This window comes from Perognathus longimembris, chromosome 2 (assembly GCF_023159225.1).
Source record: "Perognathus longimembris pacificus isolate PPM17 chromosome 2, ASM2315922v1, whole genome shotgun sequence".
Classification (NCBI taxonomy): domain Eukaryota; kingdom Metazoa; phylum Chordata; class Mammalia; order Rodentia; family Heteromyidae; genus Perognathus; species Perognathus longimembris.
This window is the reverse complement of record NC_063162.1, coordinates 65,609,718-65,753,409: the sequence shown is the minus strand read 5'-3', so window position 1 is coordinate 65,753,409 and position 143,692 is coordinate 65,609,718. Positions and strand designations below refer to the sequence as shown.

At 48.7% G+C, this 143,692-nt stretch overlaps 3 protein-coding genes across 4 annotated transcripts in view; 1 reads left to right on the top strand and 2 right to left on the bottom strand.

The window, feature by feature from the left end:
* The window catches only part of Igfbp3 (insulin like growth factor binding protein 3), a 6,496-nt gene extending 2,732 nt beyond the window's left edge, over nucleotides 1-3,764 (top strand). Inside the window, exons 2-5 of the mRNA XM_048339387.1 lie at nucleotides 404-630; nucleotides 1,140-1,259; nucleotides 1,370-1,509; nucleotides 2,569-3,764. Coding sequence (XP_048195344.1) covers nucleotides 404-630; nucleotides 1,140-1,259; nucleotides 1,370-1,495 — 473 coding nt within the window. The 3' untranslated portion in view covers nucleotides 1,496-1,509; nucleotides 2,569-3,764. The remainder of the gene's footprint in view (nucleotides 1-403; nucleotides 631-1,139; nucleotides 1,260-1,369; nucleotides 1,510-2,568) is intronic.
* Nucleotides 3,765-8,147: 4,383 nt separating this feature from the next.
* Igfbp1 (insulin like growth factor binding protein 1) lies at nucleotides 8,148-13,877 on the bottom strand. Of its 2 annotated transcripts, none has more exons than XM_048339389.1 (4): nucleotides 13,514-13,877; nucleotides 11,604-11,765; nucleotides 9,426-9,548; nucleotides 8,148-8,756 (listed from the first exon to the last, which is right to left on the bottom strand). In XM_048339389.1, exons 1-4 carry the CDS (start codon nucleotides 13,874-13,876, stop codon nucleotides 8,625-8,627), a joined length of 780 nt encoding a protein of 259 aa, XP_048195346.1. In that variant the 5' UTR covers nucleotide 13,877; the 3' UTR covers nucleotides 8,148-8,624. The 2 variants fall into 2 exon arrangements, with proteins under 2 accessions (XP_048195346.1, XP_048195345.1); XM_048339388.1 differs by having other exon boundaries at nucleotides 11,604-11,812; nucleotides 13,516-13,877.
* A 28,444-nt stretch (nucleotides 13,878-42,321) lies between these two features.
* Adcy1 (adenylate cyclase 1) lies at nucleotides 42,322-134,279 on the bottom strand. Its single transcript, XM_048337775.1, has 20 exons — nucleotides 133,641-134,279; nucleotides 119,376-119,525; nucleotides 105,894-106,012; nucleotides 97,816-97,927; nucleotides 82,327-82,454; nucleotides 77,050-77,208; nucleotides 75,483-75,624; nucleotides 74,756-74,911; nucleotides 67,777-67,971; nucleotides 67,537-67,634; nucleotides 66,365-66,449; nucleotides 62,751-62,840; nucleotides 61,929-62,182; nucleotides 61,464-61,590; nucleotides 52,351-52,467; nucleotides 51,326-51,472; nucleotides 50,738-50,836; nucleotides 48,784-48,898; nucleotides 46,416-46,540; nucleotides 42,322-42,983 (listed from the first exon to the last, which is right to left on the bottom strand). Exons 1-20 carry the CDS (start codon nucleotides 134,277-134,279, stop codon nucleotides 42,681-42,683), a joined length of 3,360 nt encoding a protein of 1,119 aa, XP_048193732.1. The 3' UTR covers nucleotides 42,322-42,680.
* Between the last annotated feature and the right edge of the window lie 9,413 nt (nucleotides 134,280-143,692).

Genomic DNA, 143,692 nt, shown 5'->3' with positions numbered 1-143,692 from the left:
GCCACCTTCTGGCTGTAGGTGGCACTGCTGTCTTTACCTGCTTGACAACAGGGCATTTGATAAACATTTGCTTCCAAGTTTATTTTTTTGTGCCTGTACTGGGACTTGAACTCTGTCCCTTAACTTTTTCCCTCAAAGCTGGCACTATACTAATTGAACCACAGCTCCACTTCCGGTGGTTCATTGTAGTCTCATTGACTTTTTTGCCCAGGCTGGCTTCCTCAGACCTTTCTTCTCAGACTGCCAAGTAGCAGGTAAAAGGCAAAGCAGCTGCGGAAAACAAGTAGCATTAGAAAATAATGCTTGATCAAGGTGTTTTTTCACTTAATTGGAATTGCTAAACAGCAGTGCCACAAGTTCATGGTCAGCATTAGTCACTCATGTGTCCCCTGTGCTTGTCTAGGAAATGCTAGTGAGTCGGAGGAGGACCGTGGCACAGGGAGTGTCGAGAGCCACGCTGCACCCAGCACACACCGGGGGACTGACTCCAAGTTCCGTCCCATCCATGCAAAGCTGGATGCCATCAAGAAAGGTCACGCCAAGGACAGCCAGCGCTACAAAGTCGACTACGAGTCCCAGAGTACAGACACCCAGAACTTCTCCTCGGAGTCCAAGCGGGAGACAGAATATGTGAGCGCTCTTCCTCTTCATTTTAAAGCCAGGTGTCAGTGGCTCACAGTTGTAATCCTAGCTATTCAAGAGGCTGAGAGCTGAGGATTGAGGTTCAAAGCCAGCCTGAGCAGAAAAGCTTGTGAGATTCTTATTTCCAACTAAGCAGCAAAAAGCTGTAAGTAGAGGTTTGGCACAAATGGTAGGGTACTAACTTTGAGCAACAAAGCTAAGGGGCAGTGTCTAGGCCCTGAGTTCCAGTACCAGGATTTGAACTCAAGTGAACATGGTTTCATTTTATTCGCTGAGCCCTGGGAATCTATGTGCCCTTGGGCACTGCGGGGTTCTGTCTTACATTGTTGGTGAGGCAATGAGAATCAATGGCTGGCGCCTTCCTGTGGCTTTCTTGGTAGCTCAGGCAGAAGGTACCAGAAAAACATGAATGACCTTCGGGGATGGTGCTGGGGCGTTGTAATGTGTTTTTTCAGCAATAACCATGTCCCCTGGTTCTGCCGCCTGCTGAGGTACAGGGCCCCTGCCGCCGAGAGATGGAGGACACCCTGAATCACCTCAAGTTCCTCAATGTGCTGAGTCCCCGGGGTGTGCACATCCCCAACTGCGACAAGAAGGGGTTTTACAAGAAGAAGCAGGTAGGTGGCACTCGGCGTACTTTCCTCTCCCTGTGTCTCCAGGGGCTCAGAGCAGGTCGCCAAGCCCCTCTCCAAGGGGTGCAAGTCAGTGCTCTTTCTCTGTCCCTCAGTGCCGCCCTTCCAAAGGCAGAAAGCGAGGCTTCTGCTGGTGTGTGGACAAGTATGGGCACCCCCTCCCAGGCCTGGACGGCAAGGGCAAGGACGACGTGCACTGCCTGGGCATGCAGAGCCAGTGAACCTGCTGCACCGTGTAAGCCGGGGTGGGGACTGGTGCTCCGCCCTGCAGCCTGCCTCCCAGGCAGGGGGGCTTCCTCCCGGGGAGGGGGGACCTGGGCAGGCAAGGAAGGCTCACTCGCCACTCACAGACCCAGGTGATAGATACAGCAGACTCAAAGAGGAAGGGGAAGGATGGAGGAGATTCCATTCTTCAGAAGGTACCCGAAGAGGGAGACACCCCCAACCCAACCCAACCAGCTCAGAGGAGGAGTCTGCTACCATGTGGCTCCAAACCGTGCAACCTTTGCACCTATGCACTGCCCAAGTTCTTCAAGTGAAGCTGGCCCCACAAAGTCCTCGTGTTCATTTCAGCTCCCTGGGGAAACATTTCTTCCTCAAGAACCTGTGGAAGACCTGAGTTCCAAAATAAAAGATGTAGCACTTTTGTTCTTCTGTAACCTATGCAATGGATATTAGCTCATTTGTGGTTAATAGCATTTTAAGAAAGATTGTTAAAAATCCAATGCAAAACAAATTATAAGCCATCATTTTTTAAAATGCTGTCATATTCAGTATTCTTTTTTCTTACAAGAAATGAGAGAGTTATTGGAGAGGAAGGAATAAGTGTATTTTCTTCTGTCTTCTCAAGATAAAATTAATAAATAAGAATTTTTTAATAGCCAGGCACTGGTGGCTCACACCTCTAATCCTAGCTGAGACCTGGGATCAAGGTTTGAAACCAGCCCAGTAGAAAAGTCTGAGACTTTTACCTCCAAGTAATCACCCAATGGTGAGTTGTGGCTCAAGTGGTAGAAAGTCAGCCTTGAGTAAAAAGCTAAGGGAAAGCTTAGGGACGGGCCCTGAGTTCAAGCCCCTGTACAGGCACAGAAAAACAAAATATTCATAGCTCTTTGGTTTCCCTTGCAAGCTGGAAAAACCATTCTAATTTAAGGTAGACTGAGACCCACCTCCTCAATGTGCTCCGCTCTCCTGGGCCCTCGGCATGTGTATCTTGGGAAAAGATCTGTGCCCTTTGTCTTTAGGGATAAGTACTTAATCTATTTCTTTTCTTTCTTTCTTTTTTTTTTTTTAGTTAAAGTGGAGCTCCAGTACGCCTTACTTTGCACAAAAGACTGCCACAGACAGAACAGCACCTGGCTACAGCCTCAACTTAAATTTCTTTTTGTGGTGAACTATTTTTGTTTGTTTTTTTTAAGAAAACCAAAGTTTAGACAGATTTTTGAAATGTCTATTGTTCCTTTAAATGGTAAACTTGAGCATCTTTCCACTTTCCAGTAGTCAGAAAAAAAATTGAATTTCTCTGTTGCTTTCTATAAACATAACTGATCCTCCTGCCCAAAGCAGCAGGCTTGATCCCCTTCCAGAGTCCTCTCCACACCTGCCCCCTGCAGCGCTGACCCTCTGCCGTCCTCACTGCAGTGGCCATGTGGCTATGGTAGAAAACATACCTCCTCGCTGCCCTCCGCCGGCTCAGGCCTCATGGAGAATGGGGAAGCCAGAAACTCCAGTCACCTGAACATCCGACCACACCTGAGGCCCCCAGCCCTCCTGACACCATCTTTGACTCCAGGGCCTGGACTCCTTGCCACAAAGCTTCTTCCATTATCTGCAAGTGACTTGATCTGCTCAAAATATTGGAGAGATTGAGGTGCAATCTTAACTGACCAAGAAAATTCTAGCACATTCTGGAAACCTCTAACAGCCAATCTTTCTGACCTCCCTCTGTCAGGCAGCTTTTCAAGGATGGAGCCCAGCAGAAGGCCCGGCGTGGCCTTTACTGTGCTCTGGCAGGGCAGGGGGGACCTGGGGGCATGCCTCGCTCCTCACAGGCCTCAACAGTAATGGTGTGATCAGTGTGGAGACAGCAAGAAAATGATGTTTTCTAATCCAACTCCAAGTCTGGAGTTGAAGATAATAAGCTCTTTAAAGGCAAAAGTTTATTTTCACCCCTCATCTTTATCCTTCTTGACAGAACAAAAAAAAAAATATTTTTAATGTTATCTAAACAGGAAAGATGAATGGCTCGTTGAGAGAGCCTCATAAGGACACTGGGAACACATAGAGAATAACTTGTGTTGGTTGAACTTGGAGTCCGACTTATACTTTATAATTCACACATATATGCAGAGAAAGATATGTTCGTAATTGTTAGCATTGTATACAGCACAGCCCCACTGCAATAGGGTCCACACTAGATAGTCCTAGAGTGTTAGCTACTAGGTGGCATCACTATGGCCATGACCAGGAGAGGGCGCTTGCTCCGTCCACAGGCTGAACTGCTCTCTCCCCAAGGCCAAGCGCCAAGACAGTGTTGGGTGTGTGGAGATTGCCCTGCCCCACACTGCAGAGAGCTCTCCTTACAGAACAAAGAGGTCTCAAGACATTCTGCCTACCTATTATGAGCTTTCCTTTATTTTTTTAATTTTGGGGGGAGGGAGAAAGTATTTTTGAAAAGTTTTGTCTTGCAATGTATTTATAAAAGTAAATAAAGTTTTTACCATTAAAAATAATAATTTCCTCTTTCTCCTTGTTAATGACTGTCACTCTGGGTCTATGTTACTAAGGAAATAACTGAGATGGTAGACTATTCTACACAAAGGTTTTCCTACGTTTATCTGGAGCAAGACCTGCAACAAGAGGGTTGTGGCGGGCTTTGTGGCATCAGTGGCAGCAGCAGAGCCCTGGAGGAGCGCCTGGGTCCCGGAGGTTGGGCCAGGTATGGGCCTGGCCCTCAGTGTGACCATGGCTCCCTGGCAGATCTGCATGTGTCTCAAGTTCACTTCAGAACAAGCGCTCTGACCACACAGGGTAACACAAGACAGATGCACCATGTCTTTCTGCCATTCTCTGCTGGGAGAGGAGAAGCAGATGACTGCAGGAGGAAAAGAGCCCCAGGAGATGCTGGACAGGGTTCTGGGCCTTGGTCCCTTGTAGAGCTGTCCCAGACAATGCCCAAAGCCTGTGAGGGCAGAGATTCCCAGTGCCACCCACAGAGCCTCCTTGAGCCGCATGTGATGCATTGATAAGGCAGCTGAAATGGCTCCAGGGTCCCCACCAGTGACCATTATGAGTGATGTGTGAGCTTTGTGGGTGTCCACAGGTCCAAGTGTGGGATCTGACCATGCAGAACAAGCTCATGAGGGCTGAGGTGCACATGGGCCTGCAGGGGCCCTAAGGAATAATCTTGGGGTTCCGCAGCCACACACTGGGCATCCAGGTGCTCGGTAAGAACATGACTGGCCCTTAAGTGCCACTGAAGATGGGAGTGGTTGTAGAAGGCTGTCACTCTCATGATAGTGCTTCTTCTGTGCCTGCTGGGTTTGCACGCGTTGGAGCCGCCAGCTCCCATGAGCTTGCTGCCTGGGCATCTGCTGCAAGCCCAAATCAAACAAAAGATAGAGGGAAAATGAGCTCGTGCCTTTTTTATTCCTGCCTTGGACACTTCATCTTCTGGCCCTGAGGTTGAAACTTCATACTACCTGGTTCCCAATTCTCAGATCACAATATTGTCAGCCTTGCTGAGTCTCCAGTTTGCAGATGGCAGCTGATCAGACTTCTCAGCATCTGTAAACTAAGTCACTTCTCCAAGAGTTTGATAATGATATAGGTAGGACAGGTAGAACACATAATTGATGAATAGATGGATAAATACAGAAGACTGACATATTAGGTGCTAAATGATTAATAGATGATATTGATCCAAAGGTAAGTGATGGCAGGACAAATAGCTGATAGATACTATGGAAAGAAACAAATGATAGATCAATGCTAGACCCAGCTCTGTAGGGGACGGCACTGGCCTAGCATAGATTCAGTCCCAGTCACCTGTCTAGTGGCAGGCCTCAGGCACCCTCTGAGGCCCACATGGCATGGGAGCATAGGCTCCATCAAGAAAGGGCAGCAAGGGCCCATGCTGAGAGCACTCCTGGCTGCGCCTCCTCCCCTTCTCCCCAGCTTGAAGCAGCTTCTGGCTGACAGAACAGTGAGCTGGCTTTTGAAGTCACAATGGCATCCTCACTTCACATGGGCATGCTGGTGGGAATGCCAGGCAGCCCCCCTCCCCGCTGTTTTCTCCCCTCCCCCTCTTTCCCCTGCTCTGAATCATGCTCAGTCAAGACACTGCCTCTCCCACAGCCAGGACAGAGCCTCCTGTTCCCCACAACTCTACGCTCTGATGACCTGGAGGTTTCAGTTCAGTGACTGCAGCCGGAGACCCCACAAGGATCCCACAGGATCCTGGAGTGAGGGCTGTCCATAGCAACTCAGGGCACCCAGTGGCCCGGAGTCATCAGGCAACAGCAGTGTCTGCACTAGCCGTGGAAACCAACCTAGACAACCAAAGGGACACTGAGCTGCTAGACCATGAACCAGGTAAGGAAACCAAGGCTGCAACACAGTGCTAAGGATGACCATGCCCCTGACGGAAGCCAGAAGGAAGCCACACAACCAAATCCAGGCAGAGAGAGAACAAAGGGCTGCAGGGCAGATTAAACACACACACACACACACACACACACACACACACACACACACACACACACACAGAGAGAGAGAGAGAGAGAGAGAGAGAGAGGCAAAAAGCCACTGCCTGCTGAGCTCCTTGCTCAGCACAAAGGGAGTGCAGATCAGCCTGGGGAAAGAGCTGATCATAAGTGTGTTCTAAGTCCCTGTGAGGAGCTACAGCCCATCAGGAACAAAACAAGCACTAGGACTGCGTGAACCACAGTTCCTTAAAGCTAAGGAACTGTGCTTAGACAGACAGACAGATAGATGATAGATCTTACACGTGTTGACTATAGCATAATAGTCAAGTGATGAGATATCAATATCAAGGAGATGAGAAAATATTACTTAAGGACTTCGCTTTTTCTTGTGGGAGGGAATTAGTGCGTTTTTGCTTGTATGAAGGATGTTTGTGTTATGCTGAGAATTATTATCTCTACTGGGATATTTAGTAGGATTTAATAAGATGTATATGAATGCCAGGTTGGAAAAGGGCAGATTTAGGATAACTAATTGTTTTTGGTTAATTGTGGGTCTTGAACTCAGGGCCTGAGCACTGTCCCTGAGCTTTTTTTGCTCAACTGTACCATTCTACCACTTTGGGCCTCAGCTCCACTTCTGGTTTTCTGGTGGTTAGCTGGAGAAATGATTTCCTTGCCGGGCTGGCTTGGAACCCCTATCCTCAGAGCTCAGTCTCCTGAGTAGCTGGGGTCAGGCTCGAGCTGCCAGCGGCTTAGGATGGCTCATTTATATGCCAGCTGACGGCCATGCCAGCCGGAGGTTGGTTCAAACTCGGTCTTAGGTATGTCTGGAGGGAGGCTCCCAGTGCCTGGCTCGCTGAGGGCTCCCCTTAGGCCTGCCCCACCTTGTGAGTGGTTTGCTTCACTGAAGGGAAAGCAGCTGGGGTTCTTGCCCTTGGCTGGAGAGGAGGGGGGTTCCTACTTTAAAAGAGGAGAGAGGAGCGGGGCCTGGCAGAGGGTAGCAGCCACAGCAGGGTTAGGAGCTACGGGGCCCAGGGAGAGCCAGGTGCCCCTTGGGCATAAGTTGGCAGCAGTTAGGACTTCCCAGGGGGTAGCCTGGGGGGGGGGTGAAGAGGCCACCATTTCCCTGCAGGGTCTCAGACAACCTGCAGGAGGGCTCACTGGGAAGGAATGAGGCACCTGAGAGACACTGGAGTGAGAGTGAGGCTGGAGTAGGCAGCGGGGCAGTGGTAGCAGCAGGGGCAGCCTGGGCCAAGGCCCAGAAGACAGCAGTGGCCAGGGCTCATCCAGAGAGCGGGAGTGGGAGGAGGGAGGCTGGGAGACCTGAGGAGGACCAGCAGAGAGGGAGGGAGGGCAAGGGAAACTACCCCACTAAGGAGCCAGCCAGGGATGGTGGTGATACCTGTAGTCCCAGCCACTCAGGAGGCAGAAATTGGGAGGATTTATCCCAACACAGCTAACAGGCCCCACAAGGGAGAACAGCCAGAGGACCACGGTCAGAGGCTGTCCCCCAAGCAAAAGAGCACGAGACCTGCCAGGCTCATAGTCCTGACTTCCTAGGATATAATCCTTGATCTGATGATTGTAGTTAGAAGCTAGGTCAGGCAGGAAGGTCTGGGAGGCTCTATCTCCAATTCACTACCTACACACCCTCCCCCACAAAAGTGAGACCTTATCTGAAAAATAACTAAAGCAAAAAAAGAAAATCTAGGGCATGGCTGAAGTCATAGAGTACCTACCTAGCAATGGCCAGGCCCTGAGTTCAAAACAAATCCCACACGCACCCAAAAAAATCCAAAAAACTACTATCTTGCCTTTACAAGGGAGGAAATCACAGACTTCCTCATGATTTGAAGGATCAAGGAGGGGAAGGAAGGGACAGGCTGAGAACACCAGTCTAGCCCAGCAGAAAAGAGGGTCAACTCCAGGGGAGATAAACCACCACCGTAGCACCAGATGCAGCCCAGTCCTATCATGAGCCACCAAAGCACAAAGCGTTTCTTGGTAGATGAGCACAAAGGACGAAGGCCGTTCCGAAATAATATCACCCGTCAGCAAAAGTATTTCCACATAGATCATTTATTCCAAAGAGCTTTCCATTCGATGTGTGTGTTTATGTGTGTGCGTGAACTGAACAGTGTCCAATGCACATTTTCTCCTGTAGCAACATCACCACCTCCAGCTTCCACTACCTGATCAACATCGTCACTTGCTCCCTTGCCCTGCACATTTCCATCAGTGATGCGGGAAGGACAGGGCAAACCAATCTTAAGTGCAGGTTAACTATGCACCTTTAAAAGCCAGTAGGAAAAGCCACTGCTTCCGATTCACTTCTGCATTTTCTAGACAGAAGCATGTACTTTGGAAAAGCTAAAATACAACTTCATATACATCAAGCAATGAGAGGTGTTTCGTGATATATAAATATTGGCACAAGTTACTGTGTAGAAAAATAAACTTATAGTGAATAAATACGAGCCAACTTTATATAACAAGCAATATATGGAGTATAAAAAGTACTTCCTATATATATATATTTATATACATACATAGACACATATAAAATGTGCACGTGTGGTTCCAGAGTATAAATACACTATATACTTAAATATTTTGCCTGAATGAACACAAACTGCATCTTTTCTCAGTTTTGTAGATTAAAGTATTGTTGACAATCAGGGTCCCCTCTGAGCTCCTGCACCCCGGGAATTCTCCTTCCACTCCAAGGGTAGACGCACCAGCACAGCCCTGCCTCTCCATCCAAGGAGGACTCGCACTGCAAAGACAGGGACACAGACAAGGACAGCAGATTAGGAGCTGAGAGTGAAGACACAGTTCCAACCAGCCCATCCTCAAATGTTCCAGGACACCCCCCCCCCCCGCACACACCCCTACATTCCCACACTCTCCTGCTGAGAATAACCACCCAGCCACCTGTCCACTCAGTGGTGCTGATGACAGAGGAGCCCTGCCCTGGAGCAACCTGTCCTCAGGGGGACCACATCTGTCATGGCCACAGGGCCTGCTCCTCAATTTCCCTCCAATAAGATCCACAGGGCCCCAGCTTCCCCAAGTCCTTAAGGCTCCCCAACATCCAGCTTTGTTTAGCTCCATCCCATTGGTTATTTGGTAGGTCACAAGAACAGGACTGCACTTTATTACAGCGTTTATGCCCCTTTGTGGGGGGATAATGAGATGCCTTCTTTCCAATGCTGAGCCTGCTCCCTTTCTCTGGGTATAACAGGTGAGGAGCTGAGGCCCCAAGGGTCAGGAGACTCATGAATGCACCTCCCCCATGGCTCACTGAGTACATCTCATTTTGTAAGACCACTTACAGTGTACATTTGGGGCTGGACATTCTATGCCATGAAAGACCATAGCATTACAGAGGTGTGAGAGAGCAGTGGCAAGCTCCATGAAAACACCCACTAGCAAAGCCACCTACCTGTTTGCTGTGATAAAATCCATGCCTGTTGCAGTTAGGTAGGTAGAATTTGTAGATTTCTTCTCCTGCTTTCTGTCGTTGGGCTAATCTCTCCAGCACTTTGTAGAGCTCTCGTTGGCAGGGCTTCAAGAAAAATAAACTGGTATTATTATTAATACAAGAGAAAGTGACTTAGCATCTTAGACAATGAATTGAGAAAGGTTTCTTGTTTGCTTTCATTTGTTTGTTTTGTGCCAATGCTGGGGCTTGAACTCTGGGTCTTTGCACTCCCGTGTGCTTTTGTTTGTATCCCTGCTCCGGCTCTTAGCTGTTGATTGGAGACTGAGTCTCATGGGCTTTTCTACACAGGCTGGCTTTGTGCTATGATCCTCAGAATTCAGTCTCCTGAGTAGCTAGGATTACAGGCGTGAGCCACCAGAATCCAGCTTGAGAATTCATGAGGACAGATTGGGTAGGACAGCACCCACAATGTAGCCATGGGGTCCTGGAACCATGTAGTGGTCCTCTTTTGGTGGGGCTCATTTTCTCCCTTGTGAGGGAGGGAGTTGGTGTCTCTTGACCTATTAGACCAAAGGATTGCAACACCATCTTCTCCTTCACTGAATTGTTTCTAAACATCTGTGCCCAGCAAGGGCCTGGCCACTGCCACAAAGCTCTTCCTGCCTCCTGCCTCCTGCCTCCTGCAGGGTGAGTTTGGAACCTGACACCTGGTAGAAAGAAGAGCAGGCACACTGGCTGTGGAATCTCAGGCCATCCTCCAGGCTGCTTGGGAACTAGCTTTTCCAGGGTCGCACAGTACTGGAGCTTGTTTAATAAGACCACTAATAGTGTCGATTCAGGACTGGACTCTCCTTGACATGAAAAAACGTAACATTGGGGAAATTTAACCAGACACTTCTAGATATTTAAACAACTTTCCTTGCAGTCTCCATAAGTCAAATTAGGTATGGAATATATCTCAACAACTTGAGATAAAAATCAACTTTCTCTGCTTGTTACCCTTTCCACACAAAATTCTGCAGTGGCCAAGAAAAAAAAAATGGTTTTGTTCATTTTTCTGACTGTCCACTTTGGTTCTCTATCGCCCTCAAGTGGTAGAATTGAAATTGACAGGACTGGAGACTATAGTTCTGTGGTAGAGTGCTTGCCTAGCAACCCCCAGGCCCTAGGTTCAATCTCCAACACTGCTAATAATAATAAATCATAATCATTGTTACTTTTTAAGATGTGAGAGTTAATTGGCCCAGAGTTTCAATTTTGGAGGATAAAATTCTGGAGAGCCAGGCACCATCAGTGGTTCACACCTATAATCCTAGCTACTAAGGAGGCTGAGATACGAGGATCATAATTCCTAGCTGGAGTAGGAAAGCCCCTGAGACTCTTGTCTCCAATTAATCACAGAAAAAGCTAGAAGTAGGGCTGTGGCTCTAGCCTTGAGCAAAAAAGCTAAGGGATAGGGCCCAGTTGCTGAATTCAAGCCTCAGGACCAGCACAAAAGCAAGAGAGAAAGCAAAGAAGCAAAGAAGCAAACAAGAGAAGAGAAGAGAGAGAGAGAGAGAAAGAAACAAAGAAAGAAAAAGAGGGAGAGATGAAAAGAGAAAGAGGGAGGGAGGGACGGAAGGAAAGAAGGTAGGAAGGAAAAGAGAGGGAGGGAGGGAAAGAAAGGAAAGAGAAAGAAAAAGAAAAAAGGAAAAAAGAAAAATTCTGGAGATGGTAATGAGATAGCTACTCAATGATATAAGAAGCTATACTTACTATGGTTATGATGGCAATTTTTATATTATGGATAATTTATCATAATTTTTAAAAAGTAGAAGCACAGGGCTGAGAATATGGCCTAGTGATAGAGTGCTTGCCTTGCATACATGAAGCCCTGGTTTTGATTCCTCAGCACCGCATATATAGAAAAAGCTGGAAGTGGTGCTGTGGCTCAAGTGGTAAAGTGCTAGCCTTGAGCAAAAAGAAGCCCGGGACAGTGTTCAGGCCCTGAGTCCAATCCCCAGGACTAGCAAACACATAAATAAAGCGAGAGCACAAAAAGATACAATGAGGTGTGGGAACTAGTCCCTGTGCTCATCTTCCAAAGATACTCTTGAGTCTCAGCACCAGCCTTGAGCTCAGTCTGGCCCTCTAAACAGAAGCCATGTGGCCTGTGTAAGGATCCCTGCAGAGCCTCACCTTCCACTTGCTGGCACTAGCCATGTCACGGGCCCTCATGCCCTTGTAGATATTAATGGCATTCCACAGGATGGGCTGGTCCTCGCCAGAGGTAGTCATCAGGTGAAAGCTCTCCAGAAGCTGCTCCTCTGTCATCTCTGTGCTTCCAGGGGTCTCTGGAGCCTCTGTGGTCTTGATCACTACAAAGGAAGCACCAAAGGTCTGTGAACCTTCCAGAAGCCCGTCCCTGTGCCCCATCCATTGTTTCTTTCCCTTGGAGCCAGGCTGGGACGCAGGGCCACCAGTCTAATCCAGACATCTGTCGTATGTGGAAACAGCAGTGGCCTAATGGCAACACTGAGTCTACTCAGTTTGTGTTTCCAGAAGTGCTAAGGGCACCCTGGGATTCGCTTCTGATGGACACGCCAGAGGAGGGAGCAGCATGCACATTTGCTGAAGCCAGGAGCATGTCTGAAGAAGCCCCAAAGGGTCAGAACAACTGAGTCACATAATAAATGTTCTCTGTAGCTTTCCCCTCCATAAAACAGGAGCTCTTTAACACTCCAGGAGCAAGTGAGAGGATTCAGTTAGAAATGGGGTTCAGCTGGGCACCAGTGGTTCATGCGTTAATCCTGGCTACTCAGGAAGCTGAGGGTCACGGTTCAAAGCAAGTCTGGACAGGAAAGTCTATGAGACTTTTATTTCTAATTAACCACCAGAAAACTGGATGTGGAACTGTGGCTCAAGTGGTAGAGTGCCAATCTTGAGCAAAAAAAACTAAGGGACAGTACCTGGGCCCTGAGTTCAAGTCCCAGAACCAACACACACACACACACACACACACACACACACACACACACACACACGGGTCTAGACTGAGCTCCTCTGACTCAGACCACTGCTCATCTCTTCTGAGGGCCCCACCTGCCCACATATTACATGACTTTTCTCACATCCCAAAGAGGCAGAGTTCATTAAACATCCTGCAATGGAGTCCAAAGATGCAGCAGAGAATCCGAGGAGCCCCTCCCACCCCCAGGAAATCTACTTTGTTGTACCATTGAGTTGGTTCCAGATTGTGTGCTGTTAAGAACTAGGAAAGCCACATCCGTCCTCCCTGGCAGGGTCACTGCTCTAACAGAGATTCCTTTCAGGACAGGCAGCCTGCCCACTCACCCTGGACCCACACACATGCTGCCACAAGCAGCCCAGATGAGATATAAGAGGCATTTCCTAAACTTCCAACTGCAGGAGATAAGAGGCATTTCCTAAACTTCCAACTGCAAACAAACCACTGCTAAATTCAGGAAAGAACTTGATCGTCAAATCCTTGGCGTGCAACCTCCACATCAAACATTGCTATCTATGGAAATGAATGGAAGTGAAGTTTTCAACCAGAACTTTCCCATTATGTCCTCCTGTAAATATCTGAGAAGCATATAGTGCTGTCCCCAGGATATATATTACAAATAAGTTTCCAGGTTCGGCCTTCCCCAGGACTCCCCAAGGGAGTGCCGAGGGCGGCAGGTGCAGCCTCGGGAGCCACCCAGCAGCTCTGGCTGCCTCTTGCCTTCCCCTATTCCCACATCTGCATCTCTAGAGATTTAAGGACCAGGATACCACGTAGGAGCTCTCTCTCTCTCTCTCTCTCTCTCTCTCTCTCTCTCTCTCTCTCTCTCTCTCTCTCTCTCTCTCTCTCTCTCTCTCTCTCTCTCTCTCTGCACTAGGCTGTGTACCCTTGGACCACTCTATCTTTTGGGCTACCTTGCACAAGACCAAGCAATGATGGGTCCCCTCTGGGTGGCTTCCTTACTACTGCCCCAGGGCATTTGCATTTGCCTCCTAGTCTCTATGTGCTTGGGATCTGCCCCAGGATGGGGGCCTGAGGTGGAAAGAGCCGGTGGCAGCGTACCTTCTAGCTCCGTGCTGGCGCTGGAGGCCATCCCGCTGGGCGGGGCTGTGGGCTCCCGCATGCATGCGCCCTGGCCGCGGGTCAGGGCGTGCAGAGGCCGCGTCTCCCCGGGCAGCGCGCGGCAGCTCAGTCCCCGGGCACAGCGCGCCGTGGCCACCCCGCAGTGTGCGCCGAGGGGCAGGGCGCACATCGGGCAGCAGCCACAGCCGGCGGCCCGGGAAATCTCCATGCACGAGTCGGGGATGCGTGGGCAGAGCGCGAGCTTCTCCGGGGTGCACGGGGCACAGTGCCACGGCTGAATGGCACCGTTGGCCACACCTGTCTGGACGGCCAGCAGGAGCAGGAGCGCCAGCCAGGGGCCGGCGGCAGGGACGTCGGGCATCGCTGGGAGGCGGCGAGCTGGAAGAGGCTGTGGAGCGGAGGTGGTCCTGGTTTTCAGGCGGCTGAGGCTCTGGAGCGGCTGAGGGTCTCAGGGCTGGTGGCCCTAGGCGCAGGGTGGCGTCGTTGGGCCGGTGTCGGGCAGTGCACGATGCTGGCTAGGAGCAGCGGCGGCCTTATGAAGGGCTCAGGCCATGCCACGTGGACTTGGAGGTTAATGATTATCAACTCTGGCATGCGGAGATCCCAGTGTTCAAAATAAGTTTGTTTTTGCTCGTGAGCTCTGTCAATCCGTGGGCGGCAGAGGATCGGATTTCAGATTCTGTTTGTCCTGTGTGATGCAGGGTTCAAGCCCAGGGCTAAAGTCCAGTCCTGACAATAAGCACACAGCCAGGTGTGGGTGGCTGGTCAAGAGGCCTGGCAAGCCAGTGCCCTTAAACTGAACTCCTGCTACACTTGAGGGCCCTGAGGTTTCCCATGAGGAAGCCAAGGGGATGGGCTGGGGAAAGTCAGGGCAGGTTATACCCAGGTTTCCACAGCCCAGGTGTGGGCTGGAGAGGGCAGGAAGAAGCTGTTGGCTGGCAAGAAAACCCATGGCTCACCCCAGGACTTTGCCAAAGCAGGCTGAAGAAAAGCAAAGCTGAGAGACTTGGGAACAGCCTTGCTCTGGCACAGAGGCACAGACCCTAAACTGCCTTTGGTCAACCAAGCTTAGTCCAAGTTTTTTCGTAATCAAATACAAAGGGGTTCTCCTCTTGTCAAATGATTATTTCTTGACTATTGTCTCATGTCACGAGGAAAAGTCAGAGTCTGGCACCAGATTCTAAGTCAGTATGACCAAGAAAATCTGTGCAATTCTAATCTCCAGTCAACTGCCAAAAAACTGGAGAAGTGGAGCTGTGGCTCAAGTGGTAGAATGCTGGTTTTGAGCAAAAAAAATCTCAGGGACAGAGCCCAGGTCCTGAGTTCAAGCTCCACAACCGACTCGCCCCCCCCCGCCCCCCACAAAAAGGAACAAGTCAGATGCCTTTAAAGAAAATCAGCGATAGTTCCAGTTCAGAAGCTGCAGACTCTTCCTGGTCTCCTCCACGGCTCTCAGAAGAAGAGATCAGAGATGTATCTGGTGCCAGGTCTGCCTGGGGGTCTCTCCTATGTCCCCAGCCCCACCTACCCAACACAGGCCTTGGACTCCTAATCCAGGTACTAGCTTAAAATAATCAACACTCAGCCCTGCCCTGGGCCCCACTTTGTCCTTCAGGTTTTGTTTTCTTGTTTGGGGATTCTAGGAATCAAATCCTGTGGACGAGGCAATCACTCTACCACTGAGCTTCACTCAATCTTTCTCTAAAGGTTCTTGCTGGGAAGGGTGAGAGGTGGGTATGGTTTAGTCCTATGGCTTGAACTCAGGACCTGAGCACTGTCCTGAACATTTTGCTCAAAGTGAGTGTTCTACCACTTGAGCCACAGCACCACTTCTGACCTTTTGCTGGGTAATTGGAGATAAGAGTCTCACAGACTTTTCTGCCTGGACTGGCTTTGAAGTGAGATGCTCAGATTCCAGCCTCCTGAGTAGCTAGGATTACAGGCATGAACCACCAGTGCCTGACATACCAACCATCACTGTTGGCTTCAAGGAAACCAGCACCAGTGCCCTCTAGTGGGAGGCAGCTGACTGTTTCCTGAGTTTACAAAGATAACCCTAATGTGTGGGATACAAGGCTGGGGGCCAGAAAAACGGGCCACAAGGCATACCTGCCAAGAAACAGGACCCTGGAGGTGGAAGTTGAAGGTTTTGCTAGGTAAAGGGCTTGAGATAAGCTGTCCCAGGCAGAACACACCCCACAGCCCTGTGTGCAGTGGGATTTCTGCACACACCCGGACAGGTCAAACCCATCCAGCCCCAAGGAAGACCCTTCCAGAGTCACTCAGCAGAGACGAGTGTGGCCTGAAACCTGGTAGGAAGCCAGATCATCACTGAAGGGGGCTGGTGGGAAGAGGGGAGGAGGCTGGAGCTCAGAAGACAGAGGTCTGTGCTAACCCTTGGCTGTGGGTCCGATAAATGCTGAGATGCACAGAAGAGAACATTTTTCCTGTCTTTAAAAAAATGTTAGATTTTAGGAAGTGGAGCTGTGGCTCAGATAGTGGAGTACTCGCCTTGAGCTTAAGAGCTCAGAGGCAGGGCCCAGGCCCAGGCCCAAGCCCAGAGTTCAAGCCCCATGACCAACCAAAAAAAATTTTTTTAATGTTAGTATAAAGGTGATGTGCAGAGGGGTTAACAGTTTCATAAGTCAGGTAATGAGTTCATTCTTTTAATAATGTCACCTCTTCCCTCGCTCTCTCCCAGTTTTTCCTCCCATCTCCACCACAAGTTGCACAGTTCATTTTCAACATAGTGTTCTAGTGAGTACCACTGCGACATTTGTCCCCCCACTTCTGTGCCCCCTAACCCTCCCAAAGACAGACAAAAAGAAAACAACTGCAACAAAGAAAAAACTTTGCTTCCATTTCCTGGAGTTTATTTTGGTAACTATTATTTTATACGACCACATAGGCACTGTGCCTTTTCATTCCTCCCCTATGAGTAAGGGTAGAGCATTTTGCACATCTACTCTGAAACTACCCTGCAAATCGCCTTAAAGTCCCTTGCAGACTGCTGGGGCACCTGGAAAATACATAGCTATCTGTGATAACCGCACCTCTGTACCTCCTGATAGAAAGAAGTCTTCAGGGCAAGGAGTTAGCCAAGTAAACTCACACTAAGTAAAATGATGGAAGATGTAGAATGTGCTATTTTTGGTATCCGATAAAAGAAAAAAGTGTCTTTAAAGAAACTGGTAGCCAGGCCCTGGTGGCTCACACCCGTAATCCTGGCTACTCAGGAGGCTCAGATCTGAGGATTGGGGCTGAAGCCAGAGACTCATCGCCAATTAACCAGCAAAGTGGAGGCATGGCTCAAGTGATAAAGTGTCAGCCACGTCCCAATACCAATATGAACAAACAACTGGTAGAATGGTTCCCTGGCAACAGAGGAGGTTGTGACAAACAGATTGGGTTGTGTTTACTCTTCTTTAATCTTTTTTAAAAGCATAAACATATGTCATTTTTTTTTTTTTTTTGGCCAGTCTTGGGGCTTGGACTCAGGGCCTGAGCACTGTCCCTGGCTTCTTTTTGCTCAAGGCTAGCACTCTGCCACTTGAGCCACAGCGCCGCTTCTGGCCGTTTTCTGTATATGTGGTGTTGGGGAATTGAACCCAGGGCCTCATGTATATGAGGCAAGCACTCTTGCCACTAGGCCATATCCCCAGCCCTATGTCAATACTTTTTCTCTGGCAGTATGTGGCTTGAACTTAAGTACTGAAGCTTGACAGGTGATTTATAATTTGAGCCACACCTCCAGACCATTTTGCTTTTCAAATAAGAGCTCATGTGTTTGCCTAGGTCCAGCCTTAGGCTATGATCCGCACACTTGGCACTCTATAGTCATGCACCATAATGTCTGGCTTGTTGGTTGGGATGAAGTCTTACTTTTTACCCAGGGTGGCCATAACAGCTGGTCCTTCCAACTCCTACCTCTTAAGTAGCTGGGATTACAGATGTGAAACACTGTGCTCAAGTCTTTTTAGCCTCCTGGATTTGCACTTTATACTTATTAAAATAATCTATTCCCAGGTGCTAGTGGCTCACACCTATAATCCTAGGTATATAGGCGGCTAAGATATGAGAATCATAGTTCAAAGCCAGCCTGAGCGGAAAAGTCTGTGAAACTCTTCAACTAACCACCAAAATAAGCTGGAAGTGGAGAGGTGGCTCAGGTGTTAGAGTGCTGGCCTTGAGCAAAAGAGCTCAGGAACAGTGCCCAGGCCCTGAGAGTTCAAGACCCAGGACCACCATGCACATACCTGTGCATACACACAAATCATCTCTCTAAAGAATACCTGAATTTATCTGTTAAAATCCCTTTCTAAAGAATAACTGCATGGGGCTCAGGTATAGCTCAGGAGTAGAGCACTTGCCTAGTATGCCCAGGGCCCTGGATGCAATCACTAGCACCACAACCAATCAATCAATAGAATCTCCATAGAAAAACTGATGTTAATTTACAGTCTCTTTTCCTAGCTACCTCTGTGTTTTCTGGCTTCAGAAGAGTGGCTCAGCTTTCCCAAGTGGACTTTTGTTATGCGTGAGAAGTCTCAATAAATAGTAACCACTGTACTATCTCCTCAAAACCATCAAGACAAGGCTGGTGTATGTGGCTGTAGTTGTAAGCTTACAATCATGTTTGTGAGTTCTTTGGTTTTGTTAACAGAGTTCCTAGTCAAGGAACTGTGTGTGTGTTCCAGTACCGAGGCTTGAACTCACGGCCTGAGTGCTGTCCCTTAGCTTTTTCACTCAAACCTGGTGCTCCACCACATGAGCCACACCTCCACTTCTGGCTTTTGGTGGTTAACTGGAGATGAGTCTCAAAGACTTTCCTACTCAGGCTGGTTGTGAACCATGATCCTCAGATCTCAACCTCTTAAGGCGTGAGGATTACAGGTATGTGCCACTGGTGCCCGGAATCAATTTTAAAATGTTTTCTTTTCCATTAACATTTGTTCATTTAATATTTTTAAATCTTAACTTTTTTATATAAGCCCCTACATAATTTCATCCTCAGAGGAAAAGTGTGTACACTAAAATTCCTCTTTTACCTCAACTTGTGATCATTATCCACATTTGAAATGTGTTCTTCATGAAACACAGGAAAGGGGAAATCCTTTGGCAAATATTTGGGGCCCCCTAGGGTGTGCCATGCTTTTGCAAGACCTGGTTCATTCCATTGTGCACCCACCCTCCTTATGCTCTCCCTGCTCTTGCACATGGTGGGTCTTTCCCAAAGATGGATTTCCCAAATGTTTCCATTGCTTACTTTTAGTTTGCAATAGCAAACAAAATAAGCCTGGAGACATAGTCCCGCCCTTAATCTCAAGCTTCTGTCACCAGACCCTCCCTCCAGGCTCATGTGGCCCTCAGTTCATCTGCTGGCCATGGCTGAGTGTGTAGGCCACAGCTGTGACTCAGCCATCTCCCTTACCTAGTCTTAATCCTGTTCTGAGATACCAGATCATTTCCCTTTAGTGTTCCCCCACTCATTAAAAACAACCCAACTTCACGTCTATGTCCCAGGACTCCAAGTGGCTTTGATTGTCCTGTTCCTCTCCTCTCTTAAGCCCGTGACCTATTCTATCCATCCAAAGTCTGTCTCCCAGCCTCCCATCCATGATCAAACATGTCAGAATGAATCTCTGTTCCTTCCAGCTTCTCAGCCATGCATTTTCTGCAATCTTCTCCTCACCCACCAGAGGCCATGGTAGAGCAGAGGGAAGATTATTTTCTGGAATACAGGTGGGCTATGCACAGGAGAGGATTAATAGGATGACAAAGCAAGCCATGACCCTGAATACTCACAGTCTAACAGTGGGGTTCTAGCCAGGGCTTGTTGTACGGCTACCTGTGCTGTCTGTGGTAGAAAGACAGAGCATCTTGTGTTGGGCATTGCCATTAGGTTATTTTTAAAAGGCTATTGGTTAGGTGTCAATGGCTCACACCTGTAATTCTAGCTACACAGGAACCTAGGATATAAAGATTTTAATTCAAAGCCAGCCCAGGCAGACAAACCTGTGAAACTTTTATCTCCAATTAACCAACAAAAGGCCTGAAAGTGGATACATCGAGTTTTAGTTATGCTGAAGAGTAGAAACAGAACAACTGCGTGTCTTGTACAAGGCTGGGTGAGTAGAGATGGGTACACAGTACCCCCTCTGCCCAGGACATGAGAAGTGTCCCATAATGCAACCATGCAACCCAAAAGCCAAGAGTATCTGAACTCGGGAGCAAAGAGGGGAGCAGGGAGTCAATGCCCAGGAGCCAGGAGGGCAGGTGGGGGAGCGGGAGTCAATGCCTTGTACACAGCACTTTCAGTACATGCCAAGCAGCAATGCCATCATTGCCAGTAGCTGGGCACAGCCCCACTTCTCCAGAATCAAAGCCAATGTGCTGCCTGTCTACCACACAGGCACTGTGTGTAGGGCAGGGCCAATGTGTCTGCCTGTGCAGCAGCAATGGAAGCAGCTTTGGGAGGCAATGGTGGGTGGCACGGGAGATATGCATGGGCAGATTTCAGTGCCAGACACAGAATGTGTATCAACAGCCAGAAAACATTATATCTGGAGCTGAGAGACCACCGCCACACATCATGAAGTCTTTGTGTACGACAGGGGGCACTGTGCAAACAGCACCTTTGCCAAGAATACAATGGCACTTAACATCTTGTGTTTGTGTGTATGTGTATCTGTCTGTCTGTGCCCATACTGGGCTTGAAGCCCTGTTCCCAGGAGATTTTGCTCAAGGCTGATGCTCTGCCACTTAAGCCACACCTCCACTCCCAACTTTTTGGTGATTAAGTGGACCAAAGAGTCTCAACAGACTTTCCTACCTGGGCTGACTTCAAACCATGATCCTCAAATCTCAGCCTCCTAGAGAACAAGTTGGCCATAGACCACTGCATTTAAAGAACTTAATGCTGAGACTTTTACTAGTGCCGGAAGGGGCTCATCACCCTACCAAGGCTCTAACCTGTGGGTGACGGGAGGGGGTGGGGGAAAGTATGGAATTAAGTGTAAGCTGTTGCAACCTACACCGTCTGTAGGCTCCTGATGTGTGGGGCCATCGGATGATGAAAACTTCCAAGGCCTTCTGTCGCCCACTGTTCTCAGTTCTGTCTGCATGCAGTAGGTAGAATATTGGGTAATTTGTGCTTTGGAAAACAATACCGGAGTCAAGAGCAAAAGTCAAACTTTCAAAGTGGAAGAGGGGTGGGAAGCTGCTGCAATGCAGGGAAACTTCAGAAAGGAAGTTGTTTTTAACCTGAGGGAAAAATACACACACACACAAAGATGTTCTGTCTGCCTCATGATCAACACAGGGGATGATGTAAACGTGTGCAAAGGCCCTGCTGCTGTTCTTATCTCAGTAGCAGATGAAGAGAGCCGCTCTGCAAACAGCAAGAAAAAAATAGCTCATGACTACACCAAAGTGGAAAAGTTACCTCCCTCTTGTCACGTCAGCCAGCCCAAGTTCTAAACACAGGAGGGCTCACAGGCACTGAGGTCTTGAGGGCACATCAGCTGACCAGGGCTTCAAGGCAGGCATGGTGGCTCATGCCTCTGATCCTGAATACTCAGGAAGCTGAGATACAGAGGATCACAATTCAAGGATTGCCTTGACCAAAACATACATACATATATACATACATACATACATCTTTCACAAGATCCTTTCTCAACCAACACCTGGGTAGGATGGTATACGCTTATCCTGGCTATGGTGAGAAGCATAAATAGGAGGATTGCAGTCAAGTCTGGCTTGGGATAAGGTGTGGGGAGGGAAACCTTAGCTCAAAAAAAAGTAAATAGGACTTAGAGGTGTGATTCAAGCCTACTTAGCTGGCAGGAAGTCCTGAGTTTTCAAACCCCAGTACCATAAAAAAAAAACCAGGCTGATGAGACTTGAGCATTGACAACAAAGCCAGCTCTCGCCCAAAATGCATTTGTATCAGGGGTGTTGTATCAGGGGTGTTTGTATCAGGGGGTTGTTTTGAGAGCACTGATATCTGAGGGCCAGGTACAAGGAAGGTCTGCAAACATCCGTATTCCTTTCTTCTTCCCTGCACAAGATGTCTTGTGGCAAACCCTTCCTGATCACCCTATCTGTGTATAGGTGGAGGGGTTTAGACCAGTGTCACGCCACTCAGAAATTAAGTGCTCATGTTGATCTTCAGACTCACCCCAGACTCAAATCTGACTTCTGGGAATGTGCCTAGCACTGTTTTCCAAACCTCCAAGGGGCTCTGACTAATGCGTTGATTTGGTGCTATTGATTCACAAAACCTCCTGGGCCCCACTAGTGATCCCACCTCTAATAGGGCTGGGGGTAATGGATGTGTACAACAAGAAACACAGACACAGATCAATAGCTGCTGCCACTACATCTCTCAAAGGGAACGAAGAAGAGCCACCAGTGAACCAAGCTCCCAAATGACCTCAAGGGTTGTACCTGATGTCTGAAATGCCTCATATAAACTCTGAAGACTGACAGAAGCCTCCTGAGACATGCCTTTGGCCGCCATTGGCACTGTGTTGCTTCCTCAAGCTAAGTCACTGGGTGGTGGAAAAGGCCATGGCTGGCCTTGCCTTGCTATGCTGGGAAGAGCACCCTCAGCCAGCTCCACTGCTCAGACTTGGGGCCCCTGAAGGGTGGGAAAAGTACCCAACAGAAAGCACAGTACAGATTCCCAGTGTCTTACACTCATACAAGCCCTCAATGTGCCTCAGTGACAGAAGACTCGGGGGACAGAAGCTCAGGACTTCAAGACTCCAAGGGACAGAAGTCTGGAGGACCCTAAAAGTCAGGAGGTCTGGAGATCAAGAGATTCGAGGGACCCTATAGGTCAGGACATCAGGAAACCTTGGGGACTAGAAGACTGAGAGACTTGGGAAGCCAGCAGGTCCTGAGACTATGGGGGTAGCTGGGTGTATTAAGAAGTATAATGCTTAGAATGAGGACCCTAGGGTGAAGTCCAAGCTGGGTACTTAGCAAGCACCCTTGACATTTCTGTGCCTCAGTTTCCCCACTGGAAAATGGACTAATACTTGTTACATAGGATTATTTTTTAAACATCAATCCTTGTGATAGAAAATAATTAAACTATAAGAGATCAGGGCACCTCACCTGGGAAATGAACATGGTTAAGTTTGTTAGTTGAGTTACTATTTTCTTCCTAGGACTTGGCCCTATGCTTGGGGAAGGCCCTTAAGGAACATCATCATGGAACATTAAGGAACATCAACATGTTCCCTAGAACACTCTAGTGACTCTCCCCCTCTGCTGACCTGTAACCTCTCCAGCCATCCCAGGCTTTGCCATGCTCAGATTTGCCAACCTATGCCATCTTCTGAAGTAGACCCTTGCTTCCATGCCAAGTTCCTCTTCTGTCATCACAGCACGCTCCCAGGTTGAGGAAGGGGGCCATAGTCACCCTTGCCCTTGGGTTGCAGGTCCTGATGACAGCTACTTAGCTCATGAGGTCCGACTCATCCTTGCCTTAGACTATTAAGACCTATGATGGACAGAGGCTACATCCAAAACTCAGCTGACCGCAAAAGCAATTCAGAAATTTGCCTAAAATGGTCACTGTGTCCTTGGTCATACCAGCTGACATAGCTTGCAAGATGGAGTGACCTCAAATGGACTCACTCAGGAAGTCTGGAAAAGGTTCTTCACTCTGCTGCCTTCAGGCTTTCCAGCTTGAAAATAAACTGTGCCAAGACAGTTTCATGCTGGTCCTGGAGCTTGAACTCTGTCTGGGTCTGCATACTGTCCCTGAGATTTTGTGGGTCCCTATCCAGACCAGCTCAAGAAGCACCTGGCCCAGTACTTGCAACTAAGTCCTCTAGGGAGTTCTGAGAAAGCTTAAGTCGGAGAAGGGAAGGGACTGAGTCCTTCAAGGTGGAACACACCTTAAAGTCCATCAGTTCTGATGGCTTTTAGCTGGTCTGGACTTGGAAATGTCACTAACACTGGAACTAGTAGGGGTTTGAACACCTGTCCTGTATTCTGTGAGAGTGCAGGTTAAATACTGGGCATGCAGTCTCATTCAGTTGCATCCTGAGGAACCAGCCAGGTGGAGACCCACAGCCCAAGAACCCATCCCGTACCTGCTCTGCATGGCCACGAGGCTCTGGTGCTCATCAGGCACAGGTGCACACGCTCTTCTTACAGGCCCTGCCAGCAAGCAGGCGCCACACCCGTTTCTCCACATTGAGGAAAGAACCAGGGGACTGTGCTGCAGCGCCCTAGCTGGCAGGTTCCAGAGCTGAGAAAGGATGGAGATGGAAACTCAGGTAAGCTCTCAGGGGTGCTGCTAGGTGGGGTGCAGTGGGGCTCCCAGCTGCAGAGTTCCCATCAGTGATGAAGCCTTGGTCCGTGCTTTGGGTGTACAGGGCAGGAGTAGCTCTAGCTGGCCTTGTGTTTGCCTGAGGCCTCTGCATGACACCCCCCAGTCTGCAGCAGGAGGTCCCCTTACACCTCTTCCCCTCAATCGCCACAGCCTGGTTCTTAGGCTGGGGTACACCCTGGGCCTCTTGAACTCTACAAGAGGTCTCAGCAACTTCAGGCAGAATCCCTCACCCTCTCCCCAGACTTCGGAGCTCTCTTGGTCCTGGCTTTCCTTTCCTCTGTCTCCCAAGACCTGGGAAAACTGAGACATCAGATTCTCCTTGACCACAGCTCTGCAGACCAGTGGCCCCAAGGCACAATCTCAAAGGAACTTCTGGGTCAGAGGGCAAAAAACTGCCTGCTGCCTATGGGAAATGAGATGCTGGCCTCTGCAAAATTTGGTAATAATTCCATGTGAAGACCAGCCAGAGCACTCCCTGGTAGCTTATACCTATAGTTCTAGCTACTCAGGAGCCTGAAATCTTGAGTTCAAAGACAGCCTGGAGAGAAAAATTTGAAAGACTTTATCTCCAGAGAATCAGCAAAATGGCAGACTAGAGGCATGGCTCAAGTGATAACACACCAGCTATGAGTGGAAAAAGCTACAAAGAAACCCCAGACCCTGAGTTCAGGCCCTGGTACTAGCAACAACAACAACAACAAAAGACCAACCAGTGCCTAGCCCGCATTATAAATGTGCCACAGAACCTGCAGGATGGCCTTCCTTATCTCCAATCAAACCATTGGTCATGGGCCTCTCCTAGTCTCTGTGTGATCAACTTCTTCATCAGAGAAGGGCTCTATTCTCATGTTTTCATTTATAAATGGGTAACAATGAATTACTATAGTTTCAATAGCTCTTAGGCCAAAAAGACCCACTGTGACTCCTGTGTTGTCTACCCAGCTCTTCTCCACCAGAAGTCAAAGTTCATTTTGTGTGTGTGTGCCAGTCCTCGGGCTTGTACCTTAGCTTTTCTGCTGAAGGCTGAGGCTCAACCACTTCAGACTCAGTTCCAGTTCTGGCTTTTGGGCAATTGATTGGAATTAAGAATCTCATGGACTTTCCTGCCTGAGGTGGCTTCAAATCAAGATCCTCAGATCTTAGCCTTCTGAATATCTAGAATTATAGGCATGAGTGCCCAGATGTCAATGTTCATTTTAGTGGCTTCTAGAATTTATTTTCTCAGTTTGTACAAAAGAACTGCCCAAAACAGAGATCTTTTCTTACATGAATATAAAATCCATTTGCTTTCTTTTTACAGGCATAGTGCATCCCCTTAAATGGATAACAATTTAATTTATCCACGATAATGACTTTCTGCTACAATGTGGTGTCATCAACTATCATGTACAAACATCCTGTTGCACATTTCTTTCTGTAGAATAATTTTTTAGGAGGAGTGTACTATTTAAATCATGCATTTGAATGTTACCAAATTTCCTTTCACCAAGGATGTGCCCATTTCCCCACTGCCTCGTGTAAAGCTTTCATTCTTTTTTGGATTTTTTTTGTTCTTAACGAGACTAATAGATAACAGGTGGTACTTTGGTTTCACTTTGATCTGCATTTCTCTTTCAAGAATGAAGTCACGTGTGTGCGTGTGCGTGCGTGTGTGTGTGTGTGTGTGTGTGTGTGTGTGTGTGTGTAGACTACTTACTCTCAACTATTCAGGAACTTTCCATATGTCCACTAGGCCACTGAGATTTCCCTACCCTAAATAACCAGAACAAGTAGCTCCTTGTTTATCTTTAATAGAATTGAGATTTGCCTTTTAACTTCATAATAGGACATCTGTAGTGTTCTATAAGAATGCTAAAATTCTGGGTCCTTATTGTTTGCTGGTGAGGTCTGGGCCATGGAAAAGCAATGGCTAGTCACACAGTATTGGTAGGTCTTGGAGAGTGCCAGAATCGCTCCTTTGTAAAAATATTCTCCTCCTTTCTGAGACGTTCCAGTTCCTTTGACAGACTGAAGGATAGTGGCTCCCTTAATCTCTGGGGGGATGGCACTGCTTTCAGTGAACATTCTAACTAGGAAATTTTTCCTTACCAAAAAATAATATAGTAATAATGCAGGAAGGTGTTCCATTGGAATGAGAGTAAACAAAATGAGAAATTTGGTATGACTTTGAGAGCTACCTCAACTGGTAGTAAATGTGTCCAGAACCCTGAGAACTAAGGAGGAACACTGTGGTGTGTTGAATCACTTTCAGGTTGTTTAATATGAACAGCTTTTAAGGGGTACTGTGGAAATGTAGTAGGGAATTAGTTCCAGGATCCTCCCATCACCCCCATCCAATTCCAGATGCCAATGTGTTACATGAAATGGTGTAGCATTCACATAGATCCAATGTGCATCCTCCTATATACTTTAAATCATCTCTCCATGATGTTGACTTCCAAATCTGTACACACAAGATGCTGGTGGCTCACTCCTGTAATCTTAAGTACTCAAGAGGCTGAGAACTGAGGGCTGCAATTTGAAGGCAGCCTGAGCAGGAAAACCTGTGAGAATCTTATCTCCAATTAACCACAAGAAAACCAGATGTCAAACTGTAGCTTTAAGTGGTAGAATACCAGCCTTGAGCAGAAATAGCCAAGGGACTGTGCCCAGGCCCTAAGTTCAAGCCCCGCAACCAATTTTTTAAAAAGTATATATACATACTATATGCAAGCATACAAGAGTATGCTAGGCCTACTTTAGACCTTATCTTGAAGGAAAAAAACAAAACTTGGCAATGTCGAATGCTACACTGGGCTCAAGGTGGTATCAACCTATTGTCCAAATTCCAAATACCATCTACTTGGTGTCATTAGGCAGAGCTACCTGCTCCAGACTCTTCTTGTCCAACTGCAGCGTGGTCACCAGCTTGGTCTTTTTATGGCATGCAACCATGTTAAGATGGTTTTTACTGGCGATGTTTTGCTCCTTTTCCTCCTGGGGTGAGATTTATCTGATCACTGGGCTGGACTTCAGTCCTGCCCTTGAAGACCTAGCTGACTGCTGTGCATGGTGGAGAGGAACTTCCATTGCTGGGGGTTGGGGGGTGGAGATGGCACAGACCAAGTGCCCGCAGTGGGGTCAGTGCTCTCACAGAGGCCTGTCTGGGAGCCGCGCTGTTTACCTCCTAGGTTCCTGGGCTGCACTGGTCCAAGGACAGCAGCCCCGCTCCGAGGCCGAGGTCCGCTCGGAAGGCGAAGGCGAGCAAGCACAGCACCCCGAAGGAGCGGGGCACGCGCTGGGGCCCCGGGTCCCCGGGAAGGCCCGGCCCCATAGCTGCCCTCCGGACGCGGCGGCGGCTCTCCTCTGTCCGGGCCTCCGTAGGGTCCGGGGGCCGCTCGGGGCCCAGCGAGGGCCCCTCTGCCACAGGACAGCCCCCTGAGCCCAGGGCTGGCAGGTCGCATAACCCGGGCCTACCCAGGAGCCCCGGTGCCACAGGGAGGAAGAGACAAGGACCAAAAGGGCAGGCCACAGAGGTGAGTCCTGCGGTGAGTCCTGTCCGGGTCCCCACCGACCCCGTGGACATCGGGACAGCATGAGCTGGGAAGGCCTCGGCAAGGGGGGAAGGTCTAGGCTAGTGGGAAGATGGCGCCTGGCAGGAGGGGATGGCCCAGCAGAAACAAGAAACCGATCACCAGACTCCCTGGAACATGTGTCCACCCCTCAACCAATCAGAACAAGGGCATATGCCCTAGGGGGCGAGGACACAAGACTGTATATATATATACCAGGCCCCTAGGAGACAAAAACAAACAAACAAAAAAAACAGCTCTGGAAGCTACCCTCGCCTCACCCCCTCCATTCCCCCTCTCTCCCTGTCCCCCCTCCCTCCTCCTCCTTATGTCTGGGGCTGGGGGGAGGAAGTGTGCTCTTCTCCTCCCTTTCCCCTTCCCCACCTTATCTTCTCTCCACCCTCCCCTTTGCCCTCTCTTCTCTCCCCACCCTTCACTCCTCTCCCTTTCTCCCTGTTTGCTGTCGCTTTGGCTTTTTTTGTTTGTTTTTTGGTCAGTCCTTGGGCTTGAACTCAGGGCCTGAGCACTGTCCCTGGCTTTCTTTTGCTCGAGGTTAGCACTCTGCCACTTGAGCCACAGCACCACTTCCAGCTTTTTCTGTTTATGTGGTGCTGAGGAATCGAACCCAGGACTTCGTGCATGCTAGGCAAGCACTCTACCACTAGGCCACATTCCCAGCCCGACCCCTCCCCCTGCTTTGGCTTTTAAGTAAACCTGCTTTGTCTGCTTTGAACACTTTTCCTGCCCTTTAGTTCTTTCATCAGTGGAGAAAAGGAACTTGAACTGCCTAGCTGTATTTCAGCTAGGCACTGGATCTTCCCTAGCGGGGCTCCCCACAAGCCCAGACATCAGGGGCCTGCACCTTAGCACTCTGCAAAGCCGTTTCTGTCTTCTCCTGTCTAGTGGTGGCTCTGCTCTGGAGGGCTACTGTGGCGGCTTCACCTGTGGAGTCCTGGGCTCTGCCCTAGATTCCTGGCCTTGAGTTGGTCTCCAGCCCACAGCCAAGCATTCTTCAGCACTGAGGGTTCTGCAGAGAGGTTGGTTAGTGGCAGGACCAGCTCCCTTTGTCATCTGGTTACAAAAGTAGTGGCAGTGGACCTCTTCTAGTGGAAGGCCACCTCCATGTACAAAGTCCCAGCTCCTTCCTATACCTTGAGCTGGGGGCTTGGACTCTTCAGGAGGCAGTCACTACTCCTGGGACCATGCCAAGATGAGGTGGCCCCATCTCTTCTTCAGAAGGGCTGTGAGCCAAATGTTCCAGCTCACACAGTGAGATACTATGCCTCCTTCAGCGGTCAGCCAACAGAGCACAGTATGTCCCAAACCCCCATCTGTCTGAGGTGGGCCTCGGCCTCTACTGATAAGAGGGGTTCTCTTGGGAAGATATGGGCAGAGTCTGCCAGTGGGAACAGTACCAAGTTCCTAGCTCCTGTTAACAGACCCCAGTTCAAACCTTAGTTCCTAACAGACAGCTGGAACCCTGCCTTAGCATGCGAGGAGGGGCTGCTCTATCTTACTCATTTCTCTATCCCCCTTGCCAGAATGGCCACCTCGATGTTTTGTGGACTCATGCTCTTACCCCATGGGCCCCTAGTAGCTTCCTGTGAAGGGCACTGCCCTGGGGCTACCCACCTTTGCCTCACACTTGACTGGCAAGTCAGGAATCCTCCTACGAATGTGAAGGCCCTGTGATTCTCTGCCCCTGCTCCCCAGCCCCAGTCACTGCACACATGCACTTGAAGCACAGGGTGGAGGAGCTCTAAGGGTTGGCCAGTGTTTCTGACTGGGGCCAGGGTCCCCAGGCCCAGTCGGTGCGCCTTTTCTTGAGCGCACTTTGCATGCACACCCTTGTCCCCAGTAAAGTCCTCTCTTCTGAACAGATGGAACGAGTCAGACAATGGGAGGCCCGCCTGCTTCAGCAAATCGAGGAGGCAGTCCAGCATGAGCTCACCATTGAATACGAAGACTGTAAAGCTGAGATTAGAGATGCCAAGGGACCGGGAGCCTCTTAGGGCACCTCTTTGAGTGTGTGGCTTTGTGTTGCGATCACTTAAATTCACTTTTACTCTTGTGAACGTTTGCATTCCATACTTTATCTAAAACTGTTTGCATTTTCTTGTTAAAAGCAAAAGTATACTTACGTTTCCAGTCTTGTCTACTTTGTCCTCAGGAGGAAAGGTGGCAGTAGGGAAATGGGGCATTCCCAAACTGAGGCACATAGGAAAAGGGCACTGCCAGCCCAGGTTAAAACAAACAGCAAGACCTCCAAATTAACAATGTAATGAATATTGATAAGTTGTAGTCCTCAGTGATGACACCAACCATGCTTGCTTATAGGTTAAGTGTGCATGTAAAAATACTGAAAATCTGCAATGTATGGATTGTGTCTGTTTTCTCTGTTGGAAGAACAAGTCTTCACAGACATAGAGGAAGGAGTAAAATGGCAATGATTTACTGAAGAAAAAGGTAAACAGAGGTCCTGCTTGGTGGGGGGGGGGGTGGGGTCCCCAAGGGAGAGCACCACCTTGTGGTGGGGGGGGGGGGCAGGTAGGAGCAAGAATCAATGAAATGTCCCTAAGGAAAAAGCTACCTGACTTCTCGAGATCATTGAACAGCCTGCATGCCAAATCAGTCCCCAGACCTATCAAAGGCACCATGCTCCCTGCACGAGCTCTCCACGCATTGTTTAGCCCTTTCTGACTGGTTGCCCATTCTAGCACGCACATATGGGGTCCAATCAGCCCACTGTTCACATACCAGAGTTCTGCATAGTAGACTGCTCAAGGCCATGGGAGGGATGCAGAAATTGTGTGGGAGGGAGTCTTGGCCAGGCTCATTGTTTTCTGCTCTCAATACCATTATATTGGACACAAAACAAACTGAACTTCACTTACTAATTTTATCAGGCTCCTAAGGGTTGTTTTACTCCATAAAAGGCTACTAATACTTTATGGTTCCTGTGAAAATTTACCAAGTGAAGGGTGAGTTCCTACAAGTAAGTGTACAAATGCAAATGGCTAGTGCTGTAATATCTTTTGAAGACATTTTCCAGAGTGTAAGAATGGGTGCATTATTTTTTGTGTGTATTTTTTTATTTAATTTATTTATTAATTGAACACAAGGTGTTGTGCAAAAAGGGTACAGTTACATAGTAGGGAAGTGTGTACATTTCTTGTGATATCTTACGCCCTGTTTTTCTTTCCCTTCTCTAGGTCAGGTAGACATATATTTAATATACAATGTATCAAGAACATATACAGTAGCCACGTGGCCAAGCCCAAGAAAATTCGCCTAGGGCTTTAAATGTAATGTCGACATTAGACAATATGTCGACAGTAGTCTTATATGAACGAACATACATAGCTTTTGAGCTATTGTATTCCACTGAGAGGTCAATTTTTGACCTTTATATGTTGAGTAGTTGTTTGGTTTTAGTTACATACTGTTGGGTCTCTGCCCCAATCCTGTGGTAAATACCATTTGACAAGCAGTTTTTGGTTTCACAGACCTGGTCTCTACTGTCTCTGTCTCCCTTTCTTAACAGTCATATATCAGGGAGATATGCCCCTTTGTTTTCTGTGTCCTAGGCTTGTCTCGCTCAACATTATTTGTTTGAGTTCTGACCATTTCCCTGCGAATAACAATATTTCACCATTCCTAATCGCTATGTAGTGTTCCATTGTGTATGGGTACCATATTTTTGGGATCCCTTCATCTGTGGAGGGGCATCTGGGTTGTTTCCATATTTTAACTATTGTGAATTGTGCCGCAATAAACATGGAAGTACAAATGTCTTTTTGATATCTTGGGACTTGCTGTTTAGGATAGATGCCTAGGAGTGGTATGGCTGGGTCATAGGGTAGGTCTATATTGAGCTTTTTGAGAAACCTCCATACTGTTCTCCAAAGTGGTTGTACTAATTTGCACTCCCACCAATAATGGAGAAGGGTTCCTCTTTCCCCGCACCCCCCCCAGCATTTGTTGTTGCCTGAGTTCAGAGTATAGGCCATTCTAACTGGGGTGAGGTGGTATCTCAGGGTTGTTTTTATTTGCATTTCCTTTACTACCAGGGATGTTGAACATTTCCTCATATGTTTCTTTGCCATTTTTATCTCTTCTCTTGTGAAGTCTCTCTTTAGCTCCTTTGCCCATTTCCTAATTGGTTTATTGGGCTTGGAGGGGCTTAGTTTTTTCAGTTCTCTGTAGATGACAGGTATTAGGCCTTTGTCTGTTGTTGTGCTGGTAAAGATCCTTTCCCATATGGTTGGCTGTCTTTCTGTTTTGGTGGCTATGTCCTTAGCTGTGCAGAAACTTTTTAATTTGTAGTAGTCCCATTTGTCGAGTCACTCCCCTATTTGTTGTGCCCCTGGGACTATATTCAGGAAGTTCCTTCCTGTGTCTGTAAGTTCTAGCATCTTTCCTACTCTGTCCTTCAGTAGTTTCAAGGATTCAGGTCTGATATTGAGGTCCTTGATCCATTTTGAGTTGATCTTGGTGCATGGTGATAGGCTTGGGTCTACTTTGAGTTTTCTGCATATGGCTGCCCAGTTCTCCCAGCACCAGTAGTTGAAGAGGCTATGTTTATTCCATTGTATGTCTTTAGCTCCTTTGTCGAATATCAGCTGACTGTAAGAGTGCGGTTTTATTTCTGGATATTCAACTCTAATTCATTGGTCTTCTGATCTGTTTTTATACCAATACCAGGCTGTTTTTGTTATGATGGCCCTGTAGTAGAGCTTGAAGTCTGGTATTGTGATACCTCCTGCACTGCTTTTTTTGCCTAGAATTGCTTTGGCTATTCTAGGTCTTTTGCTGTTCCATATGAATTTATGGATTGCTTTCTCTATTTCAGTGAAGAATGTGGCTGGGATTTTGATAGGGATTGCATTGAATTTGTATAACAATTTGGGCAATATGGCCATTTTCACTATATTGATTCTGCCTACCCATGAGCATGGGAGGTCTTTCCATCTCCTTGTGTCTTCTTTGATTTCCCTTATTAGATTTTTATAGTTTTCATTAAATAGGTCCATCACATCCTTGGTTAAGTTGATCACTAGGTACTTTATTCTTTTTTTGGCTACTGTAAATGGAATTGTTTCCATAATTTCCTTTTCTGTTTGTATATTGCTGGTGTACAGAAAAGCTGCTGACTTTTGTGGATTGATTTTTGTATCCTGCTACTTTGCCAAAATGGTTTATTAGGTGTAGGAGTTTGGGGACTGAGTTTTTTGGGTCCTTCAGATATAAGATCATGTCGTCTGCGAATAGGGATAACTTGATTTCTTCCTTGCCGATGTGGATCCCTTTGATGTCCTCCTCTTGCCTTATTGCTATGGCTAGGGATTCCAGCACTATGTTGAAAAGAAGTGGGGAGAGTGGGCATCCTTGTCTTTTTCCTGAGTTTAGGGGGAATGATTTAAGTTTCTCTCCATTTAATATGATGTTAGCAGTTGGTCTGTTGTATATGGCTTTTATTGTTTTGAGGAATGTTCCATCTATTCCTGTTCTCTCCAAAGCTTTTAATAAGTATGGATGTTGTATTTTGTCAAAGGCTTTTGGGCATCGACTGAGATAAGAATGTGATTCTTGATTTTAGTTCTGTTTATGTGGTGAATTACGTTGATTGATTTACGAATGTTGAACCATCCTTGTGACTGTGGGATGAAGCCTACTTGGTCATGATGTATGATTTTCTTGATCAGTTTCTGGATCCTGTTAGCTAATATTTTATTGAGGAGCTTTGCATCTGTGTTCATTAGTGATATTGGTCTGTAGTTCTCTTTTTTTGTTGGGTCTTTGCCTGGTTTGGGAATGAGTATGATATTAGCTTCATAGAATGAGTTTGGGATTTCTTCCTCTGTTTCTATTTTGCGGAAGAGTTTGAGGAGTATTGGTATTAGCTCCTCACTAAAGGTTTTGTAGAATTCGTTGGTGAATCCATCTGGGCCTGGGCTTTTCTTTGTTGGGAGGTTCTTGATTACCTGTATCTCACTGTAAGTTATTGGTTTATTTAGTTGATTTATTTCTTTTTGATTCATTTTGGGCAGTTTATACTTCTCTAAGAATTGATCCATTTCTGTAAAATTATTGTTTTTTAGTGAGTAGAGGTTCTGGAAATAGCTCCTTATGATTGTTTGAATGTTGTGTGTACTTGTTGTAATTTTTCCGGTGGAGTCCCTGATTTTACGTATATGAGTCTCTTCTCTTCTTTTTTTTGTAAGTCTTGCGAGGGGTCTGTCAATTTTATTTATTTTCTCAAAGAACCAGTTTTTAGTCTTATTTATTTGTTGAATGGTCTTTCTATTTTCAATAAGATTTATCTCTTCTTTAATCTTTGTGATCTCTCTCCTCCTAGTCATTTTAGATTCGGTCATTTCTTGTTTCTCCAGTTGTTTTAGTTTCATCGTGAGGTTATTCACCTGCTCTGCTTCCATTCTTTTAATGTGAGTGCTAAGGGCAATGATCTTGCCCCTCAGTACTGCCTTAGCTCTGTCCCATAGATTTCTTTGTGATGTATTTTCATTGTCATTGTGGCTTATGAATTCGTTGATTTCATCTTTAATTTGGTCTGTGGCCCAAGTGTTGGATAACAGTGTAGGGTTTAGCCTCCAAGAATGTGTATAGCCTCTGTGATAACCGTTGTTATGGGTGCAGTGTTTTTAATCCGCATTTCTTCCAATAACAAGTATATAGATATCTGTGTTTTCTGGTTGATTGCATTTCTCCTTCTGACAATTACATATCCTTTATTTTTAAAATCTTTTTGGATAGTCTTTTCATAATGACTTTTAAACCCTTTTGCTAGGAATTGATTTTACTTGAAATGAAGGAGGCAGTCTTTAAAAAGAGAAAATGATCCCTCACATATATGACAGTTTCATGTGTCAAGTTGGCCAAGTGGCTGTAGTCCCTGGTGTGGTCAACCCCAGTCAGGATGTAGCTGTATAGGAAGGTTTTAGATGTGACTGCCAGTAGACAGATAGCTCTCTACAGTGTGATTGGGCCTTACCTAATCAGCTGACAGGCTTAAAGAAAAAACATCAAGTTTCGTACTTGCTGTGCCCACAATGGTGGGAGGTAGTTAGTTCCTTATGAGAAACTCTACATCCCTATGTACTCTGCCCTCTTTGTTGTTCCTGTTTCTCTGGAGACCTTAGAATGGCATACCAAGGAAAAACAAGGCAGAGATCTAAGTATGAGTGAACACTGTCCTTAACCACACAGCTACACTTGGATGGGATGGTATTTTCAAACTTTGGAAAGAAAGCTATCAACTGATAACTGAGAATTCCATTTTTTCTCTTTTAAGAAAGAAGATAATTGCCAGGCAGTAGTGGCTCACACCTGTAATCCTAGCTACTCAGGAGGCTGAGATCTGAGGATTGCAATTTGAAGCCAGCCAGGGAAGGAAAATCCATGAGACACTTATCTCCAATTAACCACTAAAACTGCTCAAAGTGGAGCTGTGGTAAGAGTGCTAGTCTTCAGTACAAAAGCTCGGGGACAGCACCCAGTGCCTGAGGTAAAGTCCTAGCACTGGCACATGTGTATGCATGTGTGTGCATGCACATACACACAACAGTTAATTTATGAGTGACAGCAAAATGAATTTATCAATGAATCCTGAGCTAAAGAAACTTCAGAAAAATGAAAGACATGATGTTACCTACAGTACTCTGAAATGCAAGAAGGCTTTGTGAAATAGAAAATGGACAATCTATCTTAAATTTTAAATTAAGTATGTTAATTGTGAGATTTAAAGACATACAGCATCAAAATACTACATAAGAATAGTAACCAGGTGCTAATGGCCACACCTGTAATCCTACCTATTCAGGAGGCTGAGATCTAGAGGACCACAATTCAAAGACAGCCTGGGTAGAAAAGTTCACTAGACTCCATCTCCAAAATGACCTGTTAAAAGCTGGGCTGATATGGCCTAGTGGCAAGAGCGCTTGCCTCGTATACTTGAAGCCCTGGGTTCGATTCCCCAGCACCACATATACAGAAAATGGCCAGAAGTGGCGCTGTGACTCAAGTGGCAGAGTGCTAGACTTGAGCAAAAAGAAGCCAAGGACAGTGCTCAGGCCCTGAGTTCAAGGCCCAGGACTGGCAAAAAGAAAAAAAGCTGGACTGGCTCAAGTGGTAGAGTGACACTGAATTCAAACCTAGTATTGAAAAGGGGGAGCACGGCATGTAATTAGGAATGGGATAAGAGTTTAGTGTGAATAGGGATCATGTAATACCTTGAAGGAAACAATGCATCTTTTCAACTTCCATGGGCCCGGATTAGTCAAGCAATTTTTCCTTTATTTTTGTTAAATAAGACTCCAGAAAGTATAGTGCAAACACTCAGTAGAAAAGTTGCAATTAAGAAATGTACATTCACATTTAACATTTCAGTCCATTCACTTCTTATATAAATAAAAATAGGACAAATTTTTTCAATTACTTGTCTCGATTTAACAATCTTGAAAAAGACTGGAAGGTGCTCTAAGTGTTGAGTTGACATAAAAATAGACCCGTATTGATTATACAAATCTATCATGAGAAGTTACCCAGTGAGACTGTGAATATAGCTAGTGTGTTCTCAGGTCTACAGAAGCATCTTCAGGGAGTTTGTTTTGTGGGAGAAAAATGACAACCTTACCCATGTCACTCTCCATCCCTCCGAGGGCAGAAATCCTCAATAGCCAAGCAAGGCCGGGGTGCTCACCCAACTGTGCTCAGAGGGTAAGAAAATGCAGATGTGTGCTCTTAAGTCAAAATGGCATTACCATGAAGAGATGGTCGTGATGACATTCCTATTTGTGCAAGTTGGTGTGCAATCCACTTAAGTGAAGGGTGGTAGGAAAGGGGCCTGGGGCTGAATACAGAAAGTGCATATTAATTGCTGGAGCTACACAAAGGTCAGGCTCACCCCCAGGAAAAGCTTAGGGATGTTCTGTGCCAGCAGGTGACAAAGTCCTGCCTGGCCTATCCCTTTGTGCATGCTGTGTGATTTCAAAGGAAAGTGCACACAATTAGGAATTTCCCATCATGCAATTCCAGAGTGCAAATGGCTTGAAACGAGGTTTCAAGTGGGGGAGGTGAAGGCAACACAGTGGGCCCCTCTGCACCTGTGTGCCCCGGGTGTATGTGCTGCTGCTGGCCGGTAGTGTCACATCCCCACACGCCCAGATGTATTTCAGAGGTGCCATGGGCTCACTCGGGATCCCCAGTGTAGGGATGTGCCCGGATGCTTGTGCTTCATGGGACCGGGGCCTAGGCTTGAGGGGGAGTTGCTGGTGGGAGGTGAGATACAAGTTCTGGCTATGGTCTTGCCCACTTGTTGCTGCACGTGCCATGGGAGGCAGCTGCCCCCCAGGCAGGATGCTCTGAGCAATTGTCCTTGCTGTGGTCCCATGTTACAAGTTGATGAAGTCCACTGGTTTCCACAGATCTCATGGGAGTTAGGCTAGAACACCATCCATGTTTAGACATTACTTCTCAGGAAGTGGCTGAAGCAGTTTTGGAAAACAATCTATAGGAAAGTTTGTGCAGACTGCTATCAGTAGAAACTAACACCTAGAGTGTGTTTGGGATACCTGTACTTACTTGAGTGCTTGCTAACTTCCTCACTATCTTTCATGATGCCTTGTCTCTGAATGCTCCTAGAGAAATCTCCATACACATCCCTGAGCCCTGTGCAGATGCTCTGACTGCCTGCTGCATCTCAGCAGTGCCTACATTGAGCGGCTCTGCAGTAGCAGAAGAAGCAGTGGCAATGACAAACACAGCCAACAGCCCTTCAAGGGCACACAACATAGGCTGGCTGGGTGCAGATGGAGAAATGGTGGATAGTTTGGGGGTATCTGTCCCTATTTGTTGTCAGAGAAGCCTTAGAGAAAGACAGCCACTCTTCTCCCTGTTCAAGGAGATTCTTGAGACACAATAATAAATTGTGTTCCAAAAATATGTTTTAGAATATGAAGTACAATATGACAAAATAGGGACTGTTGAGTCTACCGTTTTATTCCCATGCTGGGGATCAATCATCTTATAGGAGGATGATGGCTTAGCCAAGAGCTAATTCACTGCTCTAATTTAACAAGAAGTCAGCAATGAGCCAGGGAGGCCTTCGCTCTTTGCTCTCAGGGCGAAGGCTCAGAGCAAGCCTTGCCGGAGAAGGATGGGCCTTGAGGGGGGTCTCTACCACGAGCACTGCTGTGTGGCAGATCCAGCATTCTCAAAATCAACACAGTTGCTAAAGATTTTGCTGTTAGCCAGTAAGTCCTTGGGCTCACTCCCACCAACAGCTTGAGACTGCAGATTACCTGAGTCCTCTGGGAGAAACCACTGCACAAGCCCAGGGTCCTCTTTAATGTCTCCTCTTAATTCTTCCCACTCAGACACTGCTCGCAGCCCATTTGGCTCTGGCCGACTTACTGGGTGATGTGCAGGGTCAGGAGAGGCTCAAGCAATTCCATTCCTACCATATCTACTATGCTAGCTATGGATGCCTGGCCACTGCATTTCCTTTCTGGTGCCCACATGGAATTATTCATGCACAAACATTCACTTAAGCATCTCAGTTCCTCGAGCGAGACATCTCTCTGCTACCTCCCAGTTCAGCGTGAGCCAGCCCAGGTGGCTCTGATCTTGCCAGCCAAGTTCTAGGCCACCTACTCTCCAGCAAGAAATCCCTTGGTAGTTAGTTTCTAACTCCCAGCCTAAAAGCCACACATGCAAACACAAGCCCCAAGATACTATAGGAATAGACCGAGGTTTTCACCTACCTGTTCTCAGACCCGGAGTTCTAAATAGAAATGAGCAACTGCTAGTTCACACTCTTCATGTGGATTTCAGAGTGAACTGCGGCTGGAAGGGCAGACATACTCCATGGCCCAGAACCAACCAGAGGTGCAAATATCTAGGCTTCCAGACTGCAGCCAACGTAACAGTTTGAAATCCAATAACCTCTAAATGAGGTGTGGGCGGGGGGAGGGGGGCAGTTATACATTTTGTTTTAAATATTGAAGCCATTGCAAAATTGGAAGCAACTCCATTTCTGGCATTCCTTTTTATACAGCCATCAACATGATTTCAGAATGTGAAGTACGTACTTCCACAATCCCTCCTTGGGCAAGTGTTGCTAGGTGCACAAATATATGTGAGTGTGCCCTGTGATTGCCCAGGATGTTGTCACGTGGTAAAAGGTGCACAGCTGTCTTATGAATCTTGCATTCTCATCAGACACAACCCTGTACAGTTGTGACTAAAATCCTAGGGACGTGGAGAGTCCCAGCCCCACCCTTCTGAGGGGTGGAGATAGTCACAGATGAGGGTGACCCCTCCATGGCACCTTGATCCATCAATCCCAACTACTTCCTTCTAAAGTAGTCATGAAAGTAGCCCACACAGGCAGCTGTCAGAACCAGGGCACAACTTCTCTAGGAAATGCAAATAAGGCAGGGAATCATGGGAAATTGTTCTGCCAAGCCCAGCCCCGGGCCTTGACTTCTCCATGGTGATCGGGAATCCCTCTGGCTCTACCACGGAAGACAGCATCCTCATCTAGATGGCTTTTCTACCAGAGCAGCTTCCATCACCCCACTGTTGGTGAAAATGGCAGACTGGAGGTAAGCCTTGCCCTGTTAATCCATTCATGCTCTGCTAAGACCAACTGTGGCTTACCACCTTGCCATAATGAGAGTCAAGGATGGGAACAGATTTAGGACTGGGTGCCCTGCTTCCTTCATCTACTGAGCAAGAGCGTAGGATTGGCCAAGGGCTGGCCAACCACTCAGTCTGCTCACCTGCCTGGGATACCAAGTGTGGTCCCCAAAACTGAGGGGGGAAGACAGGGGCTTCGGGGACAGCAGTGCCCCCACAGCAAACTTGTATGCGTGGCTGGACTCTGCATTGCCAATCTGCTGGGCCAGACTCATCTCTACAGTATAGAGTTATAATTATTGCTTCTATGACAGAAGGGGTCCGGAAGCCCTGGTGGCTTTAAGAGAGTCTGAGGGGCATGGGCTGGCAACTGGGTTGCTGGAGGTGTGGGTTATCCATCTACAGGACACCAACACCCTAGGAAAGGACAGGCTGTGGGGGGTACAGCCCATGGAAGCATTGTGGGGCTTTCCTACTCTACATTGTCAGGCACGGGAGGCATGCTGGATGCAGGGGACACGCAGGGTCATTTCCCAAGGGCTAACAAGCAGGGGCTGATGTGGGTGCCGGGCTTTTCCTGGTTTTTGGTACAAGTGAACAGGCAGCACCTGTCATCGGCACACTATGTACAGAGCATCTTTAAATAATTTAGAGAGACTCCTACCCAAATGGCTCTATCACATTTGTACATGAATATTGTACAGGATTAAAAATAAATAAGGCAATATAATACAGTTTTGTCACAAATAAAAAGGAAGCTGTTTGTCACCCAAACCCCAAGGAACATTATGGCTAAATATGGTTCCTGGCCTCACAGGAAGTAGGCAGGGTTTGGAACTGCTGATGATGGAGATGTCTGCCAAGGCTGCTGTGCGGTGGGGAACGTGAGCTTCACAACGTCCTCAGCGACTTCTTGCTCCAGCCACACCTGGGTGGCTTTGCTGTCATCCCCATGTGCCCTCAGGATGGTGCGCTCACGTGTGGCAGGGCAGTGAGCCCCAGGCAGGCACAGCATGGCGGAGCCAGCCCTGCTCGGAGTCTCTCAGGTCAAGTCCAGAGCTGGGCTCCTACCTGGTGACTCTGGTGATCCTGTCTCCTGTTCACTCATGTGGTTGCTGAATCCATTGTATGGATGTGGGAGTCACATTCCTGCTTCCATGTTATCTGGGGTTGTCCTCATCTTCACTCTGTCCTGTGCATGACTGGGTATGCTTTAAATCTCTCCTGATCCTCCATCCCCTGCCCCATCTACATCTGAGAGCCATGTGATTTCAGTGAGCCACTGGGTGGTTCAAGCTCCTCTCCTATCCTAATGCTCCTAACCCTCAGGCTCCTCTACAGAGTTGTGTAGACGGTGACTACACACACCCAGCAGGCCCAGGACGACAGTGTGGACCTCTTCAGAGGCCACTATTGCCCCTGCCTGCACACCCCAAGAGCTACTCAAGGGCCAGACTGTACTCAAGGCTCTCTGCTCTCCTGGATGGCTTTGGGTCAGGGACAGCACCACAGTCCAGCAGGAGGCCTGCAGGTCCAGGGCCAGCCTCACCTTCACCCTGCAGCATGCTCACTCACTCGCTTGCTCATTTGGTGAGCTTCTCTCTGAGTTGACTGCTTCACATCCAGTCTGGACACCAGACAGATGAGAAAGTCCTGGTAGAAAAGGTTGAGGGATTCATCCTGAAGACAAGGATACAGCAGTACGCGGGGGCAGGTGATGCCAGCCAGGGCCTCAGCCCTGAGACTCAGACCCCAGGTCATCGTTCCTGCCTGTCCTCAGCAGCCCCTGAAGCTGCCGGGAGCCTTCCTGCCAAGCCTATAGCAGATGTCTGTGCACAGCAGAGGCCCGAGAGCATCTGCTCCTCTGTCCTCTATTCATGGGAGCCAGCGCATGCCGACACTGAGCGAGGCCCCGAAGCCACGCCTGTGGGAATGACCGAGTGGGTCAGCACGGTTCTGGCCCATGAGCTTTGAGTCCTGGCCAAGGGAAGATGCCAGAAAGGCAGAAAAGGTAGGCCAGAGAAGGTCAGAGTCCTCTTTCAGGAGGTGCCACAGCCATGATCCAAGCATGAAGAGAGGAATCACGCTTGGAGAGAGAATAAATAAAATCCTCACAGCCCAATCAACATAGCTTCCAGCTGTCACCTGCCCAACTGCCTCACCCTGTCCTGTCTGGCCTCTGCTGAACCCCACGGGGGTTCAGCCTGCCCCAAGCATCAGGATGCTGGCTGACCTGCAAAGCCACCCAAGCCACCACCATGATCAGAGCCCTTGCTGACCCTAAACAGTCACACAACTCAGCCAGGGGCCATCACCTACCAGCCTTGCTAGAGTAGTGTGGGTATTGCTCTGTACCACTTCTAAAGATCTACAATGGCCCCCCTCCCGACAGTAGTCCTCCCCCCCCACCAGAAGAAAAAGGAGAAGGACCTCACATAGACATGCACAAGGCAGGGTTCAAGCCTGTCTACTCCCCATAAATCCTTCTGGCCAACTGTTAGACAATCCCTTGCTGACACACTTGCCCAGAGCCTTCCCCCATCCTATTCCCAGATGCCTTTCTCTCAGCACGTGTGGTCAGAGGTCTCCAGGAGCCTGGCTTTTCCACCAGCTTTCCTGGACACCCATCTCCAACATCCTGTGTCCTCCTTTGCAATCACCAGGAAACACGAATGGGAGGATCCCCTGAAGCCATTTGCCCTGCACACCGGAACAGGCTGGACTAAGGACCAGATGGCCCAATCCTACTGGAGCAATGGCCTCTTGCACCAAGGGAACTGGCTCATGGGTGTGACAGTCACTTGAAGTCAACATATATGAAGCCTTGATTCTTGCTCGTCACTTAGGATCCAAGACACCAGAGAAAGGCAAGATGCGGTGCTCCACCTCCTCTCCTTGGACACGTGGTGTGGGCACAGGGAAAGGACGGCCTGGCTGTCACGGAAGCTGAGAGCTGGCCGATGGGGCTGGGGGTTGGAGTCAGGAGAAGGGGCAGGCAGACCAGCAGTGGGTGCTGGCTTGGAAGGTGGAGGGGCTGTGGGGCCCCTGAGGATTCCAGAAGACCTGCCTCTGGCTCTAAGGAAAATACTGCTCGAGAAAAGCCAGCAGCTTCACTCTCTATGCAGTGAGAGGCAACTTTGCAATTCTTCTCAAACTGTCCTTTCCTAAGACCAGCCCGGCGCCTCCTGGCCCTGCCCTGTGGGGCTGACTTCCCAGCCTGGCTCTTGCAGCTGTTGCCCAGACCTGGCGCCTGCCGAACCCCACTGTGAGCAAGTTAGTGGGGCCCTAGCTTGGGGCTCATTCATGGCAGGGTCCTACATCTCCCCACCAGCCGGACCTCCACAACTCTTTCAGTGACCCTGCAGACAAGCTGAAGGTCCTGATGCCATTGCCGACACTGGCCAGGCCTGGCAGGGCCTCTGGAAAGAGACAGGGCTCTCTCTAACCCTGAGTGGGTGGCACGGGCTTGTCTCTCATTGGCTCTGGGGCCACACCTGAACAATGCTCATTCTCTGGCCCAGCCAGCTACCTCCTGTGGTCCTGGCTGGAACCAGGGTGGCCTTCTTGTCCTGCATGCCCTCCAGAGGCCAGCAGGGGCTCCTCTAGGCCTCCTCTCCTGCTGCTACAGGTGACAGGTACCGGCCACCAGGGGCTGGGGGAAGGCCAGCTTGGATCGGGGGACAGGCCGCAGGACACAGTGGGGGCTGTCTGGCCTGGCCCCCAGCCCTCCCATATGGACACATCTTCCGCTCCTGGCGAAGGGACCGGGTATGGGAGCCATTTCCATCAGTCCTGCCTTCTAGAAAGTATGTCAGCATCTCCCCCTTGCCCTTGACGCTGACTTTGCCTCGGCACACGAAGTGGTAGGAACACCTCCTCAGCAGCCGGTGGACCTCCTCAGTCACCTGTCGCAGAGAGAAGCTGGTGTTACCCTGGGTTCTGTGTGGTGAGGGGCCTGTACTGGGGGTGGGGCTCCCATCCTGCCTTTCTTGCTGCCCGCCCTGGTGGCATCTCAACAAGGCTCTCCCAGCTCTGCAGCAGCAACTCCATCATCCCACAAAGAGGCCACAACCTCGCAAAGTCTGCCCAGGGGGATGTAAAGAGGCCCAGTGGCTTCTGTGACCTGGTCCTGTTGAAGTACAAGAAGCAGGTTGAGCCACTTGGCTGGGGAGGCAGCTGGGTGCACCTGCCCAGGTGGTGGGGGGGCCAGTGCAACTGCTTCGAGGACTTGCCTGAAGCTGCATAGGACCAGCTCGTGTCAGAAGCGGAGAGGAACTGGCTGGCTCTCCTGGCCCAGGTTCTAAGTCCCTCCACCAAAGAGGAGTCTGGAGCTGCCCTTAATGCCTGGGGTTGAGGACCCCAAGGTGGGATCAGGAGCACAGAGGGGGCAGAGATAAATCACCACGGGGGAACTGGGGTGTCTGTTCATTCTCACAGCCTCCAACTAGTGTTCTCAAAGAGGAGAAAGAGGGAGAAATACAAAGCACAACACTGGATCTCTGTGTTGCATCTCATAGCTGCCTCTCTCCCTTCCTGTCCCCCTAGCTGCTCCATCCCCTCTACCATCTTTAATTCAAACAATGAAACCCATCTCTAGCTACCTTCTCATGTCCTGGCAGAGCTGGGAAGGGCACCCCTCCCATCCCCACATCCTGTTAGACAGCAGGAGGCCTGAGCAGGCAAGGCAGAACAGGAGCCCCTCCCACCCCCACGGCCTGGCATGAGGGGTGGCACCAGGGGGCTTTGCTCAGTTCAGACTGGATTCCAGAACTTAGAAATGCAACACTGGCTCTGACAGAGTGGGGCTCCTACACGGCTGTCCCACAGGGAGTGGTCGGCCTTGCCAAGGCTACAAGTGCAATGCACGCCCTGGAGAAGACAGTGGTGGTGGTAGTGGTGGCTGCACAGCCGTGGGGACATGCTTAGTGTCCTGTGGCTAGGCACAGAACAATGATTAAGATGGCACTGTGGCATAAAAGAAACCTCAGAAGTACTAGGGAAGTACAGAGATTTTTCTATAGAAGGCCCTATCCGGAGAGGAGGCTCTGTGAAGAGATCTCCCCACCTGCCTCTTAAACCACTGGACCCAGGGCAGCTGAAGCCTTAAGTGTTGGGGAGGTTCAGTTTGTGTTGCACTTTCTGTCTTCATTATAAGCACCCTACTTTTTTCTCCTCTTCTGTGAATGCAAAAAAACCCTGGAAGCAAGCCATGAGTTAGACACATCCCCAGCCCTTTTACTATAGTTTGTTTCTAGACAAGGTCTTACAATTTTTCCCAGGCCAGCTTCAGATTGCAATCCTCTCTCTGCCTCTTAAGCAGATATGAAAGGAGCGGGTTGCCTCACCCATCCCCCACTCAGAACTTCAAAGGGCATCAGATAGACAGCACGGAGTGGACAGCTGGCAGCTGAGCTGCCCTCTTTTCTGGCAACCAACCAGACTGCCACCACGGAGGCCTGGCTACTTTAGAGACTGGACAATCACCCTGAGGACACTCCTGCTGTAAAGCTCATTACACATGAAGTTGGAGCTCCTGACCCACGAGAGCTTGTCTCAGTCACCACCTTTCCAGACAGCCCACACTGGCCGCAGAAGGCAGCAGCCCAGCCTAGCAGCCTCTGGGAACTTCAGATGGCCCTGCAGCCTTTTTCACTGGAGATGGGAGAGGGAACTCTCTTGCCTCCATAACTCAGCAAGAAGCCAGTGACTGATGGGCCTGAAAGCTGGGCTGTAACTGGTGCAAATAAAGCCTTCATTTTCATGGCTCACTCCCCTTCGCTGGTGCTATAAGCAACCTAGTCAGCTCACACTTTGAGTCAGCCAGGCATTGTCTTCCTACAATGCCCTTGGTATTGCAACATTAGACACCCCCCCCCCCCAAAAAAAAGGCTTCTTTGAATCTTCTTTTTTTTCCTACTTGTGATTTCTTTTGTGTCCTAATTTGGGCAGGCTAAGCTGGTGACATGATTGAGAGTGATAATAAAGGCAGAAACCATCATGGCTCAATGGCAGCAGTTCTTGAAGGGGTTTCCAGTGAGTGGCCAGTGGCAGGGAACAGATGAGCAATAGTGGAAATACAGAGAAGATGAGAGAAGATGGCCAAGACTTCAGAAAGGAGAAGGCAACAAGTGAGAGACTGCTGATTCTTAAAATCGAGGGTCTAGACAACCAAACTCCAACATTCATGGGTCCTGGCGGTTTCCAACCACCCCTCCACTAGTTGCTGGGGCTTTGATCCGGACTTCTCCATCAACTGAGTACCAGGCTTTTAGCACTCAGAACCCAGCTGACAGCCTCTAACCTGAGCACCTCTGGCTCCTAAGCAATCACTTTAACTTCTCAGGGCATGGAGCTGTATGCTTCTCTGTCTGCCAGTTCCTCCCATAAAGCCTTCATCACTGAGGGCCCAAGACTCCTGTGATTTCCATCTGAGTAGATAGAGCAGAGAGACACAGCTCTATGCTGTTACACTGGTAACCAACCACAATTCAGCTGAATGAGCCTGGCTGGCTGTTGCACTGCATGCTGGGACTTCAGGGCTTTATTCAAGCAGTGGGCAAATGCTTGAGCTTCATAGGACTGTAGGATGACTGAGCAAGACCTTATTGTAAGTTGAAGGACCAACACCCAATGAAACACAGCCCCATGACAGTGGACACTGAGGAGATAGCCTCACACCCTCCCATGGCTTAGCCATGGCACCCAGGAACCAGCCTTGTCTGCCAAGTATCCTGCACCCACTGCCCCATTGCCACAGGCCCTCAGCCACCCACAGGAGGGCTGGGATGCCCTCCACACACTCTACCAACTCACAGGGCCACAGCCAAAGTTTCCCATTATTCCCAGGGAAATCCCAACAGCTGGGCCATTCCCCCACCCTGAGAAAATGGGAGGCCATTGCCTTAGTCTAAGCCTTCCCATGGCTCTGAAAAGGACTAAGCCACCAGGCCTTGTCCCTCTTGAGTGGCTCAGAAGTCCCATAAATGCAGTGAAAATATACCATATCCTTCCCTTGGAACTCGGGAGATCACCCCTTACCTCCTCTGCCTGCCACTGTCCTGGGATGAGGGGAAGTGAACAGGCAGGCTGCTGGGGTTTGTGGCCTGGCCCTGGACTCACTATCATTCCCATTTCTGCACCTGCGCACTACAGGCCATCCCAAAGCTACAGGTAAAGTCAAACCATAAAATTAAATGGCTAGGCCTGGGCAGAACCCTCCAGCAGCAGGTTCTGCCTTGCTTTTTCCTGGATGTACAACTGGGCCCACCAAGCCCCCTGGTCTCTCTCTTACCTGCAGAGCAGGCACATACGTCTCAGGAACTTCCCGGTGAACTCACCTGAATTCTGCCCTGGACTCCGGTGCTGTCCATGCGACTGGCCACATTCACTGTGTTTCCCCAAATATCATACTGGGGTCTGCGGGCGCCAATCACTCCAGCCACCACTGGGCCAACGTTGATGCCTAAAAAAACATCCACAGCATGGCCTGTGGTCAGCCGGAACAGGGCAGTGTGCTTGTCACTGCTCCTCTGGGGGCTTTGTTTTCTGGATCACATGAAGCCAGGCAGGAGGCAGGAAGCAGGAATCCCCCCCTCACAGAAGGCCAGAGGTGGGTCTCTCTTGCCCAGGGCTGTCTGGGTGGCTGGTGCACAGCCCCTCACAGTGTGGCCAGCTGCAGCCTCCAGCCGCACTGGCGATCAGAAGTCATGCCTCACCTAGAGAAAATGCCCCACCCAGGTGCTGCCCCGGAGCCACCCGGCTTGCAATGATGGAGCTTCCTGGGGATGCAGCACTATGCCTTTTTCTGTCATGAGCCTCCCTAGGGAGCAAAGCAGTTCAGAGATCCACTCCAAGGAGCAGGAATGAGGTTCCTCTCTTTCCACACTTGGTCCCTGGGTGCCTACACAGCTGGACAGAGTCACAAGGCCCAGATGTGCACCCACCTGAAATCACCTCTTGAAAGCTCTTTGGCAAATTGCTCATCCTTTCTGAGCCTGGGTTTCCTTCCTTCCACATGGAACATAAAACACCCTATACCACCCTTGTCAGGCCTCCTGTGGCATGTCTGGTTCTCTTACCATATCTGGCTGGCATTGTTACCTGTAACTGTGGCCATTCAAGCCGATGCCACCTGGCTTCCCTTTCTGTGAGTGTGGGTTTATGTTTTTCTGAGCTTGGGCTAATACCTTTCCCTGATATCCTGATTGTTGGGGGCCAGGGTTGTTTAACTGTCTGATAGGGCCAGGGGCCTGTGGCTCACACCTGTAATCCCAGCTACTCAGGAGGCTGAGATCTGAAGAGAATGATTCAAAGCCAGACTGGGCAGGAAAGTCCATGAGACTCTTATCCCCAAATAACCAAAAACTCAGAAGAAGAGCTGTGGCTCAAGTAGTAGAGCACTAGCCTTGAACAAAAATGCTTGGTGACAGTACTCAGGCCCTGAGTTCATACACACGCGTGCACATGCATGCACACACACACACACACACAGAGGCTAGTGATACTCAGGGAGTCTCCTTTGCCAACCTTGGATATCTCTACCCAGGTGGAGGAACCACCTGGGCCAGGACTAGCCTACTGGGCAGTAGGACTTAAGGGACCTTTATCCCCCTTATCTAACTCAAGTGAGCAATCAGCTACAGAGGTGCAGTGGCACGGTTTACCTCTTGGTGCCACTGTGGGAGAGGGAGAGAGAGAATCCCTCCAAGCCACCATCAACAAGTCTGTTTCTGCCAAATGAGAACATCTACTGACCAGAGCTGAGCTCCAGGAAGCCACAATGCTGGCTTGAGGCCCAGCGCCTTCTCTGACCCTGCCCTGAGACCAGACAACATTCTTTCAATTGTCTTAGAACCTTGCCTGAGAAGGAGATCCCACCTCCTCCTCCCTCCCTACGTGCCCAGAGTGGTCTTAAGGGCACTGGATGATTGAGTTGTAAGACAACATAACCCTCTAATTTAACTGTCTCCTGGATAGGAAAGAAGAGAAGGAGGGAGAGAAGGAGGGAAAGGAAGGGAAGGGAAGGGAAGAAAAAAAGGAGAGAGAAAATAGGTATGTTAAATAGATTCTGGGCTAGTAGGAATTCTTCTGATAATCTGTCTTCATCTCAGAAAAAAAGATGAATTTAAGATTAAAAGTTCCCCAGCAAAAATGAGGGAAGGGTTGATACTGTCCAGGAAACACAGTACATAACCTGACTTATGGACTTAGAACTCCTTTATATAACCCCTTCATAATAACAAAAAATTAAATTTAAAAAAGAAGGGAAATACAAGAGACAAGCCTGGGGCAGGGGGTGGGGGGAGTTCCCCAGCAAGCCACAGTTTTATAAAATCCAGAAAGCAACCTGGAGGTTGCTTCCCAAATGGGAAGGGAGCTGCCAGCACCCTGCAGCCGGCTTGCACCAAGGCATCCTCCTGAAGGAACCCACACTTCTGCTCCCCAGCAGAGGGTGGCAGGGGAGGGGCCCAGAGCACATCGGCACAGTAGGGATTTCTCACAGTGAGTCTCAGGTCCTGTGTTCGCTTGGGAAACATGGCCACTTCCACAAGCCACTATCCGGGGCTACACAGTCCCACAGCCCTGCATGCTCCAGGGCAGCGCCCTCCCTCCTGAGTGACCACCAGAACCTGCATCCTGTCAGGCCAACCGTGAGGGACAAGGGTGTGCTCTGTCACCAGGAGGAACAAGATGAGGACTACTTACCGACTCGAAGGACAAAGTCATTGTAAGACTGGTAGTTGATTTCATCCAGGACATCGAACATGTCGATGGCAAAGTCAGCCAGTGTGCTGAGGTGGGAGGAGATGGACTTCTTCGCCTGCGTGTGAGCAGAGGGGATGGGAGGTTGGGAGGAGTCCAGGAAGAAGGGGAGAGGGCGCTACCCTTGCCCTGGGGGTGAGATCTGACTCCTCAAGAGTACATGTGTCCCCCGCGCCTGGCTACAGGCAGCTTTATCCCAACATTCTCAGGCCCAAGAATGCCCCAGGTCCCAAGGAGCAGAGACAGGAAGCACCCCGAGGCCATGGGTGGCCTCAAAGTACAATCCTTCCCATCCCTGCCTCCTCAGTAGCTGGGATTACAGGTGTGAGCCAGCTGTACTCTCCAAACACAGTCATAGCATCTACAAGGACAGTCTGTTTCTTGAAAGTAAGAGCCAGAATTCAGTCTAATTAAAGCACCATAGTGAAACTAGGAACAATTAGTATTTGAAACAGTGAGTGAAAACAGATCCTGTCCAGGGTGGGTCCTAGTCCGGGAGGAGAGGGCAAATGGAGAGGGTGAGAGAAGGCAAATGTGGTCCATGTGCTCTGTGTACTCAGGTGAGAATGGAAGTGAAGCATGTTGGGGCTGCCTCTGGAAGAGGTGAGGAGGATGAGGGACAGGGAGGGGCGGGGGAACCTGATCAAGATACAAGGCTTGCACACACAGATGTGTCACAAGGAAGCCCTCTTGCACAACTACTTGATGTTGATAAAAATGTGGGATAAAGGAGAATGCCCCACCTCTTCAAAAAGAAAAAAAAAAAACTCTACCTGCCTTCCTTTTCCTGCCTTACAGCTCTAGCTAGGACTTCCCTCCGTGACATGAAGTCATAGTAGTGAGAGAGGGCATCTTTCCTGGGCCCCACGCCTCATCAAGGGGCTGATTCTCCCGCTAGGTACACTGAAAAGCAGAAGGGTTTGGGTTATATATTCTTTATCAAGTTGTGGGACTTTCCTTTTGTAAAGTTGACTGAGTTTTCATTCAAAAACATGTGTCAGATACAATTAAATGAGGTTTTTTAAATCAATTGATAGGATCATATTATTTTTATTTTTCACCCCACTGAAATGGTGAATTTCATACATTCCCTTTGGAATATCAAAGCATCCTTGTGTATCTAGGATAAATCTAACTTGGTCTTCCAGTGTGATTCTTTTATTGATTACTATATTTAATTTGCTAATGTTTGATGAGGAAGGATCAGCTGACGTGAAATACTGGTGGCAGTTTTCCTTTCTTTGACTAGTTTTGGTGTCAGGCTGATACTGATCTGTTAGATGGAGTTCAAGTTTCTCTGTTTCTATGTTCTGGATAAACCTGGACATAAATGGTACCATACTTTCCTTAAAATGTTTGTTAGAATTCACCAATAAATGCACCTGAGCTGCTGCTTTTTCACTTGGAAGATTATTAATTAATGAATCAATTTTTGTGGCTATATATGTTAGGATATTTGTTTTTCCTATTCATAATTCTGCTTTGGGGAAGAAGAGTTCTCAGTCGTATGTGGCTAGGGGAGCGAGGGCAGGGAGCTAGAACAGGGTGGGGTTTTCCAGGGAAGAAAGGCTGAGGAAGCCCGTGTGACCGTCTGGGAGGGAGCTCAGGTGAGGAAGCCCGTGTGACCGTCTGGGAGGGAGGCTCAGGTGAGGAAGCCTATGTGACTGTCTGGGTGGGAAGCTCAGGTGAGGAAGCCCCTGTGACTTCCTGTGTGGACTTTTCTCACAGATGCTGTCTGGAGTGAGTCAGCTAGCCAGGATGTAGCCTGGGCCATGCCCCCTTAATCCAATGAGAAAAACTCAGCCAAACACAGGGATGACCCCTGGGCCCAGAGCTGTCTGAGGTGGGGCAGGGCCAGGTCTGAGCAGGAGGAGAAAAAGCATTGGACACAACTCACCCTGGTCCCTGCTGTGGGTGCTAACCCCACTGCGGCCATATAGGTGCTCCCAATGGTCTTTATCTTCTCTAGGTCCTTGTAAAAGTCTTTGTCCATGAGCTGGGTGGAAGACACAGCACTGTAAGACATCACCTAACACTTGAGGACGTCCTTGCAGCCATCGGCTACAGGTAATAATGGAGGTAACCTGCATGTGGACAGCAGCCCATTTTGTTCTGGGTACCAAACAGCTAGGTGCTGGGAATAATAAGGACATGTCCCTGCCCCTGAGGCAAGCTCGATGACAGGGGAGCATCCAGAGCCCAGATGGGAAGGGCAGAAAGGGGCCCATCAGCTCACGAGAGGAGAAGCGCACCTCGCTTCCATCATGGCAGATAGCACAACCCCACCCCATGGCCCAGTCCCAACCTGGAGTCAGGACCCTCTTCTTGAACTGCCATGGAGAATCTGGATCCTGGAGGAGACAGCATGCCCCGGATCTGTTCCCTCCCCATCCATTCCAAGCAGGTGACACACGGACATGCACAGGAGTCAGTGAGGTGAAGGACAGCTCGTTCCTCCTACACAGACCCAGCAGTGCAGCCTCACCTCGTCAAAGTCCGCGATGATCTCATTGAGGAGCCGCAGACACTCCACCCCCATGTTGTTGCCGTCCAGCTCGATGTAGAAGTCGTTGAAGTTGGGGATGGAGGCAAACATGACGCCCACCTGGGAGTAAGACTGATAGTAGAGGTCCTGCAAAGGCAGAGGGGTTTGACCTGTCAGACCTGGGATGGCCCACGAGCACAGTGCTCACACTGGGGATGGGCCAGTTCATGGAGACCCAGCCAGTTCTGCAGATGTGGGTATGGGCTCTGAGGACTCCAGACTATGCCACTCACAAGTATGTGCAAAGGTCCTGTGGCCTACTTCCCCCTCAGGCAGAGCAAGACAAGGAGACAGCAGGGAAAGAGGGTCTTAGGAAAGCCAGGTGCTCTGCCTGGCTTCAAAGTGAAGCAAGATGAACAAACCAGCACTGTTTGCCACTTTAGACCATAGCTTTCACTAGAACCTTGGTCTTTCATTTCTACTCTTAGAACCTTAAAGTCAGCTCAGCTCCTTTTACTTTTGAGTTCGGCTTCTGTAAGCCTTGTACCATATATGTGGCTCCAGTGTGTCACTCCTTAGCAGGTACTCAGGGAAAAGCACTGTCTAACCCATAATGCCTAGCGAGAAGGCCACGGCACCTTCCAGAAAGCACAGCCAGCCAGCTCTGTGCATCAGGTGTCCAGTAAGGAAAAATGAGCTATAAGAAAATGCTCCAGCCTTGACAAACAGCCCTGTCTCTCCATTTCCCACTCACACTTGTTTTGGGTGAAATAAACAGTACATTCCTTATTCTCAAAGGGAGGAGAAAGCTAAAGCTAAGTCTACACATCGGCCTGGAGCCCTCGCAGCCTCCTGAGAGCTCTGGGGATGGGCAGGGCAGGGAGGAAGCGAAGCCAGAGCCACCGCCTGCCTGAGGAAGCTGTCTCAGCTGCAGGAAGAGCAGAGGGGCCTCTGGCCAGGCCACCTGCTATGGGAAGTGCTCAGCAGGCCCCAGGAGAGGCAGTGCCCATGCAGCCGGGGCTCACCATGTTCCGGGGATTGGACATGAGGAAATGCTGTGCCACGTGGCCTGGCAGGAGGTTGAAGAGGATCCTCTTGTTGTCAAGCTTCACCCTTTCCATGTCATCTCGCTCCTCTTCTGCCTGGGAGGCACGGGGTCATGAGTCCTAGCCATCCATGCTGTCTAGCCACCCACCCTGCCTACCACAGCTGCTCTCTGATCACGCCACACTGGATCCCAGGCCCATACCCGGTCCATACTTGCAGCCTCCCCTCTTCCCCTCCAGATACAGGAATCAGGGTCATATCACAAGGCTGCTGGAACACCCCCATTTCCAGAGTCTGCCATGCCAAGTGCTGAGACTCAGACGCTGTGACACCCTGGCCTTTGTGCTGCAGCATTTCTTTCTCTCCTCTCCCCCCTCCCCCATCTCTCTGTGCTGGTATAGGGCTTGAACTAAGGACCTCAAGTTCTCTCTTGACTTTTCTACTCATGGCTGGCACTCGACCACTTTAGCCACACTCCCACTCTCGGCTTTCTGCTGGTTAATCAAAGCTTCAGTTATCTCACTGACATTTCTGCTCAGACTGGCTTTGACCTGAGTAGCTAGGATTACAGGGGTGGGCCAGCAGCCCACGGGAGCCACTTGGTTTGGTGGTTCTTCTGAGGCAGGTGCCCCTCCCCAGGCTGTACAGCCATAGGCAGCCCCCCACCCTCTGGCCACTAGGAAGTCATAGGAACCAGAAACAGCCATCCTTCCAGGGCAGATAGGGGCTCTCTCTGATTCCCACGAACACTGCCATTACTCTGGCATAAATACAAGAAAGCTGAGAGAAAGCCATCCACAGCCCAACCCAGCCTGCTTCTCCCAGCCAGGGCCCTGCAAAGGCTGAGGATAGTGACAATGATGGCCCTGCTCCTGGACTGCCAAGAGGGCTGAAGAAAGGCTCCTGGGCAGGGCCCATGGCCTGTGATTCAGCACAATCCTCAGAAACAGAAGCCATTGCGGTAATAGCATCTCATCAAGCACAGAACTTGACCAGCAAAAGGAGGCCTGGGAAATATTCTATGTGTGCATCATATTTCTGAGCACCAAATTCCTAAGTGTAGCAGAAAACACACAATGAGACTCTTGCTGAAGGCCCAGGGCCTAGGCGACAAATGCTGCAGCACCAAGGCCAGGGTGACCACACCACTCACCCTGATTTTTTTTTTTTCTGCTTATTTTGGAGATAGAGTCTCACTACTTTTCTGCCCTGGATGGGAAGAGCCACAATCCTTCTGATCTCAGCCTCCCAAGCAACTAGAATTAAAGATGTGAGCCACCAATGCCCCACAAGAAATATTTTTTAAATAACAGTTTTGTTTTATTTATGAACAGTTAAAATTGTATTCTTCCCAAAATAACTAGTTAATATTAATACTACTTTAGTAAAAATAATGCAATTGAATGCGCATTGCTTAAAAGTACTATCTTAACTTATAACATTGTAATGAAAAGATCTGCCCATGTCAACAGTTGACTTTAGGTACTGTCAGAATGGCTGTCCTTCCTATATCATATTTTTTTACCCAATTTATAGATCTTTGTTGACATATGATTCATAAATGTCCATCCACCCCATGCCACTTATGTTCTATTACCTAAGCAGAAGTTGTACTGCTTCATTTCTAATGGAATAAGATGAGAATCTACTAGGATTCTCTAACATACAAGTTTTCCCAAGCAGCTGGGAAACAGCATTTTGAAGGCCACTGTGCTTGTCCACAAGGTCATGTGATAGACACATATTTGATTTCTGTTTTCATAATGTTTGCTGGATGGAAAGTTTCTTTCCAAACTCCTGTTCCTTCTCATGTGTGCTGACATTCTAGAATGTATTGATCGGGGTGTTCCAAGGGAGGTCACAGCCCTGTGCACTGGTCATTTTGGGAAAAAAAGAACAAAGCAAAACAACTCCCCGAGGTGCTGGCATGTGCCGTGAGTGACTCCAGCTCCATCACCTTGACAAGGAGTTCTATGTAAGATCACCAGCCCAGTGCCCGGGTCAACAGTGTGTCCTCCCTCTGCACTCTGCATGGACACAGGCCCCATACTGAGAACCTGATGGCCAGTTCATTTCCACTCTCAGGACGGATGGCATGCCTCCTGATTTTCACTATAAATAAACTTTCCAATGCTCCCTCATGCTGAAACATTGGGTATCTGGGGATACATCCTTCTTTGGGAGGATCCCTCGTTCTTTGTGGGGGAAGCACTGAGAGTTAAAGGAACTTTCCCTGGTACAGAAAGCTATAACTGAATCTCTTCAGCCCCAGAGGAGAAGAATGTCATTTCTAGCTTTGGGACTGAATGATTTCATGTCACCTCCCTTTGGTTACTCATTTTCACTTGAACACAAAGCTTTCCACAAAGCCCGTTTCCTAGACGTGCAGCTCACACTGTATGGGTCAGAGATAGCACACATCTCTGCAGGGTATCACGACTCCTGTGATGGATGAATTCTACAATCAGGAGGCCCAGCCCAGGCAGCCTGGAGGGGGCTACAGGTGCCCAGAGCTCTGCCCTCTCATGTCAGGACTCACAGTAAGAATGGAGGGGCAGCAGCAGCAACACAAGGCCACCCCAACCCCAGACAAGCTCAGGTGGAGTTCCCTCCCCCACAGAGGCTCCAGGATAGCCATTCTTAATGTTCCTCCACTGGCTTCTGGGGACAAGGGGATAATACAAGTTCACTCTTCAAAGACAAGTGGAATCTTGAGTTCCTTCTGGGTTGGAACCTTCCGGCCAGTTCTGGACCTCCAGCTTCCTTTCCTTTACACAAAGGGCAGTGGTGGAGGCCCCAGCCTGGCCTGGAGGACGGCAATGAGTGGCGCTGGCTAACCCACACAGACATGACATAAGGAGCGGGGTAAACCTTTGCTCATTGCGCCTACTGATGTCCTGGGGATGTCTGCACTACAACAGAACACAACCCTCACCCTCAGAAGGCTGGGTTCAGAGAGCTGCTCTAAGGGCCCCCACCATCACCCATGTTTCCCCAGCAGGCCGCCACCCAGCCCTCTCCTGCCCCCTGGAGAAGAGACCACACATTCTTCCTCTTCACCCACAACTTGCCCTGCTCTGCGGCTGCAAAGGCTTTCCTCTCTAGTAAGAGCATTTCAGGAATCATTTTTAGACGCTTTCTCAAATTCCAAGGTCTTAGAAATTCTAGGTCTTAGAAAAACACATAAGAATAACTTTAAAAATGAAAGAATAGCTATTGTATAAAAAGCAAAAATTCAAACTATGCCACTGAAAATTAATATACAGGTTGGTAGAGTGGCTCAAATGATAAGAGGACCTGGCTCATCAAGTGCACGGCACTAAGCTCAAATTCCAGCTGCCACAAGAAAAAATTGACACATACAAAGAAACAATAAAGTGCCATTTGTTATAAGGACAAAATAAATATTACTTGAATACAGTTGATAAGATTAAAGATTTAAAAGCATTATTATGAGTGTATTCATAATACACTCACAGAAGAATCATGTGAAGTGTAATTAAAGAGACATAAAAAAGACTAACTTCTAGAAGACTGTAATATCAGAGACTGAGTGCACTAGATGAGACTAGAAGTAGGTTATGCACTTTGATAGATTAGTAAACTTAAAAACATAGTTGGAAAATCTATCAAAAATGAAAGAAAAAAACCACTAAAAATAACGAGTACTTCAAGGCATGGTAACAAACACCTGTGATCACACAACTCTGCTTAGGGTTTTCCCTAATTAGAGATAAGAGTCTCACAGATTTGCCTGCCCAGGCTGGCTTTGGACTCCAGTTCTCCTATCTCAGCCTCCTGAGCATCTAAGATGCCAGCCACAAGTCATGGCGCTGGCCGTGGCTGGGTTTGAATAAGAACACACTTGGCTGCAGATGGCCAAGTTCTCACTGTACACACACAAGGCAGGAAGAGGATAAGAGAGCTCTCTGACTGCTTTGTACAAGACTAGGAAATGGCGAAGATCCTGCCCTCTTAAACTAATTTCCCTCCATGTACCCCTCCTTCTAGTAGCGTCACATGAAACATTAGATTTCAACATAGTAGCAGTGAGAGTACACCAGCGACCTACCACAGCAAATTCTAGGGTAAGGTATAGAAAAACACCACTTGAAGATAAGCTAGGATAAGTACCTATGAAAATCCTGAAGCAAAGAGGAACAGCTAATACACAAAAGAAAAGATTTAAGTAGGTAATAAAAATAACCCCAGAAAAAGGAAGCTGGGCATCAGTGGCTCATGCCTGTAATCCTAGCGACTCAGAAAGCTGAGGTCTGAGGATCAAGGTTCTATGCCAGCCTAGGCAGTAAAGACCATGAGACCCTTATCTCTAATTAACTACCAAAAAGCTGGCAACGATGCTGTGGCTCACAAGCACAGGGACAGTGCCCAGACTGAGGAAGGAAGAGGAGGAGGATACAAAGAAGAGACAAAGAAGATAGCAAGGTAGTAGACAAGTCTGACCATATCAACTATTACATTGACAATGGCCTTCACAGCTGTGGGTAGAAATTTATAAATTGGATGAAGAAGCCAGGTTTAATCAAATACTGCTTGGAAAAATGCATTTTAAACAAGAAGACACACATAGGTTAAAAGTTAAATGACATAAAAATATTATTTATATGAATAAAGACAAAGTAGACTTCAGAGCCAAGTATTAGCTGAGCAAAGGGAGTCTTTCTAAAATGCTAAAGAGGGGCTGGGAATATGGCCTAATGGCAAGAATCCTTGCCTCGTATACATGAAGCCCTGGGTTCGATTCCTCAGCACCACATATATGGACTGGCTAAAAAGATAAAAAAAATAAAATAAAATAAAATGCTAAAGAGAGATAAAGAGGCAAATTTACTGAAAGGGTATAATCTTAAATATAAGTACATAATAACAAGTCATAAGATACACAAAGCAAAAATTAACAGAACTGCAAGAAACTCTATCCATAAGAAGAGCTGAAAATTCCAAAACTCAACTAAAAAATTAATAGAATAACTAGAAGGAAAACCAGTATAGACTTCACCACCAAGTTGACTTAATTAAAATGTATAAAACATCATGCCAGAGTACATAGTCTAGCCAAGAGCACATGGAACAGGGAAAAAGATAGCAAGCCTTAAAAAAAATTATCTAGATTCAAATCATACTATATATTGCTTGAGCATACTATAATTAAATCTGAAGACAATAATTGAAAGATCTCTAGGAAATAAGAAGTAAAAAAACACAACAACTTTTGGTTCAAAGGAGAAATCAGAAGGATAATTAGAAGCAAATGAAATTGAAACTATATATATATATATAGTGGAATTCAGCTAAGGCAGGTAAATTCATAATATAAAACATCAATATGAGAAAGGGAGAAAAGCTTTTCTCAAGTCACTTTAACTTGAAAAATAACAGTAAATTAACTACAGAATAGGTGGTAGAAACTAAATACAAATCAGGTTTCTTGAATATTAAGGGAATATTATAACCGATTTCATGTCAACAAAATCAACAGCTTGGAATGGGAATGTGGCTTAGTGTTAGAGTATTTGCCTAGCATACATGAAGCCCTGGGTTTGATTCCTCAGTACCACATACACAGAAAAAGCCAGAAGTGGTGCTGTGGCTCAAATGGTAGAGTGCTAGCCTTGAGCAAAAGAAGCACAGAAACAGTGCCCAAGTCCCGAGTTCAAGCCCTAGGATGGGCAGGGGGAAAAATGCAACAGCTTCCAGGGAAAGATATAAACTTCCAAAGCTGCTTTACAAAGAGATGGAAAGCCTTGTATGTCTCAAGAAGTTGAATTTTAGTTTAAGATTCCCTCATCAAAACCCATACAAAGTATCTGAGTCACCTAACCAAGGCTACACCAAAACCCTTCTGGAAACCGTCAAGAATAAACAACTTCCCACTGGTCCAGTGAGACCAGCATTACTTTGATACCTAAATTAGGCAAAGACATTGCTATGCTTTAGCTGCGGTTTGTCTCCAAGGGTTAGTGGGTTAGAGTGTCATCCTCTGACCCATGGGGGGGCTTCAGAGGGGATAGAACCCACACAAAGTGGGGCCTCAGGAGAGGTGAATGGGAATCCTCAGTCCTCCCAGAAAGCTCTGTGACCAGAGGCACAGGACACCTGTATAAAGACACAAAAAGCACAGCAGCCAAGCTGCCTGGAATAGGTGTCCATGGTGCCGTGCTTCTGTCACGCGTGTGTAGAAACACTTGCCCAGGAATAGTAAGGGCTGAAGTGAGGAGGAGGGACTCCACCAACAGGCACTGCCTGACCACTCATGCACTTCCCTTTCAAAGTTAGTTATGGCTATTATGTAATGGGAATTAGCTTCTGATTAAGCCTTTATTGAGCATCGTATCCATAAACTGCTTTGTTAAATGGCAACTCCTTTGTACAACCACATAAAGGTAATAAAAATATTAAAAATAAGAAGTTATTGGTATACAAACAAGTTGACTGCAATGATAGTAATGAGCATAAACACTGAAATTATAGTTGCTATGGTAATTACCTACTGGGTTCTGAAAACACAACAACACTGGAAGGAAAGGCTACCAATCGTTAAATACAAGCACTTGAGGGTGCTATCACAAGGTAAAGCCTGTTTATTTATGTAGGTTTGTACAACTGATCTGTTCTTCATAAATAATTAACCCTCCCAGTGTTTGATCTGAAAGTGAAGCAATAGTTTGACACAACCCACCTAAATAGCTACAAGGCAAAGAAGCAAAGTCTAGATAGCTCCATGTTTTGCTGGGGTGACGGGAAAGTGAGGTCATGGTTTTTGGCATATATCTACCAAAGAAAAAAATGTGTCAGTGTGTTCCATTTATCAACCCCTCCCTCATGACATACAGGCTAGAGGGCCCTGAATAGGCAGTGTATTTGTGACCCAAACTTTCTGGTAAACTCGTATGTGGGGGTTCTAGGAGATAAGAGAATCACATGGAAGCTCAAACATTAACTATTGTATGTCATAACAAATACCACCATTTACCAACCAAGTCCCCCAGAAGGTCATATTAACCCAGGCGGGAAAGAATACCTTCCTGCCACAGGAAATCCCAGCCAAGGTCTCCGTTCTACTTTCTTAAGAGTCTGAAGCGAGGGGGGGGGGCGCCTTATTTACACCCCCTATCTTGTCATCTTCACTGTCCCCCGGGGCTCATCCTAAATCCATTCATCATCAGTTTGGGGTAGAGTCATGATGAAAAGATCTTAGCCCAAAGGAGGTCAGTTAGTGATGGGGGTCAATGGATCTTAGTGGCCAATCACTTGGATTATGCTGGTCAGCCAGTGGGGCCCAACAAAGATCATGAGCTACAGCTCAAGGCAGAGGAGCAGCTCTTCTGAGGACCTTGGAGAACCCTGGATAGGCTGGCAGCCTCCTCCCCAGGAGCGGCTGTGATGTGAGCCAGCCCTTCGGTCCTCCCGCCTGCTCTGCCTGGGGAAAGCTGACTTACTTGAACATTACAACCTTCAGGCTTCCCGTTCCCACTTCTGTCTGAGTTGAGTCATGAGGAGGGACTGCCAGAGCTGGCCACCCCCAACAAGCCAGCTAGGAGGGCCTGCACACCTTGCTCTCACTCCAGGCCCAGTCAGCGTGCGGTAGAAGGAGGCTCAGTGATTCCTGCCAACCTAGACTTTGGCTTCTGGAAGGAGGAGAGCTTGACAGACCTCGGGCCCTCAATGAAATTGCTAGAATTTAGCACAAAGACTAGTTGACATCAGACCCAGCCCTGTCACTCACCCTGCTGCTTGTGCCCAGGGTTTCTCCCCTCCCCTGCCCGCCGCCCACGGTGCTCACTCAGCCTCTGGAACTGGGGTGACAAGCACATTAGAGCCGCCCCACGTCCACAGGGAACCATCCTCTGGCAGCTGAGCGGGGCCCCATTTCAGTGAGGGCTGTGGCAGGAAGGCCCAGGGCCGAGGGTGCTCCCACCCAGCCCTGCTCCATGGGTTCTGAGCCCACCCAGAGGTCACACATACAGCTGACCACTGTTTGGCCTTGGCAAGTCCTGGTGTGCACCTGTATTCTCACGTGTATCTCCTCTCTCTCTGTCTCTCTTTTTTGGTTTTTTGTTTTTGTTGCCAGTCCTGGGGCTTGAACTCGGGGCCTGAGCACTGTCCCTGGCTGCTTTTTGCTCAAGGCTAGCACTCTGCCACTTGAGCCACAGCGCCACCTCTGGCCTTTTCTATATATGTGATGCTAAGGAATCGAACCCAGGGCTTCATGCATACAAGACGAGCACTTTACCACTAGGCCATATTCCCAGCCCCAACTCCTGTCTCTTGGCACTGCTACTTTGAGGACTGAAGACATTATACAGCTCCAGCAGCAAGGAGCTGTTGCTTTTTTTTTTTTAAGCCAGTACTGGAGTTTGAAGTGATGGGCTAGCACTTGCTTGCTCAGATGATGCTATAGATTTAAGCCATATCTCCAGTCAAGCTTTCTGCTGGTTATTTTGAAGGTGGTGTTCCGTAGACTTTTCTGTCGGGCATCCGCCACCAGTGCTCAGCTATCAGAGGTGCTGTGAATGTGGGAGAACAAGAAGATCGTCCCTTGCTAAGGCTGGAGTCATCAGCCATCATTCCCCCTTTGTAGATAAGAAGTCTAGGTGGGGTGATGGTCTCAGGGGAGACTGTAAGTTCTGCAGATGAATCTGAGCCTGCTTGACTGACCCACACCCCAGATGTCTGGGGAAACCAAGCAGGTGATGGTGGGTGTTGGCAGGAATGACTTCAGCGCCAAACACAGCCTGTCTCCCTGACAAGCTGGGCCACCATCAGAGGCTGAGGCCCTTAACATCACCCTTACACCTGGCTAGGGTGGGGGAACCCACTGCCTCATAGCCTCCAGCACCCCCATACTGCAGCACTGTGTGGTATGAGGTCACCCTGCAGGCACAGCTCCTACTCCTCAGACCCCAGGACAGGTTTCCTCCAGCCTGACCAGTGTCCAGCCCTGCTGTGCTGCTGAGCAGCAACCTCGGTGGCCCATGAGACCAGTGGATGTCTTGGCTGGCCAGCCCACTGGCGAGAAGATCCCCTCCCTCCCCTCCCTCTGCCAGGAAGCAGAGAGGGCTTGTCTTGCCTGTGCTGCCCAGAGGTGGTCGAGTCTCAGCCTGACGTCCACCTGCCTGGCGTGCAGGGCCAATGTGCATGAGAACAGCAGGATGGCCACAATCGGCTCGTAGCTACGTCCAGAGAGAGCACCACCCCTACTGGGGGGAGGGGAGTGAGACAGAAATGCTTGTCAGTGTTAAGCTTCCATGCAAGATGCGGTCATCAACCCCTAGAGCTGGGCAGCAAGCCCTCCCAGGCAGTAATGTCCACCAACTGCTCCTGGGACGCAGACTCAGGGTGAGACCCCCCCTCTCAGCAGGGGTCTGAAGCCTTGCTCACTTCTGGGCTGAAGAGGTGAAGCAGAGAAGGCACAGAACTGAAAATGTTGCATGTATTTAGTCTGCACAAGTTTGCCGATCAGCAGGTGGTGTGCACAGTGTCCCCATCAGTGTTGTCACCACCAGCCCCCACCCCACGGGTCCCCTGCACTCACCTGGCCCTCGTGTACCCACTGAGCTCCAGAACCAGGATGTAGGACGTGGTGAGCCCCAACAGAAGGATCATCTTTGGCAAGGAGGACACCCGCAGGAATATGGCGAGCGGCAGGGTGCCCACCAGGCAGCAGAGAAGGGCGTGGTGAGCAGACTCGCAGGGCAGAGCAGGCAGGACCATGCGCCGGCCACCTGCCGCCAGGACCACCAAGGAGCTGTTGGACTGGGAGCTCCAGGCCCAGGGCAGGCAGCCCACCTGAGCCAGAAAGGAAAAGGTGGCTCAGGAAAGCTGCCCATCAGGATACTCAGATGTCTCCCAGACCCCCTTCCCCCCACCATGATCACCACATCCCCAGTGCCTCCAGCTAGGTCTGGACCATCATGCTTCCATGGGCCACGAAGGCTGGCAACAGGAGGGGGAGGGGCTGAGGGAGACCACATGGTGCCAGCTATGTCTGTTCCTTAAGCTTGGTAGCTTTCTCTGTAACTCCAGCCCAACACTGATGGAAGGACATTTTTTCTTCTGTGTGTACGTGCACACACCTGCATACATGCACGCACATGTGTGCACACTCATTGAGACTGGGCTTGAACTCAGGTGTGGGCACTGTCCCTGGGCTTCTTTGCTCAAGGCTAGTGCTCTACCACTTGAGCCACAGCTCCACTCCCAGTTTTGGGGTGGTTAATTGGAGATAAGAGTCTCACAGCCACTCTTCTGCCTGGGCCAGCTTTAAACCCCCGTCCTCAGATCTCAGCTTCCTGAGTAGCTAGGAATACAGGCGTGAGCCACCAGCACCCAGCTAAAGGAAGGTTTTGATACTCACCACGCACCCCTGAGCCACCGAGTAGATTAAGACCACTATGAACACACACAGGGCAGTGCGGATCCGGATCGTCAGGCACCCCGGGAAACACTGATGAAGAAAAGCAGCACTCTCAGACGCAGTGCTGACTGCAAGTGAGATTTACACAGGCAGCTAACAATCCAGAATAGAAGGAACAACCACCTGAGGCAGGCCCTCACCATCCTCCCAAATCGCTTCCTACTTCACCCATTTCCCTTGCCTGCTTTCACCTATTTATTCCCTACTTATTTATCCCTTATGTTTTGTTGCCTGTATTCTAGGTGAAGAATTACCAAGTTAAAACAAAAATCTGGTCTTGAAATTATAAAGAGAGCCACCTCCTCTCTCTCTTAGTCAGTAACTTGACTGGCAATAAAAGTAACTGAATAGAATAACTTGTTATTTTCAAGAGACTAAATTCTGCCCTCTTGGGAGCGACAAGAATTGATGTCCTTCAGCAAGGTAATGTTTTTATCTGTCTGTTTGCTATTTGTTTTTGTGAAGTCAGGGCCTCTGGGTGAGCACTCTGTCACTTGAAGCCACACTTTCTGTCCTTTTTGCTTTTGTTTTTCAGATAGGGTCTTGAGTTAACTTTTGCCCAGATTGTCCTCAGATCTGATCCTCAGTCTTCCCATCCCCACCTCCCACATAGCTGAGATTACAGGCATGTGCCATCACACCTATTCTCCTAATCCCACCTTTTTGACACAAGGTCTCACTGTAATGCAGGCTAGACTTAAACTCACTACGTAACCAGGCCAGGCTCTAGTTCAGGATCCTCCTGCCTTGGCCTCCCCATGCTGACTCTCACATACCACAACATTAAGTTTTATCAGGTTCTCTGTATAGGTTTTATAGCACTCTTAAGGGAAATTTTATTTTCACTTAATTTACTTTAAATATAGTTTGAAATATTCAACAGCTGGTTGCCAGAATGAAAGTGAAAAGTCCTTTTACACTCACATTCCTCAGTATAAAATTGCAGACCTTTAAGTGCTCATGGCACCTTGCAGTAAGCCTCAGCTCATGCAGACAAGCCTGGCCTGGCAGGACTGTCCACTAGTGTGTGCAGTCATCCTACAAACCTCCTGCGAGGTCGGCAGTGTGACTCTCCTGGCTAGCAGCTGAGAAGAAACCAGCACAAACGTGAGCAAGCCTAGCATTGCAGGTTCTGGGGCTGAGGACAGAACAGTTTGCCAAGCTACAAGCTAGTGCAGCTGGCAGATCCCCAAGTCCTATTGCACATCGCCCGAACATTTCCATTGGTCTCAGCCAGAAGAGCTGCTATGCGTGCATAGCCAGGCCTCAGGCTGGCATGCATAGCTGGCCTAGATCCTCTGTTTCTCTCCCAAATTGATCCGGACCAGGCAAGACACAACTGTAGGCATCTGCTCTCCAGAGTAACCCTTCAAGGCTGTTTCTCCAGCTCCTATCATAGCCCTGTGGGGCATGTAATCAGACCACTGGCAGACCTGGTTTAGTGGCCCCCACACAGGCCTATCCCAGGACTGTGGAGTAAGGACTTATCACCCTCTACAGACAAGGATTCTCCCTTTGAGAAGGGATCTTGTCCTGCTCCTGGGACTTGAGGAGGTGTCTGCCCACAGGCCACCTCTGATCCATTAGGCTACAAAGAGGAGTGCACACTGCAGCCTGTCACCAGATGCAGTTGTCACACGCTCGTGCAGGTCGCAAGCACACAGTCAGTTACAGGAAGAGGCCTAAATGCCCAGGCTCCTCTCACCCAGCCTGTGCCTGTGCCTGTGGTCTCATGGGGAGCATCCTGTGATCAGCAGACAGAAGGAAGAGAAGCCTTGCACCCTGGTTTCTAGATGGTTCTGTGGACACCTGCAGCCCTGTGGGCTCCCCATGGACACCCCTGAAGGAGGTGGAGAAAGGAACTCTCACTGGGAGAACTAGGGGAATATATGAACCTCCCCCAAAAAGAAAATGGTCAGACACATCCTTCCCAGTCGTCCAGTGCCAAGTGAGCCCATGGGCAAAGCAGTAGAGAGGGAGGTGACAGCCAGACTCCCCACGGAGGGCCTGGCTCTACACTGCCTGGATATAGGCGTACACATACTCTGTCTCTCTCTCTCTCTCTCTCTCTCTCTCTCTCTCTCTCTCTCTCTCTCTCTCTCTCTCTCTCTCTCTCTCTCCTGATCCTACTGTGTTTCTCCATCTGGAGGTGACTGGCATCACCCTTCTGGAGACTCAGTCATGGCACCTGTGGCCTGTGAAGGGGCAGCACCACCCAGGGCAAGGGCAAAAACTCTCCAAGACTGCGCATGCTCAAACCTGCACCAGCCCAGGCAGTGCTTCCTGTCTGCTTGCAGAAACCATGCAAAGAGCCTGTTACAATCAATGGGAACATTACAGTTCTCCCATGACCCTTAAAAAGCCTGCCAAAACAAAGCCTGAGGCTCACAACTGTAATCCTAGCTACTCAAGAGGATGAAATCTGAAGAATATGGTTCAAAGCCAGCCGGGGGAAGAAAAGTCTGTGAGACTCTTATCTCCAGTTAACCACCAGAAGTGGAGCTGTGGCTGAAGTAGTAAAGTGCCAGCCTTAAGCGAAAAAGCTAAGGGACAGGATCCAGGCTCTGAGTTCAAGACCCAGTACCAGCACACATGCATGCACGTGCACACACACACACACACACACACACACACACACACACACTTCTGTCAAAACAGAAATGTAATAAAACAAATACATGTATTTCAGACAGACCCAGTTCTAACATATTGCCAAAGTTTTTCAAGCCAGAGATCACTTGCACTATCATGTTACCATGTTGGCAATCATGTGATCCCACACCATAGAAGTTGTTCTGTAGCTGGAACTGGAGATAGGACGACTCTAAGCTCCGCAGACAGCAGTGCCTGTCTCGTGACACTGGACACAACGGGGTCATGTGAGAACTCCACAGGCAGAGCTGCCTTAGCTGTGCAGTGTGACATCCCATCTGTCCTCTTTCACTTTTATTGTTTGTGCTGTGCTTTTCTTTTCTCTTTGGAATTTTATCAAAAACATATTGCCTAGACTGATGTCATGAAGTTTTTCATCTATGATAATTAATAATAAGAAATAACCCACAGGTTGAGAGACATTTGCAAACTCTACATCCCGATAAAAGGATAATATTTAAACTCTGTAAGGAACTAGAAATCTCAATGGGAAGAAACAAATAATTTTGTTTTCAAATAGGCAAAGGACCTTCATATACACTTCTCAAATGAATAGACAAAAATCTGACAGACACACAAAAATGTCAATAATCACTGAGGAAATATAAATTAAGAGCACAATGAGGCTTCACTTCAGGTGAGTTAGAACAGCAGCAGCACCTCAGGTTCATTTATTTCACTAGTATCCATCATCCAGACAGACAGACTAACAGACAGCCCTAGACAGTGCCCAGTGCCCAGTACAGATTGGGCCCAATGAGCATCTGCCACATGGGTATTCTGTCTTCCTGAGGTGCCAGGTGGGGGACAACATGGCTGTGGATGCTCCTGCCTCACCAGCCCTGCCCTCTGCCTGGGCGGGCCACGGCGCAGGCATGGGATGGACAGGCGCGCACACGTACCTGCACCCGGGTGATGTGCAGGTACAGGACACAGGCCACGAGGAAGCAGATGGAGAACACCAACAGGAGCAGGACGGCCACACTCCTAGGGACAGAGGGGAGCCAGGTAAAACTGAGCATCAGCCCCAGAGCTCAGGGGTGCTGAAGGGGATGGTCCCTGAGGACCTGCCCATCCATTGTCGCCTAGGGAAAGGCACCTGGGGCTCCACCAAAATCCAGGTCAGGCTGAGGGCCACACAGCATTCTGGAAATCCTTTCCTCCTGATGGAGTAGGAGACACTGCCAGACTCTGCTGACAGCGTCACAGAGCTGATACTTCCAGAAAGGACCTTCCTCAAAAGGCCTCCATCCCCAGACAGAGCCGGTGGACACGCCACCGAGCTACAATGCCTGGTGTGTCTCTCACCGGAGGCCCTATCCCCAGCTGGAAGCGGGGAGGGCTCCCTGTGCTTTCTGGAAACTGAAAGAAGTTTCCACAGCTAGGTGTTATTAAGGAGCTGTTATGTCTCAAAGAACAGTAACAAGTGAAAACTCTCAAGTATCTTCCATGTCCTAGAACAAAAGCTGCTACACTTATATCAGCTTATAGGATGACTGAATAGATTAAATGGCTGCTTTTTTTGGGAAATGGGGAACAGGAGGGAAAACTGGGAGAAAATGAGGGAAGAAGTGGCACTGCTCAAAAAGAAATTACTCATTTCCTGACTTACGTAACTATAACTCCTCTGTACATCACCTTTGCAATAGCAATAAATTAAAAAAATAAAGTGGCTGTGTTTCTTCCCTTTCAGAGCCTACTTTCTCCCATTTCTGTATTGTGGATGTGGTGTGGATCGAAAGCCCATGGGGCTGTTTGTGGAAGGGTTGGCTTCTAAGCCAGTTTTCAGGCAGTGGTACAGGTCCCATGGATGGGGAGACAGAAACGCAATGCCTCCCAGCTGAGGACATTTAACATGTAAACCAACAGTGCCCAGTCCTAATGCCACAAGCCATCCACACCCACGATGCCACCCACCTGTGGGGACTGGGGGAGTGGAGGACTGGAGGGGGCGGAGTCATCCACGTGGCAGGCCCAATGACAGAGCGAATGGAGGTCAATTGTGAACACAAAGAGGACCCAGCTCCCCCACAGGGACCTGGGGTTCTGTCACCTTCCCAGGAGCAGCACTTACTGTGGGATAATCAGAAGGTAGACAAGGCCAAATAAGGCAGCCAGGATGAGGGCGAGGACTACGGCACTGGTGAAATACTCGTCCTGAAGCTGGTGGTACTGGAAGGGGGAAGGAGGAAGGAAGGAGGTGGAGGGACAGAGAGAGCAAGGAGACTTTGATCAGTCTGTCAACGCCATTAGCTTCTAGGACACAGAAACTTCTCCAAAGATAATGAAGGAAGTTGTGACTGGAATCACTTACCTTTTGTTCCCGTTCAACATGTTTGTACTTCAGGGTAAAAAAATTTAGATCTGCCATCTCCAGCTCCGTCTGGCGGGCCTCTAGCAGGCGGCTGATGTACCTGTTGACACGGGTGCCCGGAGTGCTGTACACCACATTTGTGGAGAAAGAGGAGCGGTTTCTGAGTTTTTCTGAGGCTGTTCTCAATGCTCTCCGCTGCAGCCATCATAGGAATAAAGAAATATTGTCAAGTCTCCGTGTGTGTGTGTGTGTGTGTGTGTGTGTGCGCGCGCGCGCCAGTAGTGGGGCTTGAACTCAGGGCCTGGGTGCTGTCCCTGAGCTTTTTCACAAGGCTGCTGGCTCTACCACTTCAGACACTTGAGTCTCACGGACTTTCCTGTCCTGGCTGGTTTCAAATTGCAATCCTCACACCTCAGCTGCTTAAGTAGCTGGGATTACAGGTATAAGTCACCAGCACCTGGCTTCAGTCTCCACTTTTTGAGGAAAAACACATATGCACACCCTCCAGCTTGCACCCTGTGCACTGTAGGACACAGGATCTGGGGTGCATGGGACAGAAATGGGATCATGGCTCTCCCCCCTGCAAGCCTGAGGTGGAAAGGGATGAGACTCACCACACTAGGTAGGGGCCCCTACCTACACACACACCAGGACATGTGTACCATGTGCAGTGTTAGGGGCCGAGGGATAGAACTTGTGTGTGATGTGACACAGCCTGGGACACAGCAGCTGTGTGCATGGAAGCCCTGCTCCAGGGCTCCTATTCAGGAGCCAGCCCTCTCTTTCTGGGAGGGAAACACCATGCTCATCACCACGGCCAGTTAGATGGACTGTGAACCCTGCCTCCATGCTGCCCTGTGTCACAGGAGGGGGACAAGAAGGCACCGATAGCCACAAGGAAGATGGAGTCTAATCTGAAGCCCCCTGCTGCGATCTCATTACTGAGGCTTTGTAAGCAGGGCCTCTGGTGCTGAATACATTCCAGCAGGCAACGAAAACACTAAATGGATGCCACTGCCCAGCTCCAAAAGAGACAGAACAAGCATACTTCTCTGTAGTCTAAGCAAATGACAGAGCAATGACAGTGCATATAAACACAAACACAAAACAACTGGGTTAGAAGGAAAGGAGCCTTTAGGAATTTTACAACTGTGGGGAGGGGGACCTGGGGGCTCCTTCTACCTTATCTATCCCTGATGAGAACCTGGACATGCCAGCAGAGGTGACAAAATGGGCTTGGGCCTGGCACTGGTGGCTCACACCTATAATCCTAGCTACTCAGGAGGGCCAAGATCTGAGGATCATGGTTCAAAGACAGCTTCAACAGGAGACTCTTGTCTCCAATTAACCAGCAAAGAGCCATATGTGGAGTTGGAGTGCAAGTGATAGAATATTAATTAGTCTTGAATGAAAAAGCCAAGGGACAGTGCCCAGTCCCTGAGTTCAAGCCCTAGTGCTAGTACCAAAAAAACACCAAACTTTACTCTTGGCCAATGCACCAGGAAAGAGAACCCAAATAAAAAAAGAGAAAAATGAGATGAAAGCCATCCTACTCTGAAAAAGACAACAGAAATGTCTCACATGGTCTCTACTCAGCCACTGAGGTCACATGGGAGACTGAGGCTGCACGGCCACGCCCCCACGGAGTCAGGCAGACAGAGCTGAGGTCAAGCTCTCCATGGTGCTGTACCATTGTAGACGGCCAGGGGACGCCTGCACTTCTGCAGCTGTACCAGAGACGTCAAGAGGACCGGCAATGTGCAACATGGACATCCTCCCCCCACCCCAGCCCCAGCCGCACAGCACAGAGACAGATTAGAGAAAACCCATGGGATGACTGGGTTTGATGCCCACCCACGCATGTTTCCCAGAATCCACCTCTCACAAAAGGAATAACACAAGCATTCACTCTCACAGGCCACTTCCTTAACCTAATTAGGCATGCTCCACAGCCTACAGCTCCTAGCCCAAAATGTCCCAGTTAAGTGTTGGATCCCTCTTGATGAGCAAAGACAATGTCGGCCCTTGATAAGGTGCGGCTGACTCACTTAGCCCTCTACCTGAGCTGCACTTAGAGCAGTGAGCCTCTCTCCATGTCAGGACCCCACCGTGCCAGCACACCCACCGTGCAGGCCTGCAGTGAAGTCCCCCCCTGTGCCCTAAGCACGCACATGGGACCCCACTCCCCAGCTCTAGATCAGACCTGTGCAATATCCCTGCTCCCACACCCCAAAATGAGCAGCCCCCCCCCCCCCCCACCAAACACTAAACTCCAAGAGCACAGACAGTTGAGAGAGACTTGGCAAATCACTTCACAGAACCAGACATGCTGACTGGAAAATGCTATGTCAACCTCCCTGGAGGGTGGAATGTGTCCTCCCCTCCCCAACCTCAGCTCCAAGCTGGGCTCCACCACGTGCCAAGGCCAGTTCTTGGCACGGGGCTCCAGCGCACAGGGGAGGAGGGTAGAAGAGGACGGGTGGCTGGCACCAGCCAGGATGCCCTTGGGGAGGGTGAAGAGAGCTGTGCTGTGTGCGCCTGTCACTCACAGCCTTCTGACAAGCCGGCTTAGGTCCACCCCAGACCCTGCTCATCAGCAAGCTCCATGATTCCACAATGCACACACTACCTACCCCACTGTGGGCAGCAGCGGAAGAGCTGGAATGGGGGAGACAGGATGAGACATCAACACAGCAAAGCCTTACCATGGAAGCCAGGCAGGATCCCCAACATCAGTTACTGGGAGACCTAGGACTTGGGGAACAAGGGCCTGGGGGCTGCGAATGGGACCTGTGGATTAGGAGAAGTGTGTCTGGTAGTGTTAGGGCGGCACCTAGTGGTACAGGCTGGGCATCCACACCGATGCATGGGGGGACAGTCACCTGAAGGCTGAGCTTGTGCAGAGGCAGAGGTCACAAAGCGGAACAGCTGGCAGTCAGATGAATGGATGGAACACAGGAGGGAGCTTCGGGGGACAGGGTGATACCCAAGCCTGACCCAAGGTGTACAGCTCACCTGGGGTGGCAGCTAGAGGGCCCAGGCTGCAGGAGACCCAGGGTCAATCTATGACCTGCACCAAGACCAAAGTGTCCACAGAAAGCATGTGGCACCATGAAGACAGAAGCTACAATCCAGAAATCAGCCTTAGAGGGAACTAGGCCCTGAGGCAGCCGGGCCCTGGGGCAGCCCAGCAGAGTTCTGAGCACACAGCTGAGGCAGGCAAGTGTGCACCACCTGCTGGGAGGAATGAGTAGACACACTGACCAAGGACAGAATGGAGATGCCACCACTCAAGAGCATCCCAGGGAGCAGACAGGTGCAACTGAGAGCAGCCACATCTGTGGCCAGGGAGCTGAGGCATGTGTTCACATGGATGCTGAGCTATGGCAGACAAAGATGGGTGGAAACGTGGAGTGTGGGCTGGAGGGAAAGGAGAGTAAGGGCACTTTTTAGGCTCCAGGCTGGGATGTAAAGACAGCACTCAGGTGGTGAAGCTGGCAGCCAGGGAGAAGGAGGATGGGGAGCCCCTTGGGGCTCCAGGCACAGGAGACAGGCTGAGATGGGCAGCTCCTTCCAACCTGCAGAGGGGCTGCTGGAATTGGAGCAGGTATAGCAGCAAGCAAGCGAGCAGGCATCACTCTGTCCCCAGAGAGAAGGACTAGACTATACGAACCAGAGGCCAGCTCACTATGCCCAGGAAGACACCCAAATTCTAGTATCTTCTTCCACCTGAGCCCTTTGATAAATGAGCAAGAAGAATTCCCATTCCCTCACCTCCACTCCAACTTGAAACAGTCCAGAGCAGCTGGGAAGTCTGGCTGCCAGTTTTCCCTTTTCCCTCAGAATCCACTCCTTCTTTCCAACCTTGATTTTTGTTGTTGCTGTTGTTCATTGTGGATTCTTGTGAATTAAGTTTTATTTTCAAGTGTTATTTATATCAAGGACCTCAGCTCACAGATTTAAGCAGCACATCTGACTCAGTCCTTGTTTTGGCCCTTTAGGGAGATGAATGGGGCCTGGGTGCTGAAGCAGAATACACAGATTAAATCTGGGAATTTACTGAGCAAGACTGACTAAAACTTCTGCCATTATAAACCAATTACAAAAGTACTCATTTTATTTAATGTTGCATGTGCTTTTTTATTATTTGTTTTGTTTTTGTTGCCAGTCCTGGGGCATGGACTCAGGGCCTAAGCACTGTCCCGGGCTTCTTTTTGCTCAAGGCTAAGTACTCTACCTCTTGAGCTACAGCTCCACTTCCGGCTTTTTTCTATATATGTGGTGCTGAGGAATTGAACCCAGGGCTTCATGTATACAAGGTGAGCACTTTGCCACTAAGCCATATTCCCAGCTTGCATGTGCTTTTTTAAATGCACAACTGAACTGACAAGAAAGCAAAGTTGATGATCAGAGGCTAGGAACATTCAGGCCGGTGAGACTGGGGACGGGAGGCTACAGGTTCAGGCCGCCTCGAGGGTGTCTAGAATGCCAATGCTCCATGCTCTACTTCCCCTGGGGCAGTCACAGAGCACCACAGGGAAAAGCTGTGGCATGAAGGAGGCAGGAATCCCTGGCCCCAGAGGCTCTACCCTTGGCAGATCATGCCTGGGATCATGGTATGCATGGCAGATCATGCTGTACATGGGAGATGAAGAGGCTCACCTGCCTTGGACTCCATCTCTGAACCAAGTGGGAACCCTCTGAGAACATTAAAACATACCAGCATGATCCTTGGGCCCAAATTCCTACTTTCTAGGACTTGTGAAACTCCAAAGCCAAGCTTTCAGTATTGAGCAGCTACATACCTACCAGCTTCCCGGTGGGTATAATGGTCAAACTTCTCTGATTGAATCCCCCATTAATAAAGTTCTTAGAAAATTATGAGCTCTCACACACACTGAGAAGGAGACAGAATCCAGATTTGTCTTGAGAGTCCTCGAAACTACAGCAAGAAGTTGTTTTCAAAGGGATAAAGATGAGGAGGGGGCACGGGACAAGGCAGTAACTGCATTTAGAAAACAGAATGAGGCAATCAGCTAGACCCAAGCTGCCCGTGGCATTCCCTTCCTCCTCCTCTCACCAGCCAGGGCACTCCAAGCCAGGGGGCTGCCAGTGCGCTTGACCTCACGACCACAAGCCCTTAGGAGCCCCAGTGCTGTCCCAACACAACCAGGACCCTATCCATGTGAGCTGCTCAGGCTCAGGGGCTCCCAGCTGTAGTTACCACAATCAAAGGCTTCCCACACGGTGGCACTACAGTCCTGGAATTTGCTCCAAGCTCTTTAATGGCAGCCACATTGACTCTCATCCCTCTGGAGGGCGTCTCGTCCCTGAGGGTGGTCTTGGCCCCAGGGTCAGATATAAGGATCCTGTGATGGAAGTGGAGCCAAGAACCCCTACTGCTCCTGCAGCAGAAGATACAAAGATGGATGACCTTGACCAGCCCAAGAAGACGGCAAATCCCACAAAGGACAGCTCTCCCCACTGCGGCCCTCCCTGCAGCCCCGCACGTCCTCATGCTCATCAAGAACACAGAGGAGTGTGCACACCTATGAAAATGGGATTGCAGAGATTGCCCATAGGAAACAGCTACTTCTAGAACAAGAAAACGCATTTTTAGAAAATTTCAGGGAGACAAGAAGAGGGAACATATATACCTATCCATCCATCCATCCAACCATCCATCCATCCAACCATCCATCCATCCAACCATCCATCTATCCATCTATCCATCCATCATCTATCCATCCATCCATTTATCTATACATACATACATGTACACACACATTCACAAAAAGAAATAGTCTTTACAAAAGAAAAGCAAAAGACTAAAGAGTTCAAAGAAAAATTTTAATGTGTTTAAAGACATTAAAAACACAGATTAATTAAAATAAATTAAAAACAAAGAATTTTTAAAAATTGAAAAAAAAAGAAGTGTTGGGTGAAAAAAGCTGAAGAACTTTTCAAAAAGAGAGGAAGTGGAAAGAGGAGAATTAGATCACTTTAGGAAATCTAATGTCCAAATAATAGAAGTTTCAGAAGCAAAAAGGCGGGGGGGGAAATGGAAGGCAAAAATCAACAAAATAATTGCTACACATTTCTGTACTTTCCAAGGTATAAAGAAAAGATGACCACAGGTCAAGGCATCACAGTGCAGGCTCAGGAACGCCAGCCATGAGAATGGAGCCTCCCAGGTTTCCAGGCATGAGAACACACAGAGGAGCCACAGCAATGGGTCAAGGATGGATGGGCTCCTCTGGCCTTAGCAGTGGCTCTGGAGGCCCCAATCTCGTGGAGCAGAACATCTAACCCAGTAAACACTGAAGGAAGGCAGAGATGCCAATAGCAAACAGACCAAATGTTGGGAATACCCAAAATCCACATGCTGAAATTCTAACACTCCCTGTGGTGATATTAGTAGGTGGGTGTGATTGGATTAGATGAGGCCCTAATGGAATTATGCTTTGATAAGGAAAAAAAGAAACACTAGCACCCTTTCTCACTTCCATAGTGAGTAAACAGGGGTCACAAGTGAAGGAGAGCCCTGCTGACACCTCCACCTTGAACTTCTGATCTCCAGCACGGTGGGGGCGAAGGTCTGTGGTTTAACCTTCCCAGGCTGTGATAGTCTGTTGTGTCAGTCACTACACCTACAGGCTGCAAATCTCCCCAGTGCAAGAGGCCAAAAAAGACCCCTTCACACCCACAAGGCCCCAAGATCACATTCTGTGTGGTCAGCTCTTGGGAGTCTCTAGTCCATCCAAAGGAGAAGGAATCAAAGGTGAAGAGCCTACATGGGGTGAGTGACAAGTGACCAACCACAGGAGGGGAGGGAGAAGGGACCAGAGCAGCTCAAGGTGGGAAGGAGCAGCCTTGAAGGACAGCTAGGCTGAGACTCAGGCCGCCAGGGGAGGGGAGGGGAGAATGGAGCACAGACCAAGCCTGTGGCTCCTGCAAAGCCAGGAGCAGTCACCCTCACCTTGTCATCGTCCTCACAGGTCATGACATTGGAGAAGGGGATCTCAGCCTTGAACATCTTCCGGCAGTGCATGAGCTGCACCAGCAGGTAGCAGACTGTCTTGAACTTCATCCTCTTGGCGGGTTTGATGTCTGACAGAATCAGACCTGGAAATATCTGTCCAAACAACAGGCACAGAGAAATGTTCTCAGCATACACATCCCGCCTCTCAGGCCAGTAACAGCATGACCCTGGTGGTGACAGGGGCTCTGGGTCCCTGGGATCTGTTTACTCAACCCCTCCTGGGAGCCAGGCACTGAGGAGCCTGGCAGCAGAGTCTAGAAAATCCAGTTCCCAAACAACACCAAAGGCCGTGAAAACCTAAGGGATGTCTCAGCCCCAGTGCAGAGTAGAGGGAGGTTTGGGGCCTGGAATGGAGAAAGACCACACCAAGGCTTGCTGTAAACATCCCTCTGAGGTTTCTACTACTTCGTCACCTCTGCAGAAGAGGAGAAAGGTCACAGGCAGGAGGCCAAGTGGAAGGTTTGACATCTCGTGGAGCTAAAGGCCGGTGCCCCATACTTTGCATCATGACTCTGATCTGCATTACAGGATAAATGCCCCCACCCACCCTTGGGCATCTCAAAATCAAAAGAGACAATGAGGAAGTGGGGCCCTAAGAAAGGTCCAGGTATAAATGCTATTGGTCCATTTAAGGACCAATCAATTGAAGGCATCCAGTACTCACCTTTCTCCGATGGGATGGCACAATAAAGAAGGTCTCGATATTGTGAGCTTTCAGGAAGCTGTTCCTCTCGTGCCCATGCCCCGGCTCTACCTCGTAGTCCCCATTCAAGCATGCGAGTGTTGTCTTTGTGATATGGACCTTCCTGTGAGAAGAGAACACAGAGGGGGTGTGGCATTGTCAGCTCTGCCTCTTGGGGCTGGAGGAGCAGGCCTGGCGAGGCTCTTCTGCCAGGGGCAAGCAAGGTTCCTAAGGAGGCCTCATGCACCTGGGCATGGTCTGTGTGCACCTCTGCACAGATGAGCAGGAAGAAGGGGTAGACAGGGGCAAGGAGAAAGAGGGAACATGCCCCAGAGGGCAGAGAGGGGGTGGCTGAGGCCAGTAGGGACAGAGGGCTGAAGGGAGGGGATAGGAATCAAAGGACGAGAAAAAAAATGTTCAGAAGGATGAATAGAGATAAAGAGAAAAGAAGAAAAGCAGAGTGGGGGGAGGAAGAAAAAGACAATATAAGGACATGGAGCTGCTTTCTAAGGTGTCTGCAATAGCAGGTCAGGGCTGGTTGCCAGCCAACCAGCTAGATATTGGGACAGGAAAACAGTATTCCTGGGGCCGGAGTGCTCTGCAATGCTCCCTGCCTCTCCCATACAGTGAGCATTACCTTGGCATAAAATGCAAACTCTGTGGGCACTGGTGGCTGGCTCATGTCTGTAATCCTAGCTACTCAGGAGGCTAAGATCTGAGGAATGCAGTTCAAAGCCAGCCCAGGCAAGAACATCTGTGAGATTCTCATCTCCAGTTAATCACCAGAAAACTGGAAATGGAGCTGTGGCTCAAAGTGGTAGAGCACTAACTAACCTTGAGCAAAGGAGCTCACAGCCAGCACCCAGGCCTTGAATTCAAGCCTCACAGCCAACACCAACACCAACAACTAAAAAAGCAAACTCCAAAAACAAATGAAAACACCTGTAGCCTCTGTTCCTTGGCCTGGTATGAGCAGGTGGACTAAAGGGGCAAAAGTGAGCTCCCTAGTGTTCTGAACCATGCCTGCCAGCTGGGCTCTTCCCTGGACCACCCTCCTTCCCTGCAGGAGAACACCCCCACTTTAACCCCCCCCAGCTGGCTGGAGATGAAAGCTAGGAGACCCTGCAGAGGTGGTGGAAGGCTTGGGGGCAGAGGTTCCAGACTCCCAGGGACTCTGGGAGGGGACAAAGGGTGATGGGAGAGGTGAGAAGGGCACTGCCTGGCCGGGGGTCTGGAGTGATAGTGCTCAACACACATTTGAGAGCAATGAGGTTAAGCAGCAGGAGGCAGAGAAGCAGTCCTGCAGGAGAAGAAGGTGCATGGTTCCTGGGCACAGCTGCTCTTCTCCCCTGGCCCCAGTGTACTGCAGATGCGCCCTGGGCCTCAGCAGGGTCTCAGGGTGGGCAGATATGAGTTGAACAGGACTGGCCACGCCTGGTGGCCAGTGTGGCAGGCACAGGCTGGGACCCTGGAGGGGCTCGAGGAACCCATGTGTGTCCTCAGGATCGGCCTTGGGGAGGACTTAAGCCGCCAGCATGCCCCGACTCACCCTGGCAGCCCCGCAGCCTCCATGACATTGGCCAGCGTCACGTCGTTGGACCACACGTCATACTGCCACTTGCGCAACCCCAGGACGCCACAGAGAACCCTGCCGGTGTGCAGCCCCACGCGCATGTTCAGATCCACCTCGGTAGCCTCTGCCACGGACCTGCAACGCAGCATGGGCGTGAGCCAGGGGCGCAATACCCTGCAGCAAGACCTGCGCCAGGTCAGCATGGATGGGCGCACAGCCTGCACCAGGTCGGCGTGGATGGTCACACAGCCTGCACGAGGCCAGTGTGTATGGGCACACTGCCTGTGCCAAGTCAGCATGGATGGACGCACTGCCTGTGCCGGGTTGGCATGGACGAGTGCGGCATGGATGGGCACTGGGAGCCCAGACCCCGGCAGACAAGCTGCTCAGCTCCGTCAGTGCCCACCCTGGCCTCCCAGCCCTTCCTCACCAAGAGCAGTCCTCAGAGAGCAACGGGATCCTGGAGCCTTCCATCTTGTCATCCAGGGGAGGGGCCCTGGGAAGAACCAAGGCAGGGGAGGAAGGGTTCCCCACCAGCCCAACCACCTTAGGTCCTGAGCCTCAGTTGCCTGGCATCTATTCCCGGCTCTGTCCATGCTGGCTACCATCAGCATCCCATCAGCAGTGAAATTATTTAAGCTCCATCCCAGTGCAGAAGAGAAGGGCCAGCTGACTGCTACATCTTCCTGCTAATTCCTTCTGTTCCACTATCCACGGAAATATCAGTGAAGTCTGACAAAGAACTTGGGGACACAGTGCTCACCCCTTGTCACTGTCGGGTGGGTGATGATTAAGTAAAGCTGCTCAGCCCTCATGGTGCCTCAGGCCTGCCCCACACCCTATCCTGCAGTCCCACCTCTGAGGACTCTCACACCTGTCAGTAACACAGGGAGCCAGACACCAGGGGCGCACGCCTGTAATCCCAGCCACTCAGGAGGCTGTGAGCTGAGGATCCTGGTTTAAAGTCATCCCAGGAAGGAAACTCCATGAGACTCTTATCTCCAATTAACCACGAAAAGGCCAATGTGGATCTGTGACTCAAGTGGTAGAGCCCTAGCTTTGAGCAGAAAAACTAAAGGACACACTGGGCCCTGAAGTCAAGCTGCAGTACTGGCATAAATACTACATACTACTACTACTAATAATAATAATAACAACAACATGTGATGCATGGACCGCCTCTGCCCTATTTGAGTAAACTGTCTGGCTCACCTTTATCCTGACTTGCCTTTGACTAGTGCCCACTCTGCTCCTGTTCTGGAGCCCTGACTGAAGCACACCCCCATAGCCAGCCTCCACTCAACACCCACCAGCACCCTCCTGGGCTCTTCTTTACAAGGCAAAGGCTCTCTATATCACAACCCATTCACCCCTTCCCAAACCACCATACCCAGAGGCCCCAGTAGCCTACAGGCAGCCTCTGTATTCAAGGACATTAGGTGGTGGAGCAGGTACACCTAAGTCGGGGTCTTGGAAAGCCAAATGCGTGGTTAGCTTCGGTAACCTCAGAAGTGTGCACCACCAGGGGCTGGTGTCTCACACCTGTAATTCTAGCTAAGCAGCAGGCTGAGATCTGAGGATTATGGTTCAAAGCCAACCTGGGCAGAAAAGTTCAGGAGAATCTTATCTCCAATTAACTAGACAAAAGCCAGAAGTAGAAGAGGTGTGACTCAAGTAGTGGAGCACAAGACTCCAAGTTTAAGCTCCAGTACTGACATACACACATGCACACACACATGGAATGTGTACCCTGCAGATTTACAAAAATTACTTTGAAGTTAGTTGATTGCTATGATCTGTTTTGTTTTATACACATTGAATGGAATTTTCAAAGTTTTACTTTTTTCCCTAGTTGTTTGTCAATCTTCAATAAGAGACAAAGACACAGAATCCTCATATTTTGAAATCCAAAAAGGAAATGCAGATGAGAACATACAGATGATGAAAGCTGCCAATGGCAGTCAGGTGTACTGTAAACAGAGCAGACTGCATGGGGCCTGCTGGGACCCATGCCCACCCTGCCCAGCCCTGCAGGGTCCCTGTGAGCAAGGCCGTGCTCAGACTCCGTCCCATGTCCACCAGCTGGTGCTGTCTACCCATACACTTCATCTCCAGTCTGCCTGCATGTCTGCCTCCCATATGTCAATGCTGGCACTGCTGGGTCTGTAGTTCACAGCTCAGATCCTTTCTGAAGAAAGCATGCATCCAGAGCTCCCAGACTCCTTTGCCCAGATATGTCCAAGCTGGTACTGCCCAACACTCACAAACCTCCAAGCTCAAATCCCAAGAAACCAGAAAGTCTGCAGCCATTTTTACTTTATTTGGCGTGCATACATGTACATGTACATGTGCGTGTGCGTGTGTGTGTGTGTGTGCGTGTGCGTGTGCGTTGGGAGTACTGGGGCTTGAGGGTCTAAACTCAGGAGTTCGCAGTTGCTAAGCTGGCACTCCATCATCTGAGCCACTCCTCTAGCCCTGGCTTTTGCTTGTTAATTTAGACTTGTAATCTAGCAAACTTTTCTGCCTGGGGTGGCTTCAAATATTGATCCTCTAGATCTCAGCCTCCTGATTACAGGTAAGAGCCACGAGTGCTGGGCCTGTTTTTCTTTCTTATTTATGTTCTCAGATTTACTTATTTATCACAACTATTTTCTACACAGTGAAAAGGCCAGACATACTCAAATCTGCAGCCCTGACCTTGGCCTTCAATGCCAGACCCCAACAGAGAGAAACCGAGAAGCAATGCTCCCAAGTCCCTGGGGCTCTTTCCCGTCCACTGCTGCAAACAGCTTCTGACAGAGCTAAGATGCAATCATGACTGCACCACACTCCAAAATAAATGGATGGATATGTGCACTTCTGTTCATCTGTTCAGCAGACACCTACTGAGCTCCCTCCCCTGAGCCATTATCACAGCCCCGTGGCTACAGCTGAGCACACAAAAGAAAAATCAAAGGGAGCAATGGACACTGCAGAGGCCAATTTACTATTGTCTAGACATAATTTTCTAGAAATGGTGATCACACACACACACACACACACACACACACACACACACACACCTGCAACAGTGCCAGGCTCCAGGGAAGCGTGGAGGAAGAATGGAGCAGACTGTTTCCACCAAATGCATCCCAACACGTGGCCTCAACTCAGTCTCCCCACTCCCCTGTGAAGCCTCAGCTTCTCCACCCATAAAACTGCAACCTCTCAATCTCCAGGACCATACATCTGCAGGATCTCCAGATATCCTAAAATGTGAGGTGTGGTAAGCATAGCCAGGTGTGGTGAGTGCAGATACGAATTCACATAAGCACCCCTACCCCACAGAAATCCATCTCTCTGTTTTTACAGGGCTGGCACTGAAAACTAGACTGCAATAACAAGGCGATCACACAAAATAAGATGGGGTTTGATAGGTGGTGCACACACGCATGCACACGCAGACCTGCGTGCAGGTGCACACAGGTGATCTATGCATCACTCGTGATCACAACGCAGTGGGATACGGCTCTGTCACATGCTCAGGTTTCAGGGGATCTTGGCACCGCAGCCTCTCTGTGGCACTGAACTAGACTTGCAGACCAGCAGGAATGCGCACACAGTCCCGTGAATTACATAAGGTCAAGGTGAGCTGTACCTGGAACCATGCAAAGCCGCCAATTACCAGCCATTGCTTCCTAACCCAAACTCTCCCTTGCCTAATGATAAAAAAAGAAGCTAAAATCCATGCAAAGATGCTCATCCAGAACACTCGCCCACCTTGATCCTAGTCATGCTGGCTTACCAAATACTTCTCCTCCTGTTCCCCACAATCTTTTCTGTATTCAAGCCCTTGTCAAGCCACAAATAAACAGACAGGGTAGATAGCAGTGTGATGACATGATGTCACAAATAATGTGATATATGACAGCATAAATATATATATATATATATGTTCACGGTACAGTATTTACCATGATATAATATGACCTGTGATTGATATGATCACTAATATACTAGATAAAATAACTGGCAAGGTTTCTAAATACATTAGGTGACACACATGGCATCATGTGACCTACAGCAAATATGATGGAACATGTGATGGTGTCCTGTGATGACGTGACATTGACTCCATATGACAGAACATAGGGACATATCATGTGACATATGGTATCATGTGCTGTGTGACATGTCATGTGTGATAGAAGATCCTTCCTGAGTCTTCTCCAAGCCAGGAGTCCTTCCTTCCTTTTCCTTCCTGATTCCCCTTTCTCCCATTCTCTCCTGGTTGAGTCCCACTTGCTACTTTTCTTCAGGGCAGTGGCTCTTGCATTTGGCTGTTTGTCAGTCCCAGGGGTGGGGGTGGGCATGGGCAGGGTGTTTCCATTCAGGTGTAGGGCACAATCCGCACCAGCTCCCTTGGGGTCCGGGCACAGAGCAGCTACACGGGGGACTCCCTGACCTGTAGGGCTGCTCCCGCTCCCTGTTCCTGTTTCTCAGCATGCTTGTGATGATGGCTCCCTCCTCAAGCCTCCTGTTGCAGGCTGCAGAATGACTCCCGGAGGCCTTTAGTGAGCTGTGGAGGCTGAGCTGGGTCAGTGTCAGGCTCATCTACACAGCCTCCATGGAGGAGACATTCTGTGTGAGTTCTTGCACCCAGAAACTGCCTTATCACATCTTCCCCCGACAATTCTTGTATTACTAATTTCCATTCCAAGCATAAACTTCACACCAACCCCTGTTAACCCATCTCACTGAAATGTGTTGAGATGTCTGAACTTGGATCAATCTTCCATCTGTCAACCTGTAGCTCCTCACCTCCAACTTGATGAGAGCCTCTTTGTCCATCTCTGATAAAGACAGGCAAGGCCAACCAAGAAACAGCAGGCTGGGCCTTGCTGGTGTCCTGCCATACCACTAGGCCTCACCTGCCTGGCCCAGCCTTTCCTCCCCACACAGTACCAGAGACGGACAGGTCCAGAGGAGTGAGCACCCCCACTGTGCCTTTGCAAGAGACTCAGCCAGAATTAGGCCAGCCCTTTCTGAATGGTTCACCAGGCTCAGCTGCAAAGGTCACTTCTTTGTGCACCAATCAGTTACACCTGACAATACATAGGATTCCTGTGGACAAAATAACACATTACAAACAGGGGCGGGGGGGAGGTACCAACACTCCCTTCCCAGCTTGGGTGAGAACGTCTGATGCAGCCCCTCTGGCTGCCCCCTCTGCTCCCTGGCACTGGACGGACCTCTGCACAGCACAGCACTTACGTGATGGTGTCAATCATGTCTAGACCCATCTCCACACAGCAGTGGGCATGGTCGGCCTTTGGCTGGGTGAGGCCCGACACGCAGTAGTAGCAGTCCCCAAGGATCTTGATGCGACGGCAATGGTTCTCCTTCAGGAGAGATGAAGCATACAGTCAGAGAGGCTAGGTAGCTCCCTTCATCCCCCTCCATGCTGATGACCACAACACACGTGGAAAACTCACCATGCTGTTTTCACAGCCTCTGATGGCCAGGACCAGGCTTGGCCTGCTGCTCTCCTCACTGTCCCCAATACCCTATCCAACCTCACCATTTGGCCAGCTCTAGGTCCAGGTGGAAGGCTACATCTGTGACGAATTTCAGTTTGCCCAGTGCCCACATGCCATTGGTAAGCCTTTCTGGAATGCCTGTAAACCACCCCCCAAAGACTGGCCATACTCCCCCAAGTCCCACCTCCCCCCAGGTCCTCTTGACCTCACCATCCCCAGGGCACATGCAGAAGGTTCACTTTGCGAATGGCCATATACTAAGATACCAAGAAAAGAATTGAGTATCTCTTATCTGAAATGCTTGGGACCACAGGGTTTCAGACTTGAGGATTTTTTTTCCAGTTTTTATTTGTTGATCCCCCTAATTCTGAAATCTTCAAATGCCTCAGAACTCCAGTTTTTGGTTGTGAACATGACCTGTAAAAATTCAGATTCCAACTTTTCCGATTGGAATGCTTAACCTGTGGGCCATCTGCCCCCTTCAACCAGGCAGAAGAGAAGCCCCCATGCTGTGAAAGCAAAGGGAAGATGGCGGAGAAGGGGGCCGATCAAAACCAAACAGACCCAGCAGTCCACTGAGTAAAGTCTCCACAAGATGTATGGAGATGATGAGGGAAGAAGGAAGCAAAGAAGAGGGGAAACTTTTAATGAGTAAGAAGGAAAAATGTTTAAAAACACATTAAGGAATTGACCAATGGCAACAGGTCTATTAATGATGTGAGAATGATCAGTATGAGCTGCCTTGCATTTCTTTCACACAGTTAGAGATGGCCGGAGAGAAGGCTGCAGGCAGGGCCGCTGTGCAGAGCTGTTCTGTTGGGGGAGAGGGCTGCATGGGTAGAGGAAAATGGGGGATCCAAAGAGGCTTTCTCTGAGCCCCCGCCCTGCCCATCCACCAGTTCACAGGAAGGGGTACAACACCTGGCCAGACAGACAGCCATGACCACACAGATGGCATTCTGCTGGCTGCTTCCTGGAAATTTGTTCTGGTCATTTCCTCCCCTTACCCTTCTGTAACTTACATCCTCATCCATTCCAGCAGCCTGAAACTCAAAATGCTATTTAGGCTTCAACCATGTAACCTATTCTTTTGTGTCATCTATGTGGTACATGGCCCCATATGTTAATAAATGTGTATGAATATCTCTCTTTCTGTCTCTGTCTCTCTGCCTCTGCCTCTCTGTCTGTCTCTCTGTCTCTCTCTCTGTCTCTCTGTCTCTGTCTCTCTCTCTCTCTCTCTCTCTCGCTTTCTCTCTCGTTGTTGTTGGTAGTGGTGGTGGTGGGGAGTGAACTCAGGCCCTGGGTGCTGTCCCTGAGCTCTTTTTCTCAAAGGTAGTGCTCTACCACTTTGAGCCACCTCACCACTTCTGGTTTTCTGGGTGGTTAATTGGAGATAAGAGTCTCAAAGACTTTCTTGCCCAGACTAGCTTCAAACCATAATGCTCAGATCTCAGCATCCCAAGCAGCTAGGATTACAGGTATAAACCACCAGTGCCCAGCTTGGATTTTTCTTATGACTCTATTGTTAGCTTATTTCACAGACTAAAATGATGCTAATTCCAGAAAAAGAAAACAAAAGTTTAAACTTACCCTACACATTTTCCTACTTTCTGTATTTAAAGATCGTCTAATAATGTGGAGGCCTGGTTGAATGACCCAATAGGATCACTAAACAACACCCTGACAACCCACCTTCCACATGCAGACCAACTGAGCTCCCGTCCACCTCCTCAACTGCCTTTTGGCTAGCCGCTTGTGTTCTGAGCAGGTATCCACCCTGCAGATACCCTGTGCAGGTACCAGACAACTAGGGACCATACCAAGAGCTCAAGAAGCTACACATTATTCAAAGCTGCTAAACCCAACTTCCCTGGTCTCCCTCTAAAACCCACAATGGAGTCCCAAGGTTATTTGCTCCTGCCAGCTGTCACCCTCAGTGCTTACCACAGGACCCCATGTGGGAGAGCATGATGCAGCTCTCATTTGAAGACTGTGATTCAATGACATGGGCCTCTCTGCCCACGCTATATACATTAAAATCCCACAGGACAATCAAGACCTATGTCCCTTTCATACATGCCCATCAGGACACATATGACAAAATGAAAAGGCATTTTTGAGACAACAGAGGTAAACCAAACCCAGTTGGTGTTATAAATGATGTGGAGACTTGGGAGAAATAGTAGAGCACCTGCCTCACAAGTACAAGGCCCTGAGTTCAAACCCCAGTACCATCCCTAAAGAAAAAAATACTGTGTCTCTTACAGCTTTGGCTGCTTGTGGTGGTGATGTTATAGTGGAAGTGGGTGGGCATCCTCAGACAGCAGAGCTATACAGCAAAGCACTTCTGTGGAAAGGGAAGTACTGTCTAGTACCTGGGAGCAGGCGGAGAGCAGAGACCAAGCAGGACTGACCATAATGAATGGCTGCTGAAGCTCTGCATGGGGTTCATGACAGTATTCTACCTTGATGCATGTTGGAAGACTCACACAACAACAAATTTTATAATGTGAGGTTCTACAGGGAAGGGGTGGTTCCTTACCTGTTAGTGCTGTATCCTATTATCTAGAAAAATATGGAGTATACAGTGGGAACTCAGTAGCTGTTTTGTGAGTGAAAACACACATGAATGCCTTTTGCATAACTGTGAACAAAATACCCTAAAGAAAACTTTAGGGTTAAGATTTGGCTTGTTTCCAGAGGTTAGACCACCATTGTGGGGAGAGCAGGGCAGAGCAGCACAGCTCATATCATGGTGCCCAGGGTATATAAAAAATGGAGTATGGTAAGAGGCCAGGGGCCAAGGACACACCCCCATGTTAGGGACTCAGTTTTGGCCCTAATGGGGGAAGGGAGACAAGAGCTCCCGAGAAGCTGCCCTTACCCCAGCCCTGGGACAGTGTAAAAAGCTAGCACCTCCCACCTTCCAGCCTCAACCAGAAGAGAAGACCCCGCCCCTGGGGGAGGCAAACATGTGCATGCCACCATGATAGGGGTTGTCCAGCCCACAAAGGAAGTTTCATGACATCACCTGATGGGCAGCCCGGCTTAGCCAATGGCCCAAGTCCTTCCCATTCCCGCCTTTGTCCTTAATAAATCCTTCTCCCCGCCTCCCCTGAGAGAGAGAAGCATGGAACACCTAACTGTCTCCCCAAAATCTTTGTCCTGCAACTCCTGACACATTATGGGGGGGCGAGGAAGGGATTTCGGCATCCCACTTCAGCTTAGAGCAGTCCGGTAAGGACATGCCTTACTCCTTCTGCTGGTATGAGGGGTAGGGAGGAGTTTCTTCCATAGTTTTGGGGTTCAGGCAGTCCCCCGGGAGACAGGGGGGAGGGGGCCCTAGAGACTCCAACATTTGGGCATCTCCTCTGGAGAAATGAGAAGGGGTCTCAGAGGCCCGACCCCCACAACCCACTTCCTCCAACTAGGCTCCACCCTAAAGAGTCCCAACCTTCCCAATACAGCACCATCAGCTGAGAACCAAAGGTTCCAAACATGAGGCTGTAGAGGGACATTTCCTATTCGAACCATGCCAACACATAACTATGAACATCGGCTGCCCCTGTGGATGGACTGGGTGGACACCTATCTTCTGATCTCTACATCAGTGAAGAGCCTCCCCATCTAGTTCTTGCTCTGGCCTTACCTCACACCTTCCCAGTGAGCCTTTTCCCTCAAATTATGGCCATGGTTTCCTTCTTAACCAGTCTTCTATATCCATAACACCGCCTTCCATGGAAAGCATTCTCCTCTCCACAAGCTCTCCCAAGAAATGCACCACATCCCCTCCAGGCACCTGGCCTGATGCTTTGTTTTTTACACTGATAAGATCCCATTAAGCATCTTATTCAGCAAATTCTTGGTAATGCATCAAAGTCTTCTTTCGGAGCTGTAAGTATGAGGACTATAGTCCTCTACTCCACCTCTTTATCTCAGCATGATTCACCTGACAGTACCATACAAGCTTGCTACAAGTACACCATTAACAACAGGCATACAACTAACCAACAAATTTGCTGCTGACCCCCAGTGTGCCCATTTTTTTGTTGTTTTTTTTAAGAATGTGCTGATCCTGGGATTTAAACTCAGGGCCTAGGCACTGTCGCTGAGCTTTTTTGCTCAAGGTTAGTACTCTACTACTTGAGCCAAACTTCCACTTGCAGCTTTTTTGATGTTTAATTGGAGATAAGAGTCTCACTGACATTCCCATCAGGGATGGCTTTGAACCATGATCCTCAGATATCAGCCCCTTCAGTAGCAAGATTTAAAGGTGTCAGCCACTGGCATCTAGCACAATGTAGCCACTTTTTTTTTTTTTTTTGGTTAGTCATGGGACTTGAACTCTGGGCCCGGGCACTATCCCTGAGCTCTTTAGTTCGAGGCTAGCGCTCTACCATTTGAGACACAGATCCACTTCTGTACAGTTAACTGGAGATGAGAGTCTCATAGACTTTTCCTGCCCAGGCTGGCTTTGAACTGCAATCCTCAGATCTCAGCCTCCTGAGAAGCTAGGATTATAGGCGAGAGTGCCCAGCTCACAATGAGGCCACTTTTTAAGTGGCTCACAAGAGAGGATGAGAAAACTGTTCTGGTATCTTCTTGCATTTCACAGGCTGGGAAACTAAAACATGAGAAGTAAGGATGATGTGGTTGCATCCTGGGGCTACCTGTTGAACTTTGGTCTCTGAATCAAGACCAATAAAAGTTTCCATGAGAGCAACATATGGCAGGTGCACAGGAACAACTTTGTGGTTTTCTTCTGTTTTGTTTTGTGTGCCTGTGTGTGTGTATGTGTGTATGCTTGATTGTTTTCGTTTTTGGGTCTTTTTCTTTGGTTGGTCATGGGGCTTGAACTCAGGGCCTGGGCGCTGTCCCTGAGCTTTTATGCTCAAGGATAGCACTCTACCACTTTGAACCACCGCTTCACTTCTAGTTTTCTGGTGTTAATTGGAGATAAGAGTCTCACAAACTTTCCTTCCCGGACTAGCTTCAAACTGCGATCCTCAGATCTCAGCCTCCTGAGTAGCTAGGACCATAGGCATGAGCCACTGGCACCCAGTGAGGGATGGCTTTTTGCTGAAAAGCACTGGTAAATGCTCACCTGGGCACACAGGTAGCTAAAGGCAAGATGAAAGCCTGGCCGCTGGCTCCATTTTATACCCATTTCTTCTACTTTGGTTCAGACACCTGCTTAACTCTGCATGTAGGCATAGTTAGCACTCAAGGTATATTGATTTCTAACTGCTCTCACCCCACTTAAAGGGGACCAAGTAACTGGAATCTCATTGCCAGCTTTTACAATGTCTTATTCCAAACCCTGGGAGAGGCCTACAGTCTCCTCTTGGGTTCCAGGAACAGCAGAGCCTCACAGACAGGTAACTTATGATGAGAACCTTCCCTCCCTCCCCCCGCCCAAAGCAGGAGTAGCCCTCTCCTGGGACTGGGCTCTCCCCCTCAGCAATAAAGGCTTCCGAGGGCCGTCCTACAGGACCCAAGCTGAGATATTCATCAGTCAGACCACTCCTTGACCCAGACTATTTAATTATGCCAACCTCAATTTAAACCCAAAGCTCAGGGCAGCACCCTGAAGATGAGCTGAGATGTTTAATTTCCACCTTCCCAAATGACCATTAGGACAATCCTTTCCTACCTTTTCACTATTACCTTTTGCTTACTTTTGGGGGGTAAATGGCCAGACATGCGTTGTTGAAACCCTCAGGGTCAGGCCTCTGGCCTAGGACTGCAGTTACAAAAGGCCAGAAGAGTGATGAAAAGACAGAAATAGACAGACTACTGATGTCGCTGGAGTCTGACATGGACAGCTATGGCCCCCAGCCCAGCTTCCTTTTTGAAACAGCCAGAGTAAACACAAAATAACAGGCAAAACAAGAACAATCCCACCCACCCAAGCCATAGCAATGGCATCTGTGAGCAGCACAGGCCTTGCACTGGCCTTGCGTGTGACCACAAGGTCACTGCTGTGTTAGTCTGCAGGGCGGCTGCTCAGCTTGGCACCTGTGTACTATTTCCTCTAACACATGAGTCTGTGCAAAGGATCCTAAATTAAATTTTCACTAACGTTTGAGCAAATACTTGTCTGCGACAGGTCCTTGAGGATCAGAAAGTCTCTGTGTGTCTATGTTTTGGGCCAGCACTGATACAAGAGGCCATCAGCAAGCCAGTGCACCCCACAGCATCTCTCAGATCCGGGGGGGGGGGGGGGAGCATCAGGCCCAATCCAGGGAGGAAATGGGGCTGTCTAACCTTGTTCCACTGCCCACCCAAGCTCTGTGTGAAACTGTCACTATCCATTGGCACTGGTGCCTGCACTGCATGAGGTCTGAATCCAGCCTTTGACATGTGCTAGGAAATGGTTATATTGGAGAAGCTACAAGACCATATGCACTTCCTGGGGAAATGTTGTGGAAGGGGTCTGGGATTATGTTCATGGCAAAGGAACTATGTTTTCATCCACTTGAGGAGTGGGTGCAAGTTATCCCCCAGGGTGGCTCAGCTGATGAGGCCATGCAGAGCTTGGTTTATCTCCATAGCTGGCACAGGTGATCCCCCACACCCACCTTAAGCCCCGGAACCAGCTAAGGGCTTGTGCCCAGTCCAACCAGGTCATGTTCTGTGAAGAAAACTCTCACCCAGCAAAGGGGCCCTGGCAAAACTGAGGGCAGGATCAGATCCTCCCTCCCCAGGGGGCTATGGGGTACAACTGAGGACAGAATCGGGGGCTTCTCAAATGCATGTGTGTGCAAGAAACAATGCAGGTATAACAGGGCTCCAGTTAGTGGGGGAGAGGTCACAAACCTGGCTGTCATCTGTTCCTGTCAACCATGGCTAAGGAGTCAAATAAACCATCAGCTTCTACTGAGACGAAAGCAAACACAACTGTGTTTAGCTAACTGTCCCTGAAGAGCTTTTGACAGGGAAGGTGTTGGGACTACAGCTGGAGGTGATTTTCCACCCCAGAGGCCACCCTGCACCCCCCCCCCCCCGCACACACACACACACCAGGGACTCAGACCCAAGAGAGACACACATGGGGGCATCTCTGTGCTCCTAGAAAGAACCTCAGTGTGGTTTTAACTAGCATTTCCTTCAGGGACAGGGATGTCAAGCATATTTTCATGCATTTGTTGGACATCTGTACTTCTTTCAAGATGTGTCTGGGGGCTGGGAGTATGGCCTAGTGGCAAGAGTGCTTGCCTCCTACACATGAGGCTCTCAGTTCGATTCCCCAGCACCACATATATGGAAAATGGCCAGAGGGGGCGCTGTGGCTCGGGTGGCAGAGTGCTAGCCTTGAGCAAGAAGAGGCCAGGGACAGTGCTCAGGCCCTGAGTCCATAGGCCCAGGATTGGCCAAAAGAAAAAAAAAAAAAAGAAAAAGATGTGTCTGCTCAGTTCATTTGTCTACTTACTAATTAGGTCATTGATTTTTGGGGGGGTGGAAGGTTTATTTTTTAGGCTACTAGAATATTCTGGTCATTATACCCTTGCCAGATGTACAGGTGGCAATATCTTCTCCCATTCTGTAAGCTATATTTTCAAACTACTGGCTATATTCTTTGCCTTTTAGCTTGAATGAAATCCCACCTGTCAATCCACTCTCCTATGGCTGAGCCCCTGGAATGTTATACAGCAAGTTCCTGCCTAGGCCAGTAAGTTCTATGTTTTCCCTACTCTTTACCATGATGAAAGAACTTGGAACAATTAGCATGCACATTGACAAAAAAGAATATTAGGATATTAAAATGAGCCTTGTCTGAGCTGTAGGCATCAGTGGGGAGGACAACTAGAGACAAAATACTTTATATGTGTGTGTGAAAATGGAACAAGGCAACTTGATGAAGCTGCTTTGGGAGGGGGTGGGGGTGGAGGGGTGATTATGATCCAGAAGCATTGTAAACATCCAATGGCCTTATTAAAATGAACACCCTTGGTAGACCTAATTGATAGCAATTGAAAAAAACTCAAGCAGTTTACAGCAAAACAGTTCAAAAGACACCACCCCTGAGGCACTCAAAAGACAAAGAAAAAACTGACACAAAAGAAGAGAAAGAGAAGGAGCATTTGTCATTTTGAGCTTCCTAGCCGCTGTCTGCACATGGAGGAAAGTCATTCAAACTGATGATCTACAGATGAAGACTATATGCCTACCAGGGAAGATACACTGGGGAGAAATAGCAGCATATATACTACAGAAGAAAACAGATGCTTAAAGTGAAACAAAAGGCATCTAAAATTATTTTTAAGAAGGTGATCAGGGAGATCCACTGGCCACACTGAAGATAATACAGGCAGAAGTGGCTTCCTAGAAGAGAGATGAAGAGAAAAGCAAAGACCCTGAAAAGATTTCTTTATCTTTTCCAAATCTAGTGTAGCTATAAAGTCATAAATGCAAGACGCAAAGTAAACGACAAGGACAGGAAATACTTGGGAAGCCACACTAAAGCACATCAAAATGAAGTTTTCTAGAACCAATGATAAAGAGAGAAATCCTAAAAGTAGATGGGTGGGGGGACCTATTTCACACAAAGGAAGAAAGAACTGATGGAGTTCTCCTTGGAGATGACATGGAAAGACAATGGAGCAATATTGCTAAAGTATGAAAGGAAACAAAGCAAAACTACTAAATTGTGAACACAAAACTTATGTCCAGTAGAAATGTTAAAGGAGGGAAAATAAAGAGCATTTCAGAAATACAGAAATGAAAAGAATACATTCCAAGTGCATTAGCACTGCAAGACATATTAAAAGAATTCCTTTGATTTCCTAGGCAGAAAAACGCAACTCAGGCATACTGAGGGAAGAGCCAGGGAAATTGTAACTGCATGGATAAACAAAATAAAACTTACATCATTATTTAAATCTCTTTTCAAAAGAATAGACTGCCTGGCACCTGTGGCTCACGCCTATAATCCTACCTACTCAGGAAGCTGAGATCTGAAGATCGCAGTTCAAAGCCAGCCCAGGCAGGAAAGTCCATGAGATTCTTCTCTCCAATTAACCACAAGAAAATTAGAAGTGGTGCTGTGGCTCAAAGTGTTAGAGCACTAGCCTTGAGCTGAAGAGTTCAAGGACAGAGCCCAGGCCCAGAGTCAAGCCCCATGATCGACAATATTAAAAAAAAAAAAAAGATAAAAAATTGACTGTGTAAACAGAATCATTGCCATGTAAAATAGAGTTTATAGCACAAACTTAAATGCTCGGCAACAATTTCATAAAGGCCCAGGGAGGAAGGATAGAAATATAACAACGTAAACTTCCTATCCTGCAAGTAATAAGCCACACAATGGCGGGTTGTTATAAAGGAAAACAGCTACTATAAACCCTACAGCAATGATTAAAAATAACTGAAACAATGCTTTCTACTACCGAGCCAACAAAAGCAGGAAGACAGAACCATAAAATATATTCAATCAATCTACAAAAAGCTAAAAAAAAAAAAAAAAAGGAAAAGGAAAAAAAGGGACAGGGAACAGATGGGACAGAAGCAAACAGCAAGGTGGCAGCCTTTCATCTCACACACAAAGAATGTAGTCCAGACATCCCAACTGAAAGCAGAGATTGTTGTTATACATAAAAAACAAATAAGACAAAAGCAAAACCAAACTAGAAGTCAACTTAACCTAAAAAGACACAAACAGACTAAAACCAAAAAGAGGGAAAAACATTTCCTTCCTTTGTTTTGTCTTTCCTTCCTTCCTTTTCTTTGCTGATCCCGGGCCTTGAACTCATGTCCTCATCATACTAACTTGGCCCTCGACAACTTGAGCCCTATTTCTAGTCCAGCATTTTGCTGGTTAATTAGAGATGGGGTCTCACAGACTTTTCTGCCTAAGTTTGCTTTGAACCTCAGACCTCAGCCTCTTAAGCAGCAAAGATTACCGACTTAAGTTAGTAGTGTTGGGCAAAGATATACTTTCTGATAACAATAATAAAAACAAGTTGGCATGACCCTAGTTATATCAGGTACCTGAGATTACAAAGGAAAGTTTATTATCAAGATGAAGAGGGGTATTTCTTAATAACAAAAGAGTCAATGGATCAAGAGGAAGTAACAATTCTGTTAATAAATTATGAATCTAATAACAGACCTTAAGAATACAGGAAGCAAAAACCAACAGAACTAAAATAAGAAATCTAGGGTTTTGTTGGAGAATTTGATGCACCTCTCATATAATAAAGATAATTCATAGTAATAACAGAGGAGATATGAAGAGCTCTATCACCAACAGGAATACTTTCATATTTATAGAAATCACTATTGACAAAAGAATTCTATGAAAGCAGTGTATTGCAAATCCACCTTATTCGTGGATTTATTATGGGAGGTTTTGACCAGATACAGTGAAAAATAATAATAAATTAGTTTAAAAAATCAAAAAGAAATTTTAAACACCAAAACCATGTACATTCCTGCATGTGCTCTCTGCAGGGCTCTGGGCAGCATGTGGATGAACACTGGGTCTGACTGATGACACTTGGGCATCTTGGGGGAGGATGGGGACTTTCCCAGGGCACTTGCCCTCTTCCACCCCCAGGTGACAGGCACCTGAACTCCTAGAAGCAGATGGGGCAGGGATGTGCACAATAGGTGTTCAGACCTGCCAGACTATACCATGAACTCTCCAGCTCCCTGTGACCCTGCCCCTGACCATGACCTCTCCACCCCTGTACCATCACGTCATGCCTCGTGCCCCCCAACTCTCCTCAGGTCACCATGGTGTCCCTCTTCAACTATCCATTACAATTGATATGGTTTGTTGAGGTTTTTTTCTGCTCTTTGTATACTACCTTCGTGGCTCAGTATCCTAATGGCATAAACAGCATTCAATGTTGCATGTTTTGGGAGGGGACATGAGTCTGCTCATAATCACTGGCTTTCTAATAAAGACTCCCAATTCAACCTCTCAGAATGTGGCTTCTCTGTATCTCTCATTCGAATTCCCGAATAACATCAGCCAGTCTTATATATTCTCAGTGGTGCTTAAGTCATTATATGATCTGCTGAGTGTGTCCCTGGCCTTAAATTTGTGAAAAATATGCCTTACAAAAAGCAAATAGTGCCCAAAGAGCAAGAAGAAAGTCAATGGACTTAGATTTTAGATTTTAGATTTTAGATTTGTTGACAAGCAGCATTTCTTCAGTAGAAGCAAGACTGTGGCATTGTGGGTCATGCATCCACAGAACAGTACTGAATTTTAAGTATCTGTAGGCATTCATTCACAGCAGGATTTCCTCAACAGTGGTCTCTCTGGAACCCTATACCCACAGATGCCCAATCTCTATTGTATGCTTTATTTATACAGGTCATTTTCCACACAGACTATTCTAGGCCATAAAGTGAAAAGAATTCATATAATAAAAAATATGTTCTATGAACACAACAGAATTACAGCAAAAGTCAAAAACTAAAAGACTGGACTGAGTCTTGAGCACAGTGGTAGATACTTGTCTAGCATGCATGAGGCCCTGAGTTCAATCACAAGTATAGGGAAGGGAGGGAGGGAGGGAGGGAGGGAGGGAGGGAGGGAGGGAGGGAGGGAGGGAGGGAGGGAGGGAGGGAGGGAGGGAGATAGATTTAAAAAAATAAATGAAATAGAAAGATCTTTTAAAAATGCTTGAACTACGCCTCTAAGAAAGACCAAAAGGAAAATTTTAAAGTATTTTGAACTAAATAAAAATGAAACAATAACACCAGAAATTTCAAGATACAATAAAACAGGACTTTTGGGGGAGGGTTATGAACCCCTAAAATCTCCAGGAGATGGCCTCAGTTTCCATCTTAAGGAACTATATATCAATAAAGGATAAATTAAATGAAAAGTCAGAAGGAAATAAGTAGCTCTGAAATTAATGAAACAGAAAAATCAATGAAACAATAAAGTAAGTTCCCTTAAATAAAATTGTTAAGCCTCAAATCAGAACAACCATCAAAGAGAAGATACAAATAACCAAAATCAGGAATAAGAGTGATGATATCCATTCAAGGTGCACAGATACTGAAGGGCAATGAGGAAACAGGATGAAGAGCTTTATTGTAGTGATTCTGGCCATTTAAAATTCAAAGAAATAAAGACTACATAGCCAACCCTGGCCAAAATTAATAAGACCCCTGTCTCAAAACTCAAGTCACACATAGTGGTGCATTGATCAAATGGAAAAGCTCTTGCCTAGCATATATAAGGGCCCAAGTTCAATCCCTAGTACTATACGGGGGCAGGGGGAGAAAAGAAAGAAAATAAATCATAAATCAATGATCAAATTATTCCAGAAAAAATCCAAAACAGATAACCTAACCAACCCAACTGTACACATAGGGAAATTTCTTTTCTGCAAAGAAAAAAATCAGGTCTAGATGGATTCACTGGTAAATTATACTACACGTCTAAGAAAGACATAATTCCATTTGTACACAAACCTTTCCAGACAGCAGAACTAGAGGAGACATTTCCAAACTCAACATCACTTTGACATAGAAAAGACAAAAGAAATCTAATGCCAACAATACCTAAGAAACATAGTATGTCCAAGAGGACTCATCTCTATATACAGGGATGTTTTTTATCATTCTGCCATTAATCTAATCTATCACATTAGTAGACTAAGATGGCAACCAAATGATCATCCTAAATAGATAAAAAGAAAGAACTTTCAAATTCCTATGACCACTTCTGATTTTTGTTGTTGTTGTTTTTATTTTTGCCAGTCCTGGGGCTTGAACTTGGCCTGAGCACCGTTCTTGGCTTCTTTTTGCTCAAGGCCAGCACTGTATCACTTAAGCCACAGTGCCCTTTCATAGCTTTTCCTATATATGTGGTGCTGAGGAATTGAACCCAGGGCTTCATGTATACAAGGTGAGCACTTTACCACCAGGCCATATTCCCAGCCCTTCTGATTTTTTTTTAATCCCTTGGTGGTGGTGGCGGTGGTGTCATTGGGTTTACTCTTGGTTTGCCTTGTTGTAGTTGTTGCTGTTTTGTCTTCTGAGGGTGAGTGCAGGAGGGAGGAGTGAACAAATGCAGTCATGGTACTCAATAGATACCAGGCAGAAAATGAACTCCACAATTTGTGGGCAGGAACAAGAGAGGGAAACTGGGGGAAAGTTTTGTTTTTTTTTTCATCTGGTTGTTAGTTGGAGTTTTAGAGTCTCACAGACTTTCCTGCGCAGGCTGGCTTCAAACCTTGATCCTCAGATTTCAGCTTCCTGAAAAGCTAGGATTACAGGAATGAGCCACCAATACCTGGGTCCCCATTAGGTTTTTAATACAGTCAGTCTTTTTGCCTGGGCCAGCCTGAACTGCAATCTTCCTATCTGTTCTTCCTGTATAGCTGGGATAAAAGGTACATACCACTACACCCAGCTTTTGATTGGTTGAGATGGGCTCATTTAGACCTTTTGCCTGGGCTGCCTTCAAACTGTTATCCAATTGATCTCAGTCTCCAGAGATGCTAGGATTACAGGCACCTGGTTCTCTATGGCTTTCACATAGGTGAGACTAGACCAGATGGCCAGGGTAGAAGGTCCAGCCCCCCCAACAGGCAACTCAAGCTCTGAGTACAAGTGAGAAAAAAGTCCCAAACAGGACTAAATAGAACCCTCAACCCTGAAGTTTCCTAAAGGATTAGCTTCCTGGTGAAAGGCAGAGGAGGAAACAGAACCCGAAAGCCACTCCCAGCGTCTTCAAAGCCACCACTGCATTTCCCAGACAGCAATTTCTCCTGGAAGACACACACACACACACACACACACACACACACACACACACACACACCATTCAAACAAAATACACTTTCTGAACCAAGTGCAGAGGGGCTGGAGACCCGGACTTTCCGTCCCTCGGGGCACTGCACGATGGTCATGCTGTATCACATCAGCACACCTCCTTCATGCTTTCCAGAAACCCTTTGCACTGGATAGGAAGGAAGAATCCAGGAACTGACTCAGCCCTGAGGGCAAGGACAGCTGTGCAAGGATCGTCCAGCAGTTTCTATCTCCATCCATCTAACAGGCAGCCAGACCGAAAGCTGCAACAGCTTGGCAGATAAGCAGCCCCTGAACCAGGCAAAAAATATCTCAGGCAGAATGTGTGTGCCTCCCAGATGAAGAACTGCTGTCCTCCTTCCCCCAGTGGCCCAGGACACCCACAAGGCGAATCAGGGAAGGGGCTCTCATCCACCACCTCAGAACAAGAGACGGTGAGGCCTGGGATGCAAAGACATCCATGTGGGTACTGTCCGGGCAAGCCTTGCACACCGCAACCTCCACCTCTGCCTGCCAGGCTGTGGTCATGTCCAGCAGGCAGGACTACTTAGAGCTCTCTGCCACAGACCAACAACACATTGTTAGCTCTGATCCTGCTGTTGCTGTGAGCAGCACAATTTATCCCCAATGTCCCTGTGAGCACTAAAGGAAAGTGAAGAGTGGAGTAGGGCCAGTCTTGGGACAGTCAGTTGATCTCTGAGCTTGGATCCCTGCTCCGCATACCCTGAGTCTGCTATAAACACCAATATGTTCCAGGGGTGGGGAGGGGACAGGTCATCAAGAGCCTTCAGGAGCCTTGTGGCCAATGTAGCTGCATTCTAGAAGTGCAAGATTCCTGAGACTGCAGACTTGCCCTCCACATGAGTGACCAATGGAAAACATGCCCACACAGAGGTTTGGCAGGCAAGCTTGTCTCAGCTTCCAAGCACACCCCGAGACAAGGCTGTCAGTGGCTCTGGCTAGAGCTCCAGAAGGACCTAGCTGCCAGAAAGGTCTTTACAAACTTCAGCACGAGCCCCTGCCCAGCACAGCATCACCATGAGGCCCCTGTGAACAGCTTCGGCCCCAGAAGGGTGGCAAACCCAGGACAAGGATGGCACCTGCCAACAGATGCGTGGCTCCCTCAGAACAAGTACTGAGGCCCCAGCTCCTCTGAGGCCCACGTGTGAGACCGGCCAGTGCCAGGGGCAGGCGATGGGACAACACCTCGGCTGGAAGGATGTGGGTTGTGCTTGGCCTCCTTTTTTCATGTGGCCTGGGCAGGGCTCAGGTCCAAGCAGTCAATGAACAGCACCGAGCAACAGGGCCATGGAGCCTTGCTACAGAAGAGCTGAGCATTCTTAGTCTGGCTCACGTGGCAGATGTGGAGAGCCCACCAGGGAAGTCATGGCTCCAGAAGCCACTCTGATTTAACCTCCACCATGCCAAATGCTGTGCTTACCGTGGCCAACTCGTCAAACTTGCCAAAGAGCTCGTTGAGTAGTTTCACCAGCTCCTGAGCGGTGCACTGGGAGGCCAGGCCTGTGAAACCCACGATGTCTGCAAACAGGATGCTGTAAGAGAAAAGGGAGCCAGGAGCATTTCCTGTCAGTCTCCACACCTATCCATTAAGTTTAACCAGAACTTTCTGGCCACTCACTAGCCACTATACTCACCGTACCCCTCCCCTCCAGAACGATCACACCTCACTCCAAGTCTGTGAACTTGACCACCTTAGACACCTCATGTCCACAGACACATTTGCCATCTGCGGGGGACTCTTAAATTTCATCGGCATACATGTCCTCTGGTTTTATTCCTATTTTCACATATTGTAGCAATTCATTTTTTAAAGCATCACATTTTATTCACATAGTACGCTTTGGTTTTTTGCAGCTCTATTGAAATATGGCTACATAAAATTGTGTTTTGATATAGATCTACACTGTGAAATAATCACTATAATCAAACCAATTAACGTGCACTGCCTGTGGCAGTCACCACTGTGTCTACGAGTACACACATCATTGTACATCAGATCTCTAGAACATACAGCCCTGCATAACTAAAACTCTGTACTTCTTCAATGTGGTCATTGACTTTCCTCCCCCCAGCTCCTTCAGCAACCTTTTCTCCATGGATGGTCACTGTCTCAGCAACACTGATGTACAGTATCAGACAGACTGCTCTGCGGCCTGCTCCTTTATTTCACCCTAACACCAGCTAACGCCAGCTTCCTGTCAATTTATTGGCAATAAACTGAATGCACATGCTACACTTTATCTAGTTAGAGAATGTAGATTGTTATCATACCTTGCTTATTGTGAACAATGTTGCGTTGTACATGACAGTGCAGATATCCAACTTTGGTTCCTTCAGGTGTACACTCCAGAGAAATACAACTAGACCTGTGACAGTGCTATCTCTAGTCTTTGAAGAACCTCCACACTGATTTCCACAGTGACTGCACTAATTTGCATTCCCACCAACAATGGATGAGGTTTCTTTTAATCCTACCTCTTCACCATCATTTGTTGTTTGCTTTCTTGATGATAGCTGTTCTGAGACAGAATCTGTCAAACATCTTTTCATATACTGTTGTCATCTGAATTTCTTCTATTGAGAAGTGTCTATTCAGGTTCTTGGTCAAGGTTTAAATTGAATTATTTTTGGTGTTGAGCTGTATGTCTTTCTTATGTTTTGATTTTCATCCCTTCTTGGATATACGGCTAAAATATTGTCTCCAGAATTTTCCCCTTTCCTTTTGTTGTTTCCTTTGCTGTGAAGAAACAGTTCAGGTTGACCATATGGTTATCTTTTTGGCTTTTACTAACTTTTTTCTAATGTCATATCCAAGACCCATATCAGGGAGATGTCCCCTCATTTTCTTCTTATAGTTGATCTTACATTTGAGGCATCAGATCTTATATTTGAGGCTTGAATCAATTTGAGTTTATTTTTTGTATATGTAGTAAAGGACTGATTTTATTCTTTGTCATGTAGAGATTCAGTTTTCCCAACACTGTTTATTGAAAATATTATCTGACTGTCTCTTGTTCTTGGAACTTCTGAGGACTAGAGGACCATATATGTGTGAGTTTATTTCAGGGCTCTTCATTCTGTTTCAGTGATATATGTATTTGCTTTTATGGCCAATATCACACTGTTCTGAGTAGTCTATCTTTGTAATATAATTTGAACTTAGGGAATGTGATGCCTCTGGCTTTGTTCTTGATTAAGATTGCCTTAGCAGAAAGGGTGACATTGCCCAAAAAGAAATATACTTTTTGTTCTTTCTTTTTTTGTCTGTTTTAATTTTCTGTACCTTTGTCTTGTACATAAGTTTATCTGATCCATGGAAAGGAAAGGGAATCACAGAAACAGCAGGACAGAGGATGAACTAGTGCAACAATGATACTCACTAAACACTATGCTGGAAATGAACTTTGAAACTTAGGTGGGAGAGATGAAGGGGGAGGGGAGTGGGGAGTGGAAAGCTGGAGAAAATGAGGGAGAGGGTAAAAGTGTTCAAAATGAAATGTAATAATTACCTTACTTATGCAACTGTAACCCCCCTGTTTATCACTTTTACAATAAATATATACATATATAAAAGAATCCCAACCTGAAAAAAAGAAATGTACTGTTTTCTCTGACTTACATAACTGTAACCCCTCTACATTGCCTTTATAATAACAATTTTTAAAAAATACACCCTTAGCTATTTGCGGTCTTTCCATGGTCTTTTTATAAGTTGCTGGGGATCTTGGTAGAAAGTCCAATTTATATGGTAGACCTGTTTGTAATACAAGGCTTTTAATAATACTATTTTCCAATTCATGAATAAGAAATGTCTTCCCACTAATTTGTGTCACATTTAATTTCTTTCACCAATGACTTATGATTCTGGGTACACAAGTATTACTTCCTAAGTTTATTCTTTATCTTATTCTTTCTGGTGTAATTGTTTTCTAATATCTTTTTGTTCATATATAGAAACATCACATACAGGTTGACATTGTACTCAGAAACTTCATTAAATCCAGCTATTATTTTAACAGGTTTTTAAACAGAACTTTTGGGGGTTTCTACATAGAAGACAGATAAATTCTCTTTTTCCTTCCCTGTTTTAAAGTCATGTTTCTTGTTCTTGCCTAATGACTCTGGCTAGCACTTCCTGTGCTACATTGAACAGAATCAGTGAAGTGGAGAGTGGGCATCCTTGCCTTGTTCCTGATCTTAGAAGACAAACTTTGGGCTTTTCATCACTGAGAAGATGTTAACTATGCAATTTTCACATACTGCTTCTATTTTGTTGGGAAACTTTTCTCCCATTCTAGTTTGCTGACAATTGTTATTATAAAAGGATGGTAAAGTTTGACTGCATCTATTGAGGTAACGTGATTTGGTTATCTTCTCTTGATGTAGTGTACCACATTGATTTTATACATTAAGCAAGATTTGCTTCTACAGAATAAATTCCAGTTGGTCACAGTATATGATGTGCTGGGGGGGGGGGGTGTTATTGGATTCATTTGGTTAATGAGGATGTTATGCACGTTTCTTTTCTTATGATGTTCTAATACACAATCTTGGTAGCAGTATAATTCTGACCTCATAAAATGAGTTTGAAAGTGTGATTTCCTATTCCAATTTTTTAATGAATTTGAGGACATTATTTCTTCTTTCAATAGTTGGTGCAATTTACCAGTAAGGCTGCCTGGAATTTTTCTTTTTGGAATGTCTCTGATAACTGATTTAAGCTCTATACTACTTACAGGTATTCAAACTATGCATTTCTTTATGGCTTCCCTTGTCAGGTCGTGTTTCTAGGTATTTACTGTGTTTTTAGATTATCCAGTTAGTTGGTGTGATAGCTAATCTCGATTGAACTTGATTGGATTGAGAGCTATTTCGGAGATTAGTAAAACATGACTCTGGGTCTATCTATAATGCTTTTCCAGAGAGGATTAGATATGAGGGCTTAGACCCATCCACTGACAGGATGTGAAACTTGAACAGAGTATAAGGAGGTGGTGGAACTGAGGAAGGCAGGGCCTGGTTGGAGGTCTCTTGATAGAATGACCGAATCATGTACTGAAGCACATATCTTGCCTTGGCCCTTTCCTGGCTTCTGTTTCCTGGGCATCATGAGAAACTGCTGTCTCGACTACATTTTCATACCACCATAATGTTCTTTTTTATGTTTTTCTTTGTTGTTTTTTGTTGTTGTTGTTTTGTTTTGTTTTTTCACCATGATGTTCTGTCTCACGATTGGCCCTGAAACACAGAACCAACCAACCAACCAGGAACTCAAACCTCTGGAACCATGAGCTAACAAAAATCTTTTCTCCCCTTAAGTTGTTTATGTAAGGTATTTTGTCACGGTGACAGGGACTGACCAACAAAGTTGTTATATAATTATTCATTGTAGTCTCTGTTGGTCCTTTTTATTTCTGTGGCATCAGTTGAAATACCTCTTCTTTTATTTGTGATTTGAGTCTTTCTTCCTTAGTCTAGCTGAGGGTTTGTCAATTTTACCAACTCAGATTTGTTTCTAGTTTTTCTGGCTTTCTATTTTATTTACTTCTGCTCTTCACTATTTTTACTTCCACTACTTTTGTCTTAGTTTAATCCTTTTTCTGTCTCTTAAGGTGGAAAAGTTAAGTTACTGGTTTGAGATCCTTTTTGTTTAACATAATTTATCACCATAAACCTTCCTTTCATTGCTGCTTTTGCTGTATGCCATAAGATTGGGTAAGATGCATTTCATATACCTGGAGGTATTTTCTAATTTCCTTCTTTTGTTTCCACTCTGACCAACAGATTGTGTAGGAGCATCTGCTTGATTTCCACATGCTTGTGAATTTTCAACTTTTCTTTCTGCTATTAATTTCTAGTTTCCCCAAAGTATTTATTGGTAGTACTATTCCTTGCTTCTCTGTACTCTGAGCACTCCTGCAAAGACTAGTTTGTGGGGTTACTTTTGAGCTCCTTATTTTGCCCCATTCATCAATGTATCCTTCTCTACATACTAACCTCTCTGCTATGATTTACCGCATGCTGTCACCATTCACATCTATTCATATTATCTCTTAAAATATTTTCATTATTGTTATTTTTATACTTTTGTCTTTTATCTCTGATGCTAGGATTTAAAAATGTTTACTAACCACAGTTACCGATATAGAGTATTTTGTAGTTGAGTATATATTTACCTCTACCAGTGAGTTTCTTAGCTTTCTGTGCTATTGTGTCGCTGTTTGACATCAGTATATTTCTACTTGGCATTTTCTGTAAAGCCAACATAGTGGTCATGGGTTTCTTCGTCTTGCAGTCATATGGTAACATCTTTATTTCTCCTATTTATAAAGGGGGATTTCAGCCAGGCACAATTTTCTTGGTCAGAAGTGTTCTTTTTTTCCTTTCTTTTTTCAGCATTTTCTCTTCTTTTTCCAGAAGGCCACTCCTGCTGGCCTGCACACTGTGGAAAGATCTACTGAAAGATCTTGTGAGGAGTCTGTGTTTTGGGGAAAGGCACTTTCCTCCTGTTGCTTTCAAAATTCTCATTTTCCTTTGGCTTTTTAGGATTCGATGCTAATGTGTCTTCAGATGAAGTTCATCACACTTGGTGTTACTTGGATTTATTATATCTGGATATCTATTTCCTTCACAAGATCAGAGAACTTTCATTATCCATCTATCATCCATCTATCCTTTATCTACCATCTGCCAATCATCTAGCTATCTATCTGAAAAGCTTTTTAAAGCTGGTCCACATTCTCACTCTTTTCCTTCAGGAAAAGCTGGTCCACATTAGGGGAATGTGCATATTTACATTCCCTCAAACTTATTTTCCTTTTTCCTTTTCAATCCTTTGTCTAAATTCCTTCCAGTTCATTTACTTTCTAATCCTATTGATCCTTTATTTACATCCAGTGGATTGTTCTGCTTTTTACTCTTCAGCTTCATAATTTTTGTCACAGTTTTATATACCTGGTTTCTTTGTTGAAGTTTTCTTTTTGCTTTATTATTATTATTATTATTATTATTATTATTATTATTTTGCCTTTGGTGAGCAGTTTTATGAGTTAATTTTAATTTTCTGCCAAGGAACTCTCTTAAGCCTCTTTGGTTGCATCAGTTTCTAGGGAAGCATCCTGTTCCTTTGTTTGGAATTTTTGGCTCTTCACTTTCCTTTACTATTTGTGTTGGCAACTACATATAAGACAAAGCAGCCTTTCACTCTGACTGTAGAGGCCAGCCTCACACAGGAGAGGAGCCCCATTGACACCACTCCAGCCAGAGGTTTTAACAACTCATTCTCTTCCCATGAAAAATCAGGCAGCCATGGGTCTTCTCTGTTCGCTCGGTGTGGAGGGTGGGGCTGGTGTTTCCAGGTGTTCCTTGTGTAGCCAAACTGACTTGGATACCTCAAAAATCAAGGGCCAGAGAGAGAGATACTCCCTCTTTGAACAGCCTCAGAGAAACTGGAGCACCAATGGCCCAGACTGACTCTTTCCCTCTTAGGGGAAGTTGAACAGCTAAGACTCTTTTTCTCTTTCTTCTCACTATGTGCTAAGTTGGGAAGGGGAGATGTAACTGTTAATCAGCTCAAATTGCCTGGAGGCCTTTGACTATCTTTTATGGTTCTGCTTTGTTTTGTTATACTATACCAGAAGTAGAACCCAGGCCCTTATCCTCTTGTTCAGCTTTCTTGCTCACAATTGGCACTCTATCACTTGAGCCATGCCCCCAGTCTTCTTGCTGGTTCGTGAGAGCTGAAGCCTCACAGACTTTTCTGCTGAGACTGGCTTTAAACATCGAACCTCCAGGTCTCAGCCTCCTGAGTAGCTAGCATTACAGGTGTGAGCTGCTGGCGCTTAGCTGGACATTCAGTGCTGTCCCTGCAGAGACTCTGGGTCTCTCAGGGGGCTCCCTGAACCATGCTGGTGGTCTACTCGTATGCAGTGACCCCCTGGGCAACTCCATATCCTTAGAAGAGGCAGTGGGTGAGATAGGAAAAGTCAAGGCAAATGAGAGCATCCAGCCCCAGCCCAGCCACTCCCTGGCCAGGGGGTTAGTTCTTACCCACATGCTTCACTCAGAATCTAAATTTCCCCACCTATAACACAGAGTGATAATGTCAACAGTTCTTGGTTGATAACAAATAGAACCAAGTTCTCCATAAACTGCAATAAAGTTCTCCATAATTGGCATTATCCTAGGCCTGAAAGGTGGCTCTTTGCTATTTTCCAAACAGCTGAGCCTTAACCCCATGCTACCTCAGCATCCTCCTCTGCAGAAGGAGGTCAACATCCATCCTTAATGAACAGCAGGACCACAGGGAGTAAATGGGCTCCCGTGTTAGCAGCAGCAGCTGGTGAGCTCCTGACCAGGTGGAAACTAGACAGGCTGGCTCAGCACACAGGACAGAACCACTCTACCTTGAAGGTCTATCAGCCCCCGCTCATTTCTTATGAACAAGTACTAGATCAAGCTGACATAAGAAAGAGCCTTCTTTAGGCTTTTATCTCCTAGTACTGACAAGCAGAGAGTCCTGAGACGTAATACCCAGAAGAGCCAAGGAAGAGCAGTTCAGAGGAAAGTGGCCAGGCCCACACACAACTTCCTGTCAAAGTCGCATTCATGAAAAGTGTCAACCCCATCAAGTGACACTAACTGTTCTAAGTACATTATACTTCCACACAAAGCATCTTGCTTGTTTGTTGTCAGTCATGAAGCTTGAACTCAGGGCCTGGGTGCTGTCCCTGGGCTTTTTGCTGTCCCTGATCATTTTGAGCCACAGCTCCACTTCTGGTTTTCTGGTGGTTAATTGGAGATAAGAGTCTCACAAACTTTTCTGTCTGAGCTGGCTTTGAACCATAAACTTCAGACCTCAGTCTCCTGAGTAGCTAGGATTACAGTCCCCAGCACCTTGTTCAGCACAAAGCATTTCAAAAAGAAACATACAGTGTACTAAGACAAATACAGACTCTCTAGAAACAGACAAGTAAACCTCAGAGGCTACAGCAAGTTGGCTCACACGGAGGACTGTCCTTGCCTATAAAATGGGAACAACAGATGAAAAGAATAGGAAGAGGAGGAGGTCCAGCCCATACCCGCGCAGAAACGATCACATCCAGCAAATACTCAGAAATGAGCAAAGCTCCAGCTAACATGTCACTCTTCAAACTCAATTTTGAAAACAGTTTGGACCCTCTCCAGTCCTTACTGAAGTGCAAGCACACCGAAGGAAGAAATGAGAAGTGAGGCACATGTCACCTTGGTCCCCTCGGTGGGGGCCCAGCTTCCCTTCAAGGTGGCTGCTCACTCAGGCTTCCTGACCACACCTCTGCTCCTTTACCTCTTTTCCCATGCTCCCTGACCACCTGCGTTCCTCCTTCCCTCCCTCCCCATTCTCTCTCTCTGCATCTTCTGTCCCCTCTCTGCCTCTTCTAATCCCTCCCCACTTTCTTCATCACCTCTACAGCACAGCCACACAGCCCAGTCCTGGTCCAGGTGAGCACCCAGCCTTACCTGACATTGTCATGCCTCTGGATGTAAATCTTGTGGAAAATCCTCTCTGGAGGTTTGAGGAAGTCTTCCTTCATCTCCATGGCAACATTCCTGGGCAGAAGGCTCATAAGCAGTCGCTCCTAGAGAGAAGAGAAGGCTTCCATCAGACAGCTGGGCCTCCTTGTTCCTCCTCAGAGAGCCCTGCCCAGTGAAGGGAGAGGGAGGAGTTGCTCTCCAGAGGTGCTGTAGACCTTCATCAGGTATAGCCAACACACATCCAGGCTGCAGGCCCTGCCCAGAACTCCAGAGCCTGGGTGTGCTGCATCCACTCTTGAACTGCTCCCGAGCATTCTGGGACTGAGCCAAGCACCTGGGCTCCAGAGCACATGGCTGGGTCTGCAGTCCCTGCAGGGTCCTGTTCAGGCCGCAGTGCTGGGCCATGACATGCCAGACTCGCCCAGCTTCAGTGTGCAGTAGGACCACAACCCAGCCACTGCCTCCAGACAGGGCCTTAGCTAGCTCTGGAAAGAATCCTCCAGAATGCCCTATGGATGCCACTGTCCTCCCAGGGCCACAGCAGCACTTCCATCCTACTTTGAGACAGAGCCTAGGGAACCAGGTGCCATTCTCTCTTGGTCTTTGGCTTCTTACTTCTCCCTAATGTGTTTAAGTCTAGCTTCTTGTCCCCTAAAGGGAAGAGATAAATGGCGATGTTTTTCTAGAACAGCTGTGCCACCACAAAGAGTCCCTACCCCTTTCTGGGCCCCGATTCTTCCCATCTGGAGGAAAGTGAGGGAATGCATCTCAGTCCCCACAGGCCTCTGACATAGAAGACGCAACCCTGTGCTACAGAAGCCCTGTGAGGAAGGGTTGTGGTGCAGGGCCCTACAAGGAACCACTGTGGCAGCTGTCCCCAGCTCCACTGCCAGAACTACCTTCATTAGAGCTCCTGAGTAAGGACCACGGTTCCCAGCCTCCCATTGCAGCTGGGCCTAAGCCCAAGGTCATGGGGAAGTGCTACAGGTGGATCTTGAATGTCTCCATAGCAAGGCCCAAGGGTTAAAGGTCAAGTACCCCCCCCCCCGAGCTGCTGGGAGGCAGTAGAACCTTGGAGAGGTATGGGCTTCCGACAGGGCTTGGGCTATGGGAAGTATGACATCACAGGCATGGCGGGCCCCCCAGCTCCTTCCTCCTCCTCTCCATAAGGTGAGCTAGTCTGCTCCACCATGTTCCACCATGGTATGCTGCCTCACTACAGGCCCAAAGCCATGGGGCTGTAGCTCCCAGTGGCAAGCCCTACACGGTATTTTGTTATAGAGACAGAACTTTTATAATGGTCCTTTGTGACAGTTTGTTTCTCTTCCCTACCTCCTCAGCCTTTGCTGGGAATACCATGGTAATGGCTAACTATGCACCTGCTATCTTAGTTCACAAGAATGAAGGCCATGCACCAGGACAGGAGGGGAACTCCAGAGAAAGACTAGTCGCTGAGAATTCATGGATTCCACCACCCTCAGGTGTCTGCCTGGGAGTGTGTGTGTGTGTGTGTGTATGTGTGCATGTGTGTACATGGGGGAGAGGGGCATATGTGTGCACATGTGTGTGTGAGCATATGGGTGTCCTGTGTATGTATGTGGAGGGGTGTGGATATATATGTGTATAGGTGTATGTATACGTGTGTATGGCTGTGTGTATCACATTTGTGTAAGCCAGTGGCACATAAAATTTCTGAAACAGACTTTATATCCAATTAAGAACTGGGCATTAGCTCCCTCCACTGCATGAGCAATGGCACCTAAAACCAGTGCCTGTCAATAACCAAGAGTGACATGTACAGCCTTCTCTCACCGACCAAAAAAGCCACTTAATAAGATAACGAGCCCATTTCGGATTAAAAACAAAACAACTAAGGTAAAGTAGCTCATCACATTATAAAGATAATACCTGAAATTCGTTTCCAATCTTGAATTTGACCTTGAAGCCCCAAAAGCAATTACCATCAGGAACAGATAATGACATCAATAAACTCTAATCAACAAAAACAAAACACCAAGGCAGAAATCAAGGAGAAGGAAGTCATTTATGAGTGCAGGTCATACATAGTCCTGCAGAGCCTTCTGAAGGCTCTGCTAAAACCTCAATCCATGTGTCATTCATTCTCAATAAAAATTAGAGATCAGCAAATGATTTCTGTCAGGCCTGTGCTCTGAGGTTCCTTCCCAAAATCATGAAATGTCCCAGTCATTTCCCATGGAACAGCCAGGGACAGAAGGTGGAGGGAACAAAGCAGGGGTCCAGAACCAAAAGAGGAGAAGTGCCATGGACACGAGCCCTCTGGGCTTTCTCTTGGCATCATGCACCCCAGATCTAGGGTTGGAGAAGCAGGCAACTTCAAATACCAAAGGGCACAAATCAAGAAGGCTCTCCCTCCAGCACAAAGACCTGGGCCAGGAGGCCTCCCAAGAGGAAACTTCTAGGCAGTTACCACTCTACTCCAGGCCAAATGTCTGAGCTCAAATCCTAGTGAACCAGCAAAGGCCAAGCAGGAAGGCCGAACTTCCACTCTTCGACACTGGACCGTGTTGGAGCAGGCCACGAAGACAGTGGACCTGTCATTTCCACCTGTAGGTGACAAGTACCCCTCTCCAACCTCTGGGGACCCTGAGGACCCCAGAGCTCTGCTCCCCAATCTCAAGGCTATCAGTAAAGGTCCATAGGCTGGCACTCAGTGCTCCTTAGCAGTGAGGAGGACCCCTCTACTCATGAGGGTCAGTGCCAGCCTGGTGTGGAGCCCAGGCCTCACCCCTACCTGGTGCCCCATTATTCACCAGAGTGGCATAACAGAAAACCAGCCCAAATATAAGATCCAAGGATGACACCCATACAGAGTAAAAGAGAGACAGCCCCAATGTCTGTGGCTTGTGTGAATCCATTTTCTGACACTTTTGAAATCAGAAATTCACTAGGTTCATTCCTGAGGCTGGGCTCAGGAATGGAGGTGGTTGGAGGGTGGTAGGGAGCTCTAGGAGGACAAGTGGGGGTCAAGGGTGGCCCTCATGCTTCTTGGTGATCATGGACATTTGGGCCACAGACACTGGGTGCCCTGACTCCCCATGTCATCTCTGGTTGTAGGACCAGACACCATTTAGCACAGTTTGCACAGGTAAGTGGGGTCAGAAGCACAGGAGCTCTCTCTGGGTTATCTCTTACAACTATATAAAAATGTGCAAATAACTTGTCCCAAAAATTTTAATTACAAAAAAAAAAAGACCCACAAATTCTGAGTATGGCAAAATGGTGTCTTTGTAAATTCTTGGTGGGAAAAGAAAATGGCACTGCCACTTCGCCCACAAACAGATCAACACAGCCTTTCATGGCAGCATTGTTTGTTGCAGAGTGGGAACATGTGAATGGGTGAGCAAAATGTGGTCCATCAACACAACAGAATAGTACTAGGCAATAAAAATGAATGAAGCTGATCAACACCACTGTCTAGACATTCCTTTGAAGCCTGTGCTATGCGGAAGCACCCAGTCACGAAGACCTAGCAGTGTCACCTATGCTTCAGGATGGATGAAATGTCCAGAATAGTTAAAAACACAGAGACAAAAAGCAGACCAGTGGGCAAGGACCCAGCTCTGGCTGAGGGATGGGACAGAGAGCACTGTGCTACTGCAAACCAAGGGAATAAAAATATTCTAAAATTAGAGTATCATATAATAACGCTGCAGAGTAATATTAAGATTATTTAATGCATGTGAAATAAGATTAAAATATAAATGCATGTTTAATAAGATTAAGATTATATATTAAGTAAATATGAGATTGAGATTATTGTGGAATTATTCTATAACAAAAATATTACATTAATATTGCAAGGGCTTTTGATTGTTTTGCTCTTTTGGTTGAACTTTATGGTATCCTAGCTATCAATGAAGCTACTTAAATATGAAGTACAGGGCTAGGCACAGTGGCACATGCCTGTAGTCCCCTCTACTTATAAGGAAGACATCAGGAGGGTCAAGGTTTAAGGCCATTCTGGACAAAAAGTTAGCAAGTCTCCATCTCAACCAATAAGCCGTAGGTAGTGGTGTGTGCCTATAATCGCCACAAAAGAGTTAGGAAGATCAGGATCCAAAGCAGCCCTGGGCAAAAAAAAGACCACAAGATCCTAACTGACAAGTGACTAAAGCCAAAAAGGGCTGGGCATGTAGCTCAGGTGGTAGAGGGTCTGACCAGCAAGCACTGAGTTCACATCCTAGTACCACCAAAATAAAGTCTCAGTAGCAACTGTAGCGGTTTGAAAGGTGCTGCTTAAACAGAGGGGACCCTGTGTGGAACTTCGCCCAGTGTTCCTGAAAGGACGGTTCCCTCTCTCTGGGTGTGTGTGCTCACCCTGGGCCCTCAGCGCCGTTCCACTTACCTTGTTAGGACAGCTGAGTGAGCGTGCACCTTAAATAGCTGTGTGATATTTTGGGAATTCTGATTTCGTAGTTGAAGCTGAGGGACCAAGAGCGAGGGACCAGCCTTGCACTTAGGAAGGGGTGCTGGGCTCAGGGTGCCTCCTGGACAGGCTGCAGGGGTGGCATAGGAAGAAGCCCAGGCGCTGAGCATGACCTTCAGATCATCTGCATCTTTCGAGGCCCAGGGCCAGAGGGGGAGGGCAACACCCCCAGCCCTTGCTGGCCCTAGTGGAGCAGCCATCCCAGCCCTGCCCTCTCCATGCAGCAGGGGGAGAACTCAGGCCACCCTTGCTCCCAGAGAGCCCCTATGACCCCACAATATACTACCCAAATGCCATCTACAATGTCCACTTCCCTGCCTCTACCTGAACCCTCCTACATAGCCCTCAAAGCCCCAAACAGACTCTCCCACGCAGCCTATCCCACAGGGGCAGAGGATGCCACACCTGTGCACCAGGTGCTCCATGGCAAGCTGTGCATCACACTCGGGGCATATCAGACATCCCTTCTGGGGTTCACTCATACCTGTGGTTTCCACAGATCTGAGGAAAGGCCCGGGGCCTCTGGATCTCACCTGTGCGGGGGGATTGAGGAGCACAGTAGGCTGGCTCCTGCAGTGAGGTGCACCCTCCCAGGCCACTCTAGGTGCCCTCAGGGGCTGCTGTGAAGGTGGTGCTGAAGGGAGGGACCAGTGCAAGGGAGATGGCCCTTGGGTTGGCCCTTCGCCCAAGGAACCCTACCTTACCTCATCACAGGTGTGGGCAACAGGCGGGCCTGTCCTCCCTCTCCTGCCCTTAGGTGCTAGCCTCTTGGCCTACCCAGCTACACTGCAGGAAGTCCCTGAGCCAGATGCCCATCAGCCTTCAACCCCAGTGCTTCAAGTTGCCCCAGGAGCCATCCCACACCTCAATGCTTCAGGATGCCCTGGGAGCCATCCCATGCCCCACCAGAGATATGAGCCTTCAACCCCAGGGCTTCAGGATGCCTGGGGAGCCATCCCACACCTCACCAGAGATCTGAGCCTGGGAGTGACTTCTCTCCTAGTCATTCCTAGAAGCTGGTCACCCATGGTGAGTGTGACCAGCCAGTGACCTCCACATTGCCCTGTGCGGACCTGCACCTATAGCTGCTATCCTCTGCCCTCTGATGGCTGAGGCTGACCGGCACTTTCTCTCAAAACTCCTTGTTGGACACATTGGGAAAACTAAGTCTGCTTCCCTCTTGAAAGCTTGTAGTTAGACAAAACAAAGGAAAACCAAGTCTACCTCCCTCTGTGCTCAACCCTGACCCCCTCACCCTAAGCTCACTGGCAAGGCCACCAAACTCCCTGGAGAGCTGCATGCAGAGTGGCTCCAGAGAACTGGATAGAGGAGGCCAGCACCTCATGAGGAAGCCATGATGCTGCCTCTGCCAGTCACTGTGCTAGGTGGTAAAATGCACAGAGAGACACACCAAAGAACAATCCTTTCTAATACCCTGGTCAGCTCATTGGATGGCAGGCACCCAATAAAGGGACTGCTGAGGGTGTGGGATTTCTAGGCTAAGGGGAGAACCCACTGCACCCACACAGAAACATCTGGAGGAAGTGAGCAGATCTGAACCCAGAGCTGGCAGTTCCAGGCCAGTAGTGGTGACAGCCTTCAGGGTCCACCCTCGATCCAGCCCTCCTCTTCTTTCTTCAGGAGGTGCAGAACCAGCCTTCCAAACCTCAGATTGCACTCCACACCACTGAAAGGAGTTTGACCCCAAGTTTCCAAGTGAAAATGTCTTTGCCTGCAACACTGCTTGGCTCCAATATGCCCTGGGAGATGGGGTGTCCTGGTCTGCCACAAGTCCCTAAATAAGAATGGCACAAGGGAGAGTTAGACCTCTTCAGGTAGGCAGATTTTTAAATACACTGGACATAACACAGGATAGACAGCAAATGACCCATCACGGTCCTTTTCCCCATAATGCCCTTGGTTCCTGCTCAGCCAATCAAAGAGCCAAGGTGGCACATGCACAAGCCATCAAGCAATCAGTGCAAAGTCCAGGGGAAGAGGTATGGGAGGAGCCCTACACTATAATAACTACCCTGAGAAAACGCTATTAGGCTTCCAGCTCTGGGGGTCCTCTCTACAGAGATTACACTTTGGCTTTCAAATAAACTTACTCTGTCTGCTTTAAACATATTCCTGTCTTTTAATTGTTTCATTGACAAAGAGATGAACTTGTACCTCCAGACAATATCACCATCCTATAATTAGACCTACTCTGTAGAACTTGAAGGAAATAAATGGTCAAGGACCCAAATGCCCAATCACGAATGCAATTGAACACAAATCCAGGGACAGACCATAATACCCCAAAGAAAGTTTCTACTTGAAGATGAGCTGAAATGCCAAACTCTCCCTCTTCCCATGTACTCTGTGAATTAATAAATCTTCTTCTGACCTTCATTCCTGCTTTTCTCATTCATTGGTATAATGGGGAAAGCAGTCAAATCTGACATGTTTGAACCCCCATAGGCCTTTGGCCTAGGACCCCCAGTTACAACCTTGACAGTCTCACCCAGGAAGGCTAGGCCCTGTCACTTAGTTTTTTTATTCAAGGCTGGTGCTCTACCCCTTGAGCCACAGCTCCACTTCCAGCTTTTAGTGGTTACCTTTTGATGGTTAATTAGAGATAAGAGTCTCAAAGACTTTTCCTGCCTGTATTGGCTTTGAACTGCAATTCTCAGATCTTAGCCTCTTAAGTAGCTAGGATTATAGGTGTAGGCCACAAGCACCCTGCTCAGCTTCTAACAAAACACATAGAGAATTATTCTGAGGTATGTGGATTATCACCTACAGGACATACAAGATTGGCTTAAGAATGGATGCCAGAACCTGGTAGCTGCACCTCTGGACCCCAGGCTGCCTGTGAAGCAAGACTCCAGGTCCTGCCATGGCGGCATCTCCTAATGGGCACCACGACCCTTCCTCCCCAACCACCATGGGGCATGTGCCAGTGGGCACCATGACCCTTCCTCCCCGGCCAGCATAGGGTGTGTCCCAGTGGGCACAATGACCCTTCCTTCCCAGCTGCAAGATGTCTTGGTGGTAGTCACTCCTGAGTTTGAGCTTGACCATCAGGAGAACAAAGGAGCCCTTGTCCAGAGGCAGCACTTAAGACAAATGAGGAGCATAAGAGACAGGTCAGATGGTCCCCATAAACCTCCTGGAGCTCCCTAAGAGAGGAGGCAGATCCATCTGCCCAAAAACTGGGCTCCATATCTTCCCACCAGTGTCAAAATATCCACACATAACACCTTATCCTGTGTCTTCTACTCAGCAAATGATGAGACCTGAGAGGCACAAGTGATTCAGAAGCAGTGTGGTGCTGTGCAAGGGCTGGGACCCCCAGTGTGGAGTCAGCTGGGTGACAGACAGACCGAGGAAGACATCCATAACACTCCTAATGACCACCAAACAGGAAGAATGCTGGGCAGGGGCTGCTCCAGAATCAAGGGTCATCTTCTTTGCCTGGCATCTGACCAAATGTTGGGGAGGGAGGGGAGCAATGGGAACCAAGAATGCTCAGGAGCCCCTGGGGGCTCTGCCTTCTGTGGGCCGATCTACCTGAGGAGGTCAGGTCACCCAGGTGGAAGCTCATCAGAACCCCTGGAATTGCAACCCCACAAGCACAGGCCCAGGGAAGACACCTACAGAGGTGTGTAGACAGAGAAACTGGCTGTGGGCGCACCTGATTCCCCGTTAAACCTCAGCCTCCAGACCCCGCCCTGTGTGCTGAGAAGGGTGCCCCAGCTCAAAGGATGAGTCTCCAATAACATCTTTGTAGATGCACCTGCAAAACCCTCTGGGCCTGCTTCCTCTTTGACATAAGCTTGAAAACTACAGAGTCAAGTGAGCAGCACTGAGGAGGCAGAGCACTGGCCTGCCATGTGAGGTCCTGGGTTCAGTCCCCAGCATCCCAATGAAACAAGTGAAATGAAATAAATAAAATAATGTAAAACTGAAGAAAATAAGGCACATTGCTGAGTCAGAATTGTTCATGGTTACAGAATTTTCCAAGGTCTCTTTATCTGACACTTTTCTAAGAATTTGTCCATTTTGTCTAAGTTTTCAAATAGATGGGGGCAAAATTATTCTTAGCATCTCCCCACTGTCTATTTTGGGTTGCTTTGTCTGCAGCCAGCTCCTTCTCCTCACTCACGGTTCACACACCTCTCCTGTGGGTGGGCTGGCTTTCTTCTCCACAGGTCTTGCTGGGGCTTTTCCATTTCAAAGAACCCACTTTTGACATTCTGTCCTGAAACAGAAAGAGCCCTGCTAAACGCCTCCCAGACTTTTGGAGCACTTTCACTTGGCTTTCCATAAATGCACACTTCTGAGAAAGCCTTTCTGAGCTGAGGAGGGGTGTGGCACAGGCAACGAGAGCTTACTCCTTTCCAAGATGCTGGGTTTGGCCCCAACTCTGCCCTTATTGCCCTGTGATCCTCTCGTTATCCTTTCCAAGATATTTAAAATAGCTCAGCCCTAGTTCTCAGGTCCTCACAGTCTTAGCAATGAGGTAGATGTCTGGTCCCTTTTCAGATGAATTGGGGGAAGGGAGAGTGCACCAATACTAGAGCTTGAGCTTTGGGCCACACACTCTCACTCTGCTGGCACTCTACCACTTCAGCTACACCTCCACTGCTGGCTTTTTCTATTTACATAGTACTGAGGTACTGAGGAATTGAACCCAGGGCTTTGTGCATGCTAGGCAAGCATTCTACCACTAAGCCACATTCCAGCCCTCGACTGCATTCTTGTTCTACAACTCTAGAAGTAGCCGTCGAATGGCATTGTCACAAATGGATCTGATCCATGGGTCTGGTAGAGAGCTCCCTCACTTGTCACTCAAGGAGATGGTGGTTCCATATTGACACATGGGAGGCCTGGGTAGAAATGCTCCCTCATCACCTGGGTAAACGCAGGCGAACAGCAGTGGTTCTGAGAGCCAGGAACCACCAGTCGTGATGGGCCCTCATGTTCCCTTCCTCTTACCACTCCAAAGGGACTGTGCTCTGAATTACAATGGGCCAAGAACAGGAAGGACCAGTCAGCCCAAGAGCAGGTATCCTGAGACACAAACTGCAGGCTGAGAAAATAAGGCTCAGAAAAATGCAGACAAAGAGGGATTGCAGAACCCTCAGGCTGGTCCTAGGTACTTACAGAAGGCATATTCTCAGTACTTGGGTATCAAAATACATACTCTGCCTTGCTATCACCTCTGTTATGGCAGTGAGCTTTGCACAAAGTACCCCAATGATCAGAGCACCACAGGCAAAGGGCTGAGCACATCATTTGCAAAGAAACATGAAGAACAAAGAAGGAAGGGCTACTACTACATCAGGAAGGGGAGGGGCAGAGGAAAGGCAGGAAAGCATGAGAGGTCACACCTGACACAGAGAGAGACACAGACAAAAAGGAAAGAGGCAGAAAGGAGATGAAGGGGCAGAGTTAGACACAGAGAGATAGATAGAAAAAGAATTATATATAGAGAGACAGAGAGACAGCAAGTGATAAGACATGAGGGGGAGACATGTCGACACAGATAGACATGGACAGAGACAAAGATTCAGAGAAACAGCGACAGATAAAGAGACACAGATACAGAAACAGACATAAAAATATGAAATGACAGAAACAGAACCAGGGATAGGGAGAGGAACAGACGGAGAAAAGGACAAAACAAAAGGGGAAATGAGGCAGAAAAGCCATGGAAATCACCTCCTGATACCCCAAGGCAGCTCACAGAGCCTCCCCACCCTAATCCTGACATTCTGCATTTCTGACAGTTTTTCCAGTGCTACTGATGCCGTGTCCCCTGACAACTCAGAACTGGGAAGTCAACTGCAACCACTAACTTCACTCAAACAAATATAGGGGCAAAGCCTTTGGGAAAACAAGGAAATCTGTGAGAAATGAGATTATATTATACTCATATTATATTCACACCATTAAGTCTAGGTGAAAATAAATTGCATAAAGAAAAAACTTTTTTTAAAGAATGGCATTTAAATATCAGCCAGTCTTCCAAGAGGAATAAATAAAAGAGATACAAATAGCAAAGAATGAACTCAACTTTTCCCTATTTGTAGATGATATGATCCTACATTTAAAAGACCCTAGAGACTCTATCAGAAAACTCTTAGATCTGAGAAACATTTTCAGCAAAGCAGCAGGATATACACTTAACGTAGAAAACTCAGTATCTATGCTATATGCCAAAAACAAACATGCTGAGAAAGAAATCAGGAACTAACCCATTCACAACAAGCTAAAAAGAAAAAAATCACCTAGTAATAAACCTAACCAAGAAGATAAAGATCCTCTACAATGAAAACTACAAAACAATAAAGAAAGAAATTAAGGACACCGGAAGATAGAAAGACCTCCCGTGTTCATGGATCAACAAAATTAATATTGTAACAATGTCCACTCTACTGAAATGATGCACAGATTCAACGTAATCCTCATCCAAATTCCAGCAGCATTCTTCATAGAAATAGAAAAAGCAATCATAAAATTACTGTGGAAGCACAAAAGACCCCAAGTACCCAAAGCAATCCTGAGCAAAATCAGGCAATGCTGGAGGTAGCTTAACACCTAACTTCACTTCAAATTACACTGCAGAGCCATGGCAAAACAAAAACACCAAGAGCAGCAGCATGGTTCTGATACAAAGCAGACATGTAAGCCAATGGGAGCAATGAAACACAAAGCTATCGTAAAACCAAGATAATGCCGGGTATGGCATCAAATAGCTGTACTGTCAAAGCACAGTTAGATCATGAGTGCAAGGCTAGTTTGAGCTACAGAGGGAGAGTATTTCTCCAAAGACAAGACAAACCAAGGTGAACAACTTCTTAGAAGGTAACAAAGGTCTACAAGTAGGAGGATATGCGTGCGTGCACATACACACACTCACACACACATCCTGTATAAGCACATATATATACAAATGTCCGCATATCCCCACACAGATATGCAGAGACAAAGAGACATGCAGACCTATGCACAGTGACACATTTACACACATGCACACAAAACAAGAAGCAAATACGCACACGTGCACACATGTAACTCTACATACCTTACACAGACATACTTCCCCCACAGCCCATCCCCATATCCACACCTTCATCAATACCCACATGACTTAGGTCCCAGATAGACACTGACATATAAAGCTATTCCTCCACTGTCTCTTCCTTTTACAGTAAGTACTGGGTTTAATTACAATGTCCATACATGATAATAAATGTCTTTTTAAATTTACTGTCAGTATAATAATCTTTTTGTGAGCTACTGAGTGATTGAACCTAGAGCTTCATGCATGCAAGGTCTAGCTCTTAAGCCATGTCCCGAGACCTCTGTCTTTGAGACAGTATCTTGATGACTTGAACTCATGATTCTCCCATATTCACCTCCTGAGTAGCTAGGATCACAGGCTTGTGCCACCATGCTCAACCACATCCTCTATTATAACAACAGTAAAATTGAGTTGAGAAAGAGAACCTGTCTTCCCTATAACCTCCACAACTATATGCCTAAGATGATAGCAGCTGGCACACAGAGACCTCTCAAGCCCTGAGCTGAGAGGAGAGTCTAGATCCTCCCAGGGAAGGTACCCATGATGCACCAGACCTTGTCCTGCCACTTTAGGGTTACAGGTGCATGGGTCCACCTGACAGGAAGGGCCCAGAAAGCAGACAAGAACACATGGGCAACAAGCCATAGGGGACAGGTAGAGCCTAAGCTCAATTCATCTTCAGAATGGGGCATCACACTGTTAGCGGGCCATGGTGAGGAGCCTTGAGGAAGGTGCTTGGCTTGGGCATCTACCCAGACTATCCTAAGCCAGGATACCGTATAGACACCTGTACATCCATGTTCACTGCTGCACTATTCACAATAGCAAAGTTATAGAAATGGCCTAGATGCTCTATGAGTAGACACAAAAAATGTGTTGCCTATTCACATTTTACACTGCCATTAGAAAGAATAATATTCTGTCATTTTCAGGGAAATGAATGGACCGAGAACAAATAGTGTTTAGTGAGGTAAGCCAACCTCAGAGAGACAGACCAACGGCACATGTTTTCTCTCTAATGCAGAAACTAGATCTAAAATACACAGGGACATGACAAATTATACAGGACTCTAGGCATTCACACACAGTAAGACCAAAGGAGAATACTCTTAGGGGAGGAATACAAAGACACAATGATCATAGAAAATAATACTTGTTGAAATGAATTCCAGGAAATGAAAACAAGGGTTTGGTTTTCTTCTCTGTTTGTCTTATTTCTTCATTTACCTGTCTTTTTTTGGGGGGGGGGGGAAGAGGGACACAAAAATGGAGGGACAACAGGTGAACAAATGCAGCAGTGGTACTTAGTAGACACTATGTTGAAAATGAACTATACAACTTGTAAGCAAGGGTGGGAGGGAAAAACTGGAAGTGAGCCACGGAAGAAATGACCTTGTCCAAAAAGAAATGTACTCATGACCAGACTTATGAAACAGTAACTCCTCTGTATATCACCTTAACAATAACAATAAAAAAAGAAGGCTCCTTTGTCATGGTGTGGCAGCTGCCACTGTGGCCACTAACACTCCTCTACAACTCCTGGCCCCCCAGAAAGGCCAGCGTGCTCTGGGGTCAAACTTGCTGGGCCAACGCAAAGAATGGTGCCTGCCTTAATCCCAGCCCCGTGGTTCTCCAGCCAGCAGGTCTGTTCATTGCACGATTCCATCCGTCCAGGGGTGGCCAGCACTTGCTAAACTTCCCAGGGCTCTCAATTCCACAACCCCAAATATCAACACAAAGCCCCAGGCATCAGATCTCCTATCACCACAGGGTAAACTGAGACCTGGAGAAGACAAAGGTAGGCTCTTCACTCCATTTCACATCATATGTCGAGTGATCCGCATGGCTGAAGCCCACATGACCTAGAGAGAGACAGACAGACAGAGAGAACAAAGGGCCTGTTCACTCTGCAGCCACTGACCTGCTTCTCATTTTCATCTTCCAACCGCAGCCGGTCCTCAATGCAATTCCTAGCCTGCAGGAAGGCTTTCCTCTGTGAGCGCTCAGTCAGGATCCGCACGAAGACGCCATACATGTTCACACCAACGAAGAGCAAGGCATTGGCACCGAGCTACAGGAGAGAAAAGATAGGCTGTGTGGGGCCTGGACGGACCAAGTACCACAGGGCTCAGCCTGTCCAGTGAATACGCAAGGCTCCCCAGCAACCCCACAGCCAGCTCTGCACACCCAGACCCACAGTGAAGGGGTCTTGGGGCGATGTGGGGACAGCCAGTGACTGTGTTTGCCCAGGCAGGTGCATGCAGCAAAGTGTGGAATGAATCCAAGTCCAGCAAGAATTCCGAGTCTGAATTATTATGTTAAAGCCCTAACGTCATTAAGAAGGTGATGGTAGACTCTTATCCAATGTGACTGGTGTCCATTCTAAGAAGAGAAGATTAAGACGATATGGGGAAACAACCATCTGAGACTTCAGATAGAAGACAGCAGCTCCCAGTCAAGGAGCAGCCTGGGGCAAGGCCAGCCTCAGCCGCGCCTGGATCTCCAACTGCCCACCACCCGCACTGGAAGGAAATAGGCTTCTGTTATTTCAGCCCCAACTTTCCGTAACTTTCACCCAAGCAAATCGATATACGTAGAATCACTGTGAATAGTCACTGTCTCTAAATGACGTGGGAGGCCAACAAAGAGTCTGGAGAGGTGAGACAAAAGCAATAGAACCTAGAATGTAGGTTTGAGCATGAAGTACACATGGCATAAGAGGAAGCATGGTGCCTAGAGTCCCTGCCTTGTGATGGCCAGCATGAGAAGACAGCTGTGATGGCCAACACTGGGCCTGCTATGAGCCCAACAAAAAGGGAGAGGGTTTAGGGTAACACAGACACCCAGGAATACAGCACTTGTGATGCCAGGGCCCGGACCTGACCACAGTGAAGATCCAACAAGACAGAATATTCTTTGCAGGAATTGAAGAAGACCAAGAAGACTCTCCTGCCATTTACTCCACCATAGCCTAACACTCACCGTGACCCAACACTCACTGTGACCCAACACTCACCACAACCCAACACTCACCATGACCCAACACTCACCATGACCTAACACTTATCATGACCTAACACTCACTGTGATCCAACACTCACTGTGACCCAACAGTCACCATGACCTAATACTCACCATGACCTAACACTCACCATCATACAAGTGAATATTCACTGTAACCTAAATATGTCACTGTGACCTGAGTGTCTCTCTGAGACCTGCACTCATTGTGACAAGAAAATAATTGTGACCTGCATCTCATTGTGACCTAAACTCAGTGTAACCTGATAACCTCATTTTGAATTGCACATCCATAGTTCTCTGAACCATCGCCTGGGCATTTCACTATCACCTAAAATCCTACTGTGGCTGGGAGCTCTCTATCGTCTCTGATGTCTTCCAGTGAGCTGAAGATGTCACTATGTTTGGATTGCATCACCATGACTTCCACATCTCACCATGACCTGAGCTCTCATTGGGTCCTGCCTTTTCCCATGACCTGACCTTCCATTCTGACCTCAAATCCGAAAGCACCTCACTATGACTTGTGACCTCAGAACCTCAGTGTGACCTGTCATCTGAGCACCTCACCATGACCTGTGACCTGAGCACCTCCCTGAGACCTATCACTTGAACACCTCATTGTGACCTGTCACCTGAGCACCTCATTGTGACCTGTGACCTGAGCACCTTGATGATACCTATCACCTGAGCACCTCCATATGACCTGTGACCTCAGAACCTCAATGCCACCTGTGATCTGAACACCTTACTGTGACCTGTCACCTGAGCACCTTGCTACAACCTGTCACCTGAGCACCTTGCTGTGACCTGTGACCTGAGTACTGCACTGTGACCTGAACCTCCCATTGTGATGCGGACAACGTGACAGGTGTGATCCTAACACCTGTGGGCAAATTCCCTCATGTCACATCCAAGTGAACCCTAAACATCTCATTGTGCCCTATGCATCACATTGTGCATTGTTGGGGGGCTCTGGACCCTCTTTCCCCCCTATCTCCCGGGGGAATGCCTGATCCCAAACTATGAAAGAACACTCGGCTTTTATTCCTCCCACCGGCAGAAGGAACAAAGCGTGTTCTCATGGATTACACTGAGCTGAGGAAAGGTTGCCGAGACCCCCCTTTCCCCCTCGTCCCCTCACGTGTCAGAAACGGCGGCGGAGAAAGTGGCATCGGGAGACAATTCAATGGTCCATACGTCTCACAGGATTTAATTGGGGTGGGGTGTTATATAATAGTAATGGCAGGAAAGGAGGGGGACTGGCCAAAGGGTCAGTCATAGGCTAAAGACCGTGTCCGTCACGGTGATGTCACGAACTTCCTCTATGGGCGGAGATCACAATCCCCCAAGGGCCAGGCCTCCACCATTAGACACGTGGCTGAGCCGAGAGGCGAAGACCGCTTGCTTCTCTTCCGGTTGAGGCTGGAAGGTGGGAGGGACTCCCTCCCACACTGCCCCAGGGCTGGGAGAAGGGCAGTGTGAATCCCCAACAGTGCATGACCATCTGACTGACCCGAACACCTCACCACCACTCCAGCAATGTGTCGTGACCTGAACACCTCATTGTGATGTGACCTGCATAGCTCAGTGTGACCATAATCTGACACTGTGAAAGTGAAAGAGAGCCGACTATCTCACCATGACTGGAAGGTGGCCGTGACTTGAACATTTCACAGTAACCTTAATATCTCACTGAACCAGAACATCCAACTAGGCCTGAATATCTCAATGTGACCTGAACAGATGTGTCCTCAACATCCCCCTGGCCCCATACCCACTCTGACTGACATGTATCTTACTGTGACCTGAACATCTTATTTGACAAGAAAGAACAATGCACTCTAACTTAATAACCTACTGTGACATGAACATCTTATCTGACAAGAACAACCTACTCTAACTTAATATCCTACTGTGACAAGAACATCTCAATGTGGTCCAAACCCACTGTGTCCTGAACATGTCACCATGAATTGTACGTCTCTCTGTGATCAGAACACATCACAATGGTTTGAACATTTCATGGTGACTTTAATCTCACTGTGATGTGAACATCTCAAGGTGACATGAATGTTTCTCCGTGGCCCAAAGAATGCACTGGGTTCTGATCCCTTCAACACACCCTAAACATCTCACTGTATCCTGGATTCCTCACTGGACCCGACATGCTATGATGACGTGTACATCTGTGTGACCCCAATCTCTGCTTTGAACAGAACACAGCACCGTGACCTGAACATCTCATTCGACAAGATTCTATCAACACCATCTGAACATTTCAACGGGACCTGAACATCATCACACTGTGGTTTGAACATCTCACTGTGACCCAATGTCCACCCGGATCATACCATATCTGAGCATATCACTATGAACCACAGATCTAATTGTGACACAAATATCCCACTGTGACACAATCCAGCTACTGCAACTTAAACATCTCACAGTGACAGGACCATATCACTCCTACCAAAGCAGCTCACTGTAACACAGGCACTGAGAGAGGCCTGCACTGTCCAACAAGACACCCGAAGGTAGAGAGTGTCAGGTCCCAGACACAGGAGTGGTACCCCCATGCCCGAGGCTGTGGGGCCCCTGTCTGGATCCCATCCTGGGGACAGGATATCAGGAATGCCATGGCTCCCACATATGCAGGGATGGACAGCTGGTCACCAGGCGAGTAACCACAGCCTCACCAGCCCCTTTGTTGGGGAGGAAGAGAGAGGCCAAAGTGGGCATGCCTGAAGGGTAGCAGCATATCTTAGGACATCACATACCATCGAGACACATGGCACTGATAAGTGATGTGGCTGGTGATCCAATACCATGGGGATCTGGAAACGGCAGAGCAGTGAGCCAGGTCATCAGCTGAGCTGAGAGATCTGCAGAAGGGCCTGCATGGGAGGCCACTGTTCACCTCCCAAAGGAAGTCAATGACAGGTAGACCCCAGCCCTTAAGATAAAACCCATAATTCAGAACAAAAAAACCTCCCTTTTGAGATCTGCCCACATCACAGCTTCCTTTATCCCATGCTCTTCCTGGAACACAATGGGCTCAGATGAGAACATCTGAAAGGGAGTCAGCAGCTGGTGCACTCATTGTCAGGATGACTGTCCAGTCCCATGGGCCATTCCTTCCTCCTTGTGGGCATCAGAGCACCTGAAGGTGGTGTTGGCAGGTTAGGGGGTCATGAGAAAGAACAGACTGTCCCCTCATTTCCACACAGCAGAGGTGCCCGTGAGCTTCCAGCCTTAGTGGCAGGAAGCTCATCTCTGCATTTTTATTAGCCACAAAACTACCTTCCTCAGGATGGGATGGGACTGGCCCTCAGGATGTGGGCGCAGACTGCCTGTGAGCCCCTCAAGAGGAAAAAACTCCTTGGGTCAAATAGCCAGGCAGCTCTGAGCCAAGCCCCACCTCCCAGCAGGAAAACCCATGAGGGAACGTATGGGAAGGGGGAAGGGACACTTCAGTAAGACCAGATGGCGTCATCAAGTGCCTCTCCCCTGTCAGGGGCAGGTGAGTTCTCCAAACCCATGGCCAGAAATGCATCTGCATTCAGAGAATGCACCGCAGGTACAAGAAACTGGTGGTATGGCTCAGTTCCTGCTGTCACAAGAGGGAAGTGACTTGGGGTCAGGCCTGCAGCCTGCAAAACCCAAAGGAAGAGACAAGGAGACCCAGCCCCCACATTCCCTGTCTCTCCTGGAGCCTGGTCTACGACACCATGGCCTTGTGAGCACAGGAGGCCCAGGTTGCTGGTCTGGGTCTGGATGCCCTCTCTGCACCTATACACACCACATTCTCCCCTCCCAACCCACCCCTTTCCCTTCTATACTCCTTTCCCCCTGGGAAGCCTAAGTCTGGATCTTTCACCATGGGCTCCTAACACACTCATCCCCAGCCTCCTGTGCCTGGGGTGGGTGTTGTGGTCATGGAGGCCCATGTAACCACGTAAAGGTTCCATGCCAGGAAGCTCCAAGGGGGCACAGAGACCACACTGAGGCCACCGGCATTCCTGAAGATCCCACCCAGATGGCCCCCAGTTCGGTGTAGCTCCCAGCACTGCTCCCTGAATGCCGCACCTGCCTACGCCCCTCAACCAGCCTGCAGACAGACACACTGAGGCAAAAGAGAGGATAGGCCTTCCCAGGTATCACCTGGCCTGCATGCTCCCCAGAAGAGCCCTAGGACCCACGTGAACCATGCCCCAGAGAAGGGAGAAGACCCAACAGCGGAGCCAGGTCTCCTGCCTCGCAGTGGGCAGGTAAAGAAAGTTCACTGTGAGGGTTAAGCATGTGATACTTGTTTTCTCTGCAGAAGGATACAGGGCTGGCTGGCATCAGACGCTGAGAAGTAGCCCACTACAGAATGAGCTCATTAGTCTTCATGGGACCTGTTTGTCAGGGCAAAGCTTTCCAGCACTGAGCCAGTGCTCAGCAAAGCTGCATGTAGCATGTTCTGGAATGAAGGCTATGAGCAACAGAATGTTACTTTATGTTTTTTCCTTTTTGTCAAAAATCAGGGCTCAAACTTGTATCTGACACTTTTGCTCAGTGGCTGGCACTCTATCACCTGAGCCATGCCTCATACTTTTGGCCATGCTCAAAACATTCCTGGAGCCAGATCTCTGTGGCAGGAGGGGGCCACAGGATGGTGAGGGAAGAGGCAGGGGTGGTCCACAGGGCCATGAGTGACAGCAGAATAAACGTCATTTTAGCTTAGAAACAGATGAGGATATTCACAAATATTTACAGAAATGTACATATACATGCATTTTCTTTTTAGTACTAGCAACTGAACTCAGGACCTCATGCTTGCTAGGCAAGCACTCTACCACTTGACTTTCAATCTCAGGCTTTCACTTTTTGTTTGTTTGTTTTTCAAATAAATTCTAGCTTTTCCCTGAAGCCATGATCCTCCTATCTCTCCCCAAGTAGCTGGGATTACAGAAACACTCCATTATGCCCAGCCTCTACAAACACATTTTAAAACTGTGCCTGCAGACAGAAATAAAGGTGTCCAGAAGCAACAAGGACCCCAGACATGGTCTCCAATGCAAATCTCCAGTGAAGGAACAAAGGGGTCTCCTGGAGCATTTTGTAGTGCTACAAAGTAAAGAAAGGGGTTATAAAAGACCACACACACACAGAGAGAGTGATAAGGTGTGTCAAAGGACACAGAAGGCAGATTTGAAAAGAATCTGAGTGGCCAGACTGGAGCGATTCAAGCAACAAAAGAAAGTGGTGTTGCAGTACAACTAAACTGTAAACTTTATGTGCACAAGCCCATATAGACGGAAATCAATGGCCAAAACACTAGCACAAGAGTAAGCAAACAGGAAAGCCTGGAGAACATCCAACACATCACTGTCTGCTCGGCCCTTGAGGGACTGCAACACCTCCTCAGTGTGTGCTGGGCACTTTCCCTCCTATCAAAGAGCAGAGAGTGGAAATGGAGGGTGATAATGGCCGAAATCATAGCAGCTTGCCAACAGCACGCTGTATCAACACATGTGGATGTGACAGGTCATAATGGGGATGCACCCCTTACCTCCCCAAGGTCTTCATGCTGTAAACCTAACACCCCAAAATAGCCCCAAGACCATCACCAGACATCAATAACCAGTGGTGGGGCCCCTGGGGCCCTTGTAGTTGATCCTGGGGCAGCCCAGATGTCCCACTGCATGGAAAAATGGCCCATCCCTATCTGACACCGCTATTCCTGCACTCTCTCCTGTGCAGTGGACAGAGACAGCAGCCACTGCCCAGGACAGAGCCTGTCCCCCTCACCTTCACCAATTCCTACCCAAGGGAGACCCTAGCCACTCATTTCTCTCCCACTGCCTGGCACAACTCATGCCAAGAAGCAGCCAGCATCCCTAGCAGCAGACCCTCCTGCCCTCCCATGCTCCCCAGCATGCCAGGGAAGACCACACCTGCCCTGCTCTCCATGGCCCCCAACCCTGAGCAGGGCCTGCTGCACATACATGTGCGTGCATGTACATGTGCGTGCATGCACACGCACATGAGCACATGCCCTGCTGTGGGGACAATGCACAGCCTTGGGAAGACAGCCCTCTCTGCTAGTGGTAGGGCTGCTGCTCCCACAGCTGCCACAGCCTGGAGACTCTCTCCTTCCCTCAACAGCCTCCTGATTCCTACACTGGGCTAAGTGATTTTCCTGTTGGCCTGTGGAAGCCCCTACTTAACCTCACCCATATTTTGTAGTAAACTTCTCTGCAATAAAATCTGCAGGGAACGGCCCTGCAATGGGAATCAAGCCTGGGAAGCATTCAAACTACCCATGGGGTAGCAGCCTCTGTGAGGAGGGTGTGTGCAGGCATGGACACAGGCTTGCTCCAGGAGTCCTCTCACACATTAGCTGATAGCACCTTGGCCACCACCAGCGGAGCTGACCTACGCACTGCTCTCCATGCAGCACACAGTGCATTCTCGTTGCAAACACAGGGACGGCATTGCCCTTGCATGGCCTCCCAAGTGTGTCTGCTCCTTGGGCTGAGCTCCTCCACCTCTTCCCACACTCCCAGCCACTCAGGGCACAATCTCATCCATGGCTGTGCTTTCATGGCTGGAAGGAGATCCGAATGTCACTCGCTTCCAACCACGGCTGCTTTTTTCTTTTTTTCAACTTTACACATAACTGTGTTTCTAAATTAACGTAATTGCTTGCTAGCTCTGTGTTTTTGAATTAATAAGTGTTTTAGAATTAGCATCATTTGAAAGAGGGCCAGCAAAATGTTGATCATTATGGGAGCTACTGATGGGTTCTCCAAGTACCACTGTGCCTGTCTCTCTCTCTCTCTCTCTCTCTCTCTCTCTCTCTCTCTCTCTCTCTCTCTCTCTCTCTCTCTCTCTTCACTTTGCAATGCTTGAATTTTTCATAATAAAAATAAAATAAGACAAGTTTAAAAAAGAATCCTGAGCTGGGCATCAGTGGCTCATGGCTGTTATCCTAGCTACTCAGGAGGATGAGATCTGACTATCACAGTTTGAAGCCAGTCCAGGAAGGAGTCCATGAGACTCTTATCTCCAAAAAACTACTCAGAAAAGCCAGAAGTGGTGCTGTGGCTCAAGTGGTAAAGTACTAACCTTGAGAAAAAAAAAATTTTTTAAGAAAAGAAGCTCAAGGACAGCACCCAAGCTCAGAGTTCAAGCCCCAGGACTGGCAAAAAAAAAAAAAAAAAAAAAAAAAAGGCAAAGAAAGAATTCTGTCATCAGATTTCCAACTTGTGAAGCTATAGTTGCCAGACTAAGGATGGGATTCTCTGGGGAGCTGTGTATCTCACACCTCCATGCCCGGGGGCCTCTGTGGTGTGAGGCCTCACTCCCCACCCCTGAGCAACGAGCACCCACTGTTGCTGCGTGGAGGACATCCGATCCTCAATCACACATAGCCTATCTCCCAGGGACAGGGACAGAGAAGGCACACGCAGTGACTGACACAGACAACAGTTTGCAGGAAGTCAGAAGACAGACACGAGGCCCCGTGTGGCTGAGTGCACTGGGGACGATTCCTATTGAAGAAGCTCCTTATATACCCCTGCCCAGATGTTCAGCAAGCAGCACACTAACATCTGAGCCCCCCCAAGAAGGTGTTCTGGGCTCAAGATCATTCACCAGCACCTTGGTGGGCTGGGGATGGCCAGGGACAACAACCAAGAACAGACAGTGGGAAAAGGCCAGATGTGCCAACCCTCTGTGAACCCTGTGTGGACCCTCTGTGAACCGTCCTTGTCCAAGGCACACAGCCCACATCCCTGTGAGCACATGGAGTCCAGAGCTCACACAGCACTGTGTAGCAGCAATGTCCCATCTATGGGAAGCAAAGACAAGGCAGTGCATGGGCCACACCCAGCACACGGCCTGACAGCAATCAGGTGATCTACACTACTAAAGAACGTGCATGCCAGTGGCTGAGCACCGGGAAGCCAGGCCAGCCAGGCATACCATGCAAGCACTGTCTCAGGCCAGGGCCACTTCCAAGGGCTGGAAAGTCTCCTTCAGAGGAGGGAACACCACACTCTGATTTACAGACAGACAGACAGAGCAAACAGCTGCTCTGTATTTCTAGAATGAAAGCATGCTGTTGTTCAGATTCAGAATGTGCTACCAGTATGGGCTTCTTCCTCTGCAGGGTTCAGAGGCTGGAACGCATCAAGGGACCCTATCAAACTGTGGGTGTCATCCTGTCCACCTACTCCTGGGGTTCTCTGAGTTTTACCAGCTGTTTTACACATATTTGCACCAACACACACACATGCATGGGGACACAGTCACACCATTCATGGTCCTGCTCAGGCACGCATGAACCTGCATGTGCACACACACAGGGACACAGTCACACTATGTTTGGTCATGTTCAGGCACACATGAATATGCATGTGTACACACACACACATGCATGGGGACACAGTCACACCATGCATGGTCCTGCTGGGGCACACATGAACCTGCTTGTGCACACACATACACATGTGGACACAGTCACGCTGTGTTTGGTCATATTCAGGCACACATGAACCTGCATGTGCACACACAAACATGCATGGGGACACAGTCACACTGTGTTTGGTCATGTTCAGGCACCCATGAACCCGCATGTGTGTACACATCCCTTGCACAGGCATATAGATGCCCACACGGAGATGCCACCTTGAGTGCCACATCGAAAACCTACACAATCACAGCCGAGCCCTGATAGACAGGCAGCATAGCTGTCCATCTGAGCTTTCTTCTCAGTCCCAGCTAAAGGCACAACAAACACTTGGCTGGGAGATCAGAGCAGGCCCTTCCTCCCTCCAGTCCCACGAGACAGATCACAGAGGGCTCTGCTGCCCTCAGCCCAGAGCAGAGCTCAGGCTCTGGCCTGGGCTCCCACTCTCCTCCTGGCTCTGCTCTCTGTGCCACCCACAGGGAGGGGCAAGGTGTGCTTTAGCACAATAACACCCAGGATGCCCTGGGCCTGGCTGAGCAGAAGCACAGGGAGACCAGGGGTTAAAGAAAACTGAGGACAAAGGGGATATCAGGGGGAGAGGGCAGGAGGGACAGCCAAGAAGGGGCCTCCTACAACTGAAATGGACACTGCTATGGAAACCTTGGGGCGATGCTTTGTTCTAGATTCAGTGAGAGATGGGCTCACTAGCTTCCCCGCCAAGGCCTCTGAGGTCCGGGCCCTGCTCACTCTCTCATTGGCCCTCAAGTCCTATAGGGCACATCAGTCTCCCTGGTCCAGGAAAAGTCTGAGCCTAGATTCCCGATGCCATAGTCCAGACTCTGGGGTTTTCTATGGTGGTGGAACTGGAGGTGCAGGAGGTATACGTCAATCAAGCTCTCGGCCCCAGGCCTGCTGAGCTTCCGCAGACTGTCCTCAGGGCCACAGCGCCCTCAGACATTAGGGTGGCATGTCTACCCATAAAAAACACTTTCTGAGAAAAGTGTGACATGTGAGTGGACATGAGTATGAAAGTGTGCAGGTGTTTATGTGGGTATGAGAGCAAAAGTGGGTGAGTGTGCATGTTTGTGTGCTAGCATGCATGTGTGTGAAAATGAGTGTGCATGTGGGGGCACTGGTGTGAGTGTATACCTCAAGTGCTATTGGTGAGTGTGGAGTGATTGGCACTTAAGTGTTCCTGAATGTGTATGTATGTGGTGACTGTGATGTTCGTGTGGGTATGTGCATGTGGGAGGTAAATGTGATTATGCATGAGCGTGTGTGTGCACTTGTGTGTGAGAACAAGATAGCATGTGTCCATGTGTACAAAAGCAGTGAGTGTGTTTACTGCAGGCATGTGTGCATGCATGTGTGCATGGGGAGGAGGGGCAGCCATGACTCACATCCTCAGGGAGAGTGCCTTGCAGCCTGGAGGCTCCGGGTCCACACTTGCCCTGCCACCCAAGCCTCTGGAGCTGCAAAAATGGGTATCACAGGCCACAGGATGCACCTCCATGGCACAGTGCCCCCCTGGCCTGGCCATTCCCCAGTTGGTGGAGGACAGGCAGAGGCCTATCAGACCTATGCTTTGGGGGTGGGGAGATCTGCCAACAAGTCCTCTAAAGCAGTGACTCACTCCAAAGGTTCAGGTCCACCAAGTCATCGACAAGCTAGCATGTAACCTGCTTCAGACACAGACAGATGGTAAAAAATGATACCTCACCAAGCCAGGTGGCATGGGCAGGTCAAGGAATGACTGCCAGCCACAATTTATGCATGGTTCCTGGAGGACACATCTACCCTAGGAACCATAGAATCAACAACTGTTCCCATTGGCAGTGGGGGAAACTGAGTCACAGAGTTCAGTGCCCTCCTAGGTCACAAAGCTACAAGGATGCCCTTGAGTGGTTAGGGAATCCACCCACTCATAAGCCACCCATTCCCATCTGAGTCAGTTATGGGGCTACCCAGATCCAAATCTGAAGCCACCTGCCAATACAGAAGGCTCAGCCCTGGCCTGCTAAACCTCAGAGGTGGGACAAAAAGGCAACACACTGCCCGGACCACAGTGAGCCCAGAAAGGAAACGCGGAGAGCTTTGGTGGCAGGCAAAGACAGAGGCACGCAGACACCTGTGTCACCATGACTCCTGTCTTCCTGTCCACTGTGAAGATCACAGCAGGAGATGCAATCGATTTCCTTTACATGGATGGGCAACCTAAGTTAAAGTATATAATGTGGACCAGGAAGTGGGGAGGGGGTCCTGACTCCAGAGCCAATGACTAGCTCCTGGTGCTTTGGTTGGGAGCAGCACCTGGACGCCCCTGTGGGGACCTGAGACCATGAGGCAGCATGCAATTTCCTCCATCATCCAGTCATCTTGCAGACTCTGGGGCACAGGCCCTAGGCCTGCCTGGCTGTCTGCCTAGAAATCAGAGCTGAGGAGGCAGCGCCATCAGCAGGTGACTGTGCTGCAAAGACAACAGGGTTTGTGGTAAAGCAGGAGCAACAGCTGAAAGCTAACACTCCCTAATGTGTGAGCCACCTGCTTCAAGTACCAAGTTGCAGAGCTCACTGAGGACCGACTTTCACAGATGACTAAAACTTGGTAATGACAGGACAGGATCCACTGGGGATCCCCTAGCACATTCCCATGCACTTGACTATAGAGTTCTCTATGTGGGTTCCCTCCCCTCAATGTCACCACCACCTGTGTCGACTCAAATATGCACATTCTAAAGAGGGCAACATGATTTAGGAATGGCAGAAGATTTCTAATATGTGCTTCTCCACTAAGAACTTCACCTTCAAGCGTCCCTGCAAGTGGGGGGTGGGGACGCAGGCTCTTTTTCCTTCATATAGATGAGGATATTGAGTTTCAGTGAGGGAATGTTTTGCAATATCCAGGGAGCAAGTAAGCAGGGAAACTCAAGTGCCTGCTCCTGAAGAGTCATTGCTTCCAGGATGAGCGCCCTCCCCCTGCCCAGAGTAACAGAGTTTCCTCTTCTCTCAGAGGGAGAGCAAGTGCACTTTGGGAGGCCACCTTGCTCCTTTTAAAAATCTTTGTTCTAAAAGGAATGCCTGGAGGTATCACAGGAAAATTCTTCATTTAAAAAAGAAGACAATATGGCTGGTGATGGCACCTGCGGACACCAGGTTGTCAACCATGGTGTGAACTGGTGACCACATAGCACGGAGGGATCCTTGGACCTTTCCCCCACCCCCACTCAGAAAACGTCTGGCATCTGGCCAAGCCTCTGGTTAGGGTGGGAGGTTGTCATGGAAATACAGGTCTAGCTATGGGGCCCAGCATGAGGTCCAGGCTAGACACACATAAATGGGTGGTTTGGAAAGAGGTGGGGGACTGTCCCCTGGGAAGTGTGAAGCCAGGACCCACTCCCTCACCCCCACCAGAGCTCCACCAGCCCATCCCATGCAACCCTCTGGCTCTGAATCCCTCTTCTCTGCCAGTCTTCTCTAACTCTAGCCCTCACCCCCAGTCCCCTCTTCCCTCCTCCCAAGCCCCTAGGGATAGCACATTGCTCCTTCTTCCTCAGCCCTTGCCCATTGGTCTGAGCACAGGTCAGTCTCTAGTTCTGGTGTCAGGCAAGTACTACCTCTGTTATCTGGGTCTGGATACTGGATGCTGACCCCTGGAGTACAGGTGCCTGACACGCCAACATCACACACACACACACACACACACACACACACACACACACACACACACACACCAGCATGCCAGTTACTCTTCCCAGATCTCCCCAGGGGTCCCTTGCCCCTCTCCATTTGCACCTAAGATGGGCACGCCAACCCCATCCGCCTCAGTGCACCTCCTTTTAGCTGTATGTAGCTTGAGCAAGAAATATTTCCCCCCTCCCCAGCCTGCCCACCGCTGGGCGGGGATGGACACAGGAAGCTCCCAAAGTCCCTGGGAGCCTCGGTGCCGGGTCTGCCTCCCACCCAGTGGGGCGGCCTGTAAGGAACGGGCGCCTCCGGAGTCTAGGAGGAGCCCGCAGAAGGCAGACGTCCCGCGTCCCTGTCCTGGCCACCTCCTCACCTGCCAAACTGGGAAAGCAGTGACAGTTGGGGCGCTGCAGAGGCGGTGGGGACCGGACCCTGCGTGACCTTGGCTAACTCCGCTCCTTCAGTGCGATGTCCGGTCCACAAGGTGTGTAGCTAAGGAGGCTGGAGGGTGTTCCCCCCACCCACCCAGGCCCGCACCCCCTCCGGAGCCCGGGGACGGGGAAGCCAGCCCCAAAGGTGCTTCTGGGGAGAGGAGCCCGGGACGGTGCCAGCCCAAAAGACGGCTGGGAGCCCCGCGGCCCCCCGGACTTTCAGTCCTTCTTCCGGGACCGACGCGGTGAAAAAGGGGTGGATCCAGGGGCTCTGCCCTGACCTCCGCCCTGGCCGATAACCAGCCGCCTGATCTTGGGCCAGTCTCCCCCCACCCCCACCCCCGCTGTCCCGCACCTATCAGGCGCTTCCACACCGCGCGCCCAAATATGCTTTGCGGACCTCGGAAGAGAGCCCTGAGTGGAGTGGCACGGCCGGCTGAGTGACCTTGAAGAACACCCCCCACGCCCCCTGCCAAATTCAGGACCTCAGTTTCCCCACCCGCCCAACGCCCGGCGTTACTGGCAACCCCGCGGGGCCCGGGGTGTCCCAGGCCGCACTGAGGGGGGGGGGGGGTGCGGGCGGCACTCACCGTCCTCCAGAGACGCGGGCGCTTGGCGGGGACCAAGGTGGCGGTGACCAGCAAGTGCGAGGCAGCCACCACAAGCCCAAAGCCGACAGCCAGCAGGCTGCGCACGGGCAGCAAGGCATAGGACACGAAGGTGACCAGCAGCAGCTGCCAGACGCCCTGCTCCGCAGCGACCGAGCCCGCCGCCGCCCCGGCGGAGCCCCTGGCGGGGCCGCCCAGCGCGAAGGGGCAGCAGAGCAGCGCGAAGGTGAGGCTGAAGAGCAGCGCCAGCTGGCCGACCTGCTGCAGCTGGGACGCCCGCAGGGAGCGCACGTTGGTGACCACCAGCAGCGCCAGGAACAGCACGCAGTGCACCGGGTGCGAGCCCTTGCCCAGGCCGGGCGCGGGCCCCGGCGCGCCCAGCAGCTCGGCCAGCGCCAGCGTGCCGGCCAGCAGGCTGAGCACCGCCAGCGCCTTCAGCGTGGCCGCCTGCTCCAGCCGCAGTGTGTAGCCGCGGAACAGCGCCTCGAGCTCGGGGCACGCGAACTCCTCGCCGCACGCCCCGAGCCCGCGCCGGCCGCCCGGCCGGGCCGCCCGCTCGGCACCCCCGGGCTCGCCCGCGCCGCCTCCGCCGCCGCCTCGGCCGCGCGGCGCCCCCGCCATCTCAGCGCCATGCAGCGGCCGCGGCCACGGGCGCGCCCCTCGCCGGCCCGGGGCGCCGGGGCGCGGGCGGCGGCGCCGGGGCGGGCGGCGAGGCGCCGGGGCGCGGGGCGGGCGGAGTTGGGGCGCCGGCTGCCCAGCGCGCGCGCCCCGAGCGCGCCTCGCCCCCCTCCCGCCGGCCGCGCCTGCGCACTGGCGCCCGCCCGCACCCGGGCCGCGATCCCCGGCGGCGCCCGCGCAGCGGCGGCCGGCCCAGCCCCGAGGAGCCGGGGTCCCGGGGCGCCACGGTCCGGGGATGCGCACGGCCCTGTGAGCCCCAGTCCGCGCCCTGCGTCCCCCGCCCCCCCCCCGGAGCGAGCGGTCGCGTGACCTTGGGCGCCACCTTCTCCCCTCGGAGTCTCAGTTTCCCCAGCCGGGCGCAGTGGGACACCCCGTGATGTCCTCTGGGACATTAAAAATAAATAAATAAATAAATAACTGAGATTCCCGGTGGAGCCAGACAGTGTCCTGCCAAATGTACGTCCCCTCCCCACACCAAACCAGGTCATCGGAAAGGAGCCGACCGGTGCCCAGACAGCAGGGCCAGAGAGGGTGACAGTGGCCTGCATGTGGGACCGGAGCCCCTCAGCAGGCACTTGGGGCCTCTATGTGCCTGGGCTCCGTGGGCAGCGAGGAGCTGAGTGAGGTCCCAAAAGGCAGCCCTGGGAGTGAGGCGGGTGGATGGAGGAAGGGATGAGGAGAAGGGAAACGAGCCCTAAATAGGATCTGGACCCCAGATGATCTCTTCCAGCAGGACAATGGCAGGGACCGACCCACTGTGTCCAGGTCACACCTAGTACAACCTAGCAAGCCAGACTTACTGCTGGTGCCTCCATAAAGTGCTTCATTTGATGCTCCTGGAGTCCTTGCCTGTGTGCCCCTTCGATGAGGATACCAGATAACCCCTCCTCGCTCCAGAGGACCCAGAGAGGAGGAAGGACTGCCGGGAATCCTTGTGTACCCCCTCAGATCAATCAGGAGCCCAGAGTCCCACCAAAGCATGCCAGCCAAGGACAAGCACCCACCCATATGGGGCCCCACTTCCAGAAACTAGAATCAAAGTGATTCCTCCAAACACTGGCCTGTTTTGGAAGCCCCCGGGATCCCAGTGACTCTCAGAGCAAGAGCCACTACCCACTCATTATTAAATGAGCCCCAGGATTAGAATTTGAAGTGTTGGATCCAATGCAATTAGAATTTCTGTCAGGGTCACGTGCCTCAGCATGATGCTTCTTATGCAAAATCCGTCTCTTCTTCCCAATTGTACTTCCTAGAGTAGACTTGCCAGTGAGGACAATGCTGGGGGAAGTAAGTATTCCTGGCCTACAAGCATCCACAGCAAATGGCTTTCCTAAAGGTCACCCTCCCATGGAGACTAACACCTGCCTGTCCTCCAGGTCTGCACTCCCATGGAGAGGCAAACCTGCCTGTCCTCATTCACACCTGCCAGTCCTCCAGGTCCCCCCTCCCATGGAGATTCACATGTCCAGTCCTCCAGATCCACCCATCTATAGGGAGTCACACCTTCCAGTCTTCCAGGTCCCCCCTCCCATGGAGATTCATACCTGCCTGTCCTCCAGGTCCACCCTCCAGTGGAGACTCACACCTGCCAGTCCTCCAGGTCCACCCTCCAGTGGAGATTCACTTGTCCAGTACTCCAGGTCCACCCTCCAGTGGAGAATCACACCTGCCAGTACTCATTCACACCTGCCTATCCTACAGGTCCCCCCTCCCATGGAGATTCACATGTCCACTCCTCCAGGTCCCCCTCCCATGGAGAGTCATACCTGCCAGTCTTCCAGGTCCCCTCCCATGGAGAGTCACACCTACCAGTCCTCCAGGTCCCCTCCCATGGAGAGTAACACCTGACAGTCTTCCAGGTCACCTGTCCCATGGAGAGTCATACCTGCCAGTCCTCCAGGTCCACTCTCCATGTAGACTCACACCTGCCAGTCCTCCAGGTCACCTGTCCCATGGAGAGTCATACCAGCCAGTCCTCCAGATCCACCCTCCATGGAGACTCACACCTGCCAGTCCTCTGGGTATACCTGCTCATGGAGATTCATATGCACTAGTCTGTAAACCTCTTTTTTCTCCCTTGCTTCTGCTGAAGTCCATTGAGGGTGCAGGAAGCACTAAGAAATTGGTCACTAATTTGATGAGCACTGTTTTCATTGTCTGGCCATTATTCTACCCTGAACAGTAGCTAAATCTGCAAGATGTTTCAAATGCCACCTATGAAATATAGATTCTCTTCTTAAATGGTTTGGTGCCCCTTTTTATATTCTAAAGCTTTTGTAAAACATCTAAGACTCATCATGCTACATATCAATGAAAGAAATAAGGTACAAAGTTCACAAATAAACAGCACCCTCTTTTTCTTTCTTCACTCAAAACTTGTTAGTAGGAGCTGATGGCTCAAATGCCTATAATGCTAGCTACTCAAGAAGCTGAGATCTGAGGATCATGGTTTGAAACCAGCCTGGACAGGAAAGTCCATGGGGCTCTTTCCTCCAACTAACCACAAAACAAAACAAAACAAAACAAAAAAAAACCCCAGAAGCAGATCTATGACTTCAGTGGTAGAGTACTAGCCTTGAGCAAAATCCTCAAGCACCCAGGCCCTGAGTTCAAGCCCCAGAACTGACAGACACACACACACACACACACACACACACACACACACACACACACACACGGTAGAAGAAGCCGGAATCAGCTGCTCTCAGCAGACCCTGAAGGATGGATAGAGGGTTGCTCATGGGTACCGCCCATTTGCTCATGGCCACATCTGCCTGTTATTCCTGTGACTAACCCTCCATGACATCTTGGGAAAGGTCTTCTATCCCTTTCATTTTGTTGATGAAGAAGCAGAGACCTAGAGCTACCAGGGAGCTGACCTCAAATCTAGGAAGAAAGGCCAGAGCCTTCCAGGTAGCCTGGCACCTGCCCTCCCCCCCAAGCCTCATTATTAAGCCATGGAGGGACTAGAGTCCATCACTGTCATTGTTGGTGCAGACTGGTATAGTAATATGTGAGTACATTTGCCCAGTTGGAAGGAAAAGTCCTTCAAATGGGAGGTTGCATCTGCTACAACAGGAAACTTACCTGCAAAGGTGCCTATGCCTTTGGTGGGGAGGGGACATAGGTTGAACTGATCTCCAAAATTCTGATGTTAAAGTTCACCCTTAGTACCTCAGAATTTGATTTTATCTATAAATAGGTCAGATGATGCAGATGTACATAGTTAAGAGGAGAGATGGGCCCATTAGCTCACACCTGAGATCCCAGCTACTTAAGAGGAGAAGACAAGGAGGATTTTGATTCATGGACATGTTGGACAAAATCTTATCGAGACACCCCCCTCCCACCACAATAAACAAACCAGGATGATGTATGCATGATTCTAGCCACAAAGGAGGCATAGGTAGGAAGACTGTGGCTAGCCCTGGCAAAAACTTGAGTCGATGTCTGAAAACCAACCTAAAAGCAAAATAGGGAAGATGAGGCTGGATTGGCATACAATGACTGGCTCCCAATATGATGTCCTGGTGAGAGAGAGGAAGTGACAGACTTCACATGAAGACTCAGCAATGCTGAGTGTGAGGACCCACGAGGATGTGAAGAAACATCTGGGAGCAGACCACATTCAACAGCCATTAGGCACCTCAGCCTGGGACTTCCATTCCCCAAGACTGGAAGACGATAAATGTCTCTAACCTAAGCTGACTCTCCTTGCTCCGTTGTTATGGAGGGCCGGGCCATGCACCAAGCACACATGTATGCCATCTGTCCTGAAGCATTTGCCCTATGCAGTGAATATGTACTGAACAACAGCCAAGGGAGAAATTTTTGGAGAGCACCTGCTTCCCCCATCTGAAGTCAGCAACTGGAGAGGCACCATTGTTAGTGGTGGGCTGAGTGCAGGTGTGGGAGAGTGGGCATCAGCCACCTCCTGGTCCCCCAGAGCACAATCAAAACAAATTCGCAGGACAGTTGGGGTACTCCTGTTCACACAGGGGGAGCTGGGGCTCAGGTCTCCTATTAGTAGGGAGAGTTGGTGCTTCTAAGACAGGGTTTTGGTGTGACTTGCAGCAAGAGTGGCACAGGGTGTCCCTGTGGCTTTTCCCACTTAAAATCTGTCCTAGACATCTGGGTTTCCAGGCTCCAGGACTGCAGAGGGCCCCCAGCCTTTGGAGAAGCAAGGTGAATCACAGGATTGTGGAGGTGGCAGAGTGAGCCCCAACAAGCCTGTCTGGCCCAGGTCTGAAAGGGGACCACACGGTAGTGGGTCTGAGGGACCTTGGCACTCCAGGTCACATTCTGGTCAGCTTTCTTTCCCCTCTGTGTGACTTTTAGCAACCAAGACAACCTCTCTGTGCTTTGATCCTCCACAATGTTCTTTAAGGTGCCATGGAAGAGAGGCCTACAGATACACAAAGGCTGTGTGTGCTTCCTGTGCATGAAAGAACAGCCCTTTGCCACCGCAGCAATTCAGCATGTTCTGTGCACACGGGAATGACTGAGGGCTGTTCACCCCATTTTTGCAATGCATCCACCCCTCCTCTCCACCCCATGCCATGCCTGACTTCATCTACCACAGGACACACATGTGTGTACCCACCTGAGAACAACAGTCAGAACTGTGTGAGCTTCAGTGGAGGGGCAGGCACAGAGGCTTACACCTACGAGGCTTACACTCACCGTCTCCGCCATGGCAAGCAGAGACAGGAGGACTTCCGCACAAGGAAAAGCTAGCAAGATCGGACCTCAGAAGCCAAGGGTACGATTCTGGCTGCATAGGAAGGGGGAAGGGAGCTCAAAATCCACATCTGACCCTCCCATGACCTTTCTGAAAAGTAACTAAAGCATGGACTGGAAGCATGTGTGTGTACATAGATACACACCCATACATACAGGTATAGATATGGATATTATAGATATGCATATATAATATTATTTTTAGTTGTACAAAGGAGTTTCAATCCAACTTATCCATTTTTGAGTACAATGCTCCCTGATCAATGTCATCCCTTTCATCATTCTCCCCCCATCAATGTCATCCCTTTCATCATTCTCCCCCCCCCCTTCCCCTTATCCCACCTATCCCCTTAATTCACCTGGCTCCCTTTTCACATGTGTACATTGAATATCATGACTGCTTTCTCCCACCTTTCATCTCTTTGTCTACTCTGCTCCCCTTGATCTTACCCCACACACTTCAAGTTCTAGGTTCCTAGTATTCATTTTGTTTGACTGTAAGTTAGTTGTTCAAAGGAGTTACACCATTAGCCCCTTCCCCTGCATGTCCCATACTTTATGAATATGTTCCCTATGCATGTACATGTGACTCCACCTGTGTTTGCACGTATATTTATAAATTAGAGCCAACTTCTAGTCCTCTGGCCCCACTGGACACTGGGAGAGGGTAGAGCTAGTGGTAAGTGAGACCGCGGAGGGTAATGACCTTCATGGGTATCAGGAGATGGGCATCAGTACTGTGCCAGGGTCTGGGGCCCACTGAAGGAGATGCCAGGCACCAGACAAGCATCTGATCCTATGGCCCAGTTTGTAGGGACACTGACCATCAGGCAGCCAGGAGGAGGTTATTCTTGGACCTTAGATTTGGTACCGAACAGAACAAGTACAGCCTGGCCCTGTCAGGTCTTCTTCTGGCTGGCAGAGAGAGATGGGCGTGAAGCCAATAATCCTGAATGTGTAATCATAACTGTGACCGCTCTGAAGGAAGCTCCTACATGGAAGGGCAGGGCTCCAGCATCCCAGCTGGCCTCTTACTCTTGCCCTCTCCCCTACAGTTGCCTATCCCTTAATCCCCTGTCCCTCAAGGCAACACAGAGCAAAACTCTTTATACCAAGCTTCTCAAGGGAGCTGGGGGTGGAGGGGCACAATGGTAACAGAAAACAGATAAGGACAGGCTGTCTTAAAATATGCCAAACTCAAACTCACCTCTTCAAGCACAATCTATGGAGTGAGTTCATAGATTCAAGAAAGGCCTGGCTTTTCCTACATGCAGCAAGCCTTAAAGATACTTCCTGAAGCCAGGCACTGATGTTTCACAACTGTAATCCTAGCTACTTAGACAAAATTGGGTGCATTCGGGTGGTATGGCTGTAGACTAATCCTAGCTACTTAGGAAGCTAAGAAACAGAGGGTCGTGGTTCAAGGCTAGCCTCAGGCAGAAAAGTTCTCAAGATCCTTTCTCAATCCATAGTTGGGCACAGCATGTTCCTGTCACTAAACTCTTAAACTCCATGGGAGACTAAGATTGGGAGGATCACAGTTCTGGGGCAGCCAAGACAGAAAAGTCCATAAACCCCCAAAGGTCTTGGAGAGGCTAGACATAGTGCATACCTGCCATCCTAGCTGCCACTGGCAAGCCTGAAGTCCAGGTTCACACCTGGACTCCAAGTGAGACTGTAACTCAAAATTAACAAGTGCAGGTCACCCTGTAATCCTAGCTACTCAGGAGGCTGAGAGCTGAGGACTGTGGTTCAAAGCCAGCCTGAGCATGAAGGTTCATGAGATTCTTATCTCTGATTAACTAACAAAATGCCAGAGGCTGTGGCTCAAGTGGCAGAGTGCCAGCCTTGAGCATAAAAGCTAGAGGACAGAACCCAGGCCCTAAGTTCAAGCCTCAGGTCCAGCACAAAATAAATAAATAAATAAATAATGACAAATGCTAAAATGTGCGTTAGAGCACCTGAGTTCAAACCCCAATCTCTCTCTCTCTATCTCTCTCTCACAAACACACACACACATACACACACATGTGCGCAAGTGCGTACAGATTCTTTCAGGAGGGGTGGGCCACAAAAATCCTGAATAAATAAACTCTAAAGTAACCTTTATCTGCCGTGAGCATGTAAGGCCCCATAGATCTCTCAGTAACATTAGTAGAATTTACTACCCAGAGTCTAGACATCCATTTATCCCACTTCTCCTTTGCAAGTTTACTATTGTTTGCCTAAGAAGTTTGGCCATTTCTCCAGAGTTCACTCTCTAGTGATAATCCTCACAGACATGCCAATTTAATAAAACTTGTATGAATTTTCTCTTGGAGCCAGCACTTTCCCAGATCCAACCCACATGAGGACTGAGGGATGTGGGAATTTTCCTCTCCCTGACAATGTCAGTGGGCTTTACCTCCCAGAATTCCCTTGGCCCCACCCGAAGGCCCCACAGCTCTCTATGGCCCTCTTTCTCCTCAGATCCAATGCCTCTGCTTCTCAGGTCAGTGCAAACCTTCACTTCCCAAACTAGTGATTTGCACAGGCCTGAAGCCTGTCTGTCTCCTCCAGCATTGGCTTTTGAGTGGAGACAATGGGTAACTTCACTCAATACACAGGGTGGAGACTATGGATGACTCCACCCTGGAAGTGCTGGGTTCAGACAATGGATGACTCCACTCTCCTCACTTCTTCCTAAGGAAAAGCTGTGATCCACTTCAAACACCCAATGAGAGCCCAAAACAAGTGCACCCTGTGATCTCTTCCTGCTAAATCCAAAAGCAATCAATTTGCTGTAGTTTACTAGGAGCCAAATCTCCACTCTGGTCTTCACCAGCGATAGCATGCTCCTTTCTGTGGGTGGACCCAGTGTTTGATGCATAGACTTTGTGACAGTCCTGGGATGAAGGACATGGCTCTCACAGGGGACTTTGCAGGCCCCAATCTATCCTGGTCCTTGGTTGCACCCCAGGGTTTGAGGCCTACATATAGTTTCTGTAGAAAGATCTTTATCTCAAACTGCCTTGGTGATGACTTCTGACTTCATAGAAGGTGTTTGGTCTTTGCCACATGGCCTTGATTCTAGAAACTGCCTGACGTGGCCCTGGGGGAGCAAAAACAGCTGCCTTTACGCCCCTCTCCTACTGAGAGTGGCTTAGAGCTCTTGTAGACAAGCCATGGCTCTCCTGATTCCTTCCGGAACCTCCCACCTGATTTTACACTGTGTCTACACAGCTCTCTCAGGAAAGGCACTGCCTGGTAATACTTAAGGGTATACAGGACAGGAGGAGACTATCATTCAGAGACACAGAAGCAATAGGACCCATGTGGATGTACAGAGAAGGGTCGGGGGCAGAGGAGAGGGAGAGATTTACAAGTTCAAGATCGGCAGGGTAGGCACACTGCTGGAGACTCAGAGAAGAGCTTGACTGGCAGTCCAAGTCCAGTGTCATCTTCTGGAAACTGTTATTCCTCCAAGGAGTCATTTTGTTCTAGCTGGGCCTTCAACTGATTGGATGAGGCCCACTACCATCACATAGAGCAATGTTTCACTCAAAGTCAATTAATTTAAGTGTCAATCATTCAAAGTCAGCCTCGTGGCCACTCTCTAGGCTCCATGACTTAGCCAAGATGACACATGACACTAACCCTGCAAGGAATTCAAAGTCAGCAGAAAGAAAAAGATAACTGGTGCACACATCTGTCAGTGTGCAAACTTTGAAACCCAGGGCTTGAGGCTTGCAAGGTGAACATGGAGTTAGGCCAGGTGTCCTTCTGAACTTCCTGGGAGTATTTGGGGAGCTCAGGAAGAAGGACAGAATATTCCAGAGCAGGGACTCACTGTGGGAAAGGCAGTCACTGTGGAGGGGGAAAGCCTGGGGCAGCGGCAATGAACCTTGGGACACTCCCTCTTGTCCATGTCTTGCATTCAAGGAAATGGGGCTGGGGCTGGCAGGTGCAGAACTCTACCACCACCGGGCAGGGAGACTCAGAAATGCAAACATCCCGACACAGCACCCAGCTGAACAGAGAAGTATGTGCTTCAAACAGGGGTGGGCTCCAGTTCCTGCCCTCCCTAGACACCTGCCTGGGCTCCTGGGACACACCAACACACCAGTGAGCTCCCCCACACCTGGAGAACCCAGGATGGCTGTGAGCAGCCCAAGGATCAGAAAGGTTCCCTGGCTGAGTGAGGACAAAAGAAAGGGATCCTCTCAATCCACAGTGACTCTCAGGGGCCATGAGAGCCCTCCTTGCCACGTGGTTTGCCCCCAAAAGGAAAGAACAGTGGGAAGCCAAGCTCAGGTGCTTCCCCTGAGCCAATGCCAGCATTCAGTTATTTATAGTGACACTGGGGGACCACGCTGACAGGAGCATTACAAGGATGTGTGTAGCCGCAGCTGAAGAGGGAGGAGGGGGAAGTGGGAGGGCGTGGCATGCAGCCCCGCCCTGAAATGTATAGCGAAAACATTTTAAACCAGGTCTGGCTCCAGAGACCCAAGCACAGCGTGTGCAGTCGGCTGACAGCTGCCTCTGAAAGGCTGGAGGAGCTTCCAGCCTGAGGATTTGTCCTAAAAATAGCATCGCTGGCTTGTGGGGAGAGAATTTGACCCAATTAGAGATTACCA

Coding starts and splice junctions, on each gene's coding strand:
- Igfbp1 (XM_048339388.1), bottom strand. CDS start 13,876: ATGCCCGACGTCCCTGCCGCCGGCCCCTGGCTGGCGCTCCTGCTCCTG. Junction 9,549..11,603: donor CTAGTGCCAGCAAGTGGAAG/GTGAGGCTCTGC, acceptor TTTTTCTTGAAG/CCCTGCCAACGAGAGCTCTA. Junction 8,757..9,425: donor GATTTTATCACAGCAAACAG/GTAGGTGGCTTT, acceptor CTGTCTTTGCAG/TGCGAGTCCTCCTTGGATGG.
- Adcy1 (XM_048337775.1), bottom strand. CDS start 134,279: ATGGCGGGGGCGCCGCGCGGCCGAGGCGGCGGCGGAGGCGGCGCGGGC. Junction 62,841..66,364: donor TGCACATCACCCGGGTGCAG/GTACGTGTGCGC, acceptor TTTCTTCATCAG/TGTTTCCCGGGGTGCCTGAC. Junction 61,591..61,928: donor AGTGGGTACACGAGGGCCAG/GTGAGTGCAGGG, acceptor TCCCCCCAGTAG/GGGTGGTGCTCTCTCTGGAC.